Source organism: Mchenga conophoros, linkage group LG15, assembly GCF_057382185.1.
Source record: "Mchenga conophoros isolate Kocher_MC1m ecotype Shallow Benthic linkage group LG15, M_conophoros_male_GT1.1, whole genome shotgun sequence".
In the NCBI taxonomy this organism is placed as follows: Eukaryota; Metazoa; Chordata; class Actinopteri; order Cichliformes; family Cichlidae; genus Mchenga; species Mchenga conophoros.
Window position 1 is genome coordinate 15,201,013 of NC_140540.1, and position 144,179 is coordinate 15,345,191.

Consider the following 144,179-nt stretch of genomic DNA (forward strand, 5'->3'; position numbering starts at 1 on the left):
AAGCGTGTATAAAATTATGACTGAAGATCACAGAGGAAGCTGCATCACACTTGGAGGACTGCCTTATTCTCCTCCTAATAATAATATTACTTTCTATAAGCTTTTTCAAAAGGTTCAAACAACAACTTAGTATCTTCAGAGAGGCTTTGACTGATCATAAATCCTTTCATTTGTTTTTTTAATCTAAATGGCCTAATTTAGTTGAATGTATTTACAAAAACTAGACACTTATGTATATCTTCTAATGAATAAACACAGTCATTGCACTTGAGGGTATGAAGAAAGCGCCATTATTCCTGCCGTCATCTTCACTCTTATCCTCTTACATTCAACACATTTTACACACATCCACACTGATGACTTTAACTAAGTTCTTGTCACAGTACTATTATTCATTGCAAGCTAATTGGATCTACTGTCATTTTACCTTGCTGAGAAGAAGAGAAACTGTCTAATCTCAAGCTGCCTAAGAAATATCTCCACTGAAGCCAGGAGCTGCCTTTTCTAGCCGTACTTTCTATTTGGTTAATCCTTTCTGACACTTTTGTGCTTAACCTCTTTTCCTTGTTAGGCTCCCTTCTGCCAGTTCCCAATTCTTAAATACTTAGCTTCCCTAGAAAGATAGACAGTTAAAACCTCCTAGGCTCTTCCAATGCAACTGATTTTTTCATGTTTATCTAAGGAGCAGTGAGTAAAAGAAGTACTAAAAAAGTAACTGCAAAAATAAATAAAAAAAAATTAACAGTGTAAAAACCGTTAAACTGTGAAAAAATCTCAAGCCATCTCTATTTTTTTCTATACATGCTAAGAAAATGGGAAACAGATGCAGTGATTTATTGAAACATGCGCAAACATACATGGAAATGCATTGAGGCAAAACCAAGTTGGTATAATTCTAATGAGCTTGAAAGTCAATATTTGGTATGATCACTTTTATTTCTCACCACAGCCTCTCTTAAGCCCCTTTTCCATTAGTATCCACTCAGATCAGCAAACTCTCTTATAATTTCTTTAAGTAGTCTTCAGGAATAGCTTTTCGGGCTTCTTGAAGGACATTCAAACCTCTCTTTTGGAATTTCGGTGCCTTTTGTTCTTTTCTCTGTTGAGATGATCCCACACTGCTTCAATAATTTTGAGGTCTGGGCTTTGGGTAAACCAAGCCATGACTGACTATCCAGTTATGCATCAAACAAGACCTCAAGACAAGATGGATAGTGAACTGCAGATGGATACACTGAAGGTCTACATGCTTCTCTTAGGTTGTGTTAGATTTTTTTCCTCTTCTTTATGTCATTTTTTTGTAGATTCAAGTAAAGAAATGGAAATAAATAAATCTTTTCTTGTGACAGGCTGCTAGTAACGACGTGCCTAAAGATACAATTTAAAATTGGTTCCTTGATAAGTTTTCTGATATGTGTAGCCACAACACTGGTTCATCTCTCGAGTTAGGTGTGATATTGTTGAATGATTTACAGGTCAGAGTTAAGTAGCTTAAAGAAGGAAAAATCAGCCAGTGTCCGAAGAAAGACTTTGAAAGCCCCTCAGAAAGCCTGAAGAACTATTGCTCAAGACCACTACAAGAAGTCTGGCTCCTTGGAAGTAAAATCTTAAGAAATGAGCAATGACTCAAAACTTTTGCACAGCAATGTCCATTCAAAGTCATATAAATGAAACCACATTAGTTCAGTATTAAAAAACAGACCCTAGTTTTAACAACTTTACATGCTACTCCTAAGGAGGATGAGAAAAATAAAGGGATAGAAAAACTGTAAAATAGTGGAAAGCTGAAATTCTTTGGACCCTTTAAGTTAAAAGTCACAAACCAAAAAAATAAACAGAAATTGTGATTTTTCTTGAACATTTAGTCAAATCCATATTTAATAACTGTATTCACTGAGTCCCTCTTGTTATGATCAGTGATTGTTAAGGCTGGTAAACTCTTGATTCATTCATACACTCCTCTAACCTTCACGCTACTTTTAGCCCCAATGAAGAAATTCACTGCTTTTTCATTAGATATATTTTATTTAAAAAAAAAAGGAAACCCAACAAGAACTTGTTTTTTTTACATAATGATCAAGGATTTTATTTTCGTAGTCTCTTTCATCAGTTTCATTTCATTACAGAAAATGTTATAGTACAGCGTTGTTCAATGTCTCCTCATTGCTTAATAATTTCCTTAGGAGTGCTGGTCACATATATCTGTACAATATGATTCTTATTTTTTTCTGTACATTTTTTGTGAAGTTGGTTAAAAAGGCTGTCAGCACTTAAAGAAGCTGTTTCTTTTCTTTCATTTTTTTTTTCTTAAATAGTTGATCAAATAAAAGATTATTTTTCCCAGGTTCAGCTCGCTCATGGTGGGGTTTGGGACGGAGTTTACACCCGGTCACCATGAATATAAGGAAGCTTTAGGGTCCTGGGCCGACTGGGGTGTGCCCCCCCCCCTCCCCACCCTCCCCGACACCGCCTCTTCCTTGCCCAGGCATTTGGCACTGCGCACATAAACAAGACTCACAAGATAAACAACAAGCAAAGCTCTTTGTGAAGCCATTATGATGCATACTAATGAGAGAAAAACAGAAGTGTCACCTTGATGGGCACTCCAAAGAGGAAGTGGCCTTTATGTGCCCCCCCTCTTCCTCTTAGCTGAGCACCGTGGGGAATCTGGAGCCTTCCTCTGTGTTTTCTTTATTTTCATAAAACAGAGTATTTTTTTTTCCCACTAAAGATGAGAAAATAATAATTTTCTTTTTTTTTCTTTTTTTTGTCCTGGCAGGCACCTACAGCTGTCTATTAAAATGCTACTGCTATAGATAAGGTCTAGCATTGAACACACAAAGCAATTGCAATGAAAGGAACAAAGTTGCCTTAATATAATAATGATAATAATAAGAATAATGATAATAATAATAAGAATAATCATAATAATATATTACAGAATAAATCTCTTTTTATAATTAGATTTTTTTCATTAAAAGTTATATTTTCTTTGTTTGAAATACTATAATCTTTTTAAATTAGTTTTTTCATATGTATCTAGGTTGTGATCAAGATGTTGACTATACCTCAACGTTATCCAAATCAATAAAAACTAGCTGTGCCGTTGCATATTACAGAATAGTCAATGATATGTGGACATGCACCGTGAACCACCCATTCCCTCGCTATGTGACGCCGTTTCTCCGTCCCTCCGTTATGACATCATAGCCGGCCGATGACCATGACGTCGACCACCTCGCCCTTGTGCAGCTCCACGTATTGCTCTGTTTTCGGAGGTAGCATCAGGAGCCCGTTAGCACTGCGCATGCTCATCAGTCTGCTGTTCACCTGGTTCCCTGCATCAGAAAAGATGATGAGGGGAAACAATAATTGCTGTTAAAAAGAGCAGTTTTTATTTTTTCCACTGCCAAACTGGCTAGTATTCAAAAACTACAGAAACCATGTATTTGAAGTAGTTTCACCTGCAGTAAATCAAAGAAACCCCGAGGTGAGCCTAGTATGGAATCATGTCTACTTCTGCTCCGTGTTCCATATAGAGATTGTGAACACTGGTAAGTCTCTTTATTATTTCCACTCTGACGAATACTAAACGGCCAAAATGATCACACGTTTACATGACTGGGAATCGAAATGCTGATCTTCAAACTCGTCTAAGAAACTGCTGCCAGTCTTGTCAGTCCTGATAATTTAAGGTGTTCTTAAATGATTGCACTTATGTTTAAAAAAACAACACAATTTTTGTAAATCACTATAAAACTAACCACACCTATGAGTGTTATTTTATCATTGTGCTCAAATGTTATTTTCCCCCCACAGATGCTGGTTTTATACCTGTGCTCTGTGCCCACGGCAGAGGCTCCTGGTGATGCCATGTCAAAATGCAGCGGTGGTATTCAGGGCGAGGGTCCAGCTTCACATCACAAGACAACTAGAGCGAAGAAACACACAACATAAATTCTAATGCTGCATCACCCTTTTTTAATCACCACTGTGCTTGAAGTATGAAATTGAAGAGGATACACCCAATGTAGTGGAGAAAAAAATGCAAAATTTGCTTTCAGACAATTTCTTGGAATCCATCTGGCTCTCATGTTACTGTTACCTGGAACCACAAAGACAAAAGTCACAACAGGAGTCTTGCTTGAGTTCAGATGTTCACGTACACTGATTACAAAATGCTAAAGATGCTGATGAAAGCCACAATCTAAAACATGCATGACTTTCTTTCCGACTTTCCTGTGCACTCTGGTCTGGACAAGCTTTTGGACTCAGTCACACTTCATGTTTATTTAGCATGTCTTTTAATTTTCAACCAAGTCCCAGAAGTTGAATAATAAACAACCTTCCTCGGTCTTGAATGCCACACAATAGATGGCATATCTATACCAAGTGAATTCCAACAGAGCTATAATTTAAAGCCTAGCAGAAGTGAAAAAACCAGGCTCGTCCAAATATGGCCTCTTCTAAAAAAAACAGAGTGCAGTAATCTTCAGAGCCACAGCCATCTTTTATATACAGTCTATAGGCTAAACACACATGTACACACACAAATCTTCTAATGGCAAAAATCCAGATCTGAACTGTCACAAAATGTAAGCAAGTTGGGTAAAATTCTGCCAAACACATTTAAAACAGGGCAAATACATTAGTTCAAAGATTATCTAAGTTTGCTGGCAAAAGGAAAGGTTTTCTCAGAGTATTATCTGACCTGTGTCTGATGCCATCTGCTTTGGGAAATTGTCTGGCTACATCTGGCGAAGGCCATCATTTGCACCCCTAAGTGGCAGTAATGTGTTCAAGTTGATTTCTAACTGCTTTATAACAGCAAATGATGTAACACTGCACCCTGAATAGCACCCATAATGGCAGGGGACCAGATTGCTCACTCCATGATGTTAGTTGGGGACATAGGCTGTGTGTGCTCACTGTGTATTATCGTGATATGATTTTCTCACTCTACAGTTATGAATATTCATGACCGGGGAGCAGGCCTTTGGGTCAGTGTGGGCCGTGATTGGTTCCTCTGTCAAATCAGAGCAAAACACTGTGGTCATAAATATGTATCAAGCAGATGATGAAAATTATATCAAATCATGGCTGCAACGGGCTGCAATAATACACCCTGTTTTTTTACGTATAAACATAACTGTAAATGTCCCCATATATTATATATTCTCTCTGTTGCAGCTGATTGCATCGACACTCTTAAAGCCTATTTGTTACAACAGCGACTTTGAATCATCCCTCACAGGAGCAAAGGACACTTTTTGCACTTGGGAACGCGATGAAGTCAGGATGTCCCAGTTGCCCTGTGTGTCCTACCCTCGCTTTGATGATGGTGGGCCTGGGGTCCAAAATACCCTGCATCTTTCTCAAGGCAGGGATGACAAAAAGATTACAGGTGACAACAGCAGACACGGGATTTCCTAGGACAGACGGGGGGACAGAGAGAAGAGGGCGAGGGGAGAAAGCAAGGGGGGGGGGGGGGAATATGTGAGTAACATCTCTGCGCAAACAGCGGAGTGAATCACTCTTTCTCTCAACTTCACACACTACCTGGGAGGGCAAAGATTAGTTTGCGAGCACCATCTATGTCCAACGTGGCAAAAGTTGTTGGGAGACTGGAAAAAAAGACAAAAACAAACATAATTTCTAAATTCTCCACCGGCTGTCATTTTACACCACATGACTCCTTCTGCATGTCATTTGTATGTATTGTTTGTGAAGCACTTTTGAAGCGGATTCTTTTTCTTACCCTGGTTTCATGAACACACGACCAAAATGGATCTGAGCATGAAGATCGATATCCAGCACCTGCTTAAGGTAGTCCTAAAAATGATGTTAGAAAGAAAGAAAATTAAAATCCTTAAGAATACTCAACAGACATGAAGAACAAGTACTCCAAAAAATGTGTTTCATAAAATAATGAACTCAAACGAACTGTGAAGCTCAGCTGTCTGGCTATCAGCTACCACATGGTGTCAGTACAACACAACTCTACCACTGGACTTTCTGCCACTGTACCTTCTCTCCCATAGACACTCCTCCTGAGGTGATGATGACATCAGCACGGCTGATGCCTTCATTCAGAGCGTTGAGAAGGTCATCGGGGCTGCAGGGCACAGACAAACATATACATACAAATGTCAAGCCCCCCGCGACACCCAGGACAGAGAAATCACAGAAAATGAGAAAACTGGCCTATCTTTGGATAAGTACACAGGGCTTATTAAAAGGACAAAAGCATAGCTAAAGGGAACTGTGGCAGAGGCAAGATCTGACGGCATACTTGTCTCCCACGATGCCCAGATTGATAGTGGGGTAGCCATGTTCCTGAATTGTGGCCAACAGGGTGGAGCGATTGCTGTCCCTGATCTTTCCAGGATGGAGGTCATCTTCTGGGTTCAGAAGCTATCGCCCAAACAAATCACATGTTAGAAACTCCTATTTGATGGCAATCTTTTATTATTAGTTGTGAAAATCATTAAATAAATCATTCTGCATCTTTTTGATTTGCGATGAGGTCTGGTAAGTAAAAAAATAATTATTCTGCTGGAAGATGAGACAATATTATAATCCTTATGCAAACTTTTTCATTTTTGTACCCAGTCATGTAGTTACTATATTTAACATGCTCTCTGTACTGAATAAATCTGCTTTGGTTCTATTACCCTTGAGTTAAAAATGCTGCATAAAATAATACTTTAAAACTGAGAAAAAAACACTTTCTGAAGTTTCAAATTAGCAACACCCATCTGTTGTTCGTGCTAAAGTTAGTGTCATCTAAACCAATGCACTTTAAAGATGTCAGCTTGGCCTCTGGGAACTTGTGAGGTGCTCTTGTCACCATTTTGTCACATTTTAAGACTAAACAGTAGAACATGACTGACACATTTAAAAGTCTGAAATACACAATGTTGCAACAGACAGATTTCCTTAACATTTACTGCGTGTAATTATGTAAGAGTCTTTACAAAAATAATATGAAAATGCTTTTTAAAAATAAACATTTTAATTGCACGATTATTTTTACGATCCACCTGACTCTTCTTCTTGTATTACAAACCCACCTGTCACCATGTTGTCAACCTGGTCTTTCATCATATTCATTACTTTTTAAATGCTCATTTATTGGCTGTTATCAATGCAGACACTGATATATCAGAAAAAGCTAATATCAGCCAATATCTTAGAGTCACTGCTTTTCCATTGCCCCTCTCCTTTTCTTAGTCCTTCCATGAGATGAACACGGGCATACGCATGTGGTTCATGCAGTCTTTCAGCTTCATGTTCTAAAAGCGCTACGCTTAACTGACGGTGCCACCACATCTTACTTCCATGTGGCACCATGACACTCTTTATAGCACATCACCTGATCAGGTTGGAAAAGAGCTTCAATTAGCCAAAGTCTGCCGTCATGGATTAGGTTTTGTAATATCTGAAACTGGAACACTGAAGAGGTACAGAAGTCTAGTTGTATCTTAAAATCTTTGAATCACAACATGTTAAAAGGATATCATGGATTTTTTTTGTCCACTGCCACCAAAATAAGTGCTCATGAATAAAATGTAGCTGCATCTAATCCTCTACTTCATAAGACGGCAGATGAGTGAAATATGCTAACAAACAGGTGATAAAGTTTAAATATGGGTCTGCACGGCCCTGAAAATGGAGAGCTATGCATATTCATGCACCCCATGAAATTTAAACTGCGCATTAGTCACACAGAAAATGCACAAATCTGACTCTACTGTTTAAACGAAACCACCTGGTCACAGATAAACACGTTCTTCACAACTGAAAGCACATGTGAAACAGCTGACTGCACATTCACTTCTAAATGATGTTCTGTTGTCGCCAGCCAAAGCAAACAATGGTGATTGTGCATAAATATGAACGTGGTGTGTTGTTAGGAAAAAAAGGCATACTGTTGTACCTTTCGCAGCCAAGTCGAGAGGCATAATTCACCACAACAAAAACTAAGATTTTCTTAACCTTTACCTCATTTCCTGTGGACATGACGGCCACCACAGGGAATTTTTGGACCTCCACCTCTGTAACTCCAACAGTGGCCAGGAGGCCAATTTCAGATGGGCCCATATGGGTGCCCTTGGCCAGCACGCACTCGCCACGCTTGATGTCGTGACCGATAGGCCTATGAAGAGATGGGCACTAAACATTTAAAGCCTGCAAGAACAAGGGTACTGCTACATTCACCATAGATGTTCTGGTAAAGACATGAAATGTGTTCTAAGCATCTGTTTTCCTTCAGTCTTCATCATTATTATAATGTTAAATAAAGAACAATAATAATCAAAAACATGCAGACAGACAGAATTATAATAACGGCAGTAGTAGTGGTGCACTATACCTTGCATTAATCTTTTTCAAGTTAACTCCCAACAGTGTCTTCCAGCCTTACAGTATTTAATAAGTATAATACATAGCAAACATCTCAGTCACGGACTAACCTGATGTCCTGCCCTGGGCGAGCTTGTACTAGGATTCGTACCTCCAGCTCCTCCGTCCCCTACCGGAAAAACATTTATCACATTGAACAGGCTGGGTCAGTGACAGATAAGAAAATGATGCTTTCAGTATTCTGTCCATTTCTAGGATAAAAGACACTATATTGCCAAAAGTAGTCACTTGTTTCCCTTCACACATATATGAACTTGAGTGGCATCCCATTCCTAATCCATAAGGTTTAACATTATGCTGATCTGCTGTTTGCAGCTATGAGAAGTTTGAATTCTTCTGGGAGGGCTTTTCATAGGTTTGTTTATGGGAATTTTTGACCATTCCTCCTAGATGCACATTTGTGAGGTCAGACAGTGTTAGATGAGAAGGCCTGGCTCACAGTCTCCGCTCTAATTGATCCCAAAGGTGGTCTGTCGGGTTGAGGTCATGACTCTGTGCTGGCCAGTAAAGTTCTTCCACACCAAATTTGTTTACTGTCTTTATGAACTGCTTTGGTCTGCAGTCATGTTGAAACAGGAAGAGGCTTTCCCCAAACTGCTATCCCACAAATTTAAGAGCTTGAAATTGTCCATGACTGGAGCCCATCCCAGATGTCACAGGGTGACGGGCACATAGTGGACATGTCACCAGTCTCTTGCAGCTCCAACACATAGACAGTTAACCTAGCATTCATGTATTTGGAATTTGGGAAGCAGTTGCAGTACACAGAGAGAATCCCAACCGATCACTGCCTGAACCAGACTGCCTGAGCATGGTTCTCCTGGAGCTTTCTTCCTGTTAAAATTGAGTTTTTCCTTCCGACTGTCGCCAAGTGCTAGGTCATGGGGGTCAGCTGATCGTTAGGGTTTTCTTGTCTTTACCTTACAACATAAAGTGATTTGAGTTTACTGCTGTTGTAATTTGGCACTATATGAATAAAACTGAACTGAATTAAATGAAACCTTTCACAGGTTTGGGTTAAAGACAACCTTATAGGATGGTTATAATAAACATAGCTGAAGTTTTTAATAAAGATACTGGCATGTTAAAAAGGAAGTGAGACAAAAGCTTGGGCTTGAGGGCGCCATGGATGTTTGGCTTCTAATGTTTTTCTTCTCTTGACCAAGCTAACATCAGCTTGGGATGGATTTCCTTTTATGGCCAGGTGTGCCCTTAGCTGTGTCTGTGGTGTGGAATTGGTGCTTACATGTAGTGGGCATTGCTTGCAATAGCCAGGTGAGGGGCAACCAATTAAAAGAAAGCAGGCCTCGGGCCTTAAAGAGACATGCGCTTAACAATCTTGTTCAGACAGTAGATGAACCCAGACACTGCATCAAAGGCCAGTATATAATAATAATTATTACTTTTTAAAACTATGAATCATGGAAAACTGAGTAGTTTTAGATTCAAAATATGAAGCTGGAAATGAGCATACTAAGGCCTTTTAGCGTTCTGATTCTGACTGTCCTTCATTTAGCATGAAACTTCACGCTCACGTCTTCTGATTCGCGGAGGAGCTCGGTATCTTCCACCTGGACTACAGCATCTGCCCCACAGGGTATAGGGGCACCCGTCGTCACCCTCATCACTTGGCCAGGCATCACTGTCTGGGTGGGCTGTGCAAACACAGAAAGGTAAACATAAGTCAAAGATACAGGAAAGGACAAACAATATCATGTCAAATTTCAAACACTGGGTTAACATTTAACCCATAGGTGTTATGGAATAAATGACGGACTGTTTGTGACTGAAGTAATCTATACAATAAAACAGAAAACTGACTTTATGTACATCATAATTGCAATTTTAAGAGCTTATAAAGGCAAACAGGAAACAGATGCTTGAATGTGTGGTGATGCTGTTTGAGAGGAGATGTGAGGGGTTGTCGAAAATATGTCAGGCTTACTTTTGTCTCAGTGATCTCATGTGTTTACACTTTGACTTTCTGGCCATGCTTTGGTGCGAAGGGCTTTTCATCACCTGCTAAGGGAACACACTGATGTGCAATTACAGGCTGGTCAAGGCATAAGGTGAAGGGCAAAAGTGAAGTACTTTATTTTCATATCCAGCTTATGTGGGTGTTTGTGTGAGACCGACTGTGTGAGTGAGGGTGTCTTTGTGTGCTTGCAGAGGTGTCAGCGTGGACACAAACCTGCTCTCCAGCTTGGGACTCTCCAATGATGAAGCGGTCGCCTGGGCCGTCAGCCGCTAGAATAAAAGAAAGATTGAAAAGTATTACGCACGAGTGCAGGCGAAAACCTGTGGGTGTGTGGGAGTGTGTATTGAGCTGAGTCATTTATTTTGGTAAAATACAGTGGGAAATGATAAAAACAAGATCTGGGGGGAAAAGTTTATTAAACATCTCCAAAATAGACACAAACAGTACTACCAGGGCAAGCAGATTTTTACAGTTTTAATCAAAAATCAGTCTGATAGCCTTTGCACAGCCCAACCCTTATTGTTACTGCAGCCAAGTACTGTGACCGACCAGAGCAAACACAAAAATTGAGAAATCAAGAATCATTTTTAGCATCCCTCTTTATCAATTAACAAACACACAGAAAGAGGAACGAAAGTCATCACAAGATGCTCTTTGAACACGGATATACTGCATCCTTTGACATTAAAAATGTCCTTGCCGGGTGAATCTGCCATTCTCTTTAGTGCAGAAAGTTTAAAAAATCCCATTGATGACATCAAAAATCTGTTTTGACATGAAGAGGTTTTTCACATTTTTGGGAAAAACCTGAGAGCCATGATGGAAATATAAGTTTCTATGGGTTTTTATGGAGCATCTCTCCTCATCTAACTCTGCTTCATACCAATGCAGTTCTTAGTATTAACATCTACTGCATTTTTACCTGTTCACACTACACACGTAGCAGAACCCAGGACTTCCCTGATCACTTTTTGGATGTTAACCAAGGCTAATTTGTCAGCTTCTTGGTGCTTTTTATTACTTAAAGTGACAATAAAAGGCAGAAGCTACACTTTGGTAAAAGGAAAAATTCAAGCTCTAGACAACAGACTCTTTTCAGACCCATATTTTAAGCACTATAATTTCTAAAAAACACACGTATCCTTTAGCAGGCAACAGGCCCTTAGGACAGATGCAGAAAATCCTGAGAGATCTGTGGTATTCTTCTCCTCCTACTCGTTCAGTAGGAACCAACAGCAGATGTTATGTACAGGAGGTTTTGAGCTGCCTGAAGTCAGCGAGTTGTCACCCTGTTCTTCAGGTTAACAGAGCCCTCAGTGCTTTACAGGACTCCCTTCATTTAAAATACTGACAGAAAATCTCAACCAACGTCTTCTGAATCTCACCTAGAAAAACACTAGAAAGGAGTTCTAACAGCCATAAGGATGAAACTCTGAGAGTTGGATGTCTGAACAAAGGTAAATCCTCCACCATTTGAGAATTATCTCTTGCCACCTGGCAGCTGTGGAGGACAGCCTCGTTTATGTACAATAATTGAAAGGATCACCGTTCAATCACAGCGACAGAAAAAGCCTTTACATTGTCCAACAAGCAGTTTTTTCCTGCTCCGGTGTCCTGCAGTGATCTCACTGGGACAGAAACAGTTAGTCCTTCTGCAGCATCACTGCTCTGTTACACAGCAGTGACTTTACGAATAAGATGACATGACAGGCACGTACAGCTGCGTCAATGTGAGGTAGAATTCAAAAAGTAACCTTGATTAGTTTTCTTATTTCATAATTGTCTTTTCAACTGTCAGATTTCACTATTAAAGCTTTGTCTCTGTTATACCTTATAAATATGCTCGGATCAGTTGAAAAAATTCTGCAGCAGTGCCTAACGGGAATCAATCACAATCCGCCATGTGAGGAAGGACGTGTGAGTGCACAGTATTTCCTCAAAATAATGTGCAATCTATTTACACTATTTAATTGTATCAAAAGGTTGCACATCTTTTCAGGTTTGTACTTGCTTCAGTTTCAGTCCATTAACTTTTTAATAGTGCTGTCAGCGTTAATCTCGTTAAAATGACCTTTTAACGGCATAACCGCATTAATGCGGCAAATCTCCGTTAGCAAGTTAGCACGGATCACCCTGTGCGTGGGGCTGTACGGTGTCAATGCATTAGCGCGGTTAGCTTGTTAACACGTTAGCTTCAGTCTCAGTCCATCAACTTTTTAATAGTGCTGTCAACGTTAATCTCGTTAAAAGCGCGTTAACGCCATAACCACATTACGCATTAACGAGCTAACCGCGCTAATGCGTTGACGCTGTGCAGCATGGGGTGATCCGCGCTAACGGAGATTTGCCACATGCAGCAATTTTAACGAGATTAACGCTGACACCACTACTCTTAAGTATATGCACTGCTTTTGAAGTGATCCACTTCTTTATGTTACTTTTGTTTAACTAGATCGGCAAAGCATAATCAGTACAGTTTTGAATTTTTCTTTAGTTTTAATTTTTAAATGAATATTTTATTTCCATTTAGTTTCAGTTAGTCAGTAATTAGTAGTAATTTTCAATAATTTTTGATATTTGTTATATATAATAAAAATGATAATGAGGCACAAACGTGTATATAAATTTAATAATAAAAATAAAAAACTACAGACATTTCCTAAATATTTAGGATTTTCTTTTAGGTAAGGTTTGTAACAGTATTGTTTCAGTTAGTGTTTATGTTTTCTTGTGACTTTGTAAAATGTAATTTTATAAATGGTTTCCATTTAATAATTACATATAACCATGCAAAGTTTGCACTTACGAACACCTGGTTAAGCAGGCCTACTGTCTCATTGCTCTCATGGTAATAACAAGAGGTAAAAAAGGACCCGTAAACAACTAAAAATAAACATAAATGTGTTTGATTTTTAGGTAAGATGTGTCATTTGAACACAACAAGGGCTATATATCATAAATAACAGTATAATCCTTGCAACATTTACACTTATGTACATTTTTGATAAACTGAGGATAAGATCCAAAGTACTAAATACTGAAAGGATGTCAGATGGATGGGCAACAAAATGTGGCAAAGACAAGAATGAGAGGATATTATTCAATTAGCATCACCCGCCGTAATTGATGTTACCTACCTCTCACAGCATAACCGTCCTTGACAGAAGCAGGGAAGGGTGGCAGGTTGTCTTTGGCGTAAACGTCCTGAGCCAGGACTCGACCCATCCCATCTGTAGAAGAAGAGGAAAAACATGAGTGTGGAGTGGAGAGGCTGGTTGAAGATTGGTGGAAGGAGAGAGCAAAAGTTAGAGAGAGAAAGAGAGACAGAGGCATAGAGGGTGAAACAGTGCATCTGATGAAGATACAGAGAAATGTTTGAGCTGGAGGTGTGTATATGCGTGTGTGTGTGCATGTTTTAAAGAGAGCCATAGTGTGACACCACGCATCAGCATCTCTCTGCATGACTCACCGCCTGACCTGCACACACGGACATGTACTTGCACACTGCGCTATTTTACCTCAGTTTACCGATTTGCACACCGCAAGTGGGGGCTTGCAAATGTTCATGTGCACATTTCTTTAGCATTTCCAACAGCCAGACAACTTAAAAAATGTCAGGGAGGAAATACAGAGCCTCTTCACTGAGACAATGGCTCAGAGAAAGTAAAGGAAGGAAAGAAAGACATAGAAGTCAGAAGGGAGAGTGGGTGGAGGGAGAAAAAAAGATCCAGGCACTAAAATACCTTAAGCTGCTGTGTGCCTATATATAGCTGAGCCTTCATGCTGTGATTATGTGGGTGTTAATATGAAGATCTAAGCTTTGATATCAACGAGTTTAAGGGGAAAAAATATGCATGTGCATACAGACACCCACACACATGCAGATGACAGGAATACTGAGCTGCTGTACATAATGCATCTCCATCATGGATAAAGGCACACATGCTCGTGTCCAAATCCTCCCATCTTTTCTCTATATTAACAGTATTTAAATTGGTGTATTTTTACACACAAGCTGGAACTGAAAAGCTTGTTAAAACCATGTGCTGAAGCTGAGCTGTGACTAATAATAGAACAGAGGTGATGTCTTGTTGCAGCAGAAAAGTGCACGTTTGATAAGGTGCTTTTCAAAAAGAAGAACCTCTTTTTGTAAGACGTTCTGGACACCAGTCTAAGCCAGCAGTTCCCAGCGTTTCTGAGGCCAATAAGACTGAACCTCACACCACCTCGTCTGTTGAAGTGTATCAGTTTAAACTTATAAAAGCAGATGTGGTTAAAATAATGTCTCATTCAGTTGAAATGCAAATGTTTACGTCAGTAATTTAAAAAGTAGTGTGAGCTAATATGTATCGGAAAAATAAAGTAAAAAACACAAAAAACAAAACAGGTTTATTAAATCTTTTAATGTCTACGATTTCTGCTTAAGAAATAGCCCTATTTAAGAACAATAACACTGGTTATTATGACAGGAAAATAGGGAGGAACTAAATGAATTTTTTGTTTTGTTGTTTTGACAAATGCGCTCACTTCCTTAACTAAAACTCGATGAAATGACTCACTCTCATGCCTTTGCAGAAAAGTACATTTAAAGCCAGTGAGGTTAGCCCAGCGTTTAGCCTGAAAACAAGGGCGGACTAAACTAAAACTGCTCTGAAGTAAAAAATCTGAAGGTCTCTGTGTTTAAAACCAACCAAGTGTAACCGAGCATGTTGTTTTTCTCCCTGTTTCAATTGCTGGGCTAAGTTAACCTCCAGATAGTTAGGGCTTCATAATTCACATGCAGATAAATATTTCTGTCTAATTCCGGGCGTGAAAGAGAGTAAGCATTTCAAACTATTCCTTTAAAGTGTTTTAGACTGTTTAGCATTAAATATTAAACTGTCAAGAACTTCATATTTAAGTACTGAATCACAGCAAATGTCTCTACGATACAATAAGAAAGATAAACAGGGATCTAGTATTAATTTATACTATTCCTCCAGTAATAGCTTACGTAGAAATATGTAGTAACCAATTATAACAATAAAATCAGCGCTAGACACCTCTAATTCAATACTCACTATATGCAAAAAATGCAGAATACACATCCATTAGCAAACACACACACACTGTTCTAAATCCAGCAGGGGAGCTGCTCCAGCTGTTGACTGTCTAAATATTTCATCTCTCAAATCCCCCCATTCTCTCTTCCTTACCCAACTGTCCGCCACCCAGCTGTGCTCTTGCAAATCCTGCAATCCAGTCCCCTATTCCATAACATGAAACATCACTTTACACCTGGAAAACGAAAGCGCTCCTGCTACCATCATTGATCTAGAAGTCATGTGCGCTGCAGGCCATTATTGCCGCCAGTCTTTGCTACGGTTTCTACAGATGAATTAAAGACTGTGTTTTCCCCTCCAGCCCTCAGCTTGACTCTGTGTCATCCTCCGCTGGCACTTAAGCCACTCTGCCAGAAGGATGACAAGACCCTCAGGTGCTAAACCTACTTGTCTTGCAAGTTTGTACCTTAGAATCTGGATGTCTGTTTAGACTTGTAAGCACACAATGCAAAAATACTGCTACAGTTAACTCATACAGCGACATGAACACACAAGCAGTAATGTGTACATACAAATGTCATGACAGACACTGAGAATTATATAAACAGGAATTAGTTTTGCAACTGCATTAAAAATTGTTACTATTTTGACCACTTGGGGGCAGCGGAAATGAGCTGTAAATAATCCTGGTATACTATCAACTTTGAAAATTACTGGCTTTAGCTATTTGCTACACAAAAGTTATATATAGACCCATATACCCATGAAGCAAAAGCTAGCTTCAGCCTCAATTTGTCTCTTGATGTGTTGTGATCTCAATTTCAAATGCCTCAAGTAACAAAAACATTAGTTTCACTATTCTTTTGACATAATATTGGGGCCACAATTCTGATAATTTTTGCTTTTGTAGAATTCAGTTCTGTTTAGCTGAAATGTACTCTGATGGAAACACAGTAGCGCTCTTATGGCTAAGGAATAAAGCTACAATCACGTGCATGTCACTGTCGGTTACAGAGAAATAAAACGAAACTCCAACCTGGTACATGTTAATAAATGAATAAACAAACAAATGCATCAGGTGAGCAAAAAATTGGATCCATTGTCTGTATAAAGTGTCTCACAAGCTGTGGGAAGTCAAACAACACACGCAAGTCATTTGTTTGTTATGCATTTGACCTTGTAGCAAAGACAATCTGAGTCTGTGTGACTGACAGCGTGGCCTGCGTACAGGAACTGCTGATTAAGTGAGGTGTCTGGTTGTGAACAGGTGGTGTTTAAATGCTGTCATGTGTACTTAGCAATCGGAAAGGAGTACCACCACAACATCCCAGCATCTATATGAGCTGGATATGCAAAAAAAGGAAAGACTTACAAACTAGAAGCTTTTCTGTAGCAGCATGGCTACAGGCTTTAAAGGGTAACCACCTATCTGTCCTCCTCACCCCTGTAGTTGATGATCTCAGTGCCCAGGACTGCAGTCATCTCTAGCACAGTGATGAAGGCCTTGTCCATGGAGGTTAGGGGGAAGGGGGACATACGGTGCCTCCGGGCCACCTTGGTGATGTCCACAGCACTGTGACCTGAGACGATGTGAAACATACAGATGTAGTCATAAAATCCACAAAATCAGGTTTAATTCTCCATGTTAAATTTGAACAATTAAAAAAAAAAAGAAGAGAAAAAGTATTTATTTTTATTTAGACACTTTGAAAGAGGAAGACTGGAAGATAAGGAAGGAGAAGAGTGAGAACTCTACTGGGATTCACTCCCAAGGCAGCAGGCATCTACGTGGCTCTAAAAGCAGGGAACTGAACAACTCTGAACAACAATTTTAAAATCTCAAACAGAACCTCGCACTCTGGATTTTCAGCTGTTAAGTCCAGAGTCTACATGACATACAGTTAAAATGCACAAATTATCATTATAAAAAAGGATATATCAACTAATATGTCTTCACACCATGGTAAGAAAACTGGATTAAGACGACTTATTTTTGCTGCATGTAGGCATATGTGTGCTATTTGAATGCCATGAGGAGGGACTGGCAAAAAACAGTCCTGTTTGTTTGTTCCTGTGAAACGCAGCTGGATGACAGAGGTGCTCGATAGCAGCCATGTTGGTCTAATAATACCTCTCTAATAATTCCAAAGGTAAAAGGAACAAAGCAAGGTGTAACTAATGTGTAATCTGCTCTCTCTTTCTTTCTCTCTTTATCTCTCTCTGCCTCGCTCTGCCTCACAGCGAAGAATAGACGCCGTGCTTTGATTTCCCTTGACCCAATTTCTCTCCTTTAAACATACACTTACGCTTCCACAGCATATTCTGATGCTTAACATGAGGCTTAACAACCTCTGGCAAAACATCACAAACACACAGGGACATGTAAATGCAACACAGAAGCCACACACACACACACTTAAAATCTATCTGAGTGTTAGAGGGCACAGTCTGTGACGTGCAGATGTGAAACGTGAAAGTTGGTGCTTACTTGATCTTAGGATATTTTCTTTGCTGCTGCATCGTGACTGCACCTGGGGATTGAGAGGGTGATTGGGAACGAAAGACAAGAAAGGGCAAAAGGAAAGAGAAAAGGAAAGAGAGAGAGAGAGAGCAGAGGTGGTGGTAATTTGAGATAAACCAAGCTGCTCTTTTCACATGCTTGAAATGACAAGCTGTTTATACAACAGTCAGAAGCACTGGCAAGAGCTTGCGTCACACTACACTGTGCACTTTGTCCTGCTGCTGGGAGATGGTTACATCTCCCCCATGACCATTATGATCACTTACGGTACACTACATCATCATATCACAGGTGGTTGTCACACTGATAAATGCACTGACATGTCACACTATAATTAAAGCACTTTAAAGAATATACGGACAAAGGCAGCAACATACAGAGTGACAATATTGTATCACAAGATGTTTTAACTGTGCTACAGTGTAACACCAAATGTAGTGGAAATGTAGTGCTGAGTTACGATAGTGGCTGTTCAGATGTGGCGCAAGAGGGTTCAGATTTCTCTGGAAATTGCTGATGCTGCGTTTGAACGCTACCCGTGATCTACGGCAAGGTGGGGAGGAGAGCAGAGCGGGTTAAAACTGGGCTGAGTTTCCCAAAAACAACCTGAGGCTGGAGCTCAGGTGCTGTCCATGGTTGAGAGAAGGCACGTGGAGCTTGTAATTTTCCTATAAAACTCTTAACTTCCTCATGTATAATCAGTGTTGCCAAAATTAGCAATAATTGCATTTACATTTCCCATTGACTTCTGTCTTCCTGCTTGAGTGGCCTCTCTGGATTTTTGAAGTTTATTTTGGAGGCTATTGCTGTGCCCCTGCTCTATACAACATAGTAAATGCGCACAGTATGGGTGAGAAATTTGAATTTTAAACATTACCGTTTCAATCAAACTTTGTTATACAGACTTTATATAAAAGATAAAAAGAAGATGATGTTGTATTTAATAATAATGTAACGCGAAAGTCTGTAAACTCTGTAATTGTCCAATGGACTTCAGGATAATCAGACTTTTCTTTCCAACTAGAGGAGCTGCCTCATTATTTCAATTATCTGTTCAAAGATCTTTTATTTACAGTCTATGGTTGGTTATTGTTTTTGTGCTATAGGAAATCAACGTGTTGGAAATTATTTGGATGGCAACATCAGTACTGAACCAAAAATAAAACAAAAAATGCTTCCTGTTTCTCAAATACAATTTTAGGACGATTCTCAAGTTTTACTTCCAATCGTCAGTAAAAATGTCTCCTAAAGGGCTTGCGAAATCTTTGGCGACCTCCAGGAAGAGCTGATGGAGGATGGAGACAGTGACCAGGAGAGGGAAGTCTGGGCATCTCTGTCTAGACTGTTGCCCCCTGCCACCCGGATCAGGAGAAGTGGTAGAAAATGGTAGAAGACGATCAATTGTCAATACTTCCTGCCTTCTTTTGTGCAAGACAGTAACGTTTTAGAAAATTGTCATGTTTGCTGACATTTTGAGTTAAAACAATGAAACTTCTCAACTGTAAACACATTACATGCCAAAAGGAATGTAGTGTGTGTCTGGAACACAGTTTTGTTCCCAATTTTAAGTACCTTTATTCTGCTTTACATTTAGTAATTTAGTCCAAGACTAGCTGCTAGTGAAAGAAAAGAGATGTGATGCCAAGCAGCACTGATCCATGGACATGCTACTGCTCTAGCCTCCTGTCTCTTTTAGCTGTATTTCTGGAAATCAAGCAACGCTTTGATGCTTTTATGTTAAAATGTTGTAGCACACCTTTAAAAAGGAAGATGCTGGCTTGCAGTAATAAGCATGCTTTTGGGAAACTCAGCCTTAGGGAACGATAAATAAGGGAAGAAGAATCACAGGAGGCACTTTGTTAAGCTAGTTTGGCACATAATCAGAAAGTAATTATTCTTTAGACACATACACAAATAGAGGTCCGGTTGGATACACTGGAGTGAAAGTATGGGATTTGTGCCAATGTTGTCCACTTCTTTGGTTTTGGCTCTCCCTTTGTCTTCTCGCCTGCTCGTTAGTCTGGCTGTCTTTCAACCTTAATATTCAGATTTGTCAACTGACATAGCTGATTGTACTCTGGCAGTCATTATCTGTCTGCGCTAACATGTCTTTCAATCCCTCTGGGCTCTGAAAGTCCTCTGAAACTCAGTAACTTCTATGACCCGTGGTTATCATAAAAGTTGGGTGTGGGCAGTGTGCTGTGTATGGAGAACCAAAACACCCACGGTGAAGGTGAAAGTCTCTCTACTCACCCACCCACCCCTCTCTTTCTCCTCCCCTCCCTCAATGCCTAATACTGTGACACCACTGGGCACCAAACAGCCAAGGTGAGAAGGTGGTAAATGGGAGGTGAGGCAAAGGTGGATGGGATGGTGGAGAAGGAGGGATGGACAGGCAGAGAGATAGAGGAGACAGGTAGACAGATAGACAGGGAGGGTGGGGGTGGAAGGATGAGGATCAGCGTGACGTGGTCCCACAGCCCAGAAAGAAACAAACAAAAACAGGAAGCACAAACTAGACAGACTTCACTAAACTACAGAGCCGAGACATAGCAGAAAAGAGGGAAAAGAGGAAGAAAAGAACGAAAACAATAAAGACCATTAGAGCGGCCTGATGGCATCTACTTAACAGACATCCAGCACACCAGACATAGCTACTGAAAGCAGAGCATGTTAACCGGAGAGACAGAAACAGAGAAAGATGAGCAGATGGAAGAAGAGCGAGAGAAACAAAGAGAGAAAGCGAACAATAAGAGACAGGAAAGTGTGGGTGGGAGACTGAGAAAAGAGGAACCCTAACAGACCGGACAGAGAAAACAGCTAGACAAAGAGTGATGTAGAGTGAGCGACAGATTGAGTACAAGAAACAGACCAGTGGCAACAGACAGAGAAAGAGAGGGAGTGAGAGCTAGAGAGATAGCTAGGCAAGCGAGTAGGGGGGTGGGGTGGGGTGGGGAGGTACAAAGAGCAGGACATTTGTTTTGCGCGCTCCTCGGAGGAGGGTGAGGGGGGGAGAAGGGGAAGAGGGGAAAGAGGAGAGGGGGCGGGGGCGGGATAGTTACTCGAGAGCTGAAGGTCCTCCTGCGATCATCTTTAAGCCCCTCCAACCTACACTGGAGCTAGTGGAGATAAAGCATCGAATCACAGGCATCAGTGCATCTGTCCCAGCAACCAGAACACCACAGACAGACAGACAAGACACACAGACGGACGGACGGACAAACGGACAGACAGGCATCCACTACAACAAGCAACCCTAGCAGGAGCTGGGGGGAGAGGAGCAGAAAGGAGAGAAAGAAGGAAAAAGAGCTAAAGAGAAAGGTGGCATAAAGCAGGGCCATAAAGAATGAACACCTAGTGGCTTTTTGGCTTCCTGAAAACTTTCGCTGAGGTTCATGTTGTGATTATGCTGATCCGGAAATAATGGATGCGCTCTATAACAATCAGAAGTTATAATAACATATTAAACCGCGATGCTTTAAAAATGTTCAGTTACAAAAAATGATAACAGAGCAGATTTTTTTCTTTTTCACTGGGAAAGCTTGACTTACTACACTGTATCGTAAACCTCTGATGCAGTGCTGGAGCAGAGCCAGTTCTGCCTTTCAATCTAGTCCCAGTCCCGATGTCAACAGTTCCTGCATGCCGCTTGGATAAGTAACCCTCATGTGTTCCTACTTTGTGTCCAGCAAATTTAATGTAGCCATTGAAGCCATGTCCACCAAGGTTTTCACAATTAACTAACACTAAAATAAAAGCTAAAATTAGATGTGAGAAAACATTTTAGTTAACTAACTTTTGAAAAACAAATTAAACTAAATGAACGAAAATTGAGTTAAAAAAAAAAACTTTAGTTAATTTTTTAACTAAAAATGTAGTAGAGATATACTTAGTTGTAGTGTTTATTAGACTGGTAAAATAGTTTATTACAACTTGCCTGATGAGTCTCAAAATACATAATATACATGTATAATGGGTCTACAATTCTATGACACACTATGGATCAACCGCTTTAAAAAAGTTATGTGTTTCTGTAGTAATACACATACTAATTGTCATCAATTTTCCCTCTGACATGTGCCCTCCATACAATAATAATTAAACTGACTAAAACTAACACTGAAACTAATAAAAAACTAAACTAAAACTAAACAGTTTCAAACAAAATAACTGAAAAGAAAATTCACTCTGTAGACTAAGGGAAACTAAACTGAAAAAAGAAGACAAAAAAAGTCAAAATGAAACAAAGATAAAAAAAATTAGCAAATACAACTGTATAATAAATTGCTATAATAAGGCTATTACTTTGAGGGCGACTGACATCTTTTATTTAACATAGATTTTTATTATTAAAAAAGAAAAAAAGAAAAAAAAACCTGTCTTAAAAAATACCTGAACATGTGTGGACATAGCCTTAGATTATAACCGTACAACGGCACAGTTTAGGCGGACAGAACACGTGAATGAAACACCAGTTTCCCCTTCAGCATTTTAACCCCCATACTGCCATGTTGGTAAGCTGTATACCCATATTGACATTTATGAACAATTTTCAGCAGATGCAAATGCTAACGAAGTTTTAGTTTAGGCTGGCAGCAGATAGGTCACCACGCAGATGGACTACCTAATATTTTGAGGACTAGCAGTAACACAACAACTGTAATTGTTGACATTAGTGCTTAAGAATCTGATTTCTGGATTTAAAATGCCTCATCATATTTACAATTTTACCACTTTCTCTTAGTTGGTACAAGCTTTTTTCAGCGGATGCCATGATGGCAACAGCTCATGCTAGCAAATTTGTGCTGAAGCTCGAAAGCCCTTATATTTCTTTTATATAACCCTAAATATAAGAGAGAGAGCAAGCGAGAGAGTGATAGAGACAGGGATAGAAACAGAAAGAAACAGAGAGAGGCAGGCATGAAAAAACAAAAAAGGACAAAGGTGGGGATTAAGGGGGCTAATTACAGCTACAGCAAGGCACAGATCAAACTTGCAGACATTGAAAAGCACATATGAAAACTAGCGACTGACAGCTAGGGCATTTTTTGTACAAGGTGTGCCATTCCAAGAACACTAGGACTAGGACATCTAAAATAAAAAAGCAAAAAAAAAAAAAAGCATAACAATTACATCAAAATCTTACTGCCTAACTGGTCTCCTTAAACACACAGATAAACCACAAAGATCAAGTTTTCTTCTTCTACCTAACCCAGTTTCACACTCTGTCGTGTAGTAATGGATCATTAGTCTGTCTTGCAGCAATATACGGTCACCATTAGCTAGCACATAGCGGAAAAACCTCAATGCAATGTGGAGTGATGACACTAATGCTGACACAGGTTGAAAACAAAACCTCAGTATGGCAAAAAATAGCTCAGAAGAAAAGATCATACCATCAGAGAGCCAAGGGGAAAGACAGTTTGCATATGGAGATGAACACGGGAAAAAAGCTACAGGGGGATGTGTTAGAGGCGAGGAGGATACATGGAGAATGAGTACAAAGGCAGACTGGGATGTTTTGGACGTTTAGAGGAAAGGCATAAAAGCAGACTGTCAAACATTCTCGCACTCATTTCTAATCTACCCTTCGCTGCAATCCCCTGTTACTGGTGAGAGACCGACCAAGTGAGAGAAGAGAATGGGCTTGTATGAGGGATGCAAATTTTAACAGGCACACATCATACACGCAAGAACAACAGTTTCAAAACTCCCTGGATAAGCAAAAATAAAGGAAATAAAAAGCAGGCAGTTTTCACATTCATGTGTGAGTGTTTGCAACGAAGCATTAGGCATGTTGCAGGGAATGCAGACACACACGCAAATGGAAAAACCACCGGCTTTCGTGCCAGAAACACTAAGCGCTCTAAACGGCAACCTTGCCGTCACCGCGGAAACAGCCTGACAACGGGTTGTCATGGAGATCTGCCCGGAAGATCAATGGGCTGGGGAGCAGGTGACGGTTCTGTGTACGGACACAGAATAGCGAACACGGCCAGGTCAGCGAGACACGTGGCCCGGCATCTGTGAGCCGCCCGGGGAAAAATCGATGGGGCCAATAACTAGCCGGCTAAGGAGATGTTCCAGGAAATGATGGGATGCAACTGCCGCGGTGCTGAGCTCAGCACAAAAACAAAGGAGCTGTCAGACAAATTATGCAAAAAGGGGAAGATTAATACATCCTCTGCAAGGAGGAGAAGGCTGTGACAGGGCATGGAGGCTTGCTGTAAACTGGCTTCAACCGCCTCACCCCTTGTGACGGAGTGAGAGAGGGATGGAGCAGAGGACAAAATGCCAGGATGATAGAGACAGAGTAGTAGAGGGCAGGGGGAAATGCTACTGTGGCAATCCAGAGCGATGGCTTCAACCTCCTGGAGAGTGCACTCATGGCTTCCCGTGGGGAGGTCAGTTACTGTTCAGTGATCCCTCTGTGAATCCAGCAGCACACTGGCATATCCATATCAGGCACAAACACACAAATACGTTGCATCCTGTGCAGAAACCAGGCACTGACACACACATCAAACCTGACAAATGACCAGATGGGGGGATGAATGGAAGAGAATGAGTGCTGGTGGAGTTCTTGAGATTGAGGCATGGAGAAGAAATGTTGCAAACTATTGAAGATGGTGGTACACAGGACAACTTATAGACTAAAATCAGATGGAAATCAGTGTCCAAATACATCTGACTTTGGAAAACACTTCATTTTGTCTTTTTGCCCATGTGTATCACCACTGCACTTCTAAATCTGAACCTAGCTCTGCATGGCTCAGGCAACAGACACCTCTGCTGTAGAAATATGCAACATGTGGACGTGTCCTATGTGTGTTTGTGTTCATTAAACAAGATCCCTTTTACACCTGCTATACATGATTTGATTTGTGTCCACACAGGTCATGCAGAGAATATAGACTGGCCTTTGCATTTGCAGCTGGTAATATTAAGCTTTCTACTTATTTGCAAGTAATTTCCAAGTAATCTACTTTATATGCAATTCAGTTTGGAGCAAACCGGCAGACTTAAACACTTAAAAGTTAGTTTGTTAAGTTTTAGGCTGACCAATTGAGATGGCGGGAACAGTCTCACCCTGCAGTGATCTCTTGCATTTAGATGTTTCATATCTCCGTCTCTCAACTTAACATAAGCAGTTAGATACTGTCTATTACTAAAGTAGTGCCAAGTTCTCACCTGCTCCAGTGCTGCAGGTACATGCTATAGCAAAGTGAAGCCCATTGCAATCTAAAATACAGCGTGCGCCTCTCTGTCCCTCCATCAGCCTTCCTGTCTGTGTACGTGAATGCTTGTGCATGTCACTAGTGTGGTTAGGTGCTCAGTGGGATGCCAGTGGCCTGCATGCCGGTAGAGAAGAAGTTGCTAGAAGGTTAGCGGGTTTACCTGGTCCAAGGTAGAGTACCTTGACTTGAGCGTGATGACCTCATCCAGGTGAGCCCTGAATTCTCTCCGTGAGGCCTGGGGGAAGCCACAGGATAGTCACTCACCTTCATAACATACACACGCATGCGTATACACACACACGTACAGACGACAGGCATACACTCCCACTCGGACTGTTGCAACACATCAGATACTAGTGTTTTAAACACAGCTGCACACACAGTCTGCTAATTTAGCATACTAATGCAACAAATACACACACACACACACACACACACACACACACACACACACACACACACACACACACACACGCACACACACGCCAGAAATAAGCCATTGAATGACATACATTCGGCAGTCAGACAAATTTAAATAAAAAAAAAAAAAAGTGGCAAACAAGTCACTGGAAAACTGCCAAAAAACTCAACATAAGGAATGACGGATGAGAAACAAAATCAGTTCAGTGGATCTGACAACAGTTCCAGGTGAGCTCTGCTAGCATAAATACATTTTTGAACTAACGTGAATGTTAAAGAAGTGAACCCAAGCGAGTGCTTGACCCTTGGCCCTACTCAACGCCGCGCTCGGTGTCTTTGTTTTGTTTTAATGATGTACATTTAAAAAAAGAGATTAAGCTTTATTAATTTAATTAGTTATTTTTATTCCTTAACTCATTTAGTTACAAATAAATATTAGAAAACATGCCTCTAAGTGCGTAATTATTTAAATTTTATACCCTGAGACCATAAGTTCTATTAAAATCAATAAAATAAAAAGACATATATATCTTATTTTTTAAGATGAGATTAAGATGGCCACCAAAAATATGAAATTACACATAAATACAACTTTAAATGATACGGAAAGTACCTGAGTAGGCCTGTGCTGGGAGCACTGCAAAAATTTCTAAATTACCTCAAATATACTGCACATTGGGCATTTCTGTACTGCAGTACCTTGTTACTTATATGCATCCCATTCCAGTACATGACAAGATCAGCCTAAGTCTAAAGCAAGATTAAGACTAATGGCATACATAGCACACTAAATAGGCAACAATTACTTTTGAGTTAATGTCCGATTTTGCATTTCAAAATAAAACTGAAGATAAAAAGTTACCTCTAATGCATTAGTGCTGAAAAAAAAATTGAAATTGAAATGTGCATTAGCTCGCTAGATAATTTATCTTTAAACACGTATTCAAAATCTGTAGTTTCATTACTGTGCAATTACAGTTAATCAATGGGCTTCAATATCACAGTGGACAGCGCCAGCACCATTTGACGCCCTGCACAGAGGTCATGTCTTTATCACTCACTGATCAGAGTCACTTGGGGCCATGACCAGTGTGCCAAGCACAGCAAAGCTGCGAAGCTTATATTTACCGGGCCTTTTCTCTTTTACGCGCTGATGAATGTGTGTCAGCGAGGCGCTTTAAAAAGAACTGAAGTGTATACACAGAGGGAGAGAAACATACTTTGTTTGTGCAACCAGTATCACTTTCATTCAAATACATAATTCAAGCAACTTTCAACTTCACTTGTGAGGTTGAAACGCGTTTGAGTAATATGCCAAGTGATGGACGTTTGTTTATTCTGGAGGCTGTGTGTGCATGGAAACCAGGCAAAGGGTTAGATACAGTATGTGTATGAGAATCAGACAACATTTCACTACAAGACTCAAATACGCACAAAAACACAGGGAGAAAAACAAAGGATTGTGGGTTGTGTGTCAAAAAACACAGAGAGACAGCAGGAGTGTAGCAGGCAAGTCAGCATACACACAAGGGAAAGGAAAGGAGGCAGGAAGCAGTCATGCCAGGCAGGAAATTAGAGGTGCTGTTGGAGAGGGAAGGAGTAGGAACTGATGCCACCATGATGACCGTAACGATGCTTTAGAACACATGCAGGAGTACCTCAGCAATGCTTAGGGTGGATGAACAGGAGGGGAGCCGCGCCTGGTGCCGCGAGAGAGAGGAGGGGAGAAGAGAAGAGGTTTAACAGAGCCAAAGCCGGGTTGAGCGGGGCACAGAGGCACACAGAGACTGGCGGGTGGAGCGGACAGCGCCCTCTGTCTTTCAGGAGGACATCTGCATGACAGCTCTCTGTGTGACTGTCTCAGGTAGGCCATGGCAGCCAAGGGCATGAAGGACAAGACAGGACAGGTCAGGACAGCAGGTAGGAGTTACATGGGGATTCATTCCCCATCAGAACAATAGGAGAACAGGTTTCACAGGAACAAAAAAATAAATAAATCACACATTAATGTAACATTTTCTTAGCCTCTCAATGCATTTTCCAGAATTGCCATGTTTTTAAAATTGACCAGAGAGAATCCACATGTATCCACAAAGCTCTCGCTACTTTCTGCTAAGCCCTTTCCAGAAATCTGAATGACCAACCTATTTCCATTCCCACGGTGGCAGATCCATCCATGCATATCTGTGAAACACCAAGTTCCACTTGCACCACAGATAAACACAGGGTGTCCTTTAGCATTGGGGCATGTTATAAGAATACCCAGGCAGGTTTCTCACTCCCAGTCTGTCAAATTAAGTCTAACTGAACAATTTTAAAATCATTACTGATACAGACATTTGAAAATCCAATATATCTTCTTTTTAGACAAAAAACATAAACAGATTTCCCCAATCCTTGCTAAGAGAATATGACAATGCTATTTAAAAAATATTGTTTTGCTGTCGCAGCATGTCGGTGATTAGTCATTTATAGGGCTTTGGAGCGTGATGTCACGGGAGGGGGCGTGACCGCCGAAGCGCCATTTTAGCAGGCCAAACAAAGGGCTAAAGGAGCGAAAACACACAGATAGCATCAGCAATGGTTCGCACTTGCTGTGTTGTCGGTTGTAATGTGAGACTACTACCCGACTTTACTGCTTTCCCCATGGACTTTGCAAAGTGCCCTCTGGTGGACAGACTATGCAACATAACCGTTAATAATTCAGTTAAAGAGTGTTTCTACCATCTCCATTGTTCTTTTACATTTCTCATCAACTGGCTATTATAAATGCTGATAATGATTTCCTGTTTTTCACCAAGCAGAGGGTGAAAGCAATAGTAAAAAAGCACATGTGAAGAAAATGAATTAGCGACTGAAAAAAATAAATAAATTGCAAAACTCAAAGATTTAAAACGCCACTCCTAACATGGCCACACTAATGCCAGAGGACACCTTTCGCATGTCTCTGCAACACCAGGGATGAAAATGTGTTCAAATAAATGGTTGCAAAACTAGATTATCCCATCATTTTGTATGTCACCATCCTAGACCAGGGCACTTTGTGTAAAAGCAAATATCAGTGTGATATAGGGCATGTATAACACACTCATTTGCTGTTGACTATACACTACTCGAACACAAGGTTTTACGTCACGTGTAGTAGAAGAACTGAATTCACCAGAGGTGCCATTTGAACTGAAAAAGAATGCAAACCTGACCACAACACAGTAAAAATGTCAGTTCTACAGTCAAGACAGATGTCAGTCACGGATCCAACATGCCTCCAACTGCAGTTTCACATCACATGTGACATACTGTTAAAAGGACTCCGTAAGCCAAAAGCACATGGGGAATAAATGAGGCAGCGTAATTTATTTCTACCATCCCCAGGTATCACCTGTTACTGCTCCACTGGGGTCACCCATGATTGGTGTATTTTTATTCAAGCTGTGGTACAACACTTTAATAACAATCCCTTCGCCAAAAGGCACATGAAATTTTTTATTAACTCCCCTAATGAAGCTAGAAGGAAGTTATGTCTCAGCCTATTTTAGGGTGATATTTCAGGACGGTGCTCGTAGACTATCCAGTTTATCTTACTTTAGAGACACTGAATCATTAGATTCATCAGATTTCAGAGATCAGATTAATTTGATTTATTAAGATGATCATGTGCTAGTCGGAAAGCCAATCCCTGTGTCTATGACAACTGCTCTACAGCCTTTCATTCATGTGCTAGTTTGCCAAAATATCCCAAACAAAAACTGCACATAAACGCAGCCATCTGGGTCGGCTGTTTGTTTCTGGTCGAAGAGCCTTCCAGCTATGACATATCACTGGGAAACCCATTTAGAAGTATTACATCTAGTCCCCAAATAATGCCTAACATGAAAGCAAAGCTCAGTATGAATTATTAGCAAAGTCATTAGACAGTTCCTGACTTTTCCTCATGAATCAGTAACATTTCAGATTATATAATAAATAGCCTTTGTAAAGCAGCACTGTGAAGGAGATGAGCATCTCATCCTTCCTAATTGAAATGCTCTACATTCACAGCAGTTGCCCTCATGTGGCTCACAGCTCAGATAATGGACACTGGCAGGAAACCATAGGAGGTTACAAATTGAAACTCAGAAGTAAACTACACAAGGTTTTCCTAAATACTGTAGCGGTGAGGTAGGGCTCAATTCACTACCATAGACTGAATACGTCGATTCTCTTTTTTCGAACCCAGAATTTTAGTCTACCATGTTCTATTAAAATCTAATTATATGTATATGATAGCAGTTGTGTAGACTGTTAGATGAGGGCTGTTTTTTGAGTTTATTGTGGTGATGGAGGGTTGGTCTCAAGAATATGACAGTGTTTTGTAATGAAACTGGGTTACATAATCATCCACAAGATGTGAGAAAGTTCCCTGTTAAAGTACAGCAACACAATGCTAGCAGATAGATCTCCAAACATCAGAATGTTACTTTGCAATTAAACTCTTGTGATCTACAATTTTTTTCTATGAAATAAATTAAGGTGTTTTATAAAATAAAGACTTTCCAGTATAATACTGTCAGGTTGTCATTAGACTGTTATTTTAGGTTCTTTCCATCTCAAATCATCGAAGGCTTTCTGCTCGACCATCTCTGATTTGCTTCAAAATTTTATGGTATCCATCCATCGACCAATAATGATTTCTACTAAATTTTATCTTCATACATCAAATACATTTTAAGATAGATTTTTTCAGCTTTCATGCTTTATCACACAAATCTGAGGCACAAATCTCACATCTATTAAAGATAAAAGTCTAAACTTTGGACTGGCCTTTCTTACCATAAAATTGAATCATATTGCCAAAAACAGCTAGTGACAATTTCTGAATATTATATAGATATATTGCACTACAATAAAAAAAAAAACGTATACTCTACTTTATTACATGATTGTAAGGTTAACGTCAAAATATACTAACAGACATTAAAAACGCAACAATGTAGCATTTTCATATAGTTTACTTCTCTTGCAGCATTTGTTCCAGGCAGCATGCCGATCTCTTGATTGATCCTTACTCGTATTGTGTCAATCACATCATGTGGACACAACAAATCGGCTACTCTCATGAAATGAGCTACCAACTCCTTTTTCTTTACTCTTTACTCTTTTTTTTTTTTTTTTTTTTACTTGTCAGTTGTTTTGCTATATTTATTTGTATTTACAACAAAATTTGCAGTGGTAAAACATCTAGAAAAGTATTTGATACATGATAAATGAAATGTTACAGATATAATTACCTACGTCCAAATTTTAAAGCTCAAAGATTTTTGTCAAACAAGCTCATTTGAGATGGAATGACTTGTAAGATAAGATATTACTCTTGGCCCAGAGATATCAGCCAAATGTTAACACTGTTCTCAGATACAAAAACACTTCACAAACCACATCACACGTGTGCAAAAATCAAAATGTAACAATGATCATAACACCTCTTAGGTAATAATTTTTGACAAATAACAATGTGTCTTTGCACTCGCTGAAGACAAAAAAAATAATCTAGTATATTATATTAAAACGTTGTTTACACAATTTTTTTTCATCAATTTTTTTTACAGCACAGCCTCTGTTTGGAAAATTTTAATAGTGAAACGCAAACTAATTTCTTCAGAAACCATCATACACAGCACTTTAAATAAAGCCATCAATGGGCAGCTAGTTCACAAATTTCTGTGTTGCTATTTGGTCAGATTTGGAGACATGCATTTAAAATCATCTATGTGAAAATGGGGTTAATAAATGTCCCACTGTGCTTCATATTACACACAGTGATATTCGCTGGGGTTAACGGTTCCCTCATCTCTGCAACAAAGGTAAATGTGAAGCTAGCATGACTAGTATTAATAGAAAAACAAGGTGAAAGACAATGTTAACATCAAATATTTCCAAACATATTAATAGGGACAGTAATAATATTCATGCATCAGAATGCCACCCAATCAGTGCTGTTTCATGTTCATATATTTTAACTGATACATCGGCACTGCAATGCACTGAGTACCTCTTAACCTCATAACTGTGTTTGTAGTGTTGGTGCCTTTTGGATCCTTTTTGGACCTTTGGATTTTGCATCATTTTAATGCAATTGTCTAAAAGTAATGCGGCCATCCAAACATTCTGTGCTCAATTTCTAAGAGTGTGAATGTGTTATTTAATTTAGGTCTAGCAGATGCACCTTGCTAATCTGTTTACCTCATAACTCACAGCTCAAGCAGAAGTCTAGAAACTAATGGGTGACATCATCATGCTGGATACCTTTTTTTTTTTTAAATGCAGTCTATAATTTACTTACAGTTCAAAGTATGAAAGTAAAAGAAGAAGAAAGAAGAGAAAATGTAACACACTTAGAGTTTCTGGGATTAGATTACACATACGTGAGCTGAATTATAGATTTAGTTTGGTTGAAGTAAACATTTTTTGAATGATATCACCAGCTGATTGTGCAGGTTTATGATGAGCTGCTTTCTTTACTTGTCAAATTAAACTTTCCTGCTGTCACTGCTTTAAAGTAATTTCAAGTTTTTTGCTTACAGTTTCAAAACAGAGTTACTAAAGAAAAACAAAAAAACAAACTCTGCTCTCCAACAGCTCCCTCAAGAATAACTAATATTGGCTAAGAGTCCACACTGGAAAAGCCAAACAACTAGTAGCCAGGCTGACCCGGAGCATGCGCTGTGTGCATCTTTATCTTGTCCCGGTCATTCATCACAGCGCTCCTATGGCCATGTCTACATATGTTAGAAATTAATGAGCTACTGAGTGAATTTTCAGAGAGCGTGGCATTAGCACAGCTGATTTGACAGGCCTGTGTTATATCGCTTACCAGTCTTCCCCGCTTCACATTCCCAGCCCACATGGTGATGGAACACACTCAGTACAGCTGGTCAGACAACTCATCCACTCTTCTTAATGCCTTTCCTGTCTGTCTTTCTGTCTTCTCTTCCTGCTCTTGTTCTGTCCCGCTGTTCACTGCACTTGTACGCTTTCTATTCTCCCTCGACTGCCCTAAAGGCAAACGCTCTGAGTCAGTGGGCGTGAGTAACTCGAGACAAATATAATATCGCACACGGTGCACGCAAACTTCACACATGCAGATGCGTGTCTGCGCTGCATGTGCGTAGAAGACATGATATTTTAAATGGATGACGCTGACATATAAAATATACGCTCCTGAATATCTAATAATCTCGATAACAAAAGTGGAAAATCCACCGTGTGCGCACATGCTCTTTCCACACATGAACAAGCACATTCGACTTATTTTGATTTAAAGCCTACAGCAGTTTGACCCAAATGGTCAATGGGTTCCTGGAGCCAAATAAAGGCAGGGAGGGCCAACTGTGTGTACATTAATCAGAGACAAAAGAGCACTTTCCTCTTGGCCATAGCTACTTTCATCTGGTCTTTTCAACACTCACACTTATTACAATACAGTCGGTTCCCTTTAAGCTTTCTCAGCCATCCTTCTCTTCTGTACCTGACATTTTGCAGCGCAGTCACTCCTCACAGCTAAATAACATCAGTCTACCTTTTTCATCCAGTTACTGAAGGCTGTTGTGTCTCTTCTGAACACTCTGACATCCATGTTTCTGCTTTCCTTAAGGCTACATAAAGACCGGATTAAGCAGGTTTATAAAAGGGAGAAAGAGTAGACAAAGAGTCTAAGGGTCTCATTTCTCAAAAGCAAAAAACTGTCAGTATGATGTGAATATTTTAGTGTCTCCAAAGTGAACCAGCTTTTTTCGCGTATTTTCTAAAATAAAAACAATAAATCTGAAAATCCAGTGCAGCAGCCAGTATTGTTTTGTCTGGTTTCAATACACAGACACTTCTAAAGCAGTCTTGTAAAGGACTCATTTGAAAAGGAAACAGGGATGACGGATTCTGTCACTTAAAATTTTCAATATTTCAAGAAATGTGGTTTCTTTGCTTCAGCAATATACAACTATCATTTCTTTATGGTAACAACAGCCCTTTACGTTTGGCCCCAACCCTTTGGTGACCAAACGACTATTAGACAACCTAAAAATACACCAACAATCAATTTAAAACATATCTATAAGCAAGAAAGCCAAAAAGCTTAAAATGTCCAACTTATCTTTTAACAAAATGCAATTTTCTGGATTCATTTTTTTCCTAATGTAAGCTGTGTGTGGTTTTCTTTTGGTCATCTCTTAGTCCAAACAAGCACAAAGAGGCAGAGCTCTATTTTATCCACAGGTTCTCACAGGCTCTACAAAGCATAGCCTCCATAATAGCCATTATTTTTGCCGTACCTGACATTTAGCTATTAGTGGCATCATTCTCCACAGTTACATCAGTATCTTGCTGCTTCTCCTTGTCAACTGTATAAAGCCATCATGGATTTCTGAAGGCGCTGCTTCCACACTTCTTCATCCATATTGCCCTCATTTCCATTTACAGTAGTGCTCCAGCTAAGCTGCTCTGTTATTGCCTGGAAGGAAGCACATGATAACTCCAGGGACAAGGAATAACAGTAAAGGCATCGGCATCATGGGCTTTCTGATTCCTGTTCTGCATAAATTGTAAGGTGCTTTGGATAAAAGCAGCAGCTGAGGGAGGAAGGGAAATGTGGATGGAGTGTCATCTACTTCTTAAGTGACTGACTGACTGCTGGAGTGCAGAGCCCTATGAGATATTGTGTCGCTTACTCATACTCATCATCCTTTCTTTGTCTTTTTATGTAACTGCCACCGTCCAACACGACAGTAACACCACCACCAAAACATGAGGCACATAAGTCCCTTACTCTTTATCCACACTCTGCAGCCCACCGCTAGTTTAAGCTAGTCAACAGTATCCTACATTACTCACCCTCCTACCTCCTAACTAATCCATGGCCTGACACTGTACCTCCTTCAGGCGTCAGCTTCCTCATCAACAGCAGCACACATGCACAAATAACATTTGCAAAACACAACGCTGCACACGCAATATATCCACCCCCCATGCCCACTCAGCTAATAATACAAAATCCTTCACTTATTAAACATGGACACAAGCGACCTCCGCACACACAACCCTCCACACTCAAAACCTGTAAACACTCTCAGATATGCAGGAGGAAAGACATTACTTACCATCTTCTGCCTGGAGTCGAAACAGAATGAGCTCCCCAGCACATGCACACACGAACACACACTTTTACACACTCGCTAACTGTGAGAGGGTGAGTGAGGAAGGGTGAGCAAGAGAGTGAGAGAGAGAAAACGCGATAAGAAGGGAAGGCAGGAGCAGGAAGGATGCAGAAGACAGAGAGAGTGGCGAGGAAATGCAACAGCCAGAGAGACAATGAGGAGGAGGAGAGTGAGGAGGAGGGCATATAGCTGCACATACGGTGATGTGTGCTGTCCTAAATTGTACATGCATGACTGAGGTCTGTGTGTGTGCGTGTTTATGTGTGCGGGAGTGTGTATTTCCCATGAGCCTTTCCGTTGAGGGAAAGTGACAGATGTGACTTTCTCCTCTTCACGATCATCTTTCTTTCTTGCATCTTTCAACTTTATTCTGCCTCCTTCTGTCACATTCACACTGATTTGAGATGAGTGAACCGGGGGAGGGGAGAATGCTGAGGCTAAGACGAGGTGAGCTACCGGACTCAACCTCTGGGATGGACAGATGAATAAAGACTGACAAAAAGACACAGGCCAAAATAGCTGAACTGTCCTTACTGTTCACTCTGTGTGCATTTTAATTTCCTTCCATCACCCTTTCGCCACCTCCTACTCTCTCCCAGTCCCCTGTCCTCTCGAAGTTATTAGCTATCTATCCCTTTCACGCCCTCCCACTCTTTTCTTCTCTCCTTCTCTCTCCTTTCGCCTTTCTTACTTTCTCACTCACTCCATCATAAATCCTCCACACCTCCAGCAGGCCAGAAGACGAGGAGTCACATTTATGAGCCTTACTGCAATGGAGGAGGACAATAACACATATCTAGCACTATTGCCGCTTTGCCGAAGACACATACACACACACACACACACCAGCAGACACACAAGCGGTCACTACTGTCAAGTTAAATCAAACATAATAAAACTTTCAGCAGAACACAAAGGCATATAAAAAATCCTATCTATCACTTGTGCAGGGGAATAAACCTTAAAAGAACGACGATGCGAGCTGTAAAGAAGCGCCGGAACGTCACACTGCGCCTTCGCTCCAACAGTAAAGTATCTCGTAACACTCTCGCCCACTGCAGCATACAGTAAATAGTCAAATGTAGTAGAGTAAAAGAAAAGAGCATTAAAGCAATCAATACATTTTACCTGTACTATGTGTGCTTTTATCAATTAAGTTTGATTAGGATCTTCATAACAATGTACTGTACTTTACCATCTCCATTGGAAAATCTGTCCTGGTTTGACGTGCTGCACATGCATTAACCACTTCCATAAAAGAGTCGAGGCTGCACGCAGGGCAGCACCACAGGCCACACTGAATATGGGATTTGTGAATGGCAGTTTTTAATACCATCTCTAATCTATGTGGCACCGTTATTGATCCTAACTCTTCACTTAAAGGTCACAGGTCACCAAACTGCATGCTCAGCATATTATCCTCATCTGAAACAAAACTACAGCCATACGCATTTAACTGGCTTTAACTGAATTTTTAACTTTTTTACTTCACTTTTACTTTCAGTTTTAATCACGTTCTGTTCTAAGTTGTCATACATTAAAATGAACTGAGGCCATTTTCAGTTATGCTTTTTCTTTCTTACTTTCTTTGACATTACCCTTTTAATGAATCTTGTAACTGCGTGAACTGGATAAAGGCGCTAATGACCGAATGGCAATATCTGGGAACTAAAAAATGAAGCCGAGGCAGAAATGCGAAAAACTGCAGTGCAACTTGAAGGAGACTCCCATTGTAACGTCAACAAACACACAGATTCTCATTTTTTAAAAATGCTCAGTTTTGCAGCACAGAAAATGAAGCACACTTACAGCCTGGTACAGATGTTTTCATAATGTAGGATTCTCTGCACTCATGTAGAGTACTAAGCATTGCTTTACTGCTTCAATATGTTATTAAGGTGTTAAGCAGAAGTCAGAAGCTGCTAACAAAATGCACTTGAAGTCAATGTCAGACTGTGCAATGCTCAGAAAAATGCAAAAACAACCCCAAACAAACAATCCAAGGCTACATATCAGACTCTACAGGCCTTGGTTAGCTTGTTAAATGTTAAAGTCTATGACGGCATAATTAGAAAAAGACTGATCAACTATGGCTTGTTTGCAAGGGTTTTTGGGAGAAAGATGCTTCTCTCAAAAAAACAAACAAGCAAATAAACAACCCCCCCCCCCAAAAAAAAACAACAACAACAACAACAACAACAAAAAACATGCCAGCACAGCTTAGTTTTGCAAAATTGCATCTGAACAAACCACGAGACTATCCAGCACATTAGCGGCGGATGGTGGTTTGGGCTCATTTTCCAGCCAGATGAACTGGGCACCTTGCACTTATTGAGTCGAGCATGAACCCCTCTGTATACCAACGTATTCTACAGTCAATATGAGGCCATCTGTTCAACAGCTAAAACCTGGGTGAAATTGGCAGCACCAGCACATCAACAGCAGAATGGCTGAAAAAGTACAGAATAAAGTTTTTGCAACGACCCACTCAAAGTCCAGACCCTAAACCAACTGAAATGAGGACTTTAACAGAGCTGTGCATAAGCTAATACGCACAAACCTGAATGAACTAAAGCAAGGTTGTAAAGAAGAGTGGGCCAAGATTATGTGAGAGACTGATAAAGTCACACAGAAAACAATTACTTCAACTTATTGCTGCTAAAGGTCTAAAACCAGGCACACACACACCTGGCTTCATCTTCACAGTACCAAACTGAGTGTAGATGACACACAGAGAAACACCTGCATACCCACACTGTACCACAAACTCTTACCTTTGGACAGTCAAGAGTCATATCTCCTGTTCAGGGTTACAGAAGGAGAAATCTGCCATACAAGCTTACAGATCATTGATCTGTCACGCATAGAGCCAGCTGAGCTGACACTATAATGGGGCATTCGCATACACCCAGGGCATAAATCATTCATGTCCTGCTGACAGATCACTTCAGTTTGTCAGTGATCCTCTGTCACTACATATTTGCAAGTGATGATGCTGTGATCTGAGTACAGACTAGGCCCAGGCCAAACTGCATGTGCATTCTTTTTTTCATGCTCATGTTATACATCACGTTAAAACGTGCATTTTGACATCTGTCAAACTCTTGCAAGGGACAGATTATCAAGACTGTTGAAAGCCGAGCTACCCAAAAATAGAACAAAATCAGAGTAGTTACACTAAAAGGAAAAAGGTGTGGAAAATTCAGATGAGTGCAACAAACAAACAGCTGATGATTAAGTCAGAAAAATAAGAAATGTGTCATTTTAAAATTTTAATCAAACATGAATTTATAAATATTAGACTCATTCCAACCCAAATCAGCTCATTTTTAGAACATTTTCTGCTCGACCATCATTTTAGTTTCATATATCAAATACTTTTCAAGAGAAAAAGTATATATACTTATATATATATATATATATATATATATATATATATATATATATATATATATATATATATAAATGGCACGTCGACCCCACTTTCAGGCTTCTTTTTTTCCCCACACTGAAATCTGCTGCAATGTTTGAACACGCATATCTCAAAAACTCTTAAATATAAAAGGCTGAAATTTTCACTGGTCTTTCTTAGCTTCAAAATGAATCAGAATCTGTGATTTAGATACATAAAAAAGTCTGAATATTGGCTAGTTAAAATATGAAAAAACAAACAAACCAAAAAACATCCAGCACTCCTGCAAAGTTCCCTATTACAGTACACACTAACACAGCAAAAGACAACTAGTGACAATGTCTGAATGATATATAGTTGGATTTCTCATAAAATCTCATACTGTAAAATAAAGCACGTCGAATACTTTTTAACATGAAATTTTTAGGACACAAAAATGAAAAAAAAAAAAACCAACCCACTTTCATTTAAATTTCGTGCTATTTTAAGCTAATATGACGAGTTGTGTTGTACCACAAAAACAAAAATATTGATAGATGGTATAATCTGAATATAACACTGTTCTAGATGGTACGATAATGACAGCTATGGACAAATCAGAGATAATGGAGCGGAAACGGTGTAAAAATCGAATGACCCAGGTCTTGAAAATGAATATTACTCACATATTTAACTATATTATTTTCTGAGCTATAGTTAGAGTCTGGAAAATCCATACTTTTACTCTATTTTGACAGACACTCTGAGAATTTTATTTTTGTTGTAAAACTTGTCATATTTGCTCAATACAACAAGAAAGTTGAATGAAAATGTAATTTCTTTTGTTTTTGTGATCATGAAAATTATTTAATATATGAAGCTGAAATTTCACACCAATAATTTTATATGTATAAACTTTGCACCATAAAGCTTTTATGCAAATTGGAGAAGGTTGAGCAGAAGGCTCGTGTTGGTTTGAATGACCCATTATTTCTTTCATAAATTTGCCTCTCTGAATCTTCGATGAAGATGCTTTCCCATTTTCCCCGATCAATTGGCAAACTAACAGTTAACTGGTAATTAAATTTACTGTAATTAAATTGATTGCATTCGTGTGTACATTAATATTCCCTGTTGGTCTGCAGCAGTCAGCTGAATGTCAAATATCCACGGTGAAGGTTACCGAAGTGGTTTGGGATGCAAAGTGACTCATGTCCTACATTGCAGAGGAGGACGTGATTTCCATAAGCCCTGGCTTTGGCTCCAAAGCCATACATCAAACCACTAATAAAAAAAAAATGCTATGGGACCAGGGTGGAATGAGGCAGTGTCCTCTAGGTGCTCAGCCAGCACCTGTGCAAAGGCACCATCTGAAAGTGAGAGCATTGAATATTTTAATCAAAATAAATGCTCAAATCTGACAAGCTGATGGGATGTTTGGAACAGTATACAATATATTGACGGTAAATAATATTGGCTCTGGAAAATGCGTGGCGATCAAGGCGAAAGGTCTGATGGAAAGGGGAGTGTAGATGTACAGTAAGGGCAGCAGCCACTCTAAGGCAGGAGTATTATTTTAAAAAGGAGGTGAAACTTTAATTCAATACTAAAATATTCAATTCCATAAAGAACTACTGGCAATAGCGCCAAAAGACGGCAGTGATTATAAAAGTCTTTTACCAACAAGAAAACAACCTCACAATGTAAATGAAATATTACGTCCTCGTTTTTGGTGCTGAGTTTTGAACAACTCAACTCAACTCAATCTACCGATAGGTAATCAATAAATGAGAGTAAGAGCAGCCATGAAGTAAATACTCATTAACCACTTCATACTTTCCTTACTGGGGAATTTTAGCGCTTTTATTGGATGACTGATGAATCAGTGAGAGGAGTATTATACTGGATTATCAAGGTTACATTAGATATTGCTTCAGATATTGCTTCCAGTCAATATTGGCAGCAAATGTGATGCTACCCAGAAATCAAACAAAAATGATTTCAGACACTTTGAGTTCAGCCAAATGTTCATGCAGAAATGAAACCTGCTGTGACTGCTGCATAAAACACAGAGAATCTACTTACATATCAACTTGTTACAGCAACAGCTCCAGGGATTTTAAGAGACTATGTCTTTACAAAAACCAAAATAACAGCAAGAAAAAAACCTCCCAAACTTTATACAAATGAACATAAAAAGCCTAACTAACTAACCACTTAAGTGAGAATAAGAACAGGAGACACAACCCCAGAAAACACTGGCAAAACACACACACACACACACACACACATTGTCAGCCATCCTCTGAATCAAAGCCCTATCTCCCATATGGTTCATTAATCCAAACTCACCATTACGTAACTGTACTAAATGCTCACAAGAGTGGAAGGGTACAACTACTCTCCGTACATCTTGTGCATGTGCATGTGGCATCTTTCCGTGTGTGCGCAACTAAGAAACCGTATGACAGAGACAGAAATCTGGTTACATGAATGGTTTGTAAAGTTGCTCCTGGGCTGTATGCTGTGTGGGGAGTGTGAGAGCAACACAGACACCTTCTGTCTGGAGGATGTGAGTCAAAATTTATTACATGCAGTGTTTGTGTGCATTCCAAGTTGCCGTGCTGCAGCAGACACACAGGTCTGACCATCAGTTCGTTCCACACGCTGCACTTACGCACAGACTTTATACTTAGCAGCGAATCCATACGTGCAGGATCCAAACTCACACACACGGTGTTGATGTGCACATTTAAAAGTGACTTCATTATTGCAAACACATTTGCTGTCCCCTTAAAAACAAATAAGACTGCATGCATAGTGTCATAACTTGACAAATGTGACCTGAACTTAAAGTGCTAACACACCACCTCTGTGGATTTATACACGTTTCTATTTGGCAAAAAATAAGTGGCCCTTTTGCTTCTGTTTCGCTCTGTGAGCTGAGGTGTCGGATTGGCATGTACAGAAAACGCAGCAGCAGCTCGGGCAGTGACAAGATTAAGACCTACTTCATACCTTTTCTTCTTAAAGCAACCACACAGCCTTGCCAACAAGACCTAGCTAACAAACTAACACAGCCCACAGTGGCACATGAAATGCATCAGTGAACAGAGCCATTCTGGCTGTGGCTCTAGGGACAGTGTGTACATACTGTCAGCAGCCGCTTGCAATGTGGGAATTTCAAAGAACATATGGCAGCTTGTCGCTGGGTAAAAGCTCATGTCAGAATCTAAACAAGCTAAAAGCTGTACCTAGAAAAGACATTAACTGCCTGTTATCTGCCATTCACAAAAACACACATTCCCAGGCATGCACAGTACACACAAACCCTGAGTAATATGGCCGGAATGTGATCATGACAAGCTGGCGATAACTCAAATGGGGTCATTCGCAAAGAAAGGTGGAGACACACGTGTGCTTGGGTGTTGCGGGAAAGGAATGGGGTGAGGGCTACCTCGATGCATTAGTGGAGCCAACAGCAGCATTAAAGCTCCCCACTGTCCAATTATTTACAGCTCCACACTCTGTGGCTCAGTCGAGGTCAAAAACACCTTGGCTCTCTAAATGTGATCAGCGGGATAGGCTGCGATCACTACAAGCTGTGGACCAGAGCAAGAGGAAATCTGGAGAGGAACGCAACAAAACTGAGTAAAGTGTGGATTACACCTATAGACCGTGCATAAGTGATAAGCGTATCTGAAGCATATCTGAAAAGCAAAGTAAATTACCCTCCCTCTCATCTGATTTAATACAGTGAAAAACAATTTCCCTAATGGACTTACGGCTTCAATCATTGTTTTTCAGTTTTATTCATAACAGCATAATACTCATTTTGTAAGTTATGGGCCCTTTTAGGTTAAAAAAGAATGATAAAGCAATGATAAAACATTAGGAACTTTTCTAGGGTCAGCGAAAGAAAGAGGAGAATCAGAAACTGTATTTCTAAGTTTAGCGCTAGTGTGTTCATATTTACACACAAAATAATAAAACCCAGAGACAAGGAAGTGTGTTTCACCAAAGAACTGATATTCACATACCATCTTCTCAAAGTTATTAACCTCAGACCTACAGTGCCTTGCTCAGTGGCCTCTTGGGAGGATGAATATTTTCAAGATTCATTTTCACCAAATAGATTTAACAGAATCCTTACTCACTACACCATGTCATGACTAACTTCTCACTGCCTCACATCTTGCTGCTTATTTATACTTGCAAATATCTTTAAATATCTACATATCTAACAAGCCTGTTAGAAATTACTTGCAATGATTTATTGCCTGTCTGACCTTTCACCACTCCATGTACACCCAAACACAGCACAGCAGAAAGAGAGAGCACTGTTCATGGCTGCTTCCTCAGTTGCATGACCCATCTATGCACCCGCCCTCCCTCCTTTGCTAACATCCCATCCCTCTGTTCCCATGGCAACCCCACTCATCTATTCCCATGGCACCTGCCTGCTGTCCGGGAGACACACGGAGACGCGACACTGACAGATGAGGTGAGAGAGAGAGAATAGAGAGACAGAAAGAGAGACTTGACACCATTTGGCATTTTAAAAACCTGCAGGAGAGATCAGTTAAAACAGTCTTTTCACAAAGAATTGTGCAAATGTTCAGTTAAATAGCCACAACGAGACAATGCCAGGGGAAAAAAAAAATGGGAATACATATAGACGACATGTTCAAGTATCCCATTAAAGCAAGCCCAGAGCAAGTGCATAAAACTGCAGTGAAACCTGCTAAATAATACTGTTAGCATCCAAGCATAAAAAACCACAACCTGCTGTCTCCATAAACACACTCACACATAAACATATAAAACACATAGAAGCAAACACAAAACATACAGAGAAACACAGACACTTATGATGCTGTGACACTGAAACCGGTCATTGAAGTGTGTGTGCGCTGTTTACACAACATAATCATTTTACACAACATCACATTTACTAATAATCAGATTTTAATTGTGGAAGATGCAAAAAATAAAGATTTTAAGAAAACATATTCCTCTCTATATTAAAAAGAAATAATATGATGAACTCTTGGTTTTGTCCAGTATTCCTATTCCTGTACAAGTCTATAAGCATTAAATGTTTGAGTCAGGGCATGACAAATACAACTGAGCTGTGGGAGACGAACAGTAGGGCTGAGCAGAAGGGAAAAATGGGCTAGGGTCGGCCTTTGTTTGTTTGTGTGAGCATGCATATGTGTTGCTGGAAGTGCATGTCCTTGTACTTCTCTCCCAGTGAGAACCAAGTACACAATCTGATTTGGGGCTTGGGTTGAATTACATTTACAATTAGTATTTACAATCAGATTTAGAGGTGCTTTAGGAGCTGAACCAACCATAAAGCATTAGAGTTTTCTCTTGACCTTGACAAAAACATTCAAGATCTACTTACCAGCTTTTTCAAGAGTTCAGTCAATGTCTGCAGCTTGCTGACATTCAAGCTCAGTAGCTGTCACTACTGTGTTCATACCAGTTTTAATATCTGTATGTCATTTTGGCTTAAACGTTAAGAATAAATTAGACAATTTGCGGAAAACCTGAATATAAAAAAGTGGAAGTACTTAACCAAAGAAACCTTGAAAAGTGCTTTGAACAATGTAGGAACCATCGAAAACGTTCTTTCCAAGCGAGTTTCCCCTCTACATGCACATATTGTGAATCAAATTGTACACAATTTTTCTTCTTCTTGTGTATTTCTGTCTATGTTCACTGGCTGCTACTAACGTTCAAAAAAATCATGGACTGTATATCAAAGATGGATGCAGCTACTGTGATGTCACTAAGTGGTCCTTTGAGAACCCTCAAGATGCATTTTAAACCCAGACATGTAGAACGAAGAACAAACCAGATTTATTTAGCTGCTGTGCAACCTTTTTCAAATTCCCACAGAGTCACGTGTTGCCAGACAGCAGCTAGTCACAGCAGAATCCAGCAGACCCCGTTTTACTTCCCACAGTAAGATGCCTCACTCGGTTCTCAGAGAACCAGAGTTATGTTGGTTACCAAACATTTTTTATAGATTATACGAACCGGGCTCAGAATTAACGTGTGCTAGAAAGCATTTGATCTTTTAAACAGAGCTTGGGTGACTGTTAAATAAGTTAATTAAGCTATAGGTTGTAAAGATAGCTGCATTTTCCATGAAAAGCAATCCTGTTTCATATAACAGCTTTATAAACAGCTGCTGAGCTTATCTAGCAAAAATTCTATCTGAATGATAACTCCATGAGCAGCAAGAGCTAAAGCTCAGCTTTGGTAAAGTTCCTCCAAGTTTGCTTAGGATTACCGGTATTGTTCGCTCGCTTGCTTTAAGTCTGTTTTTTTCTAGATGTGTTCTCTTCACAACTGAGCTGCAAACCTTATACGGCTGATGGTTAACGTAGCATTTTAGATTCCCTGCTAGTGTAATTACATGCCGATGCGTGCCACTGGGTGTACTGTATGCTTACTTACTTTGGGTGTGGGACAAGAAGCGGTAGAGAGGCGGGAGGTGGCCTGGGCACGGGGTGACTCTGAGGGCGTGGTGCTGAGAGAGGCCGCGTCCCTGGGCAACACCTGCACACCCCGCGAGATAATGGAATCTGGGATCTGAGATCACATACACCCAAACACAAACGCACATGCATATAAACACCACGTACGCACATACACACACATACCATGAACCCATAGCACACATCCTGACATTGAAAATTCAAAAAGCTGCGCATGAATAATTCCTACAAACCTATATACATGTAACATGACCGTGAGGACAAAGTCTTTCAACATTTTTAATAAAATGCTAGAGAAAAATTGGACCTTTTAAAAAGAACATTGATTGTGGCTGTTTGGTGGAGTCTTACCAAGATCAATCTATGACTGGACAATGAGATGAGATGTTAGACTGAGAATGGAGTCATTAAGCAGGGTCCAGGCTGCAGACTGGAGGAGTATGGAGACGTACTTGATGTTACATGTGAATGCATAGAGTATACACAAACCCACACACACAAACACAAAGGCAGACAGTCACAACACCATGATATGTTAAAGTTATCTGAGGAGCTTCTTTACGTTGTACGTCTCATCCAAGAAGCTTCTTCATTTCTGAGACTAAATGGTGGAGAGTCCAATTTTTAAGCGCTAGCATGAGTTGTCGCCTAAGAGGATTGTTGACCCAGTATTGATCATGCACCTCATCGAGGTGTGAAAAAGGGTGTGGGTCATTATCAGCAGAGGTTTCGGGTGAAACCATTGTGAGACTGTGCCTCATCCAATCGTGTGACTTATTGAGATCAACTGACACAAGATGTGAGTGGGCGTTAGGGCGTCTGGGAAGGGACAGTTGGTGTTGTAATGCTGATGTTAATGCCACAGGAGGTTTAGAGATCTTTAGAAAGATCCATTCTTTCTCAAAGGCTTGTAAAGACATAGCTAGATGCTTTATTTTACACACCTGTGGCAAGGGGACTGAAAACAAGTGAATTCAATGATGATGCAATATGGCCCAGTATTGTTCATATAGAGTGTCTGCAAAAAATAAATATCATGGCACTATCTTATCTGCCTGGATGAGCAGCAATTGTGCATAACTGTTTTCTATTTGAACTCTCAACTTCAAAGAAAGATCAGAAAAATATACTTTGCAATTGCTATTTACATAATTTTTATAATTACATCTCACTGGCACAGGCTTTGTTATATTCAGTTATTATGTTCAACAATTTACTGGTGCTGAAAGTACTACTTTAACATTATCTTCTATGAATGACGTGAACACGTAATGACGATGAAATGGATGAAATCATATCTGAGAAAAATGTCATTTTTATGGAACAACCAAGCCTCCCCTCTCCTCTTCTCTGTCCTGGTACCTTGGCGGCAATGGATGCGGCGGTTATGTGGGAGGAGGAGCTGTCCTCGGTGGACGCCACACCGCTGTCCTTCTTTTCCTCATCTTCCTCCTCACATTGCACACCTTTATCCTCTGTCTGGCGGCGTGGCGAACTGTTTGGAGGTGGCGAGAGGGGCGGTGGTGGTGAAGGCAAGTCCTCCAGCTCGTCTGCTGCCTCCTTTACCTTCACCACTGCGTCCCGAAGAAGGTCGATGGCGTGCGGCAGCGCTGGAAGGATGAACTGGAAGCATTCCTGGAACAGATTAAGCACAGTTGTCCTAATGAGGGTTTAAATCATGGCACAATCTCATCTAATAGCTGCCAGCATGAAGAAAGTGAAGGTTGGTTGAACACATTTGAGTGTTATGACCTGAACCCGAAGGACCTTTTCTGTCGGTGAAAGAACAGATTTACAGTTGACCTCTTTCACACATTTCTGTATCAGTTTTTCAAACCCATGTTGTTTTTTCCCCACTAATTAGATTACGTTTTCTCTTCCTGTAATTTTAAATCAACATTGAAGTAGTGCTAGTTAAACGCAACATTTCCAGGTCATACAGGACTGCCAATATTCTCAAAATTACAGTGTGAACATGATGTTCTTAGGCTTGGAGGCTTTTAATGTAGAAAATACATGATAAAAATGTTAAAGATTAACTTAAATATTAACAGTGTTAGGGAGTAACGAAATACATGTAGCGGTGATATGTATTTAAAATACAAAATATGAGTAACTTTATTCCGTTACTGTTACCTTGTTGAAATAAATGTATTACACTGCGGTCTTTTCCTGTTTCATATCCCCTCTCTAATTTTGGTAATTCCACGCATTGTCGGAAACCCAAACAAATATGCAAATAAAGGCTCTGACAGGAAATCTGAGCGTGCAATGCAAACTCAATGCAACTGTTTGCCAGCAACCAAGCTGCTCTCAGCGTCAAAAGACTCCACCTCCAACCTAAAGAAACATCTGGAAGTAAGTTCTTTTCTAAAAACTAATGTTAGCTTACTAAAACCTCCTTGTTTTGGTTGTGGTAGGTACCTGGGTTATGTGGTGCATTACAACCTGCTAGCTGTAAATAATCATGTGCAGTTCTGAAAGAAGACAGAAGAAAACATAATACTGGTAAAGACATAGTTTTCTATACGAGATCACTGCAAAAAGCGCAGCCTTACCTAATGTCCACCCTACTGTTACTCATTTTATATTAAGATTTAAAGATCTAGTTGGTATTGCTTTCAGAACTGCAGAGGATTATTTGCAACTAGCAGTCTGCGGTCTATGAACTAACCTCAGCTAACACCAGCTAACAACGTTAGCTAGGTGGCGAGTAGCCTTCAGTCACAGTAATAAATCACACAGCAATAGTACATTCATGTAGTTGTAAAAAGTATGACAATATGTAAAGTAACCCAAAGTATTCAGAATATGTTACTCACATTAAGTAACTTAACAGAATACGTTACAAACTACATTTTGGGCCATGTATTCTGTAATCTGAATATTACAATATTGTTTAAAAGTCTCAAGCCATCCTACATTTCTTTAGTTTTTGCTTCCAAGGTGCCATACATACAAAGTGGTCTTGAGAAATAGTTCTCCAAACTTGCTGAAGGTCTCCCAGTTTTTCGCTGAACATTAGTTACTTTTTCACTCATTTCAGTCCAGTCCATGACCATTTTTTTGTTTCTTAAGCCGTTTAACACTGGCCTATGATTTATACAAGCATAAAACAACCATCTAACTCAAGAGAAGACCCAGCAATGAACCAACTTAGCAATAACCTTTTTCAAATTGTATATTTAGCCAATTATTACTGAATATATCACAGTCGGACACCAACAAGGTGATTCCCAAATAACTTTTAGTCAAAAATTGGCCCTGTTCTGTCCTTTAAAATTTGAAGAAACTGGAATCTGCATCTTAAAGCCACGGTCTTAAGAACTACGAAAAATATCCAAGAAGTGCCTGACCCAGGACCTGAGAGATGCATCTGGCCCTTCAGTGGATCCATCTACTGTTCCCTGAAGCTTCATCACAAATGGCCTCAATGGAAGCTGTCAGCCATTCTTAAGGAAGGGAAACATGGAAAAAAGGCTGAGTTATGCCAAATTACTCAAGAACTGACTGAATATTAGGGGCAACAGGTCTTATGCAGTAAATAATCTAAATTTGAAAATTTAATCCATCATGTAATAATATCTGTAAAGTATTTGATTTGCAAAATCTTAATTTTCAGCATGACAATGATCCCAAACACACTGCCAACGCAGTAAAAGCATACCTGGATAAAAAAAGATGCAATGGAGCACTATTAGTCATCGACTGGTCTCACTGGAGCCCAAACCTCAACATTATTGAAGCAGTGTCAGATCATCTTGACAGAGAAAAAACCAAAAGGTAGCCGACATCCATAAAAAAAAGCTTTGAATGTCCTTCAAGAAGCCTGGAAAACTAATCCTGAAGACTAATTAAAGAAATTAGAAGAACACTTGCATAAGAGAGTTCAATATGGTCAAACCAAATATTGACTTTCAAACTCACTACAATTATACAAACTCACTTTTTGCTTGTTTGTCCATGTATGTTCACATATCTTTTAATAATTCCCTGCCCGTAGTCCCCATTTTCCCAACAGTAAATAAATAATTGAGTGATGATTCAAGGCTTTCACTCAGTACTGAGAGTAAAAGTTTATTTAGGTAAAAGGTGGGAGCAACGTATTATCATAGTTATGACAGACGTGCAGGAAGTGATGCATTGACATTCCCGCAGACAGAAGGCTCCTGGAGAAAACATGCCTTAAACATGTGAGGAAAGCATTTCCGTAATATACAGTTTGTGAGATTTTAGGGTGCAAACTACTGACCATATGACACACAGAGGTGCGACCTGTTTGAGGCACAAAGATTTCATTTGAGGAAATCACAGTTCCTCTCCCTGGCTACACGTCTATTGGCTTTTGCTCTGGTACTTCCTCTCTGCATCCATCCCAGTTTCCTTCTCCAATGTCTCCATGTATGTGTGTGTCAATGTGCCTGTGGGCTCATCGGCTAAACGCTCCATTCTCTTCACTCCCAAGACAAGAGCTAATCTGTGAAATTATTTATCTTCCTGTGTATTTCAAGCATGGAGAAGATACATTATTAATCGCCCCCACACTTTACACTGCCCGTGAATGGGCTTTCGGGGCAACTCTTCCACTCCACTGTCTGTTTTAATGTGTACATATCGGAATCCGCATTAAATCTGACAATGCTAACCTCAGCTTGACTGAATTCAAATTTCATAAATCTAAACTGCAATTCATGCATTACTGAGACAGCATTCTCAGCACCAATGTGCATAAACATCAAAAAAGCCAGGCAGGAGGACTCAAAACAGTAGATGAAAGCTAGTCTGTCCTGTTGCGTAGCCGCAAGCTAACCTTTACACCCTACATCCCCATCTCTCGCGTGCATTTTCCTCCAAAACCCCTCAGCAAAATGAAGGCTGTTTATGTCTCTTGCTGCTGAGTTTGAAGCCTACATCTGAGCATGTCTGGAGGATGCAGAGAGAAGGACTGGGTGGGTTTGAGATGTACAGAGGATGGACTCCACTAAAGAATGAGTGAGGATTGTGTCAAGAGCCTGGATATATTCATCCTTTACAGTTTTGCACATTTACAGTTTTTCTCAAATGCTAAAACACATGTCACAAACGTTACCACCAGGTCCCCCAATGTCCAAACACAACACCCTTCTCTAAAGCTACATAAACACAACCACACCTTCCCACTGCAAAACTCAAACTCCCACACCAAGAGAGCAGCTCGAAGCTGTCAAAACTGTAAACACTATACACAGCATTACACACTACAGCAAAACAATTGAAAACACAATGCTCAATTTGTGAGAAGGTTCTTTGTTTCATAACTGCCAATGCATATTTTAGAAACTATACAGTAACGGATCGTCGTAGATCTCTGCAGAGGATTAGGCATTTAGATTTGTGAGTTTCATATGAGTAGTATAAATCTATAGAAAATCCTGCATGTACGTACACTACTGTAACACAACTCAATGCAAAAACAGAATCTATTGCACACAACAGTAATCTTGAAAACATGAACAGGGTGTGAAGTGTATTTACGTTATTCACACCACACACACACCACAATCACTGTGCGGCATCATGTCGCTGAGCTGTTGCTCGCATCTCGTCCGTAATGATGGTGCGAGGTTGTCTTGCTCTCCCTCCTGGACCTTCTCCTCTCCCATGTTGGCCTTCTCCTCTTCCTCGTTGGTCGCTCCTCTTCCTCCTCTCATTTGAACTCCTCTTCCTCATTGGCCTGCTCCTCTTCTTCCAGGGCCAGCTCTTCTCCCTCCTCTGCATCAAATTCCTCTTCCCCTGACTCTGCCTTCATCCATTGTGTTTGTTTGGAACCTTCAGCATACTGTGCACTCTGAACTTGCTTTTACATGTGGGTACAGCATTAGCAACAAGTGTCTTCAATTTTGAGACATTGTGTGTAGTGAATGATGCCAGGTGTGTTCCCTGTGTTCAAAGATTGGTGACTGTGGCAAGCATTTTGCATCACATGGGCTTTCATTTGAGAATATGAGCAGAGTTGTTTTGCAACATGTGTTTTAGCAAGGAAAAATGTGTTTAGATTTATGAGTACAGAGGGTTGTGTTTTGTGACTTGTGTCTTCATGTGACATGTGTTTATGGTACTGGAATATGGTGGCTACATTTAGTAAATGTGTTTAGACTACTGGTCATTTGGGTTACAGGATTGGCTTTTGTGTTTTAACATTTGAGAAAAACTGTAATACATGCTGGGAATTTTTTCTTTCTTTCTTTTGTTTAGCTACATTAGGAGTGGTTTTTTTCTGCTCTTATTCTCTGTTTTGTCCTGGAGGAGAGTAACTGTCAAGAACACTAAAGAGCAGAATCCCTACCAACAGATCAGAAACACGAGCAGGAGAGAGAAAGAGGCATGGAGGAAGAGGGGAAGGCATTGCTGTTCTGAGAAAGGGTGAGAAAGGATGACAGGAAGATGGAAGGAGAGAGAAAAGTAGTGAGTGAGATGAGAGTGGATGAGATCTCAAGAGATAAAGAGTTTTGGGGTAGAGGAGAGAGAGAGATTCAGAGAGATCTTAAAGATCTCATGGACTATTATCTTGATGTTATCTTCGTTATCGGTAAGTGCCAGCACTGAATTAAATTAAACAGAAATGCAATGTTCATTACGTAAATGAGACGTAATGAACAGAGACTAAAAGGGCAACAGGACAGAACCTAAACACAACTGTGGTCAAAGCTCTCCAAAGCAGTAGAAAAAATGTACTCTAAAGAGGGGACTGACTTTTGAGTCACGTCCTGAAAATAGGCTGAAAATCTCACTCCATGTGTATCTTGTAATTTTATTCTTTTAGTCTGGAAACTTGCAGGCACTTTTTTGCTACCACTTCTCTTTCACAAAACCTAAAAGGAAAGCTGTCCATAGCCTCACACATGCAAACAAACCAAATGGCCTATTTCTTTCTGCTTTAACACTGAGTTGGACTTGCAGACTTTGAATTGTGTAAAATTATGTTTACTTAACAAGAAATGGATGCTTGAACAGCTTGCCTTGCAAAAGTCTTAATTTCCCCAAATCATTTTGAAAAAACCTCTTCAAAAATTAGACAATTAAGCCCCTGTAAGTAAATATTATAATGCCTATAAATGATTAATATTTATTATAAAACTTGGTGATGGTGGCCAGGAAGAACCCCGTTTTTATAAAGGAAGAACCGTTCAGAAGACAGGACTGAATGGAGAGCCATCTATCAAGTCTGGTTGATGAATGAAAGAAAGAAAAGTGAAAAAAGAAGTGCATGGGTAGTCAAAGACAAAACATAAACTATGGGAGCCAGTGGTGGCTTGCAAATGCATAATGGCAGAAACTTGTGGAGGTGAGAAAATAATCTTAATGTATGATGGGACCTCAGCAGCCTGAGCATATAGTAACATAAGTAAGGGATGATACAGGGCCACCTAATCCAGCTCCATCTCTAAAATCTGTTAAAAAATTTAAGTTTGAAGCATAATCTAAAAAGTAGAGAGATTATCTGCCTCTTGAACCACAACTGGGAGCTGTTTCCACAGGTGAGGGGGCTGATAGCTGAAAGTTCAACATCCATGCAACATTTTTCACTTCTCTTTCCCTTCATCACTCAACCAGACTCCATACATAGCACCCCATCTGGTCTGGTCTGCCAAAGGGTCTTCCTTTTAAAAGGAAATTCTTCCTTCCCATCATCACTAAGTGATTACATTGTTCAACAATGTTACATTGTTACATTGTTCAACAATGTAATTACTTCTGTACAGGACAGTGGACACACCCAGTCTTCGAAATATGCATACATACACTGTGTGAAAAATAAAGCTTTTGCATATTTTCCATGCATTAATTTATAACCAGCAAATGTAGAGGTTTTGGCAGTTTGGTTGTCTGGATCATTCAGGTGTGTGTTAATATAATGCCACAGAAGTGAAAGACAGTGGTAGCAAAATTACTCCAAAAACAGACTGTGTAATGCTAAGAGACTGCAAAAAACAAAATGCCTTCATCTCAGACTCTAAAGCCTCAGTTAGCATGTTAAATGCTAATGGAGAAAATCTCTACAAAGAACATGCAGCATGGCTTAGATTTGTAAAGTCGCATCTGGACACACCACAAGATTTCAACAAAGTCAAATCTTGTGCACAACTCGAACAATTTCCTTTGGACAGATTAGAAAAAGTAGAAATGTTTGGCACCACATTTGGTAAAATCCAAACACAACATATCAGCACAAACACCACATTCTGTCAATCACGGTGGTTGAGTGGTGATGATTTGGGCTTGTTTTGCAGCTACAGGACTAGGACACCTTGCAGATATTGAGTCGACTACAAAGCATCTTCTAGACCAGATATTCTTGAGTCAAATGTAAGGCCTCAGCTAGAAAGACTATTCTATCATGGGCTGTGCTCATGACTGTACACGCATAGATAAAGCAAAAAGGAATTCAAATGTTTAGTTGTCAGAAATGAGAGGTGAAAATGTTAAACAGTGTATGGCTACAATAAGAAGGTGTAAATCCATGTTGAAATGATATAAAGCTAAATTAATTTGCATTAGCTCTGCAGGTTTTGCTTTCAGTAAGAAACTAAAACAAAATTCGCCCACTGGACAAAAATGTCATTGCACTGTGCAGAAATGCCTTTCTCACTATGGTTTGAAACATTGTTACCAACAATATTATTAGCATATATTTTAATGATGAAGTCAGCATGAAATGAAAGAAATAAAATTGTTCACTTTCCAACTGTAGTGTAACTTTTGCTAAGTTATTCTTTTATGTAGCACTTAAGTAGCACCGTTTAAGAATACATAACATGTCTCCACACTCCAACACGAATGGAAATTTGGGGGAAGAGAGCAACAGCAACCTGCAGTTATATGGTAATGATCAGTTTCCTATCAATTACAGTTTGAATCTAACATATAAAGCTTCTATTAGACTAGATGTGAGAAGAAAAACACTGTTGCCTAAATTATGATACCTAAGCAAAAATGTTAATACTGCACCCAGAAGGAAGGATAACAAGGTTGTCACAAGAGTCCAAAAGTAGCATGCTACTGAGCGGCATCATGGAAGATACCGATTTCCAAGCTTCACGTCAACAAATGCGCGTTTGCTGCTTCTGTTTTTTCATGTCTTGTGATTATTGAAACATAATAAAAAAAAAGTACCACTGGCAAATCACTGGAGCATCCTTTCATGTCATTTTCATATCAAAAGTATTTCTACTTTAGTCAGAATGTATTTATAAATGCATCAACACTACAATGAGCGGGTGGAGGGAGGTTTGGAGTCTTCTCCCACCCCCATTCTCTGCGGCCTGCTGGAGCGGGAGGGCTAGTAGGAGGAGTTGGCCGTCCGACTGCGGTCTGGGGTGTGGGGCCTCCCTGCTGCTGCGGAGTCGGGGTGGTCTGCCTCTCCCCACCGCAGGGAAAAGGATAACACCACCTGGGTCTGGGTGCAATTCCCCCCTCCAGGGGCAAGGGTACCTAGACCCGGTTTGTAGAGTACGCTTGGGGAGTGTGATTGTGTGTACAGCGTCTCTTTATGTCTGTCTCCACGTTGGTTGAGTGTGGAGTGAGTGCATATGAGAGCATGAGGGTGGGAATGGATGTTTGTGTCTGTGTGTGCCTGTATGTCTGTGTCTATATGTCAGGTTGGGTATCAGACGCCACCTCTCTGGGGACACCTCAGGCCCTCCAAGGTTTGGAGGCCTATCTCCACCCACCACCACTTCCCCTGCCGGTGGCGGACTCCCTCAGGTGTCGGTGTGTTGGTGGTTCTTTGTGTCTGGGGGTGGGCGTCCGGGTACACACCGGCTCACTCCTTGGCGGCCGCTTGTCGGGGCCTGGGGCCTGGGGCTCGCTCGGGCCCCTTTGGAGGTGGGGTGCCCCCGGCCTCTCGGCCTAGGGCTCGGTCACTCAGGCGCAGCTGGGGGCCGGCGGAGCTCACGGGCGCGTCACTGCAACTCCCCCTGACTTCTGCTCCGCGGCTGCTGGGCGAGCCCTCATCTGGGACTCTCCTCAGCTCTTACTGGGACAGTGGCGCGGCTGCCCCTCTGTTGGTCTTCCATGGTCTCTTGTGTTCTGGGGGCCTCTGGATGTCTGGAGTTTTGATCTCCTCCATACCCGCTTCACACCCTGGAGGACGGGGCTGTGGCCCCCCCACACTCCCTAGCAGATCATTACATGGAGAAACCTTTGGAATGCAAGCATGCTGATCCACACAGGTATGCACACATGGGTATTCACAGACGCGGACTAAAGCTTTCTTGGCTGCTGCCTCAAAGCACACTGTGCGCTGTCTATCTTGCGTGCTGCACAATATCGTTTATTACTTAGTAAATACTGATATCTATGACTAGCTAGTTTATTGTGATGGTGCTTTGTTTTCTCTATTATTATGTTGCTCTTTGTTGTTTGCTGTCTCCTCTGTTTGTTTTTGTTTGTTTGTTTTTTTTTTTTCTCCATACAGGTGACCCAGGAGTTTTTTTTTTTTTTTTTTGTCTCTCTCTTCCCCCCCCTTCTCACCGTCTCTTCTCCCCTTTGGTTTTCTTTCTTTCTCTCCCCCTCTCTCTCTCACTCATTCCCCCTGTCCTATTTATTAAAAAAAAAAAAAAAAAAAAAAAAAAAAAGAATGTATTTATAAAAAGCAGTTACAGAACACAGTCCATAGAAGACTACCAGCTTACTGGCTCTGAGGGTAAAACCATGTTCTCATCACCATTATTTCAAAGTGTCTTTACAGTGGAGACAGAATTAAAGCATCAACAACACATATTAATAATTCACTGTACAAAAAAAAGAAAGATCTAAAGTATTTAGCTGAAAACTTGATATGTAAATGCTGCAAATGGACATGCTTTGGATTATATCTGCAGCATAAATGAGGCCAAAGAGACTAAATGAGGAGCTAAAAGGTATGCAGCTGACAGTTGGACACAAGGGGCTTCGTCCGGCTGGCTCAGCTGGACATCCCTGTTATCTTTATGACAGGAGATCATTGTAATAAAAGCCCGCAATGGGCTTCCTGTACCGTTAACTTTAACTGGAGGTTGTTCAGGGAGACACTAATATGGCAGCAGATGGGGAGAGGTGGTGTAATTGATTGAAAGAAATACTAAAATCGATCAGGAGATGCGGGCGTGTAACGAGACAGAGATAGATGTGCAGGTGAGCGAGGCGGAGAGGGTGAAGAAGGTCGAGAAGGAGACAGCAGTAGGTGAAAACAAATTCATGTACAGTGATGGGAATAACGGCGTTACAAGCAACTAACGGTGTTACTTTTTTCAGTAACGAGTAATCTAACTAATTACTATTTCTATTGTTACAATGCCGTTACAGTTACTAACAACAAAATGCTGTCCGTTACTATTTTTCAACAAACAGAAGGTTGAAGATGTGTTCAGCTTACCGCATCTTATATCAGTTGCACGGTAGTAGCTGTAAGTAATCTGGGCGCTACAGCTTCAAGCAGCTGCGCGCGCTCCTGCGGACGGTAATCACGATCACTGTCTAGCACAACACCTGGAGCTAAGGGGGCAAAACGATCGCATGGGTGCTGCTGTTTGACTGAGGAAGAATAAAGTAGTCGTGGTAAGCCAATCACATGACCACTTAAAGACAAAGCAACAACATGATGATTTACCAGTTTTTAAATTGTGTTGATAGGCCACGTAAAACCAGAGTCATGATAAACAATATATAAGCGGTGTTTTTTCCTCAATAGCTTAGTCGCGTTTACTGTCTAAGGACAGCGCTAGCAAGCACTCTCTGCTTATGAGAGAAAAAAAACCAAAAAAACAACAGGGGAAGTTTTAGGAGTGACGGCGAGAGAGAGAGAGAGAGACAGCAGAAAAAGAGAGAGAGCAAGTGTTCAGATGTGAGAGATTTGTGACATTTAGCGTGTTTGGGGTGTGTAGTTAATGTGTTGTCTTGTGTAGTTAGTGTTTAGTGTTGTGGATAGTTTTGTGTTGTGTGTCAGAACAATGAGGTGACTGCTGTCACCAGGTAGAAACAGGAGCAGTGATACACCTGCTGCTGTCAGACCTGCAGGTATCAGGCTGTGATGTTCTCCCATAGGGCAGGGATAGCTCAGTGGGTAGAGTGGTGGCTCCATAATCGGAAGGTCGGGGGTTTGATTCCCCTGAACAGCTACCCTGAAGTACCCCTGAGCAAGGTACCATCCCTACACACTGCTCCCCGGGCACCCAATGGCTGCCCACTGCTTCACTGGGTGAATGGGTTAAATGCAGAGAGGAATTTCCCCACGGGGATCAATAAAAAAAGTACACTTTATAGTGGACAGAAATTATGTTTTTGTAGTGGCACAAATAATTTGTGTGGCATCTTATTGAATGCAGAACAGCTGATTTTTCTGTAAATAGTTTGAAATGGTTATTTTAAAAGGTAAATGGATGCAAATAACTTTGTTTGGAAAACTTGTGCATATGATTTTAAAATTGAAAATTTATATTTGTATTTAAGGTTATGAAATATGATTCATTAAACATGTTTGTGATTTTAGATCAATTGTGTTAATACAGTATGTCAAAATGAAAACATAACTGTAAATTCAGACACGTAAGGTTGTGCCAAAAATGGGATGATACCAAACAAGGCAAAGTAAATAGTTTTTAAAGGTGAACTGTGGAGGGAAAATCAAAAGTAGTTAAAAATGGCCAATTATACCCTGGACCCCAGAGGGTTCAACGTTTTTTTTAAAGTAACGCAATAGTTACTTTTCAAGTAATTAATTACTTTTAGAATATTGTAACTCAGTTACTAAGTCGGTTACTTTTTTGAAGAAGTAACTAGTAACTATAATTAATTACTTTTTCAAAGTAACTTGCCCAACACTGTTCATGTATATATAAGTACAAGCGTATGTAGAGTTTTACATTGCAATAAACAAATATGAGCACATATATGAAATCACATGCACAAGTTATAAACTCAAACCCACAAATTAATTCATTAAACCGTTTTGCAAGCCAGGGCAAAATGGTTCATTGCGTCACTGTTGGCACTGTTCATTTCTGGTGAACATGTTTGGTGCCCTGGTTTGCACCAAACATGCTGGATCCCATATAAACCAAACAATTTTATCTCATGTGGACAAAGAATGTGCTCCCAATATTTATCTAGTTTCTTTTTATTTAGCAACTTTTAATCGTACATTTTTGAGGTAAAGAGAGAGGAAGCGAGTTGCACCGTGTCGCCATGGCTTGTTTTTTTTACTGCTCATACTGTTGTTGTCCTGTTTCCCCTGCTTTTTATCTGTTCACCAAGTCACCTACATCCTTTTCCGTCCTTTGTAAGGTCTAAAAATCAGACTTTTCTAGAAATTATTTTCCGTGTGGAGCCATGCTAATGCAACCCACAGAACTAAAGTTCAGACAGTTCTGGTATACAAAGGACATTTTCATGTTCACGCAAATAGACCTACTAGTAATCACAGGTGTATTCGATTATCTTTCAGTGATCACAGGTTTTCTGACTTTTGTATAAGTGATTGCAGTTGTATTTACTACTAGTTTAATGAGTTTCTGAGTTCTAATGAGTTTGGAGCCTGTCATTGCTTAGAAGCTCTTTGTAAAGATTCTGCTTATCAACTTAGAAGTAATGCAATCAGTGTAATGGCTCATTTACACTAAGTTAAAAGTAGAACAGTAACATCCTTGTGACATCCAGGACATGAGTATGCAATATCCTCAAGCTCTGGGTGACCACTTCAATCACAAGGCACTTGCACAGGTTGCCTAGTCGGTGTGTCTGATTGCAGTCATTAAGTGAATTTGATCACAAAGAGGTATCTAATGCTGGACCAAAAGCCTTCTAGTGATTGATTCGTTCGGTAGCAGATTGCTGCGGTTACCAGTAGTTTGCACAGACGATGCCAGCTATACATGAAGTCTCACCCACTACTCAGTCTACACTAATTTTATCTGTTTTGATTTTATATACTGTTGTTTGTTTGTTTGTTTGTTAATTAGTTAGTTAGTTTATTTGCTTGTTTTATTCAATTTTAAATCATGCTTTTTATTTGTTCTTGTTTCTAATGTCTCTGTAAAGCACTTTGAATCACCTTGTTGTTGAATTGTGCTATACAAATAAACTTGCCTTGCCTTGCCTTACTCACAGAGATAAAATTTATAGAGTCCCCAATTTGCAATTTTCACTCATTTGACATTTAAGTAATGTTGTCCAGAGATGCGCTAACCTTTATATTAAAGCAAATCAAAACATAGAAAAATTAAAACATCAATGTGGGCTTACCATGACAACACAAACACCAAAGTCCACCTGCAGATCAGTCTGCACAGAAGTAATCAATCATTCAAACCGAGCAGACAGAGGCACACAACTACACCATACAACAACAAATCCATATACAAATGGTGCACCTGGTGTTTACACGCACAGGGGTAATGAGTAAATGCAACAGTGTGCAGAATCCAACATAAGATGAGCTTTAGGTGTTACAACATTAAGCTAATGCTGTTCAGGCAAACAGGTCATAGCAAACTAGCTAAAACAATAAATAACCAGAAGCACTACCATGAACTCTGCTCTTTACTTTGTTTCAAAAGAGGTATTTTGCACAGAAAGGTCTGCCTAAAATTTGAAACAAACACAGTTGGATACAGTAACTGTTCAAGAATAATTCACTAAGCTCCAAATTTCTAACTCTACATGGACTAACTAAAATATTTTACAATATGCTTTGTTGGTTGGCAGTAAGCAAACATGTCATATGCAAACAGGTCTAATGATCTGGAGCAACTAGGTTTTACAGGTCAGATAAAACAAATTTAAATTAAATATTAGCCTACAAATGCTACAGTTCCAACAGTGTGGAAAAAAAGACTTTGCAGGGCATTAGGATCAGCATAAAAACATATTCACGCATTTTCAGCATCACAAAAAGAATGCATGCAAATTCCAGTGACAGTGATGTATTACAGTTTGTGCTGCGGCGACTTTGCAGGAGTGCTTCATTCTGCGGTGTCGGTACAATAAGACTTAAAAGTTTGGATGTATGAAAGACGTGTTCAGCAGAGAATCTGTATAGCACAGAAGCATAGCGTAAATGAAGGCTTGCAGCCCATTTTTAAGTAAAAATGAACACAACCTGCTCCAAACCAGGGTATATACTGTAAAAAAAAAAAAAATAAATAATGAAACGTGAAAAAGTGTTTGCCTCCTTCCTGTTTTTATTTCCTGATTTGCCAAAAATCATTTTGATGATCCCCAAGACTTTTGGGAAAATATTCTTGTTGAACTTTGTGGAAGGTTTGAGTCCCATTACATCTGGAGTAAAACTAACACAGCATTTGATAGAAAGAACATCATACCAGCAATCAAACATGGTGGTGGAAGTGGGGCTACTTTGATGACAACCTGGACGATTTTCCATATTTAATGCAATCGTAAATTCTGCTCTCTACTAGAAAAGGAGAATGTCTGGCAAGCTCAAGAGCACTTGGGCAGTAGAACAACAGTCCAAAACATACCAGCATAGGGCTTAAAAGGCTAAAAAACAATACAAAACAAAACAAAAAAATCCCCAGTTAAAATTTCGGACTTTCGGACTCTGATTGAGTTCCTTTGGCATGACCTTAAACAGGCCATTCATACTGACCTGACAGGAAGACAGACAGAGAGACAGGTGCGCACGCGCGCGCGCACACACACACACACACACACACCCCGAAATCAGCTCTCACGTATAATAATTCAATTGTCAAGTATCAACTGTGGGCTCTTCTATTGTTTCCTAGTCCTTATTGTGATTTTTACTTTTGTAATTCAGCTCTCTTTGTCTGCTAGACTATATGTGTGCCAGCAAACTGTCAGCTTCCCTGCCCGCCTGTGATTCTCCTCTCAAGTTTGCATACCCTGCTTGGTTGCCTTCAATAGCTAGAGACCACCGACTACTTGGACCCCTCAACTCGGCATCCCCTTTTGTGTCTAAACCTTTTAAAGGTGTTTCTGCGTCTGCCAGCACTGGCTTTAAAAACCGTATCGGTCTCACTCTAGGAAGCTTTCACACAGATTGTGATGTACAGTATATATTTGAACCACATAAATATGAATGTTCCTCTCTTACTTCAGGTGAGTCTGTTTTTTTTTGTGTTTGTTTTTTTTACATCCATGTAATGGATGCTTGCGGTGTCTCCTACCTGGGAACCTTTCTTGCTTCCTGGTAAGTTAATAATAAGTGTCTTCCCTCGGATACCACACACAGGTCTGTAAACAGACAAGAGAAAGTTTTAATGAATACAGCGGAACAAAGTGCTGTGAGAAATACGCTCAATTATAGTGACAAATGTGGGTGCTGCTCTTCTTTCACTGTAAAACCAAAATCTCCTTAAATCAAGTGATAAAAATAAAAAAGTGTTATGGTCTTCTTAACCATGAGGAAAGAGGGTCTACTAAAAAAAACCTGCCTAATTACCTGCCTTGAACACTTCTAAATACAGTAATTTTAATGTCAGATTCACAGGACATTTTAACATTAGCTGAGCTGCAGTTTAGTCTGAACTTGGAATCACTTTGAAGGGAAAACTTTCCTCATGTTAGGGTGATAAGAGAATTAAATAATGAAATGAAAATAAAATGTGTTTTGTCGTAACATATTCACTGACATTCTTAAATGTTTCCTCTGACATAAGTCCTAGAACATAGACACTAATAATGAAAAAGACTAAAACTAACACTGAAACTAAAGATTTTCAAACAATAAAACCGAAAAATCAAAATGAAATAAAAATTACTTAGAAAATGCAGTGTTATAATAACTCTGGTGTGTGTGATTCTGCTGTGCTGTCTGTACTAAAAATGCGTCTGACCTGGAAAGCATGCCTAGTGGTGTGACGTTGAGGGATCCCATCAGCATTGCCAGAGACATCCCTGGAGCCTCGCGCTCTATCACCTCCTTAGTGGCCTGGAGAGACAGGAGGAGAGTTGTTAGTGTGATCATTGTCCAGCCAACCATGCGAGCCATGCCATGTCAACTAAAAACATTGCTGCTGTTCCTTCTCTGAGCAAACTGGAGCAATATTCATTAGGGGAAACACTGGAATTATATTATATGCTGTAAAGATCTGATGGTGGTAAACACCTGCATGCTTGAAAGTGTTTAGCTGCTACTGACTCTAATCAGTGGCATAGCATAGCATGACAGAGCTGCACACGAGAAGGCAAACATCCAATCCAGTCTTATCAGACTTAAATAGCCTTTCACCTCCTAACCAATATAAGAGCACAGCAGACAATTGCCAAATGAATTCACAGTGTGCAAACCCAGCTCTTAGCAGAAGCCTCTGAAGTGGATCTCTTGTTGTGTGTTGATGCGAGAAATTGCAAATATAACTAAACTAATCAATAACAATAGAAACCAACTGTATTCCCATGATGTCAGCCAAAGGGCCAGATGCATCTCTCATGTCCTGCTGGTTTTCTTCCCATTTCTTAAGATCATGACTTTCAGATACTGTTCATCTGTTGTAGTTGTTTATTAGGCCTGCCATCCTTTCTTTGCTTCTGAACTCATCCAGTTTCCTCAAAAACTTTAACAGCTGCTTGGGAATCAGCTTTTTGTTGTGAAAATGCTATTTTATGCTTATCAAACTGTGTAAAGTTTTTTTTGTTTTTGCAGATTTAATTAAACAAACGGAACAAATGATGTTTTGACAGGCTGCAAGTAACAGGGTGCCTAAAGACACATTATCTGGTATGTGTGAGCACAACATGGCTTCATCTCTTGAGTTATGTGCTTTTTTTTTTTTTACACTTAAATGATTCATAGGTGAGTGTTAAGTGGCATAAAACAATTAGACAGTGGTACCTGAAAGTGGTCAGGTACCAATGTTCAAAAAAAGCCCAGAGAACTATTACTCAAGACCACTTAAAAAGTCTGCAAAATATCAAGAAATGATTGGTGGTTCAATACTTTTGTACAGACTTTTGCTGCCTAAGCAAAAACGACTATAGGAAAAAAAAATATATATAAAAAATGAATAGTATCTCGTTGTTGCCCATAATACGCAAGTCAGACAGATTAAAGGCTATATGGTGGAAACAGCTCTTTATTAAAATATTTGATTTACATTTTTTAGTACACAGATATGTTTATGGGACCAAAGTTGATGCAGCACATTCCTGACAGATAGATGGCAAAAAAATGCCTGGTCCTCCAGCTGTGTGTGTTGGGTGCCCTTGAGTTGAGTGACACTTCAAACGCACCATTAGCGAGGGAGAGGGGAGAGGAAGAACTTCAAAGGAGAGGAGCCACTGGTGAGCATCTCAGGCTTGGACTCAGGAGAGGAGAGGGAAGGGAGGGAGGGAGGGAAGGGAGAGGGATGAGGAGAAGGGAAAGAATGTGGGAGGGAACTGAGGAAGAGTGAATGAGAAACAAGAGGGAAGGATGGAGACAGTGAGGGGTTAAGCTCGACTCATACTTCATCGAATACATCACGCAGAATCAAGAAGGCGGAGATGTATGCCTGATGTTCGACTCCACAAATATTTTTGTGGCATGCTTTTGATGAACTCTGCCAGATTTTACAAGTTTTTCTTCACTTATAGACAAAATAATATGTGATTTTGTTGTTTTTTAATTGATATGCATTTGATGACAGTATGAGATGACAGTATATGATGGCAAGTGCAGGTTGAAGAACTCACAACGTAATGTTATGTGATGGAATCTTATTTAATAGGAACCTGAAAAAGATTTCAAATGTATCAAATATCTAAATGCCGAGTGATGATGGTTTGCACGTATTCATGTAAAAGTAAGAAGTCATTTAGTTTTAAATCTTGTAAGAATGGGATTTTTACATTAATAGCTTCAGAAAAAATATGTGCCCTTGTTAAAGTCATACACTGAACACGTCCTTCTTAAAAGAAAGCTATACATCCGGATAAATACCGACCCGTACGTAAGGTTTTGTAAGCATTTGTTTTCTTCTTCTTTTTAACTGTACTTTAATATGTTTGTAGTGAAGTAAAAACAAGTGCAAAGTGCAGGTTTTTATTATTTGCACTGTTGAAACCCATTTTAATATTCCTGACAGAAGTTGTGCATTTATGTGGATGCAGTAAATCCGTAGCATTCATTTCATTGTTTAGTAGCAGATTTTTAAAAAAATGTTTGTTTTGATCACAAGTTTTTGTTTAAAAGCATATTAAGGAACATTGATCATGTTTTTAAACTGTTATGTATTTAAACAGTTATAAATTTTTACTGTGGTGCACATAACATATATAACATATCACATAATGGGATGTTTTATAACCCCTATATATTACTACCTCTACACCTATATGTTGTCAATACAACGTATTGCAGTAAGATAGTTTAAAATTGGTCTATATAGCATTATTATTGCTTAAGATATTCAGATCAACAATATTAATCTTGTATGAGGGGTTAAAGGTCAAATGTGACATGACATTTTAAATCCCCATGCAGTACTTTCTATATATTGACAATACGCACCACATTTTTAAGAATAATAGTTTAAAGTTTTATGGGATTTTGTCAATAAATCATGAAGTTGACCCTGAACATCCTGATGGGTTAGTGTTAGGCAAATTTTAATAGATTGTGTCAAGTGGGGTCATGTCAACAAGGTTTTATTAGAATTTGTTCTAAACTTTTCGGGCTATCACGTTTTCAGAAAGAATGACACATGAAAACTACCAAAAACATATCCTGCTTGGCAGAGGTAACAAAGCCAGTAAAAAGACATAAAAACAACATAAAAGGTAGAAAAAAGCAGACTGAAGCAGAGAAAAGCAGATGCTTGGTAATGTATGGTTTTCATAAAGAAAAAGGACTTGTACTAGCAGCACATCTACAAGACAGAGTACTAGCAATGAAATATACAGTAACTCAGTTAAACTTCTTCTGTTCATGTCCTTAAAAAGTAAGTAAGACTCACACACCATCTTCTCCATAATGCAAACAAACATTGTGAATAAAACAATTAATGCCCAGTCAGTTCAGGTTTGACTTTACAGTCATTCAGCATTAACTGTCTTGATGGATAGATGCATGAATTGACCAAGAATATATTATATATATTACTCTAGTGATTTGGCGGCTAATGCTGATAAATGTAGATGAAGAGCAAGCTGATCAGATGAGGATTTATTAACATTCAGAGAGCTGAGACAGGGATTATTATAGTCAGTAATGGATGCAATGTAAAATTCAGTAACATGTAGTGTTTAAGAATAAATTAACACTTACAGCTAAGATGAGATTCACACTTACACATCTTTTTAAGCATTTGAAAGCAGGTACAGAGTAATGAAATTACTGGTAATTTGTTAATAAAGTGTCACTGTTACTTCTGTTATAACTAAAAGCAAGTCAGAGCAGTTACATGTGTCATGTACAGCCTTCAAACATAGAGACAGACAGAAAGATATGACTGTTTCCAGCATGCAGGGTTGAATCAGATAGCAAGTATTATCAGTGACTACAGCGTGTATGCGTATTTCCTTTTCCAGGAAGGTTGCTGCTGTCTCCCGTGATTGATGAGGACCAATGATACTGCTGAGAACCACAGATTGCTTGTCTGCGTTTGTGTTGGTGAGTGTGATACTGAGAGGTTTGCTGACTGCATGCAAAGACAAAAGACTTTGTGCACAGCCTTCACACTAGGCTCTATTTACACGTGCATGAATATGGATTCAAATAAAATATAACACTAAAAACGTTGTACTTCATGTTGGCTGAAATCAAGCTAGATGTTTTTGATACAGTACCGACGACTACTCATGAATAATTAAAAAAAAATATATATATAGCTGTAGCAAAAACTACAACAAACACTTTTCTGACTGTGTACTGACAACATACACTCAACCACAACTTTGTACACTTGTTCCCCAAACTTGTTAACACTAGAGCAATCAGCCAATCACAGGGCAGCAACTCATTTGAGAATGTAGACATGGTCAAACTGAGCATGAGAATGGGGAAGAAGGGTGATTTAAGTGACTTGTCACATGGTTGTTGGTGCCAGATGGGCTGGTCTAAGTATTTACAAAACTGCTGATCTAACTGGGAGTTTCTCACACAACCATTTCTAGGGGTTACAGAGAATCGTCTGAAAAAGAGAAAATGTCCAGTGAGCAACAGTTCTCCAGGAGAAAAATCACTTGTTGATGGCAAAAGTCAGAGGACAACAGCTAGACTCAGGTGGCAGCTGAACGGTCACCCAAGAGGCCCGCGTTCAATTCTCTGGGTCATTTCCTGTTTGCTGTTCCCTCTGCTCTTTCTCTTTCCTGTGTGCTCCGCTGTCTAGGCTACAATATTCAAAAATAAACCTCAAGAAAAAGACAAAGAGAATGGCTTGACTTTTTAAAGTTCAAAGAAAGGCAAAAGTAACTCAAATAAACACTCGTTATGAAGAAGAGCATCTGTGAAAGCACAACATGTGCTGCAGAAGACCACACAGCCAAGAAAGGGAAACTGAGGCTACAATTGAAACACAAGCTCACCAAAATTGGACAACAGAAGACTGTAAAAACATTGTCTGGTCTGATGCGTCTTAATATCTGCTGTGACGTTTGAATGGTAGGCTCAGAACTTGACGTAAACAACATGAAAGCATGGCACCATCCTGCCTTGTATCAACAGTTCACGCTGTTAGTTGTAGGGGAAATTATTTTGTCATACTTTGGGATCCTTACTACCCACTAAGCATGGTTTAACCATCACAATATACTCAAGTATTACTGTTGACCATGTCCTTTCCTTTATAATCATAGTGTACCCATCTCCTATATTGAAACGGGATGTGCAACCAACAAATGTGCAGAAACTGTGTGATGCCGTCATGTAAACAGGGACCAAAACCTGTGAGGAATGTTTCCATCAACTTGGTGAATCTGTGACATGAAAAATTTTGGAGATTATGTATCAAAATTTAAGGAGCGGGACCACGCCTCCAAACACGCTCCCTCTGGTTCTCATCTATATCGGTTCCCCCAGTTCTGTTCACTCTCGTTTATATGCCCCACCTTCCCTCCCCTTTTCAATTCGTTAACTTCTTCACTTCTATTTAGTACATGGGGATCTGCCAGGCCCGGGAGCCGCCGCCAGTCCCCTTCGAGGCCTTCCCCAAACTGCTGCTCAAGTCATGTCCAAGCCATTCACCTTTACCACTAAAACGCTGTCAAACCTAAAATGAGGATGTGGGCCCAGCTAATGAAAAAGCAGTTATGGAGACAATCGGGGGTCCAACCAGTTATAAGCAACCTGTATCTAATGAAGTGTCTAGTGAGCGCAGTTGCTTCTGTAACTGCTAAATAAAGTTGTTCAGGCTAATTTCAACCAGAGAATTTCCCCCATTACTGATTTTGTGGATTTAAAAGAAGTAAACAAAAACTGTGTATTTTGCATTTTGATGGAGGCATTAACTAAAAATTAACTAAAGACTGATTCTGGACACAAAAATGAAATCTTAATTGTGTTTACATTTGGGAACTGCTATGGCCTCATGTTGTCAAGTAAGCAGAAAAAAACCCCTCCCCGTGCAGCCATAATGCCACATGCCACCCATTATCTCTGAGTTATCAACAGCACAGCACATTTGTTTATTTATTTTTTCAAAGGGAGTCAAGAAGAATCTTACCTCTTATTTCCCATTTGACTGTGGGGCTAATTACACTGTGTGTTTATCAGTGCTGCAACACGCGTATGTGATCTGTATAAAAATGCTGCAGTTCTCTGAATATAGCACGTGCAGCAAAAAGAAACACCTGCCTTTTAAATCCGCTACCCTCTAAAGCTCCGTTACGTGTCAATATACTGCAATCATTCTTGTGTTTTAGTAGTATGACCTTATTTGCCTTACACGACCTCTTAGAGAAAACAGTGCCCATATTTCAACTCGAGCTGTCCTCGCTCATTCTTATGTAACATGTTTCTAGCTGCATTTCAGCTCAACCCTAAACCTAATTTTACAGTTATGAAATACTGCAAGCAATAAAATGTGATTTGTGAAGCATTTTCATGAGTTAGCACACGTGTCATTGCTCTAAAACCAAGACTAAATTCCCAATGCAAAAAACATTCTGGTGTGCCTTTGCCCTCTTCTGCACCTGCACCACTGACCCCCTCATTGCATTACTGAGAGAAGTGATACGAAAACAAAGGGCAGCAACTCAGTTCCTGAATGTAAACATAGACAAGCATGGATTATTAAATCAAGAGGATAACCATTCATCTTCTTCCGCTTTCTATCCAATTCAGGGCTGCCGAGGGACTAAAGCTTATCCCAGCTGCCTGCCATAAAGCGAAAGGCAGGGTACACCCTGGACAGGTCGCCAATCTATTGCAGGACTAACACAAAGAGACAGACAATCATTCGTGCTCACATTCACCCGTAAGCACAATTTAGAATTACAGGTTAATCTAACTTCATGCACGTGTTTGGACTACAAGAAGAAGCCACAGTACCCAGAGAGAACCGACATAAACATGGGGAGAACTTCTTATTCATTCAGCGTGTGAACGCAGTAAATAATAACACTGAGAAACAGCTTCAGTAAGATGCATGCATAGTGAAGTGCTTAGCCACGATCTTGTGCCATGACACCCATGCTCGCTACTCCAAAGTCAGCATTAAGAGTTTAAAGCACATGAATACTATAGTGCAGTACGTCATTATGTATTATGCGTAAATCCATTGCATGACTCGAATGACACGTGTTCATGAAAAATGTGTAAATTAACCTCTGGTGTGACGTCTCTGGGGGCGAAGCCGGTGCCTCCGGTGGTGAGAATGAGGTTGAGTTCCTTTTCGTCGCACCAGTCCACCAGTGTCTCCTGATAGAAAGAACACACATGCGAGTACAAATTACTGCTCACCATGGGATCGACCTATCCAGATAAACAGCAAAGCAAAACAAACAAACAAACAAAAAACACATATCCTGTAATAAAGGAATACATTAAATAGATGGCAGTTACCTTAATTTCATCAATTTCATCAGGTACTATCTTGTAGGCCGCGATCATACCACCCAACCTGTAAAAGGTAGAAAAAATGATTTGATCACAAAGCAGTAATCCATGGTCACCTCTCACCAGAGTGAGGTAAAAAAAAATTCTTTGCACTCAGTATATACCATAAGTCTGTATTACAATATTCTTGGCTTCAAGGTCCAAAAAGGGAAGCCATTGAGAAACTGCCTGGCCAGCAGGAGGCGAATTCTCTGTTCACTGAAAAAAGTCCAGTGGTATAGGAGTCCATGTGGAAATCACCCTACTTCTCATTTGATTTATTGACACAGAAAAACATTTTCCTAATGAGTTTCTGGTCTTAATCACTAATTCAGTTTTGTTTTAATACTTCCTGATGTTCACTTTGTAAATTTCAGTCCCATTTAGATTAAAATACTGAAGAAAATTTCTACCTTGCGATCGAAGAAAGTGAAGAAAGTAAGTGTGCAGCATATCCACTGCATTCTTTGTGACGCCTGGTTTATAATCAACAAGAAACTTCACAAAGGAAATCTGCAAACTCAAGCGGATGTTGTCCATCATTTACATACACAAGTGAAAAGCCTTTGCAAAACAGCAGGCTAAAGCTATTATACAATATTACACTAATATTACACAATCTCTTATATATTTCCCAAAGCAGCAAAGCAGAAAGTATTGCTTGAAAAAAGCAGAAATGAGAATGTGGCATATTTTTAGATAGGTTCATCCTCTGTCCTTCAGCTACCACTGGCCTTTAGAATAAGGCCTACACCTTTATTACACATTCAAGAAAACACACAGCTGTGGACACACTGATGGAGAAAATACAGAAGAGAAGACAGAGACTCTCAGGATGTATTTTAAATGTGGGCGAAATGAAGGGGATGAAAACAGTCTACGAGACTGAAAACAGAGGCAGGAAGGAGCGAGAGACACAGCTTTACAGCAGCAAAAATGTCCAGAGAGAGAATGCCCTTGAACATCCCTTCCTGAAAGGATTTTCCACAGGATGGCCCAGTGAGGAAGGAGCTCTGTCAAGGACAGGGCCGTGCTTCAGTTTAAGAGCGAGCCATAGTGACCTCCTGTGGTTGGTTTCAGTACCGCACTAAGAAAACCCCCCCAAAACAAGGCAAGAAAAAAACAACCCCAGGCTCAAGGTGAAGGCTCTACACAGACACCCCCTTATGTAATACCTTTTCTTTTTTTCTCTAACCAGCACTATTTTGGGAGACTTCTGCATGATGTCTCCCCTCCGCATCAGACACTTAAACGCTATGATACCCTCCCTTAGACAAACACCCATTAACTCTGAACATTAAAACTCTTTTTTCTGCCTTTCAGATACTTTTATCCACATGGGAACCCTAACTCTTCACACACGGAGTTACAAATTGTGCGCCCTGGAAATATAATTTGCTGAATCCATTGGCTCTGCTTCATTTTCAAGCTGTGCGATGGAGCAGCAGTGAGACGAGCCACCGCTAGACAACACCGAAATACTGCAGCAAGCATGCATGAAGATGAAGCACGAGGTTCAGAGGGAAGCTGCTTCTGACAAAAGATGCAGAGAAGTCGGGAAGAATCATTTAAGAATGACTTTTGCATGTAACACTGCACATGTAGGGCCACTTAGCATCCACTAACTTGTGCATTCATGCACAGACACACAACCGCACAACTTCCCTGCTGACATTCCTGTGATGGCACGACTGATTTACTTCTCTTGATGTGTTCGGAAGGGGTGGGGGTTTTGGCATCTCTGTATGTATCTGCGCGTGCATGTGAGCGCGCATGTGTGTATACGTGTTCATGCGCGCGCACTCGCCTGTTGATGTGTCTGTGCGTGCGTGTGCGTGCGTCTGTGTTACACCTCGGGAGAGTAAAGGAGCTGTCAGGACAAATCACCTCTCTCGCTCTCCTGGGGTTTTTATGCCTCTCTGTTTCAGCCCAAATGAAAATATGCTCAACACAAATAGCTAGGGTTCCTTCCCACCGTTTCCTAGGCAACCCCTCCTGTCTGAAGCCTCCAGTTGCTGTGTTGTTCAATGTGAGAGAGTGCGTGAGAGTGAGAGTTTGTGTGTGCCGGTGCATGCATGCGTGTGTGTGTGTGTTTTGTTTTTTGTAACTATCGGGGACACCAGTTGTCTGCAAAAGCAACAATATGTTGTGTTGACTAGATGGTTTTTTTTGAGCATTTGTCTGTAGGTACATGTTCATGAAAAACAGACAAATTAAAGGAAATACCTCAACTTTATCAATTCGGTGCTTCTGTTATGCTGTGAGGGGGATTTTTGTGACGACTTGCCCCCTTCAAAGGAAAGGTCACTGCAAATCTGTTCTTCTGAGTAAAAACTTTTACTTTATTTTATTATCAGAGCCTTTATTTATTCAGGTAAAAGTCTAACTGAGGTTAAATGTTTCTTTTTCAAGAATGACCCGGCCAAGGGGGCAGCAGGCAGTCATATAACGGGTGAGGTCTCTTTAATGCCCCTGATTAATAGAACAAGAGGTGTCACTGAACGGTTTAATGAGGGGGACCGTAATGTGACTCACATGCTATAAGGCCAGATCTCAACCCCACTGAAAACACCAAATGAGGGACAAATGGTGTTCACGCCTCCACTAGAATTGCAGAGATGCACTCTAGTGTGTGCGCTGAAACTGTTCATCAACATGGATGTGTGTAGATGCCTTTTATTTATAATAGGAAGAATGGATAGCTGGATATTGCTTACATTATAATAATATGTGCTAACTGTATGCTATCAGTATATAGTATACCCATCAGAGAAAAAGCAAAAACTTTAAGAGAGACCAAATGAACCACAACCTGGTTCTTTAAAAATACTGCAGCTGCCTCACGAAACTGATACACTCACGAGTATCAATTTCAAAATCCTATGTTGCCTTGTTCTCGAGTTATTGCATTCATAAAATTATCCAAAACACTTGACATCTGACCTTGACCTTGAGGTCGATATCACTGAAATTCCAACTTGTCCGAAACTTTTTGCAGATGCACCTGTGGTATCAATTTCACAATCCCAGGCGACTTCCTCCTCGAGTTATCGTATTCACATGATTTTCAGAAAAACATGAACTCTGACTTTGATCAAGGGGACTGAGATTTCAACTTGTCTGAGATTTTTTAGCAGATGCACCTGTGGCATCAATTGGAAATTCCTACATTGCTTCGTTCTCCAGTTTTTGGATTCAGAAGCTTGGATGTCCACACAGAGTGCATGACCACCCTGGTGGGGTGACGACAATACTTCATTGGCCTTTTACGGCTAAGGGATACAGAAAGAATACACTGGCCAGCTTAACAATACCAAAAGATCTGAAAGAACATGGATGAGTAAAGTGGATGATTGACATTTCTCTACTGACTTTCTAAAACCCCCATCACAATATCCGACCAAGTTAATAACTGTCTTGAGGAGGAAGGTGTATCATAATGTGATAAGAAAAAGCAAAAAGTTCACAAAAATCTTTGCTAATGGAAATACAGCATTTACAACAATGTGCAAACCACTGATTGCACTTAACAAAACGAGATTAGACTTCGCAGGGAAACATCAAAAAGAGATCGCACTGTTCTGGAAAACTTTCTTTTGCCAGATGAAACCAAGATGAACTTATAACTTTAGAATTACAGAGAAGAAGAGAAACTGCTCATGAGCTGAAGCATACCACATTATCTGTCATACAAGGTGGAAGCAATGTTATAGAATGAGTATGTGTAGCTGCCAGTGGACCCGGCCCACTAGTCTTTATTGATGATGTTACTGCTGATAGGAGCAGCAGGACAAATTCTTGCACAGAGCTTTACCTTCTGCTCAGATTCAGCCTAATGCTGCAACACTTATCAAAAAGCGCTTTACACTGCAAATGGATAATGACCCAAAACAAACTGCAACCCAAGGGTTTTTAAGTGGGGATATTCTTCAGAGTCCAAGTCAGTCATCTGATGTCAACCCAATAATAGCTTTTCGGTTATTAAATACAAAACTGAACGCAGAAGGGCCCACAAATAAGAAACAACTGAAGGTGTCTGCAGAGGCCGAGCAGAGCATCTAATAGGAGGAACCTCAGCATTTGGCGATGTTTGTGGGGTCTATACTTCATCCAGTCAAAAACTGGAAAGGATTTTCATCCAAGTATTAAAAAACATTTTTATATTTAAAATTATGTTAGTTTTTCCGATGCAATTTGAGCCACAGAAAATGTGGTTCCAGGTATAAACATGTCTGTAACTATACAACAGTTAATGCAAGACTTCAGTTAAATGCCTTGAATTAAAGCTGAAAGTCTCCACTTCAATCACATCTTGACTGTTTGATTTAAAATCTCCAGTGGTGGTGCGCAGAAGCAAAATCACAAAAAACTGCAATTGTCTAAATATTTATGGATCTAACTAAATGTTTAAATGAAAAAGAGATCTGCAGTAAAGGCCTGGCAAAGCATTACGTGATGCCCGAGTTGAAGCTGCAAGTGCATGTTTTCAAATCTATTGCAGTGGCATATGGAGACAAAATTTCCAGACCTACCTGTGTATATTTCTGTGCATGTTTGCACACAAATATGTGTATACTATTTAAACATAGACATAGAACACAGATGTGCACCACTAACTTGAATGATACTTTGTGGGTGGGATTAAGAAAATGGGGTATCATCTTCTTAGTTAGCCACCTACCACCTACCTGTGAGAAAAAAAGTAAGAAATATGGCCGCACACATGCCTAGGGGCAACCAAAGTTTAAATTAACAAAAATATTTCAAAAGGATGAAATTGAGGAGGTGCTCCTTATCTCTGATGACTACTGATGTTTTTCTTCTTTTTCTTTTTAATAAAAATGAAAACACCAGGAGTGTACACAAGTTTTTACTGATGGCTGGTACAAAACAAAACAAAGAAACCCTGCAACTCAGCAAATCCGATGACATGAACACTGTGTGAACCTAGGTAGTTGAATTTACTTTGATTGCTATCATCACCCTACCACTGCCCACTTATTTCCACAAATGCAAAACAGTGGTTTGTTCATTCACATAACGCTGCTTACAGTATGTGAACATGCAAAATACACATACATATTTGTGCACATGGAAGTATCATGCATCTAGGATGTAAAATGGTTATTTATACATATGAGAGTATATGAATAAATTGTTAGTTTCAGCATGACTGGCTTCTTCTTTGCAGATAGAGTGCTTGGCTGTATTTTAGGTGGGTGTGCTCTGAATTGAGAGAAGCCTATTAGAGGGGAAAGGGCTTGCAACATTTTAATCTCCAAAACCCATCTATGTCTCTTTCTACTGCAGGGGGTTATGGCATATAAAGCTCTTCCTCAAACTGCAGGATGGAGGTAGTCAGCCTGGTAAAAAAAGAAAAGAAAAAAAAAAGCTTTTTGTTTGAGGTGTGGACAAATCCTGATGCGGGTGGAGGAAGGAGCAGGGGGAAGAGTGGGGTAAGCAGAGAGAGACCGGGGGGTGTGCATGGCAGTAGTTTTGGCCTGAAAGCCTGGACGCATTGGCCAAATCTGTCTATGAATAAAAGACGAGCACAGAGAAGAGGATAAAGAGAGGAAGACAGAATAAGCAAGAGAGGCACAGAGTGAAAAGAGCAAGAAAAAAAAGAGGAAAGAAGAGGGCTAGACCGTCAGGGGCACACTTAACAAGAGAGAGGAAAAGCAAATGTGTGTGTATGCATGTGAGCCAGCTGCAAATCTCAGTGGTTGTGGGACACTTCCAAGATGAGACCCATCTGCCAGGGTGATTTCATTAATAATACAAGCTCTTTGTACAGGGCACTCAATCTCACTCACTCCTTTCTTTGCTCTCTTACACACTCACACTCCACCCAGGGAGGAGACGAGAGACTTGGACATCTCCACACTCCTGGTAGTAGCATGGAGCTGAGCCCATTAGAGCTAAGTTGTTGGTTCATCCATATGTAGGAAAGCTCTCAAGAGGTCACCGCTCAACATGTTCGCTGATAGAGGGAACGATGAAGGGATGGAGGGGGAGGAGTGGACTAACCAACCTCTTCAAGGTCCTACTGTGATGAGAGCTCTGAGTGCCCAGTTCCACACCCATGACTCCACTCATGGCCAATAAACAACATGCAAAGAGCCACAGAAACAGCACACCGAGTCAAGTTTCAATGACGTTAGACGTTTGCAACCTTGACTGTAACCTAAACCGTAGCTACTACTACATGAGCCTTAACTGAACCTTACCCTAATGTTAAAACATGTCTTTTCCTTAAAATATAACTATTTAAACAAGGATGTTGCTTTTTGCCCCCATAAGGCAGACAAGTCCCTACAATGAGACTGTATATAACGATTTAGATCATTAAAATAATGCAGCCTTATTGACACACAGCTGAGGGCACTGTGGTGATAAGGTTGTCTGTTTTGACCTGCCCAGACCTTCAGAAAGGTGCAGCTTCTTTTTTTTTTCATTTCAAGTATTCAAGTTGGTCTTCAATGTCTGACTTCAATAGCAAACATGGTTGAAATACTGATGTTATTTCCTCCAGTCAAAACTGGTCACGATATGATGGCAAAATATGCAAAGCAGACCGTTAAAATGTATGCAAAGCAATAAAGAAAGTAAATGCTGTTTTTTGCACTTGTTTTTTTTTCTTCTAAAGTACAACAGTGCTTTATTGTCAGCTAATTTGATAATGGTTACGAACAGACAGCCACACATTATTCACTCCACATGCATATTCTTCTTTATCAGATTTATGATTTTACAGAACTTAATGCAATCCTGTGGAAAACTAAGCTAGGAATTTAGAGGGTGAGAAGCAGCCAGGTGACGATAATTAAATTAACTGATGATCAGAAAGAATGAACATCTTTATAAAGCAGACGTTTTGGCAGTTTGCTGGTGTGGAGCATTTAGATGCGTTTACACAATGCCACAACAGACCCTATAAGCCTCATTTAAATAAGAAAGTTATGTCTTACTCTCTTGAAAAAAAACCCCCCATCCCAGCACTGGTTAGGGGTGCACAACTGCATCTGAACAAATGATAAGACTTCTAGAACAAATCCATTTTATTAAATTAAGTATAACAAAATACTGCTGCGAGTACATGTTGTACAACAGCAGGCAGTGTTGTACTGCAGAGATTTACTAAATTTACGCAGGAAGCACAGAAGTAATTCAATTTAAATGTAAGCACAAATACAACAAAATGTGCATTAATTAAAAATAATTATTAAAAAAAATTAAAAAGGAAGAAAATCTATGTTGTGATTGTGTAATAGCATTTAACTTTCCGTGAACCACTGATGAGCTCAACAGATGAAGCAACCAAAACACTTCTGTGGTAACCTCTGGTTCCTTTCCTGAAAGTCACCCATGCCAACCCACCGGTTCAAAGTCAACACCACCCATTTTTGAAAAAAAAAAAAGTACCACTGTTTATGGTGGCAGTAACCATTAGCACGGGTGCAGATTTATCCAGGTAATCCATAAAATCCATAAAAACATTCAGGATGCAGTGCAGGTATATTTAAATTCTTACTGATGTGCACAATTACTTCGTATGTATTTGAGAGTTACACAGAGAACTACATACTGCAGGTAGTATGTATGGATACATATAAATTCACTTCTTGCTTATATTGTGATACAACAGTGTCAAAATTCCAACTGCTACATAGTAATAATGCTTGCAGAAGTAGCAGCGCTCATGGTTGTAGGAGTAGTGTTAACAACAGTACTGACAATATTAACTGAGGTAGTAGCAAGGAGAGGTTTACACTATTATGTGACTGCTGTATAAATATATATTCATAAAGTATATATTAAAATGTAGAATGAGTAAAAAAAAAATAGGTAAAAGTAAAGTAAACATGTTGATATTTAACAAAGGTGTCAAGTCAGGTAAAAACCAGGAATCTTCCATTTAAATGGTCAGCATTTTAATGTGAAATAACAACAAGTCTGGCCTTCGACTGTTTATTGGTGCTGGATCTCTAGCAGCACAGATTTACAATTGCGTCTTTGTCCCACGACCATCTCCTGACAATAAAATTAAGCCTACTATCATGCATCTGATTGGCTTCTAGCTATTCTTAGCCATAATCATTTATAAAATTGACAAAGGGTCGTTACAACACGAGTCACTGGAAGGCAGAGACCAGAAAGACACGAGATTAACTGTTATGAAGGGAGGGACACATACACATACCTTCATACCTTTAACATAAATGCTAATAGCTACAATGACCCATGAAGCAAATGTCATAGATGTAACATTTTCTTGGCAACAGATGATAATACGCAATGTTAACTGCAGTAACCAATTAACATAAGCCAGAAGGAGCCTAAGTTTCCATGTATCTATTGGGTTATATAGCTTTGCAATCATTATATCTGGGATTCATGTTCATAAATTGGCATGCTGCAGCTTTATTAAAGGTAGAGCGATGAAGGGCTAAAGAGCATTAACACTTGTAAGTTACAAAAAAGAACAAAAAGCAAAAAAGAGGAAAATGCATGACAAAAAATAAAAATAAACAAAACAATAACAAAGAAAAACACCCATCAGCATGGGCTTTCAATCAAAGTGTTATTTTGAATTATAGTATCATCAGAGATTTTCACAAAAAGTGGATTGATAAAAAAATATTTCAGTCAGGACCGCTATAGTGTCCTGACCACATCTGTCCTCCGTAAATTACAAACCAATATAGATCGACAGCTAGATAGAGGGATCTCAGTGTCCTTACAGAAAGGATATATACAGAAAGCAGCAACACCATCCCCTAAACCTTAAGTCAGACAAAGCATGATAGGTTGAAGTGCAGTCTGCAGATGCACAGCAGCTGTGTTCAGGAAAAAAAAAGTGCCAGTAAAATAGAAAGCTATCACCTGAACCTTAAGCTGATATTAGACTGCACTGAGATCAGCTGATTGCCTGGGATTGCAGCTGGGCTCGACTAACGCTATGCTAAATTACTCAAATGAAAACTTGCTGACACTTTGGTATGAACGCGTACAAAAAGACACATACAAAGAGCCGCTTGTTCACGCATCCACCTCATCCTCATCTGTGTGTCCCTGACTCGAGGTATCGTTTATTTGTCCCCCTCTGTTACTTGCCACACATCATTTTTCTCTCGCCCTGACACACACCTCTGGATACCCCTGAATGTCAAACTGGGCAGACTGATTGATTGCATGTGCCAATGTGTATTTGCGTGCCTGAAAGACACTGTGATTACAGTTTATGTTATGTGTCCTGCTTTGCTGCAATACTCTCTCCCTCGCTGGCTCCCCTCCACTCTTTCTGTTTTCATCTCTGTCTATGTGCCTTTGTCATGGCAGCAGTGGCACATTGAGGGCACGGCGTTCTGGGTGGTCAACCTGATGGAGCTGCTGACTTGTGGTGCGGTGTGGATTAACATGGCATGGAGACTCTTAAGCCAGGGGAGGTCAATCATCACCACGACCCAACAGACCAGAGAGAACAGATGCCAATGCTGACATTGCCTTCCAATTTCCAGTTTTATGCTTAACAGCAGCTGGTTTACCACTAGTCATTTCTGTCAGTTAACTGGTATAAAACACACTCGTCTCAAGTGCTCTTTAGTAGCATGAGAGTCCCTCAAGTCAGTGGGAGCCCAGCATGGAGACAAACATCAAATACGTGTAGCCAACAGTCTCACAATGAACTGGCTATAACAAAATTATTGGCCACAACAGAACCTTTTATCAGCTGTCAACAGCCAATTGCATTTTCTCATATCCCAGTTCACAACGAGCAAGCCAAGAGTTCTCTGTAAGTCTTTTACATCCCTCATATTAAAATAGATCCACCTATTATATTCAAATATCAACAGGGTTGCCCGTCTTTAACTCTTACCCTCATGAAGATGACGTCTGACAACCTGCCGAGTACCCTTAGCGACAAGTCTTGACTCTAAATACATCAATAAAGATGTGGTTTGATGACCATTAAAACAGATTATGTTTTTTTCCCCCAGTTAACTGTATAGGAAGAGATCGCCTTTATTAACTTCTGATGTACATCGAGTGATTTTGTTCTGGAAGCAGGGCTGGAGTATGATAAAAACCGCTCAGGTCACAAAAGAGATACAGGGTTACCCCTAGTAGGCGTCCAAGGGCTAAAGAGTTAATGCAAATAAATGCAATTCCATCAATACCAGAAGGAAACTGAAGGATCTTTTAACACTGTTGTTGCTTTGCTTGACCCGTCAACTCTAAAATATCTTTCGAAAATATGTATATTGTAAGGCACGCAGCCACACACACGCACATGCACGCACACGTGGTTTAAAGCATGCATGCACTGATAGATACACAAACAAAATGAAACAAGCAACTTAAAATTTCTACTCCTGCTGCACAACACTGTACAAACAAGCATGTCATGAATCCCTAATCACTTTCTGGCACCCTGTCGAGCGTGACGCACATGACATGGCATAGGGCTGCCCACACTCCCTCTTTGTGTCACACGGAGTTGACACATGAATTACACATCAGGCTCAAAATAAACATACCGTAAAGGACATGACAAGCATGGATCAGTCCAGGGTCCCACAACAGGGGGGTGGTGGGGCCTCGTGACACTCCAGTGATATTGAATAGTGTGAGACAGTGACAAGGGAGCAGGGTAGCTCCAGCAGGTCTACGGTCACATGAGAAATTGCTCGGATGTCTAGAGAAGCGTGTCTGAGGCTGGTGTTGGGGGTCACACTTTTTAGTGTTGTATTCGCAGGATGAGATGGCACTTCTATGTGTGATATTTGCAGGGGTATAAAAAGACTCTCAAATCACTAAATGGAAGAAATACAAGACAATGGTGTGCTTGAAATTTTACGGCTTTCCCTGACTGGCTCACGCAGAATTCTGACCTCAACCATTTTGAATCCCACCTTTAGGATGAACTTAAACTGTGAGCCCGGCCTGACTTCACTAATCCTCTTGTGACTGAATGAATGACTTTATTTAAGAAATAAATGATCCAAATGAGCACGGTGGTACTGGGACATTTTTAACAACTGTTGATTTCCCCTCCTTCAACTTCTTTTGAGTAAATAATGACTTCTTGCGGCTACCAGAATTCATCCTTATAGATAAGAGAACTGCAAGCGCTTTTGTTGTTGCCATGCATGCTGGGAAATTCTCTTCATGAGGGGCAACACTGATGTTGAGCTGAAGAGATATTTTTAGCTTCTTAGTTACACTCCTGCACTAAAAGAAGGCGGCTTACACTCAAAGACGCACACATGCAGGAGACTGTGCATCACATTTGTGTGTGGTAGATTTAAAACAACTTTCATCTGTGTGTTTGTGTGTGTGTGTGTTCATTTGTCTAGAAAAGGGCAGTACTCACAGGGAGGGATCGTGGACGAGATCTTTGAGGTTGACCCCACTGCGGTCCTCTGCTAGGTTTCGAAAACAGCTGTCACTCACTGGATAGGCAGCGATAGAAAGAAGAAAAAATGCGGTTAGCTCCAAGTTCTAATGTTATATTACATGCATAGTCCAGGAAAAAGATTTTTCTTTGCCATAAATGCAAGTAATTTCAAGGGAAAAGCAAAAGAAAACCTCAAGAATTTACGTTCATAAACCTTTTTATTCTTGTTTCTGCCTCCTAATGCAGTACGCAAGAAAAATTACTATTTTTTACTCCTCTAATTTTCCAAACTGTGCCTACCTGTGAATCCACAGTGGGAAACTGAACTGATTACCAGATGAAGGAAAATAGTGAAATAAACCAAAACGATTCTCCTTGTGAACAGATGAAAAACACCAGAGGAGGAAAATCCAGGAAACATCCCTCCACACGCACCTTTAAATGGATCTCTGCTGTTTTTGTTTTCATTCTTACATTTCACACCTATGCCTTGGCAAACAGAGAATCTCCAGCACACAGGTTTCGTCCTGTCAAAAACGGGGACAACAGGATGCTGATATTTGTTGCAGCCACACTTGTCAGCTGCGACTATTATAAGGCAGGTGTTTCTGTATATCAGAATCATGTCTGGTGTAACTGCTATATTGTCGCCTGAACCCTGTCTTCCAACCCAAACCATAGTGCAAATTAAAAAAACGGTCAGGGTGTGAGAAAAATACATAGTGACACCCTTCCAAACCCTTCATTGTGCAGGCTTTTGATATCGGTGAGCCTATGGAAAGCCACACCTTCACGCAAACCCCCCTTGACTGCAGAGCAGGTGTGAGCCACATGAGTCATCACGGTGATGATAGACAGATAGAGTGATGGATAGAGTACGACGGGAGGAAGATGAATATGTGGAGAAAGAAAAATGAGTAACAAAGCAAAAGGAGACAGAAAGAGACATTTCAAGATAATGGAGAGAGGGATAAGGTGTTTTGTAATCCGATGGGTCAAACATGAGCAGACACGCACTCGCATCTGAAAATAGATCCAAAACGAGTCAATGGAGGGGGTGATGGCGGTGGATTTAAGCCAAAAAACTTGATGCACTAGTCGTAGCCAACACTGGAAATGTCATGATGTTACTCCAATGAAAGTGCCATGATCCATGAACAAGAGCGGGTGGGGAGGGGGACGGGGGGTGGGGGCGGAGGGATAGGGTAAGGACATGGGTGAAGCAAGAATGGTGCAAAAAATGGAATTGAGATGGCAAAGGGGAGGAATTCAAATGAAGAGAACGCAACAAAGCTGTATAAAAAAGATGGGAAAGTATGGCGTGATCTGAGTGCGGGCAATAAAAGATTGAGTTGGGGAAGAGAAAATGGGAAGATGTAGAAGATGAAAAAAAAAATTGAAAGAGGGGGAAGGGCAATGGCGAAAAAAGCTGTGCCGATGGGGCAGCGCTGTGGAGGTAAACAGAGGGAGCAGGACGTTGCTCTAGGCTCTGGCAAATAAATAGGAAAGTGCTGACATTTGCACACTGAGCCTTCTCAGAAAGAGAGAAAGAAAGGCAGAAGCAAGAGAGACAGAAAGATTGTCGGAGAGGGGTGGTGGCGAAGCAAAAGAAAAAGTCTGAGGGAGGAGAGAAAAGGGGATGATAGCACATGGAATACACACCACCTTGGCTTTACAGGGGGACTGCTGCATAAGTGCAAGGATGTGTATGTGTGTATCAGGTTGAGCGTATGTATGTGTATAAGGACGAAACTTCGTTCAAGACTGCAGTATTCCTTACAAACACACTCTTGCACACGCGCACACACAGAGCCCTCCTCAGTCTTTCTCTCCCAGCTACCCCTTGATCTAAAAATAGCCGTTCCACTCTCCTACAAGAGGCAGCAACCATTCTGAACCAATCAACACGGTCTGTCAAAGGCATCGGCATCCACCACCCGTTAGTGTGTATGTGCGTGCGTCCATGTGCGCGTGCATGCATTTGTGCAACAAGGGGAACTCCTGACTGAGGGTAATAAAACTGCCCCTCCCTTCTGCACCGGTTAGAAATGGTGGGAAAGTGATCCCTCCTAGAAAACAATAGCTCGGAAAACAAAAAGAAAGCAGGAGGGAGAGAAAGGGGAACAAAATGAGGAGGGGAAAGGAGTGCGGGTGAGAGAGGGACAGGGAGATCTGGCTGCAGTTGAAACAGGCTTCAAAGGAATATTAATGTGATCCTGTGCAAGAGCTGAAGACAGGGGAAGAGAAGGGGGAAGAGGGAGGGTAGATGGGGAAGAGAGAGAGAGAAGGCAAGGGGAAAAAGGGGCGTGAGAATTTATGACATCGCTATCTCCCATCCGTGTAGCTCCACCCATGCACCTTTCTCCAGGTGAATCTGCAGCTCAAGCCTTCACTGCCCGCCTGCATTCTACTCACACCTGATGCGGTGTAGTAGCCACCAGGGATTTAATCATCAGAGCAAGCACATGCAGAGTTTTACTTCCAACTCTACAAGCACGACGATGATACCTGATCAGTGAGCAGCTGAGAAAGTGCAACTCTGTTCCCGGTGACAGTAAAGACGCAATGCAGTGACCTCTGTCCCACCCCAGAGGGTGCTATACCCCATGCTGCATACTGTACATACTGCAACCTAAAGGTCAATGCTTCTACATGACTGGACATCCAGCAGGAGACAGACGGCTAAACCCCAGACAGACTTCTATTTGACTGCTATTTTGTGGTCAGGCTCATATCTTTTGAGAAAAGTTTCAGTTCTGAGCAAATGCATTTAGTTTTTATATTGGACATCAATGATAACAAGTGCAACCAAACATTTCCCTTGAACTGTCCTCTTCTTTTCAATGTTATTTATATTGAGTCTAGGGATAAATGTTCAGTTTTTTACATTGTTTTTCTACATTTATGTCACTGTCTATTTGTCTGAGTCATATTATATTAAGAAAGGAGAACCACTAAGTAACTATTTACAAAGTTGAACCAATGTTATAGTGCATTGCTATTGCATTGTTTCAATGATTAAAAAATAAATAGTGAAAAACAAGTATTTTGAGTACTGATTTAACGTCCCTAAAAGTATTGCATTTATCCATACAGGTATCTCCGTTATCCTGATCAATTTTCTATTTAATCTCTTTTTTTCTGGGGTGTCTGTCGGTATTGACTCTTATCATCTTATATTTGCCTGTGAATGTGTGTGAGTGCACAAGCTCGGATGTCCCCAGGCTAAAGTAGTGGGAGGGGAACAGGAGGCCTGTGCTTCAGAAGCATTACGCAGGGCAGCACCACGCATGAGATCTAGATCACACCCTAACGCAAACACGGGCTCCTGCACATTCTTAAAGGGTAAACTGCTAGTGCACGGGAAAGCACAGGAGAGCACATCAAGAGTACAAAGAAAAGAGAACTGATCAGGAAGTGGAAAGAAATGTCATCATAGGACAAAAGTTTGATGCTATGTATCTTTGACCTTGGAATAATGGAGACAATGCCAATAAAACCTGTGGAAGAATGCCCGGTACAGTATAGATATCTTGCCTACACATCAATCTAGAAAACCAGAAGCAATCATTGGCTGACTGAGGTGTGTTTGGCCATCGAACATCTGGGCTGATACTTTAAAGTCCATTTAAAAAAAAAAAAAAAGCAAATAAAAAGTTAAAGAATTAAATAATAGCTAGTGGTTTTGAGATGTCATTCACAAGTCTTTTTTCTTCTTTTGCTCTTCCTATTGACTGTTTGCTTTCTTGCAACTAATGTCTTCCCTACCGTGACCAGTCTTTAGTACTAAGACTACAACATGGACTACAAGAGCAAATGGAAACTTTTTAGTTTTTTAGAAAGTACATCTCATTTCCAAGAGGCTTCCCTTCTAGAGGTTACATGACAGAACTATGTTAAGGATCCTGCAAGAAACCTTGCTGACTGTTCTTGTTCTTATATTTCAGAGGGTTAGAAACTTTCAGCTGGACTAAGACTGCGGGGTCGAAATAATACACATTGCTTATTTGTTAAGGAGTGACAAAAACAATGTCATTTACAAAAAAATGCTCATTTTTGTTTATGTTAATAATAAGTTATGCCTCAGTAAAAGGTGTCTTTTCATTGCCATCTGCTGTATGTAGTGGTGATGATTATGGTAAACATCTGTGCGCACATTAATATAACTGAAAATAAAATCACATCAAAACTGCAAATCCCGATCTTCCATTTGAGCAAGTCCCACACACACACAAAACAAAACATGACTAGATTTGTCACATCAGTGAAGTTATTCCAGACAATCTAAGTTATCTCCAGTTATTGCGTTCACGAGATTTTCAGAAAACTTGACCTCTGACCTTGAGGTCACTGAGTTTCGAACTCGTCAGAGATGTGGTATCAGTTTGAACCTCCTACGCTGCCTCCTTCTCGAGTTATCGCATTCATAAAATTAGGTGTCCACTCCGCCTGCCCGCCATTTGCCATTCTTGATGATGTCACAAGATGATGCAAAAGACTTATGCATAAGCAAACATGCAAAACAACAGACAAAACATCTGAATTGTTGTTTTCAAGTTGTGAGTAGGATCTCCAAATATTGCACTGCATTAATTAGTTATAGTCTATTCTTTGATTAGTATAAACCTGAAGTGATAAGAGGCTGTAGCTCAGGTGATCGAGTGGATCACCTTCCAATCAGAAGGTCGATGGACTGATCCCTGACTGAATGTTACTAAGCACTAACAAAGCATAGATGAAAGTTAAGAAGGGGAATGAGTAGTAAAAAAGTGCTTTATGTGTTAAATAGCACTATATAAGTATCAGTCCATAACCGACTTAGAATTAGTTTATTTTGGTTTATAACTCGGACTCAGCTGCAGCCTCAAAAATAAAACTATGCTATTAGTGATGGTGAAACGGACAATGAAGTCAGCAAACAGACCAGGTTAGGTGTCTCTGTGATATAGGTAATGCTAGCATGCAACTAGGCAGGAAGCGTCTGTAAAAGAGTAAGTTGCTTGACTAGCTAGCTGTCTGTGTGCTGTCAGTCTGTTAGCCGCTAGCAGAGACTGCTGCTTCATAAACCGCTAGCCTGTTCCACTTAATCATTTCCAGGACATAAAACAGTCAACTCTCATCATCTCCCTGGGATTCCACACTAATGGGGTTTTCTCTTATAACAGGTCCTTCCACACCCATCACATAGCTTACACACACAGTGTGCCGGTGTATAGATGTGTTTAGATGCCTATTAAATGTTGCACTCTACTTTCAAGGTGTAAGAACACACCTATACACTGACACGCACAACCTTGGAGGCTCTTATATGGATCAGCAACGGGGCTTAGCTAGATTACAAATCAGTGCAGAGCAGAATGGATAAAGTTTGCTTCCAGTCCCATTGTGACACTTCCGCCATGAGTAAGACTATATACCCTGCTGCTTTGAAAGAAGGACACAGAAATCCAGCTGGCTATAAGTTGCTCATTACATCTGTACATGTGAAAAAAATCTGCAATTTCACTAGCGCTGGGATAGTAGGGTATCGTCTCATTTTCTCAGCAGCCCACTTGGCACCTCTATTGTTTTTTCTTCTTTATCTGCTAACAGCAGTGCAAGTGGCCCTCCAGCCCCGGAGAAGCTACTCTGGGGGGTCAAACACTGGATTGGGCTGACATCTACCGGTGGGAGGGACAACACCTCTGCACACCAATAAGCCTCTACCAAAGTGATATCACTACCTCTTGTCATCTATTTTACTGGCTTGTTCTCCATCAAATGGAAACACTGGGCCCCAGGCCTTGGATTAAATGGGCTTAATGATGAATAGAGGTTTGGATCCGCCTCCAGATTGTAACAGGGTGGGGTAGACATCTGACTAGGGGGCTTTCAGTACTACAACCCCTTTCTTAGCCAGGAGAGGAGAGGAGCAATGGTGCACAAATACCAGCGTCTTCATTCCATGGCAGGGTAAATTTCCAAATTAATAAAAGCTTCACGGTGCTGGGTAAAATATAGTAACAGCAATAACGGCAGATAACCTAATCTAATATAAGCCCACTGTATCTTAGCAACCTTGTTAATTCTGTGAGGAGCAGTGGGGTAAGCAGCAGAAGCACAGCATCCATCATCAAAGACACACCCAGCAGCAACACACACACGCACACACACCAATTACTCAAACTCCCAAATCCACGACACCATGCAGATGCACATGCTATCTTGCCATTACCTGCTATCTCAATCACACGTGCTAAAGATCAAGGCATACACATGTGCAAGAGTACGCATATAGTCACATGCACACAGAACCTCAGGCTTACTGTAAGCAGTCAGGAGAATGGAGGGGGTGTGGAGCGGAACAATGGGATCCTAATCGTCGGGCTGCATTTCAAAGCCTCTCCCCTCTACAACACTGTTTCTAGATAAGATTTGAAAATGCTATTTATATCCATGGGGAAAGGAGCCAACCAGCAGCTTGATTTTCATTTATTTGAAGTCAGATCTAAATTGGGGTGGAGTTACATAATGCAACTAGTGCGACACTCCACCTGCTACTACTGAGCCAGCCGCTGAAGAAAACTACAGAGGGAAACAACTCAAAAAGGCACTGGGCCCACGCTAGCACTGTGGCTAATAATTAATCCATTGGCTTAATAACCACTGCTTACTATAACCAAAGGAGCCTGGCTCATCCGTGTGGGCATAGCAATGGGCCGATTTGCATCTCAAATCCAAACCTACTACAAAGTGGCCCGGCCAAAATCCGGCAGCCGTGTCGCGCCAAGGACAAAACAACACAGCACAGCATGGCCCAGTCCCCCCTACGCACCAGATGTGCAGAGAAAGAAGGACGGAGAGAGGAAGACAGTTCTGTTCTTCACAGCTGTGTCCCAGGCATGCAGGGAGGGACCATTCCCAGCCCGGCTCATGCAACTCTCCCCCTGCCTGCCTCCCTGGAGATGAGGCAGCTCCATCCCAGCCTGAGTAAAAAAAAAAAAAAAAAGGAGGAGGAGAGGTGGTAGGATGGACATGTGGAGTTGAGGGAGGGTAAATTGGAGCCCAACCCTGAGAGGATTAACAGAGCAATTCACACTGGATAAAAAAGAAGGTGAACACAGAAAAGAAGACAGATGGGAGCAGCAGTGGGAGTACTCTGAAAACAAAGAGGGAGGACAGAAAAAGGAAGAAGGAGAGGAAAGGGAGTTGTACGGTAAAATGGGAAGACGGGGAAAAGACTGGTAATGGGAGTGTGTGAGAAGAGAGATGCAGAGGAATAAATAAAACACATGGAGATGAATAGAACATATAAAGGTACAAGAAAAGAAGAAGGAAAATGGGGGAAGAGAACCCCGAGTGCTCCCAGATACGCCTGACTATCTATAGTTTCAGTCTCTCTTTAGCCTCACAATTTATTCCGTTCTTCTGCCTAAATAGGCAAAGACTGTGGGGAATATTCGTAACTTGAAAGCCAAGAGTCAGAGTCAGTATATAATTGTTCTTTGAACATGACAGAATGACATTTGATCACGAGACTCAACATCAACACTTAAATGTTTTTTCAAATTTTTCCTTATCAAATTGTCAAAAAGGTTTGGAGGAGTCCTTAAAAAAACCCTGGCATCTGCCTGATCAAGGAAAAGAAAACTACTGCATTGGCTCCATTTTTCCTGTGCTCAGGAATTGTTTATTGATAGCTTGGGTATGAGGTAATAACTGTTGGGTGGGTTCTTTGTTTAGTGTTATATGTGTGAACAGCATGTACAGTGGTGTGAAAAATTGTTTTCCCCCTTCCTGATTTCCAAGTGTCTGGAAAGGGTTACAAAGACATTTCTAAGGCTTTGGGACTTAAATGAACCACGGTGAGAGCCATCCATCCATCCATCCATCCATCCATTCGCTTCCGCTTATCCTTTTCAGGGTCGCGGGGGGCGCTGGAGCCTATCCCAGCTGTCATAGGGCGAGAGGCGGGGTACACCCTGGACAGGTCGCCAGTCTGTCGCAGGGCTAACACACAGGGACAGACAACCATTCGCACTCACATTCACTCGCACATTCACACCTAGTGGCAATTTGGATTATCCAATTAACCTATCCCCACAAGCTGCATGTCTTTGGACGGTGGGAGGAAGCCGGAGTACCCGGAGGGAACCCACGCAAACACGGGGAGAACATGCAAACTCCACACAGAAAGACCCCGGCCTGATGGTGGAATTGAACTCAGGACCTTCTTCCTGTGCGGCAACAGTGCTAACCACCGTGCTGCCCCGGTGAGAGCCATTATGCACAAATGGAGAAAATTTGGAACAGTGGCGAACCGTCCCAGGAGTGAACGGCTGACCAAAATTACCCGAAGAAGAAGACAATGACTACTCATCCAGGAGGTCACAAAAGAACCCAGAACAATATTAAAGAACCGCAGGCGTCTCATTTAAGGTCAGAGACTTTTTTAAAAAAGTGAGTAGTTATGGTCTACAAAGAACATTTACTTCGACAAGTTTTCAGGTCCATGCATTATTACAATTAAGGATTGCTGGTGGGTTTTTTAGTTTGGTTGTTAGTGAACGGTGAGCTCTCTATTTGTGAATTGTATCAGCTCCTTTGCAAACTCCTTAACATCTTTTTCCTCACTCCCCTAAGGCACACAATATATTCTCAAATTATTGCCTCTCAGTCTATTCTGCAGGTCTTCACATCTAGCTGTTAGGTTCATATCTAGGCGCAGCAGATATCTTATTGCTCTCTCTTTTCCCATTCTCTTCTGCGGCATATGATATTCCACCTCTGTAGTTCTTTTTCTATTTTTACATTTCAGCTTTTAGTTTCGCCATAAATGCTTCTGGCTTTGCAAGGTTGTGTTAGCATTGTTTTAGTATACTTGATTATGTGTGTTAGCACTTGCCGTGTCATTGCCAGGTTGATTTTGTTTCATTCCTTTACTTCACGTTTAACTGTTTACTTGAGCCTCTGCCTCTAGAGGCTGGTGCCATTGTAAAAATACTTTATATAGCTGAGATTTCAGAGATTTGTTAGGATATTAAATATTCAAATGGACCAAGCTCTGCTTTTAAAGCCAGATTTACTAAACAGGGCAAAACAAGGCTTGTGAGGGCAAACCCCAAATGGGTTAGTTTTGCGGTGATCTACAAAGGTTTTGCTGTTTTATGCATATGTCATGCCCAATCTGCCAGCTGTGGGTAATTACTAACAGGACAGACTTGTTCACTGTAATCAGAAAAGCATTTAAATATAGGTCACACGTACACGTTAAAAGTAGGCCTATGTGGCAGTCTGCCTGACAGAGTCATTATAATGGAAACAAGCTTCATTAATTGACAGGTTCCAATGTAGAACTGTAAACTGCAACAATATTTTGACACAGCGTTATGCAGCATTCATGTATTAAGACAACTTACAACACTTGAAGGGATAAAATGAACCAGAAATGTTTGATTGACAAACGTTTATTTCTATACTTTGCAACTGGTGGACAGTACCAGCACAATTTATCTATGCTATCTATCAATGTTAATTAAAAGGATAAACAATCATAGATTACAGATGTTTGCCCATCTGTGATCTATCCCTCACGTGCTGTCAGTGCATGCAGCTGAATTTGTGTAGATCTACGACTAAAAACAGCCATATTCGATCATAGCTACGAAATCAGAGTGAAAACTGTTTGCACTGTCTGTGGTTCAGTTTAAGTTTACAAGTTGAATTAATATTTCACTGTTTAAGTGTAATAAAACTTTATTAAGGGAAAAATGTGTTTAGTTTATTAAACGGACCAAAAACAAAAAGCACCTTCAAACTATCAAACCATCTAAAACATCAAAATGAAAAAATAGACCGCTTTTTAAGACTTCCTGTGCCTGATATCAAACCGGGGCCTGAGTATATTCAGGATAGGGTCCAAAGACAACATCGTCCTCGCTCTGGTCTCTCTGTTTTTCAGGCATTTAGCTTTGAACCTCATGAAATTCCTGCTACAGAAGCCACAGTATTCTGAAAAGGACCAACACCAAAAATGAAAGAGTTGGAAGAATTTTGTTGTTGCTGGTGTAAGCTGACTCCCTTTGGGTGAAGGTTCGAGGTCACCTCTGAATTCACTAAACAAATTTTGAATTAGGTGGCTATATAATCTATACCTTTTTTTTTTAATCCAAGAGGCTCAGTTGCAAAAACGCAACCTCCCGGCTTCGTACACACAATCTTCTCAGTGTCTTTGTAGATACTGACAGCAGTTTGTTTAACGCCATAAAAACCTTAGTAAATCTGGCTCCTACCTTTATCAATGCGTTTTTAGTAGTTTCAGTGTTAGAGGGCAAATGTCAGAGGCAAGATTTAGGAAGATTTAGGAAAATCAGCACTGGTATTACAATAAAACACAGAACTTGTTGAAATAAAATTGACTCTCATCCAGTCTTAAAAATTACCGCCTTCAAAGGCTCATCAGGCAAGTTTTCTAATAAAAAGTTACCATACTAATAAATACTAAAACTAAGGATATTTCCTCTCTCCTTTTGATTTGATTTTAGTTACTTTTTTAAAGTTCACAAAATCATTTCAGTTACTTTTACTGTTTGTGAAAAGTTTTCATTTGTATTTTAGTAAACTATAATTTTTTTCCACATCTAGTTTTACAGTGAAACCTTTGAGAGTGCACTGCAAAAGGAAACCTAGATTCTTTCCAGCAGTTTCTTTAAAGAAGCCTATGTGAAAATGACTGAGCTTCTCACTTTATTTAATACCAGAATAAACATCTTAATGAGTTTATGGTGTCAATTGCTAGCTTGAAGTCTTCTTTAATGCATTGTGATGTTCATTATGCACATTTTGGTCCCATTTAGAGAAAAACAGGTGATTAAAAAGGAAAGTATGCATTAGAGTGTGGCAACATTGTCATTTACAATGTTCCCTGCTTCTTATCCATATTCATACTTTGCTTGTGTGCATTCATCTCCAAATGCCCAACTCAACACTTCAATGCTTGATACAAAACCCGTCCAAAACAGCGTCCACGTTAATGCAGTTTATGGTTACTCTACAACACTACCTACAAACAATATCGAATGACAAAAGTACCAGCAGTCAAAGCAGGTGGTGTGAGGCAGTGAATTGCAAACTACCCACCATCAGAGTTGCCACAGTCATCCAAATGTTAGTCCCACCACAGGTGAGCTCCTTGCAGTCACTCTGCATCACACTTACCTGAACTTCTCTTTATGATCCAAATATTACTAAAAACCTGCAGCCACCTGCAGCTCTCCACAAAGGCCTCAGGTACTAATGTTTTATTAACATAGCCATAAATATTGAAAAGACACTTACTAATGAAGCTGCGTAGAAAAGTTCCAGAGACAATTTACAGCAGCAAGGAGTACGGGGGCCTTGATTATGTCACCCTTCTTTCTCTTTCGTTGTCCTTCATCTTATTTCCCACACCATGGCTGGAATGCCCCTGCAGCTCACCCTCCACCCACCCACACACACACACACACACACACACACTTACCCCTCAGCAGCCTCCATCTTCTTCCCCAATCTATGTTTTTCTTGTTCAATGAAATCAATGGATTGGAGGGGCTTGACAATCTGCCACACCCCTTGCAAATATTAATCATAAACCACAGGCTCTGAGTATAATGAGGCTTGTTTCTAATGACAACAGGCGTGATGAATGTGTCTGTGGCTCGGCGTTGCATTACAATATAGCCAGTCAGGAGTGCGTGCGCGTGTGTGCATGTAGTAAGAAGGTTGGGCGAGAGTGTGGCTGTTGGGGGATGAGGTATCACAGCTTTTCCCCCATGTAGCATGACATTTCGATGGCAGAGGGCCCACGGCAAGCCAGCTCTCTGTGGCATTTCCAACAGCTGTTTATGCACACATACACACAAGCTAAATGTTCACTGGGCATTTTATAAACACGAGTGCTAGTATGTAGAATGCACGAGAGCAAGCATTCACACATTCATTTTACTATAGGCCTATTTTACTATAGCCCTATTACTATTACTACTATTACTATTACTATATGCCATTTGAAGTATAGGTGAGGGCAAAAAAGAAATCAGTAATTTTCACATTGGATGTACACAAGTCACAGGGGTTCAAGCAGGGAAACACACTATCTATAGTAGCTGACAAGAAATTTAAAAATAAAGTATGTATACAGTGAATTCTATTTTGCCACCAACGCTATTTCACAATGTGGGTAATTTGGGTTTTTGTCTACCTAGTATGACACACGCCCACATCCACTAAATGTAATTTTCTCAGTATCTCACTGCAGAAGAATGTTTTTGAGGTTCTGATTCCAAATTTTTTTAACTTCCTCCTGAAAAATGATTAGATTTAGTTTTTAATGTTCGCAAGTAAGAAAGGCTGGCTCCAATTTTTATTTTATTTTTTTTACAATTTCCAGCTTAACAGCATTAAAAAGCTTACAGCTTGGTACACACATGGTTTTGTTTTCTATGGATGAGTTTTCCCTTCATGTCATCTACACCGTGGGTGATTTTTTGTTTTTCATAACGCATCCATTTGGATACTGTAAAGCGGACATAGCTTGCGCCATTGCTCCAAAAGCTGCCAAACAGAACAAATAATATGACTTGCTGTGCAATACAGGCTGTCGAAAAAAAGGCTGTGCTACAGTCTTGGTGAATGACACTATTAGTTCTTTATTAGTTTGTTAGTTACTACACTAACAGGCAGATGTGTGTGTTGGTGTGCATCACTCATACACTGGAAGGTGTTTACTAACCAAGCTTACTTACACAACCAGGCAGCATTGCATCCTCTGCAGAGATGGGCAGCAATGCGTTACAAGTATTACAGTAACGCATTACAAGTAACGTGTTACTGTAATCCGATTACTTTTTCAAGTAATGAGAAAAAAGGGATTACTATTGCAAAAAAGGTAATTAGATTACTGTTACTTTCCCGTAAGCACGCTGCGTTACTGCGTTACTAAAACCGTGATTCTTTGCGAGCAGTGTTGGGACTAACGCGTTATTAAGTAACACGTTACAGTAACTACGTTATTATTGTGGTAACGAGCACGGTAACTAGTTATTATGCCAAAATCAGGAACGCGTTACTCGTTACTGGGATTTAGATAGGGTCGTTACTCGTTACTTCGTGTGGTGGCTATCGCGGAGCTTCCACAGATTCAGTAACATTAGCAAGTGGTGGAGGCCAGCAGGTGGATGAAGGAAAAGGGACGCAGAAGGAAAAGAGACCCGAGGCGGCCGCCGGTCCAAGTGTGAACTGAACTTCAGGTAAGAAGTTATGACCTGCAGTCTCTCTGGGTCAGATATGAACCAAGTTTAGGTGGAGTTTATTTTCGTTATTCTGACTTTTTCTGTACTGCGTGCTAGCTAGCATGACAGAGTTTCTATACAGCTGGGTGGGTGCTATGAAGTTAATGATGTTGAACTTTATTTTGTTCATAAGTTATTAGAGTTGCCAACCGTCCCGCCTGGTATTCAGAGAAAATATTACGCGTTTCTTATTGAGGTGAAAAGGAACAGTTTGTGCCGTAATTCAGCTACAATGAAAAAGGCACAAAGCTGGAGTTATTCTGTGTCTTTGCTGCACAGCTGCCTCTTCTTCTCTCATTCTCCCCCCTCCCTCTCCCGTTTCTACTTCAATCATGAAAACTGATCAATGATCAGCTGATCGGCTTTTCTCTCTTGTTTGTTTATCGCTCACTTTGCGCCAGAAAGAGGAAACCAGCGGAGGTCGCGTTAAACAACAGCAGCACGTTTAAGCTTGATCAGCTGTTGTTAGAATTTATTTAATATTAATTTCTAGTATCAGCTGATGTTTGCTGGAGCCACAGCTGTAAAGCTGCTGGTCATGATATCAGTTTGGTTATCTGGTGAGAGGGAAACATGAAGATGAAACCAGGAGATGTCCTTACTGAATCATAAGAGCTGTGATGGAGAAACAGGTTTACCTTTTAGGTGACATGAATGAGTTGAAGGGAAGTTATGAACTGTTTCTGAGAGACAAATAACACCAGGATCCCTTTCTATGTAGCTGACAGCTGGTAACTGTGCAGGTGCGGATCTAGCAAAGTGTTGCCAGGGGGGCCAGGTAGGGCATTAACAGGGAAAGGGGGGCACAAAGAAATACTTTTCTTTCTTATTCTCATTTAAAATGTCTAGCTTTTAAAAAATAATTATCTGAATCTTACAACAAACGATTGATAGATTGATACATATATACCATCAGAACAGTGTACATCACTGTCACAACAGTGTTTATTTTCATTCAAAGGCTTTATGATTTTTCCTATAATGGTGGGCCGGTCTCTAGTCAAAATGCCCGGGACGATTTTCTGTCCCAGTCCAGCCCTGTATGCAGCTCATCTGCAGTCTGGTGTTACCTACATCTTCCTATTCAGAAGGCAGAATTTCCGAGTTCTGAGTACAATCGAAAGCACCACGACTGCAGTTTTTGTGTTGGATGTAAAAAGCGAGGATAGAATGGCTAGGATAGAATCAGGCGTGGGCTTTCTCTCGTGGAAATGTGCACATTATTTTTTCCTTTCTATTGGTAGGTGGCACAGTGCACTGTGGCAAGTAAGCAAGCTAGAAGACTGGCAAAGTTATGGAAGAAACACATTAACAAGAGAATTCTGAGTAAAACCAAAGTTACTTTCCCTAGTAACTAGTTACTTTGAAAGTAACGAGTAACTTGAAGTAACTGAGTTACTTTTGAGAGAAGTAACTAGTAATGTAACTAAGTTACTATTTTAAAGTAACTTACCCAACACTGTTTGCGAGTGACTCATGACAGTGACGTAAGCGAGTGCCACGTTCGTTGCAACAGCTGCGTGCAGATCAACAATGGATAATATAACGAGTGCGGCAGAGAGTATGACCGTGCAGCGTTTAAAGCGTGGAAGTACTGACCTTACTTTGAGTTTGTTTCCGTAAAAAGTGACAAAAACATTAGCGTCCGCTGTTCACTGCGTGGGAAGAAAACTTCTTTTTACAGCGAAAAAACCCCTAAACTTCCGAGCAGAGCAAGCACCGACAGTACGCCGCCACGGGAATGTCAAACTCCCAGATCCTTCCACTGACCACTACGACACACCTGCACCAGGGCAAACCTCCGCCTATGCCACTCCTGCTATACAGGTGAAAATAGAGCAACAGGACCGCTGAGTCTTTGATTTTATTTATTTTCTGCTGTGGTTTACGTGCATTTATTTGAAAGAGTGAGTGTAAACACAAAAAACTATTTTATTTTATGTGCTGGAATGTGCAGAAAATAGGTTTAAATGTTAAACAAATTTCTTCCAGTCAGAGAATGTTGCATATAATTTAATGTTTGCTTCATGCGTAAAGTTAAAAGATTAAAACTAATAAAACTAGTTTCAAAAAGAGGCTTTTTCTTTTGATTACATTTTATATGATGGATTATGCAGAAAAAATAGAATTGGGCTGAAAGATCTATTGCTTTATTACGGTTGTTATATTCATCTTTTATATACAGTTTACAGATGTAGCTTAATTTATAAATAAGCTCAGTGCTGAAAAACTCTTACCTTTTTATTTCCTAATAATCCGTAATACCACTTTGTGGCTACCACTTGGGATAGCAATAAACAGCATGACCTGTTGACTAAATTTATTTGACAGTTCCTACTTTGCCCAAGTACTGGAGACCCCAAAATTAATACTGATGTGATATGCATAACAGTTTAATTTAAGAGACTTCGCCTGCATTTGATGTGCAGGAGCATATCTAAAGGAATAGTCACATCTCAGATGGGAGGCTATTGTGAAAATAACATTTATTATCCAGATTTTGCTCAGAATTAACAAAATTATGTGCCGATTTCAAATTTAAACTGGCTATCAGCACAAAAGTCCTTGTGTGCTACCAAAAAATTTTAAATATAGGAAAATTAGATCAAAAGTATTTTTCTGTTGTGTGTGTGTGTGCAATTTCTGTGAACCAACTCGCTGGCTGATTTACGGAATTCAGAAAACAACATATTTAAAAGATAATGGATATTGTCATTTTGAGGATTACAAAATGCAAACAAATACCGAGCTGTGTGTGTTATATCTATGACTGCTCCATTAATCGGCCAGGTACCATTCTCTTGTTAGAAGCCAAAATGAGTTTGAGAGCAGCTCTATTGATTTCAATAGAAGTGCTTACACTGGCATCGGTATAGCTGTACATTTTTGATATCTCCTTTAGAAGCCCCCCACCCCCCACCCCACCCCTCTGCCTCCAATTCCCTTCTCTCTCTCTTTCTCTCTCCTCCACTTTCTTCCACCCCCACCTCCTCCTTTATCCTTCCAAGATGCTCATGCGAGGCTGCAGCAGTACAACCACAGATTTACGCATCCCAGTTTGAACATGGAACAACAACATGGAAAAAACCCCCCCCCACTCACCTCACTTATTAAACGTCAATTAAAATGAGTAAAGATCGAAGGGTGGAGAGCGGTTAGCCTCTGAAATGTATAGCTATTGGCTAAGATAAGCAATGGGGCTCTTAATCTGTTGGCGTTCAGGGTTTGTAGTGGTACATATGTGCTGAGGCCTAATCAGATCAGGTATCGATTGGTCTTCATAGAGGAGGAAGCTTAATGCTCTCCCTGCTCCTCTGCGATATGTCTCACTCATATGAAGGAAGGTAGAGAAGCTCAAAGGCAGAGGGAGGAACAGACCAACGGTTATGGTACTGCAATAAGGGTTACAGGTCAAGGTTATACTGACAGAAAGCCACTGAGAATCAGTGTCTCATTTCTGATCAGAGCAAATGGTCACATTCATGCTGAGAGGGGAATCATTTGATGGGCAGGACAAATGCACAACCACAACTCCAATCCTGATTGGGACAAACAAGTCCCAAGAGGTGCAGCTGTCAAGACGATTTCTGGGGCAAAAGAGTCGTCCATATTGTAAGTGACACATTGTTCACTAAGTGGAAAGTTAATCTAAACTGCATCTCCACAGGGTCCCCATGTAGCAAAGATGGCAGCTTCATCATCGCCTGGTCTACCAGCTGCCCTCCCCATGACCAGTCTCCGCTCTCTGTCCACAAATCCCATTTCATGCCAGTCTCGCTTCTAAAAAGGCAAAACAAAAGCCTGATCAGCACAGCTGCGGCTTTAGGACATTGTGCCAACAATCATCGTGAAATCGGTGGAACAGAGCAAAGTAAAACTCTGCAGCAACCAAGAGTACTGAGCACTGCACTCTGCAGCTTTAAACAATATGGGCTTCTTAGGTGTGGAAACTTGTGGCTACTACTTCCTAAAAGTAAACAATGACACCTGCGTTATTTAGCTGGTAGGTGTTGAAAGAAAGTGAAAAGAAGCATGAATCAGAAACTGATGCTGTTCTAATGCACCCATCCACTGACAGATCCATGCATCAACCTTCTAAGTATTATTCAGTTCAGGGTTGTGGAGTAGCACTGTAAGCAAAGGCATCCAGTGTTTCCCAGAGTCTCCTTGTGGTTGGACATGCCAAACACTTGAAGCACCTCAACAAGCCCAAATTACACTTTCCACATCCACATAGGCCTGAAGAGGAACAAGCAAAGTGTTTTGCAAATCCCTCAAGTGCGTAAACGATTAGTCGAATAAGCAATTCAATTGAAGGGAAATTAATCAGCAACTAAATTTGCTAAGCTTTTGCTGGCTCTAGCTTCTCAATTCTAAATTGTGGCTTTCATTCTGTGACTTATTTACATAAAAATGAATATCTCTGGGCTATGGACTGTTGGTTGAATAAAACAAACTGAAAACTGTTATGGGATTTTTGCTGTTATGTGATCTTTTAAAGACCAAACAGTGCATTGATTAAATGTAGACATTATCAGCTGAGTATGGATAAGGGTCATTAGTTGCAGGCCTACATCTATCAGTGCATTAAATCTGACTACATCCAGTATAAGCGCTCAAAAATGCAGTGCAGCATTGCTGCAAAGAATTAAAGATCTTTCACAGGATATGCAAAAAGTGATATATTCAGAAATGGCGTCATTGTTGAGAAAATGTACCTAAAGTTGCAAACTCACAGTGGAAATAAAGTCCTGTGGATGAAAGTTACGATGAACACATTCCACACGTTGCCAGTGCTTGTTGATGTGTTTGTTAATGTGTGAGTGGGTGGTAATACATGGGTGTATCAGTATGAATGTGTGCAAATGATTTGACTCCCCTTATTTCCCAGGATGCAGAGTTTTACATGCCCACACACACACACACACACACACACACACACACACACACACACACACACACACACACACACACACACACACACAGAAAGAGGAGTGCCCCGGGCCCAGCTGTACTAATGAAGAAGCCTGTAAGCAGCTACCTTCATTACATTCAATCCTCTGGACAGTGTCAGCAATTACATTGCAGCTTCCCACTGTCAGAGCTCACACATGTATGTATACACACACACACACACACACACACACACACACACACACACACACACACACACACACACACACACACACACACACTACAGCTGGATACTTCTTCTCCAGACTAATTGAGGTTGATGCAGGGAGGAGTTCCTGTTCCTCTTCTTCTTTAGTAGTGGGTATTTGGCTCAGGCTTGGCTCTTTAAAACCCAAACCTCTCAATGCAAACTTAGATCTACCACCACATCACCATACCCCCTGTGACGACTCACTCTACCAGCCTCTCTGTATGGTGGAGCAGAAGGGAAGCCTGGAGGCAAAGGGGGAAGCGTCCTAATAGAGTGCTCCACTTGCCATATTTTACACATCTCATCACTTATCCCACTGAGACACATACATCTACATGTCACTGTGGGGGCAACTGAAGAGGGAAGATCCTTAAGGATCAGAGAGTTTTTGGGACTGGTGTGATTGTGTGTATAATTCTGTGTTTAAATAAAATCCATTCATCCATCCATCCAGCTTTTTGTGTGTGGGGGGTGGAGCCTATCAAATCAATCAATCCCACTATTGCTGATGAAGATATCCATATGTATGTGATGATATGTAAATAAATGACAGTAGATGGTAATCACCCATTCATCTTTCTACCCCCTGGATTTGCAGCTACTGATTTTTTTCAATGCTCCTTAATTACCTTATTACATTCCTAGTATTATTAGTCCTTTTGGAGCCTTTGGTTGCCCACAGGCACTGGCCACAAACAACAATATCCTCAGTTTATATCCACAGGATGACCTTTTTTCCAGGCTGTTAACAAACCTCTTCGTAAAGGTCATACGTTATAATTAATTTAAAAATTTACTATTTTGCAAATAATCATAAAGTACACCACTTTGACAAAAAGACTAAGGTAATCTCTTCACAACTAACTGTAAAAAAATATTCAGTTAACTTTGATATATGACAAAGAACAGCATTAAATCTTCATACTTGAGGAGCAGGATCCAATAAGTGCTGCTTCACTTGCTGTTAGTGGTATAATTGTTATGAATGGTGCATTTGGGGTACCTCCATGTTGTTGTTTTGAAGCCACAGGTGACAACTGACAATACCAGAAGGTGGAGTGCCAAGTTATCAGCTATATAGTATAATATGAGCGTATGGGTGCACTGCACAGACACATACGCCTGCTAATTTGTGCTAAGAAGAATTGAAATTAGCTGGGATAGCTGTCAGCTATGACAGAAAATGCTATCATCCATCCATTTTCTTCCTCTTATCCAGTTCATGGATCAGTTTATGGTGGGGCTCGAGCCAATCACAGCTGTCACAGAGCAAGAGACAGGGTACAGCCCGGACAGGCTGCTACTCTGATACAAGGCTAGATAGCAAGATACACAACGATTCAGTTCTAAGGACTTAGAATTACCAGTTAACCCAAAATGCATCTTTGCATGCATTTTACATGGGAGGAAGCCAAGGTCCCTGAAGGTAACTTACACAGGCACATGGAGAACATATTAATTTCAAACAGAAAGGCCCCATCCAGCGAGTTGATTTGAACCTTCTTGCTGTCAGGCAACCCACTACACCACTGCATGTTTAGCAAATTATATGTAGACATGGGTCTCAGAAAATCTATACTTGATTCAGGTGTTTTAGTCAATTACAGAACCATTTCCAACCTTCTCAAAAAAATTGTTGAAAATCAAATATGTGATCCTTAGCAGAGGAATAGTTTAATAATAACAAGAAATCCAGCCAGGATTTACAGCACAGAAATTAAGTTACACTAGTGACTTACTAGTTTACTAGCTTGACTTTTAGACTGACTGGTTAGTCATGGAGTCCCCCAAGGCTCTGTTCTAGGTCCCATACTACACATTACACATGGTTGTTTCGAGCCATATTATTTAAAAACACTGCATACATTTCCATTTGAATGCAGATGCCACTCAGTTATATTTATCTGTGAAACAAGGTTACACAAATCCTTTAAATAAACTATCACCATGTCTTAAAGAACTATAAGGGCTAGATGGCATGTAATTCTCTACTGTGATATGCATACAAAATTATTGCATTTGCACATATAATTCTCAAAATCATGTTTGTCTTGCCAGATAGTTACTCTAGAAGGCATTTCCTGGCCTCCAGTCTCATTTACCTTGCACATTAAACACATTTCCATGAACCCAAAGGGTCACTAGAGAAGCTGCAGTTTTTGACCCCCTATGTTTTGGTTTCATTTATCCTCTCTGCAGCTAAAGTACATATAGATTAAACTTAAACAAAAGAAGCTTGTGTTTTTTTTTAAATGTCCCCAAATGGCTGAAGACTGCTACAACATGTAGATGTGCTTATGCAAATCTCAGTAGCAACAGTGCAGCACCACACTGGAATTAGTGAATGTCTGTTTTTCTATTGCATTAGGCAGAATTTCAAGGTAAGCCACAAGTATTGATAATTATTTATCTCTCGAAATCTGCTGCCAATGTAAGAAAAGACAAAACAAGTAAAAATAAGAGGGCTAATGTAACAAAACTGAAGAAACTGAGTGAGACACTCCCTGACTCACATCTTTAAATGTCCAGTGTCACGTGCCAAAACTGAAAAATCACCAGTCATGCCTGTTGCAAGACCATAAATGATGCAAAAGGGCAACAAAGCCGTCAAGCCTTGTCAATCAAATTGACTTTTGTGTTCATGTGTTGAAATTTTATGGCTATGATGTGTGTGAGTATGCGGGCGCGTGGGTGTCTCTTAACATTTGATTCCTAGGTGCCATGATCTGAAAGGATTTTGTGGTAGAAACGGAAAAGGCATGACACTGAATAATGGAGGAGGAGAATAGGAGAACACCTTGACCACACACACACTGGGACGAGGCCGGCCATCAAACACACCTTGTTAGGGGAAGCTGGCCTCCTCCATTATTCACAGGCACATGCTCCCCTCATACTGCTTTGCCGGGGAAGATGGAGTGAGCCGAATGTAGACAGACAGCAAAGGGAAAAAAATGATAAAGGTGGACATAGAAAGAGAGGTGAGGAGACAGGGACAAATATAGTAGGTGAGAAAAAGGGGGAACGGTCTGGGATAAAATGTGTTATAAGAGTAGAAAACGTAGGGTGAATGTGTTATATTTATCTCTGAAATCCTCAGACTTTCTTCAAACTCAATGTCAGTCATCACTGATTCAGAATCGATTTGTGAAACTGACGCAAACATACATGTGCAAGCAAGACAGTGACTTAAATTATCGCTGTCAATTATGAATGCAATTGCAGCATTGTCTCCATAGCGACACCAAACACTGCAGGGGAAAACCTTCATAATGGGGACCACCAAACATGATGGTTAGTGAGAATACATTTTCAAAAGAAGAAAAAGAAACAAAACAATAACAACAACCCCCCCAGTGTGGCACCTTTGCATTTGTTGTTTCTAAAATAGAAGCAATTCAGATGACGGAGGTTCCCAGAAGCATGTGTCACACACATCAATCAGCACGTCTCACCTCGACATGGCTGGTCTTGTGGCCTCGGGAAGGACGGATAATGGTGGGAGGGAAGAGGTCTGAAGAAGTGACGAGCCAATGGATAAGCTGGCAGAAAGTCAAGAAGCAGTGGAAGGGCCATTGCCAAGGGTGACAGCCAGAAGTCACACAGCACCACAGCACTTCCCAGAGGTCCTTTTCCTCCTTCTTGACTCGTGTTTTTGTTCTTATGAATGGCTGATGTTGTGTGCTGCTGACTGATGCTTTCTAACCTCTTTTATTTGCATGTCTGAATGAACATTAAAGGGCTTGTGGTTTTCAATCGTGCACACCTTTTGGGAGAAAAATATTACCGTTTTGAAAAATTATTTTTTCACTTGTCATAACTTTGCTTTGACTTACTCTGTTTTGCCTCCTGTGTTTCATTCCTCATCCCTCTTCAAACTGCACCCCACTCTCCTGCTCTGTTTGGCAAACAATAACAAAATGTCGAAATACTGGAAACCTGAGTGATGTTGACATAAATGAAGTTCCCCGTCTCTTCTTGCAGGGAAGCAAATTTAATAGCTGCTGCACTACATAGAAGATCTCAGAAGCCCCCCTCTCAGCGCATTACTCCTGTCACTGATGGTGGTCCGGGGGTGGGGGTGGGGGCATTTTGTTACATGGCTCATGCAGCATGTCTTGCATTTTGCCATTAAAGTTATTTAGCTGATAAGTATATTGGAAAATTTTAGAAATGAAATGTTTGCATGAAAAGGGGAACTACCTAAGAGTATCTCCTAGAAGTCTTTCACTCCTTATATTGTTGCTGCACAACGGAAGTGGCTAAAACTTATGCAGCAGCTATGAGATTCGTCTACACTTCCCCTGTTTTGCTTACACTGCAGGTATTGCCAATTTGGGAAAATAATTGCGAGAGGAGATAACATGTCTTCGTTTTCCTGAAGCCTTCATTACTTGCTGTGTTAAGTAGACACATATCTTTGGCCAAACGGAATGTGATCACATTTCAGTAATTCCTGTGCATCTTTATGAGATTGACAGATACGCAAACATACTGTGCAGGCTCGCTTTCATGGATGTCTGACTTGGACAAAATGCTTTCCTGGGTCTTCATATATTCATTATACTAGAGTTCAAGGAGTTGCAGTGTACACATAACTCTACAGCACTCGGCCCATGATTTGCTCTTGGTTAACATCAATTGTCTTAAATCAAAAGTATTTCCAAAAAGTGGATGATGATCAGCTTCTAGCGACAAGTCTTTGCACTCTGCTTTGCTAGACATTTAATTTTTGTTTCCACAGTCTGTTATCTGTTGTATAGCTTACGCTTAATGTAGTCTTACTCATCCAGACTAGGGAACACTTTTGCTTGGCATTTTACGGTTGGCGCGTGCATTTTCTGTATACGTCAGTCATATTCACTTATCTGTGCAAAGCCAAAATTTTCATCAAGATTAAAATTCAATTAATTGTGCAGTCCTAACTTATACCTTTCCATGCCCCAAATTCTAACACTGCTTCTGCACTAAAAATCTGCACTCTCCAAGCCAAAATCAACACTATTTAATTGGTGCCATTTATATATTGTCTCTGATCTTGGTTGTAGTGTGCCTTTGAATGAATTTGTCTGCCATGACATGACATAAAAAAGGCTGATAATAATACAGTTTCTGCTGACGTTACCTACGATCAATAAAAAAAATCCAGGAAATTATCCTCCGGTCTTATCACCAAAATTAACATGCATTGAGCCCCAGAAAATCAGAAAATTAAACCAATATGGTAACAATAGATTCAAGTATTATAACAGACATAGTGATTTGTGTGTGCATCCAACCAGAAAACACCAGCAGTGTATATCAAGCAGGTAGTGGGCAGCTCAGACAGTAACAGACACCAAATATAAGCAAGGTGTTTACTGTGAGGATCTCAACATAATTGATGTGTCCAGCAGCCGGCATTTTGAGGGACAAATCTGATTTCATCATGATTATGTCAGACATATTTCAAATCTGTACAACACATCTAAATTATATCGAGGTTCTAGCTACAGTATGTTTAGTGTCAGTGGGGGAGGACGCTCTCTGGCTGAAGAACTACTAGATCGCATTAGGAAAAGGAGTTGAGCTGCTATTTAAATTAAAGAAACAGAATATTTACGTCCAGATGAACAGAATCAACTTTTGGAGAATATTTATGGATCTTTTGGGCCAACTGAAATGTTGTATTGCATTGAAGCAGACACCAGGTGAGACAATCCAGAAACCAAAGCATTTGTTTCAAGAAAATGAGGCCCTACCTATAGACTATTAGCATTGTTACCCTAGCCCCTGCTCTCAACAAGGAGCTCCCTGTCTCATCAGCACCCAGTCAGTCTGCAACAAATCTTAGATACAGGCGATCTGACCTTGTCCTCAGAGTAAAACATGGTGGAAGCATATGTTTCAGACGCCTGTTAGATCAGGAATGATAAAGTCGCATGGTGGCATCTCAGCACATGGAGGCCACTGATGCTTTTCCCCTTCGTTCTTTTTCCATCATCGTTTATCTTTTGCTTCCTCCAGCCCTAATTAACAGCTCAAGCCAAGACAGAGGATCCAGCATTAAGAGTAACTCATCAGTTAAAACCACCACTCTATCTTTTATCTCCATCTCTATCTCCATCACTCAGCAGCTTCTCTCCTCGCACAGGTCATCGCAGAAGACGGACCTGAGCAAAGGAGGGGGGCACCCCTTGCTGTCTGTAGACAGCCCAGAAGTGTCCTTCATCTCAAAAGTTTAGCGTTCTTGGAAACATATAAACATATAATACATATAATAAACAATTATTTAACAATAACTTTGCTTCTGATCATTTTAAAGGGCATGGGATATATCTCCTGATGGTAAATGGGTTATTTATTTTACTGTTCTTGTTGTTTTTTTTGTTTTGTTTTTTACAACAATTAACCTTATTTGTTCTCTTGCTCCAAAGGTCAAATTACATTGTTGTCAAAGTGCAAAACTTCTCTTGGAAAAGAAGACAGAAAAAGTAGAGTAATTGCAGTACTTACTCTGTACTTTGATCCAAGCCATTTCAGGTGAAATAGGTGAAAAATATTTAAATATACACAAATTTTTGTACTGAGAACAAAAACCAATAGATCTTAAATTACATAAATGCAGTAGTGACTCTTACACTGCACTGAAGTAAAACAAATGGTAAATAACTTCTTCAAAAGTTCAATAGCAAAAACACTGGGCTCGATTCCTCCATTCTCATTTATGATTTCCCTGCCTTTGACCATGAGAAGCAACAACATAGCATGATGGTGCCACCACATTTTTCTGGAAAAGTCTGCACTAAACAGGAGATGAGGAATGCCTGTCAAGAGTGGCTTTCCTCTAAATACTCCTTCATAAAATTGATGGAGTGCTCCTGAGATGGTTGGATTTTAGGCCAGGTGCTTCTCTTACCTCTGCAGAGGACATCAATCCTGGAACTCAGTGGCCATGAGATTTGTGGTGACCTCCCAGAGAAAAGACACTGGCCTGAGCAAAGGAGTTCAGTCTCGGTTGTGCTCAGTTACTCAGTTTAGCTGGACAGCTGCAGTCCCAGTGGTCCCAAACTTCTTCCTATTGAGGCCACTGAGTGAGCACTCAGACGTTTCGAAGTGGATTTTAGACTTTTGCTCACTGCTACATATTTCATAGACACTCAGAGAGTTCCTTTGACTTCATGGCTTGTTTTTGTCCTGATGTACAGTATAATTGTGGCACCTTATAGAAAGGGGCGTGCCTTTAAAAATTACATTTAATTAATTACGTTTGCCACAGCTGAGCTCCAATCAAGGTCTAGAGTCATCTCAAGGGCAATCATAGGCAATATGCACCTGACTCTCAAGTGTCATGACAATGAGTCTGAATACTTTTGTAAAACAGAGTTTTCAGTTTATTTTTTGTCACTGGTGCAAAAAGTTTGAATTGTTTTTAATTGGTTTAAACGAAATGCGAATACTTACTAAAGCAACTGTATGCAAATGTCTATCATATTGATAATAATAACATAATAATTTCAGTCAAGAGAGCTGGTAATAGCTCATGACCTTATGATGCCTTTTTAGAAATTTGTAGCTAAGAACTAATTGTAATAAATTTTATCAGGTACACCTGTTCACCTGTTCTTTTATGGAAATAGCTAATCAGCCAATCAGGTGGAAGCAGCTCATTGATTTAGGCATGTAGACATGGTCAAGACAACCTGCTGAAGTTCAAACTGAACATCAGACCGGAGTAGAAGGGTGATTTAAGTGACTTTGAATGTGGCATCATCAGAAATAGCTGATCTGTTGGGATTTTCCCACACAACACTCTTCGAGGTTTACCAAACACCTTCTGTAAAGGAGAAAATATCTAGTGAGCGACAGCTCTCAGGGTTGATCGTCGAGTCAGAGGAGAATGGCTTCAAGTTGGTAGGAAGGCAAAGCAGCTCAAATAAACACTTGCTGGAACCAAGAGATGAAGATGAGTATTTCTGAATGTGCAACACACTGAACTTTGAAGCAGATGGGCTACAGCAGCAGCAGACCACACTGGGTTGGTCAGCTAAGAACAAGGACCTAAATCATGAGGCTATGATTCACAAAACTGGACAACAGAAGACTGGAGAAATGTTGCCTTGTCTCGATCTCTGTAGTCATATTCAGATGTTAGAGTCAGAATTTGGTATAAAGAACATGAAAGCATGGCGCCATTCAACCTTGTCACAACAATTCAAACTGGTGGTGGTGGCATAATGCTGTTGTTTCTGATCACGTCCCTTTATGCAAACACTGTGATCACCATCTTCGTGATGTCTCCTTCCAGCAGGATAATACATCATGTCACAAAGCTCAAAAAATCTCTATGAGTTCTATGCACTCAAATGGCTCCCACAGTCGGCAGAGCACCTTTGGGATGTGGTGGAACAGGAGAGTGACATGCATGTGTTGGCAAGAAAACATCACACAGATGCCATAGAGATATCCTGTCAGTCAGGATAGTCTTTCCTGTTTATCATCAATCATTTCAAGTTAAGTGCTTCGACTAAAAAGCTCCATTCATCTATGTTCTTAACTGCCTAGGGTCACAGGTGGTGGGATAATACCTATGCCAACCCACACTGCGCAAGAGGAGAGGTACACCATGTACAGGTAGCCAGACTATCACAAAGCTAACAATTCCAAATCCTTCATTCTAAAAATACCAAGCACAAATGTCCTTTTCTTGTCTAAACTGCTTATCGCGTCAAATGAATGACAGACTGTAGCACTGCTTTATGCCTAGAGGGAGTGGGAACCAACCAACTCTCCTACACCTACGCGTTTAGTCTGGGAATGGCTTTCCAGGCAGCTCCGACGGAGCTCTTCTCTGGAGAGTTGACAAGAGCCTACATAAGCGGAGGAGACCCCGCCAATACAGTCTGCCTCTTGTTCTAACTCGCAATTCCAACTGAAGACTATTTAGAGTAAGGGAGAATCATTTCCATGGGCTATGAAAGCAGAGACAGAGAAAGAGAGAAAGCCAGAGAGAGTGAGGGGTGTGTGCAATGGAGAGGAGAGGACAGGAGAGTAGAGGGGAGTCACCCCCCTCCCGGCCCAGCACACCCTGCAATCCCCACTACTAGATGCTGAAAATAATTCCTTTGCAGTGAAGACTTAATTCTCATTCTGTGTTCGTGTCCCTGATCCCGTATTGTCTATTCTGGTCATGTGGTCTGCCTGCCTTACTGCTGTCCGCTGTGACAGCTGTGTGTGTATGTGTATTTGATGCAGAGAGCGAGCGAGTGAGAGAGAGAGAGAGAGAGAGAGAGAACGAGTGAGAAAAGGGTCAGTCTGTGTATTACCTACTGCTACAGTATGAGCTGCACCCATACAAAAGACAAATCCTTGTCTGACCACATGCAAATAAAGGGCCTAGATAGATGTAGAGTCCAAAGAGGAACCATTAAGGTGCATGCCTGCGTTTTAACAACGGCATCACTTTGCCTTCCATGCCTATGGGATTGTAACATGATGAACATTTCCAGTTTGACAGCCTGCTGGAAGCCTACGCATCAGTGATGATGCAGGCAACAACCACCAAAGTCTAAATAAATACAAAGAAATCCCTCAGATTTGGCTCAGAGATGATCTAAAAATACTGGAATCAGATGAGAAATAAGCAGCAGGAACAAGTATATGCTCATTTTTTTTTCTCCCGATTTAGCGCTTCTGTTCCAAGTGTATCCCTCTCAGACTAGCATATTGTTGAACAGATGCCCACATATCATTGCAAGGGATCACTCCAGTAACAGCTCATAGATGATTCAACCGTACGCAGACACAAAGAGTAGGGTCAAAACAGGAAAAAGGAGGAATAAAATCATGCTAGTGGGTAGACACACGCCTGGGGCTCACTGATTCCCATTCAAACCACGTATCTTTATATCACCAGAGAACCGACTGTTAACATTTATTTTGTGTTTTTGTTATCCTGTCATGATGTCAGCTTTGTCAGGATATTACGTTTGCCTGTCTAAGCGTCAGCGAAGTGGAAAATGGGAAGGAATGATAATAATCTTGTGATGCTAATGGGATCAATGACAGGCTGGTGGCCACGAGGGAGTTAGCAATGACTTTTTTGAGCTTGCTTTGTAGTGTAGTTGTGCATTTTTTGCCATTGCCTATGGATAACTGGCCAAATGAAGAAAACACGACACTACAACAGCTACAATGAGTTTGAGAACATCTTCCAGATTGAAAGATTGTACTGCTGTTAACTGTACAGACAACCAGAAAAGTGCGTAAACAGTTATTTGCTTCTTTCAGTACATAGTGCTGTTATTAAAAAGCAAAGAGTTTAACTGAAAAGGATGCAAATTTCGAATTAAATCTGTCTTATATCACATTTTTTTCATATAAAAATAGGCTAAACTACATATCCCATATCACTTATCCATCCAGTACCGCCACGCACTGTCATTTTACATCCTTCCTTAGTGACAATCGGTGTCCATTGTGGATAGGTTGCCAGTCAAACACAGATCACACACCTTTACACCTACGGGTCGATTAGGTTAACCTAACCTTCATCTCATCAGACTGTGGGAGGAAGCCTGAGCACCTGCTGAAAATCCACAGGCTAGAGGAGAACATGCACACTCTGCAAGAAGCCAAAACCTTTCTTTAAGATCCTATTTCATTTAACATTTGCAGACAACACTGATCAGTCTCCTGGCTCTTGTTTGTTTAATGCTTGAAGCCATAAGGTAATCCCACAATGGCTTCCCACCAGCAAAAAAAATGTCCATTTGCTTGTTTGCAACAAAGCAACAGCCCCTGGGGGATGAAAAATAAAACCAACACGTATGTGCCAAAAACATTGCAGTTCCTGGAATCGCCACTTGGCTCCAAAACCAAGTCAATCCCCATAGATTCCAATATTAAAATGGCTTTAGAGCATAAAATATGCCTACATGAATAGTTTACAGCCTGGTATAAAAATGGATTTGGTATCTATTGATAAATTCTCCCTTATTTAATGTTAATTTCATTAGGCCGTAAATAAGAAACAGCTTCTGATTGCAGCTGTAGCCGATATCTGTTTGCCGAATGACTGAGCTGAACCTCTCAACCATGTTTGCGGTGTTGTTGTCTTTAGTTCATTTCTACTATTTCATTAGTAACTTAGCATTGCTGCCCTTCACCTCCCCTAATTCAGACATGGAACTGGAACTCTAGGCCATACTGGGAGTGCTGCTGCTGCACTTAATGAAAGATGAATTACAGGGCTTGCAGTTAATTGTAAAAACAGACCATGCAGAACATGTGTTCCTTGTTTTGGTTTGCCAACATTTTTATTTATATGTTATTTAACACTAATTATCAGGTATCTGTGTGATTCAATCCTACAATTTATGGATGCAGTTTGCCAACCTCCCTGTAGCTTGCCAATTAATGCAGCAATAATAATGACCATATTGTCTAAATGCCGTCACTGTTGGCTCTAAAAAAAAAGCCCAAGATGGGAATGGCCACAATGCCAAAAACTGCACTTTGCTTTGTTGAGTCATAAATAGACACTAAGAGGAAATTGCTCCATTATTTGGCACACACCCGTGTTGTTTGGTGACACCCGATAGCATTTTGGTCAAGGTACGCTGGCAAGCTGCTCCACCTCTTGCTGACTTGACTCCTGTTACTCTTGAGAGCCTCTTTAGCACCTAAGTTGTTAAGGTGAGTTTGGGATAAACTCCAGAGATTAAATTACGTGGAAAAGCTGATTAAATAGTTATTATCCCATCTGCAGCCAGACAAGCACACACACAAGAAGGTACACTTACATCTCCGCAATCCCGTGAGCCTGCACACTTGCACACGAGCAAAATACATTAAGGCAGAAGGGAACTAATGCAAAATTTTTGTGGTTGAAATTTTTGGGGCACTGTTCAATAAGCAGGGGAAATACATATATGTTCAAAAAATAATTACTTTACTCTCCTACTTCTTTTTTCTGTTGTTCTGTCTCATTTTTAGGACAGCATGTTGGGTCTTTAACTCAGCAATAAAATGCAGACTTCATATGATTAAAAAAAAAAAGACCACCATCCTTTCCAAATGAATGCTTCATTCATTCATTCTGATGAGATTCACAGAATTAGTTCTACTTAAGAGAGGAATGGAGAGCGTGATCTAAATGTGGTTGTTTTGGGAAGCTTGCCTGCTGTCAGTTCATGTCTTTCTGATAGACATGTAAGTTTGGAGAGATGCCCACATGTCCCTGAGCCTCTCTGAGTTCTTAAAACCAAGGAAGATAGAAAAAGAGAAAAAAATATATGTGTGGGGTGGGGAGGTAGAGACAAGACCGAGAAAGGGGTACAAGGAGATCGGAGAGGGAAAAACATGTGCTGACTGTCGCACAGTGGAGCTTTCCTGCCTCGGCTCTTCGTCGGAAGCTTGGTGGTTAGGTTGTGTCCAAGTCTCTTTGAGGAAAGGCTAGCGTTAACCCACACACAACATCCACCATCAATGGAGTTTTCAGTGGGCTGCGAATCAAGCCACACATCCAAGAGCATCCGTGGCGTTTGCACGGGGCGCTGCCGTGTAATAATACTGTATGGTCCCACACATACGTGCCAGCTTTGCACAGATTAAAAGCCACTGAATGCCTTTTGCTGCTCTCTCTCTCTCTTTCTCACTCAGTCTCTCTCTTACACGCTCTCTCAGTGTGCGTGATCATGGGAGGTATGCATACAGAGGCTATATTTGGGGCTGGGGGGATTTGGAAGCTGTGTTTCCCAGCCAGAGCTTGGTATTACTACACAAAGATGAAGAGCAAAGCGGAGTCACATGCAAATGCACATACTGTGCATGCAAAGGACACACACATACACACACAATTCAGACAAAAACTGGAGCGAACCTGGACCTCAGAAGGCAAGATGTCATAGAATAGTCAAAATTTTTGCCATATTTTTATACAAAGTACATTTTGTAAATGCATAATATACATCATGCCAAGTCAGACCACTAATTTAGCAAGAAATATATGACATGTGAGTGTTTGAATGGAGCACGCAAATGCATATGCAACAAACAAGAACACACTCACAGGAAGTGAGTGCGTAGATGAGTGCTCAGACCCTGAGGCAGGCCCAGGGTGGGAGGCATAGGACAATTAAAATTCACGGTAAAGTGGAAGAAACACAGACAGTTCGAAAGTAGCCACTGAGCAATCATGCATAAAAATACACAACCACACAAGCACTTACATACAGGTAGACGCAAAAAAATAAAACAAGCACACACAAAGGTTGAGCTCAGCGTGAGAAGCTTTCATCCACTCCTAACAAAGCTCATATTTTCAATGTGATATCTTTGACAAGTGACAGCATGTTCACCCCAATTATCCAGTTTTCTACCTCCCTCTCCTCACAAATAAACCCCACCTCTTCCTCAAACGTTCAACAAAATACATACATTACCTCCCCCCCCTCTCTCTCTTTCTCTCTAATACACACACACACACTTGGAGATGCCAGCTCACCTCTCCTGCACTGTGTCCAGGGTCTAAACAGAGATGTCCCCTGGGCTCTGTCACCTGTCTAAAGAGATGTGGGGCTAAGTGATGGAGGAGGATGAGCCAAGGTCTCATCTGCTCCCTGGTGACTGAATGCAGGAGTGGACGGGTGACCTTTGACCCTGGCAGAAAAGGAGATTGAGCAACGCTCCAGACTCCATTAGCATTCTGCTCACACACACGGCCCATACCATAGCAGACTCGGAATGAACACTGTCGATGTAGAAGACTGAGGCTTAGCAACAAGGTTCTGAGTTGTAAGAGAGATTCAGTCAACCTGAATGCTTTGCTTCTTTCTGGCATCACAGCAGGGGAGTTTTTTTTTTTTTGCTGTCAAAATACATCATCTCTCAGTAAATTCCCCAAAAGGAGAAAAAAAACCCACCCAAAACAAAACACGCAGAGGTTATTGTAGTAATCCTAGCATGATTAGAGTCTTAAAAGACCAGGGGTCAGGTACAACATGGGAACTTAATGCCATTGTGCACCATTTCCTGCAGGATTTTCCCCTCACGCCTTTGATGCTTTGTTTCACCTGACAGTGCGAGCCTTCCTTTTCCATATGCACACACAAATACATCAAAAAGACAAATAAGCTGTCGGTTGTGTCTCTGTGCGTCTCAACATCGGCATATGTATGCGGGAATTGTCAACACTGCACAGCAAGATCAAACTGGCAATCTGTCAGTTTTCTGGGGATACAGTTGGGGATTTAAGTGACTGATGACACACACAGAAATTAACAGACTCTAATGTGGCGTGGGCCTTAATGTCAGTTTAAAAAAAATGAAAAAGGGATGAGTATCCTTTGACCTCCAGTTGGTGATGAACATAAGCCACCTAACAGCCACCAACATAATCAGAATCCACAAGAAAAGCTTACTTCCAATTTTAATGCCAAATCCTCATCAGCCGATGACTATTTCTCTTTGGAACTCCCCATCATACAGCCCAAAAACGATGATGTAGATAAGAAGAGAAATCAAAGTGGCTTGGGATGCGTTTATCCTCCGCTACATTCCCGGCTGTATCTACCTCATGCAGTATTTACTGTGGTAGGGTCAGTACCGCACTGATTTGTGAGTGACGCTTGGATTTCAGCACCACGGACAGCGCGTTGCCTCTTTCCTCCAGCGCTAGGAGAGGAGGGAGAGGAGGAGGAGGGATGGAGATGGAGACGAGTGGTTGTGGTGGTGGTGTTGTTGTTGGTGATGGAGGGGGTTTCCCTGGCAGATTTCAGCAGAGGGTCTACACAGTCATTCCTCCATCGCTGCAAACCGCCTACTACCTCCTCCGTACTGGATTTCCATACGGAGGAATACCATATGTGTGTGAGAGAGATCACGGCTTTTCATGAAATATTGATCGATCCAGCCTCATGGACACGGAGAGGAAGAGAGAGGGAAAGGGAGGGGGTGAGGGGGGAAGGTTGGAGGGGGGGTGGAGGGGGGGTATTCCTTTGCACAGCCTTTATCATGCTCCCACTACCAGCACCGATATCGTCTCCATCCCTCCCTCCCTCGCTCCATATCACTAAAAAAAGCAAATCTGTTTCATTTACTTTCCGATCATGACCACAACTGCTGATTTTCGCCTCGCCTTATGCTTTACCGATTTGAAACATGACAAAGCAGCAGTCTAACACACACACACGCGCGCGTGACAGATATGGGTAAAATGAAGGCCGGCGGCGACCAGATCCAACACCATCCGCCGTCTCATAGCCTCACATCGCATCTAAACGCAGAACGTTTCCAGTGTTGGTAAGCGAGAGACGCGCCGTCATCGCTCTGCGTTCAGAGGAATGTCGGGATTCACCGGTGTGTTCAGCCCTACCAAACCGAGCCAGAGCTGTTATCATACAGCCCAAACTTCTCGGTCGGCAATGTCATTCACAAAATAACCCCCAGTGAGCCGTCTAACACTCATTTCACTGAATTTCTCACATCAGCCACTGCTCTAAATAGGCCAAAGATGCGCTCATCATCATCACCACCACATCCACCTTCAGCAACTGTCGTGAGCAGCACTTAAAAAAATGCTGTGGTCAGTTGGGTGTCCGTAATGCAACATAGAGGCTGAGCATCTTCAGTATCGACACAACACACGGTCAGCTGTAATTCTCAGCTTTGACAAGCAGATAGGGGCATGAATTATTCAATGCACAAACTGAGCGCTTCTTCTTCTTCAGCATCAGCAGCAGGGAAAACGGCTCGACAAGAAATCTACACACGCCAATGCAGAGCCCACATTTACCACATTAGCACTGGTTGTCATGCATACCGGTAAGAGAGGAGAGAGGGGGGAAAAAAACCCCAAGACCCGGCTTTAAATCAGCGTCGCCTTCAAGAGGCTGAAAAAAAAAATCAGCGAGAGACTCAGAGCCGCCGCCGCCGCCAAGCAAAGCCAGCCGACACGTATGAAGAACCGGGCCGGCAGCCGGCGGAAATGAATTCACAGAAACATGAGCGAAAGATGAAACGGGCGGTGGACATTTCTGCGTTTACCTGTCAAGACTCCGACCCGGATTTGGTGGTCGTGGTTCGTTAAAATCATCCCGTCTGACGCCATGTTCAGCAGCGCTGTCGCCCGCACCGAGAACTCACGGCAGGGCCCAGAGCCGATCGCATCGAACTTAGTCGGGAGAGGGAGGGGAGGAGGAGGAAGAGGAGGAGGAGGAAGCTCTGGAGGAGGGCTGGGATACAGCAATAAATAAATAAATAAATAAATAAATAGACGAGAGGAGTAGAACGCCGAGCGATCATCGGGACACCTACAGATAAGCGGGCAGGATGCGGGGGCCGTTTAAACCGCACACATCACTCTGCTGGCCGCCAGCCACGGTTGTAGTGTGGATCCTAGATTATTTCTTATGGAGACCATTATTTTCTGAGAAGGCTTTTAGGGAGACTGATTAACAGTAGTTACGTCTGCAGACGTCACTCAGTTTATATGTCATGCATCCTTCGGAGCTAGGAAGGCTTCATGGACCCTAAAACGTGATTAATAACAGCATCCTTTCTACGATCTGAAAACCCAATTAAGCCCCTTCCTCCGTCCAGCTCTTCCTTTTTAAGATGCCACCTGCTTTATTAGATTAAAGGGGGGCCCTCAAACAGCAAGGTCAACACTCTAGAGATGTTGCGGCTGTGTCTCAATGCAAAGGCTTAAGAGGAGATCACAGTCTGACCTGTAAAAATGCAACTACATCCCTGGGCAAAAAAGCACCGCTGCTATTTATGGACTGGCCTCATGCTTCCATGGTGTATTATTCTCATTGGGGGGGGGGGGGGGGGGGGAATCTATCATAATTCATCAGCACAGGTATATGAGCACACTAAAGGAGGAAGAAATGAGACAGCTCCTCTAGGTTTTTTATCAGTGTTGCCATATTCCTGTCCAATGACCCAACCAAGTGCATGGCACAGTTTCCACTCTTTTCTTACTCATCTGTTACACAGCGAAGCATCAGGGGTGCTCTGACAAGGACATGAAACAAGACATTCAAGGGCTTATTGAACGCCTTCCTGATCTTCCCTGGAAGTTTGATGTCCTGTTGTGCACTGTTGCCTTGCACTGCATACCTCAGTTGGATACCAGTTACATAACCTGTCCGAGCTAAATGCTCCCGGTCCTGTTTTTTCTCTCTTTAAATTCACATTTATTAAGGCCATGGAATACATACCACGCATCTTCATGTACTTTTTCTTTAAAAAACAAGAAAACAAAAAAAACCCCAAAAAAAACAATGCACACAGTCAAAAACCTTACATATACAATATACAAATAAAATGGGTGCAATCATTTTATTATTACTGACAGACAAATTCAAAACTATTTACCCCAAAATGCAAAGCACTGGAAATAGTCTTCTTTGAAATGAATACATCAAAGAGGTGGTACGATTTACAGAAGGGTGATGAGAACCTGAATGAAGCGAGGGTCTGGAGAAGGCCACACCCAAGATTCACAGACAAAACAACGTAGTACACCAACACGCAGAGAAAAAAGGGAGGGGAAAAAAGAAAGAGTCAATGCTTTTTTTGACTTTCTTTTAGAAACGCTGAAAAACATGTTCAATTCGATTCAATTCAATGAAATTTTATTTATATAGCGCCACATCACAACAGTAGTTGCCTCTAGGTGCTTTATATTATGAGGTAAAGTGCGATAATACAGATGTCCGGTATTCTTCCCTCCAGCACAGCATCACAAAAGCTTACACATCTGTCAGCTTGTCAATGAGACACCAGTGTTAAATACTTACCAATTGTTAATAGTGAGGATTAGCATGCCCAGATGAACTGCGCATATGTGCACATACAATGCAAACAGACGGTGCCTCTCTCTTTCTCTTGCTCTCTCACACACACATACACAAATATTCGCAGACACACTCTGTGGTCCAGAGCTGGCAAGCTTTCCTGGAAGGCTGGAATTCCCTAGTTGGCATAGAGAGGGAAACTGAGAAAAAAAGATAGTAGAGGAGAGATGTACAGAGGAGGGGAGGGAGGGAGTCATCAGGCTGAAGACATTGGGGACCCCATCTGGTGTGTAGAGGACTGTGTTTATGTAGTGTGCAAATAAGTATGCTTGTGCACAAGTGCGTGTTATAATGATGGTGTAATTACCTCACTGTCGGTCGAGCTGCTCGCTGTTCATGGCTAGGTGACGGGGAGGCAAGGGCCATCGCTCTCCCCTTTTGCCTCACCATCCATCACAATAAAAAGCGGAGCCTCGGTAGACAGAGAGAGCCGTAAACATATGCATCCTCATCTTTGTGGTGAGCGCAGGGAATCCCCTTGTTTTCCCAAGATAGAAAGAAGAGAAAGGGGTGCAGCCAGAGGACAGCCGCCTGTTCTGGGTGTTTGTGTTTTACAGCATTAGAGGCACTTAAACTCTGTCTTTAGGCTGCTGGGGACTCTGGCAGGGGAATCTCCCACAAAACTACGGAAAGCAAATTTAGCTGTTGTAAATGCAAACACAGCATAAAGAGGATAACCTACTCAACCTCAGAGACAAACAAGGACATATTTCTGCATAAATGCCCTTTGTTATTTTGATTTCATAATTTCCCCAAAGTCTCTGGACTGGTGAAATGGCTGGAAAAAGTAACAGATACTTCCAATGCCATAAAACATGCAGGATGTTGTCACCAAAGAGCCGTAAAGCTTTACTTCCACTCCAATGATCCCAAGCCTGCCCCCATTCCTAAAAAGAAAACAGCAGGCTGAAGTTGTTACATGCATGATAAAGCGTGCAGCTGCAAGTTTTACAGGGTTCCACAAAGTTAAACACCACTTTATGGCGATGTACCTCATCATTTAATATAGGTCAAATATTTCATTTAAAACCAAATGTGTGTTTGATTAGTCAAAGTTCAGTCTTTCTTCTTTTTTTTTCTTTTAAGAAAGACTTAATGGATTTATGTCACTTGCATTTTTTGGAGCAGGCAGTTTGACTCTAACTCCCTGCACCAATCATATGTCGTCTTGGAAATGTTCCCCTGCTCACGGTGGGATGCTGTTCCTTAATTAAAATAAGAGGTGGAAAAAAGTAAACAAGAAAAGGGAAACTTACCTTCGGGCTTTTTTAGCATTATTCCCTGATGCCTTCTGCAGAATACCTGACTAAATGTGGCCTGAGCTGAAAAAGGGGAAGAGAGCGAGGAAGGGAAAAAAAAACCCCAAAACAATTATCCATCTGCGAATGAGCAGCAGACATTTAATTGAGGACTGCTGGGGACAAAACCCTTGTTTAGAGACAGTAATTAGGCAACAACATGGCAAGGAGGTTGGGACGAGTAAGAGGCAGGGTGGTGTACACCTCTGGTCTGCTCCAGTGAAGGGAGAGAAATTAAGGGAGGATTGGAAAATGGGAAGAACAAGAGAGAAAACATGAGAATGAGAGAGATAGATTGGGAGAGAAAGAGAGAGTGAGTGTGTGTTTGTGTGTGTGTGTGTGTTAGGCACCATTCTGATGAGTGCAGGATCTCTGCCTACTCCCACCACCATTACAGCAGCACAGAACATTGCTCCAGGGCTTTGGATTCAAACCCATTACATCTGATACTGGATTTCGCTCTGCACAGAATTAATGCAATGTGGACTCGCCTCCTCTAAAGCTGGCCGGTGTCGCATAGCATCGCTGTGCAAAGAACTGCACCACAAGGAAAAAGAGGACAGGGGAGGAGAGTGAGGGCCTGAAAGTCTGAGAGGGACACTGGAAAGGGAGGCTCGCTGCAGCCGAAGGAGCCTTGTTCATATTTCAGTTTTTATTGTATCTAGGAAAAGAGACGGCTGACTCTAATAACTCACACGATATATGGTACTGTGAACACATGAAGGGGGCCTATGTATATGTTGAACAGAGGCCCTGTGGTCCATTTGCATAATTAACAGACTGGCATTTGAAAAGCAGAATGTCAGCACAAACAACCTTGGACACCAAACTACCCTGGGTCATTTTTTTTCAGCTGTATAATTGGCTCCTAATGCAAAGGAGTTAAGCGTAGAGATTTTCTGCCCTTAAAGCAGAATACTAATAAAAAAAAAACCCAAACAAAACCCAAAACGCTTGTTAATGGGTTCACCGTGTGATAATCAGTCAGCTTGGACTTTTGGAAGTTTAAGGAAGGACCTCTGCTACATGACGGAGTTAATAAATAAATAAAATACCATGTATCTAGAAATCCCGTTTTGTATGCAGAATCCATTTTCAGATTTAACTGAAGCCACTTAAATACAACCATAAAATGTGTTATTCTGTGAAGTATCTCTGGCTAACCCGGCCTTCATTTTGTCTCAGCTACACCGTGTGGAAAGGAAGGTAATACACCCATCCATCTCTATTCGTAGTGACACGCCTGCACTCAAACAAAATCAGTTGTTGGATAAACACAAGTTAATCATGGCACCTATTTCCACGTGATTTAACCAAGTACAATAACCCATTTTTGACCATGTCAAACCAACACATTTGGCATTTGGTGGTTTGATGTAATCACATTACGTTGGATCAACGTAATATACTTACATTGCCTTGAAGTGATTTATTTAAGTATGCAGAGTAAAATTTCTTTTAATTGATTCGACACAAGTTAAAAACTTCAGGAAAAAGCAATGAAATCTTATTGTTTGAACAACTACTTTGTTAATCAAGGCAGTTACTGCTAGTCTTGCTTAATGACCATGCAGGTTGATGATTTCATAGAGACAAACAACCATTTGCACTTACATTCATGGGTAATTTAGAATCATCATTTAAACTAACTCTAATTACACACAGCAAACCAACCAGATTGTGGATTTGAACCCAGGCCCTTCTTGCTGTGAGGCAACAGCACAACCCATCACACCACAAAGCTGTCAATCCAGGCTTAACAAAACTAGGAAAGCTATGATTACAAGGCTTGATCCAGAATTTTCTGTACGTTTTTGTCCTTGACAGGCTAAACCAGCGGTCCCCAACCTTTTTTGCGCCACGGACCGGTTTATGCCCGACAATATTTTCACAGATCGGCCTTTAAGGTGTCGTGGATAAATACAACAAAATAAAACTAGTACCGGTACCGAAAAAAAGAAGATTTATTCATAACACACGTGAAAAGACCCAGGAAAACCGAGTTAACGACAAAAACGATAACAAAATAACGCTGAAAACTGATAAAAACCCTGAAAACCATACATTTCACACCTGAGCCTCAACTCTCGCGGCCCGGTACCAAACGACTCACGGACCGGTACCGGTCCGAGGAAGTTGGGACCGCTGGGCTAAACCACAATAAATAGCAATAGCATACACGTGGTGTGGGTGTAGCTGCTTGCCTCTTAAAACTTCAGCGATTTTCCTGCAGTTTGACATCTAATGTGATCTTGTGAAGTTCGTGAGTCCAGGCAACTAACCACTCTTACTAGATTGCATCATGTCATCTCAACAACAAATGAAGTTGCTGAATTTCATGCAGATGCTACATGATTTAATTATGTTCACCATAGAAATATGAAATTATTTAGTTCAAATTACAAGTTTGAATCTTGTACATGTAACAATCACCCAATTTCATTTTTTGGAGTGTGATGTAATGTTTGTGTAAGCAACCATACTCTTTGTGGCCAAAAACCTGGCTTTCCAAATCACATCCTGGACACATTTGGTTTGACAGTTACTAGCAGTCTCAAGCAAATTGGGAGTATATAGGACTTTATGTAAAGCAGAACCTCAGACGATACACAACCACTCAGTTTCATTTGGGTTGTGCATTAGGGCAACAATTTTCATTTTCTTTATGTTTAATTGACTAATAGAAGGAAGTTCAAATAGATTTTGCCTTTATGGATATTATTTTATTTTATGCCACAGTCACTGAATCATATTTAGGACCATGCAGAACTGTCTGATTTAAAGTTTAATGTTAATTTGTCACATGTATATTTCAATTAATGCATTGCCCTGACAGTTAATCACACCTATAGGTGGTAGATCAGAAACCTCCATGATTCTAACCACAATAACTAAAACCATTGACCGCCTGATTTATATTTGTCAGATCTCTCTTTATAGGTCACCTTGGGCAGTATTACACGGCCTTCAGCCAGCGTAGTATTTTCAGTTTGCTCTGAAAAGTCCTCATCTAATCACAAAATGTAGACAATGTTATGGCCTGTGTATTTAGTAAGTTGGGTGGCAGTGCATGACAGGAACTAATTTATGGTATATGCCCTTGTGAGTATCAAAATCACCCCAAGGAGCATGATTCTAATGGCGCTCCACTGAAAATGTCTTTTTGGTCTCTGGGTCTAGAGAAGGTCCAATTCCAATTATCGTGATGTCAGTAAGGTCAGTTTGACAGAGAGGTTCCTGTTTCCTCTCTTTGCAAATTTAAGGTCCATATAAAATTGCAGATACAAAATTAGGGTGTTCAGGACAGGACTTGCAGTGGGGTATCTAAAATTAGTGTTAAAAAGGACACAACCTTGAAAGGGACAGGGGAAAAAATTCAATAATGCTGGATCCATGCCAGCTATGTGGATGAAAGTATTCGGCTACCTACACATTACACCTAGAGGAGGTTCTCAGCCATGGAAACCCATGCTATGAAACTCCCAGCGTGCAATTTTTATTCTAATGTTAATGCCAGAAGAGGTTTGAAATTGCAATTATCAAGCCAGCAGAGTGTTGTTGACTTTTGAAAATGTGAGAGTGAATGGTTGTCTGTTTCTCTGTGGTAGCCCCATGACAGAGGGCAAGTGGTCCAGGGTGTACCCCGCTTCTCACCCTGTGATAGCTGGGATAGGCTCAAGCCTTCCCGCGACCCTGATGGATGAAGGACAAATGAAACGCTCGGGCGGAGACTCCCACATTGGGAGAATGGGTCTGTCTGAGATCTCTGTCCAGAAGATTCCAGTCCTAGGAACAGCTGATATACTGCGCAGGACTCTCAAGATCCCAGGCTTTCAGGAGAGAACCCAAGCTTGAAGGACAAAGACCACCTGCAGGGTGAGTGGGGGATTCTTTTATATGCACATGTAGAAATGTCTGTTTTTTGTCCACTCTGACAAATCAATGGCCTTCTAGTGATTATAATATTTTTTACTTAGCAAAGATTCATGACATGACTACTCAGTAGAAATGCCTATCTGTTGAAGTTTTGTCTTTGACTTGCTTCATAGGTGTTTCAAAGTGAACCGTTTCACCAGCACCATTTTAATGTCAGCCTGAGAAACATTAACCCATAATCAAATCTGAAATAAAAAGTTAAGAGCCATTTTAAGGGCATTTAGGGTTAAGTTCACAGGTGTGCTGTTGATGCTTTTATGTCTTGAGATGCACAGCAATGTTCTGGACACCTGTGGGTGTCTTTTATCATTAAATCTGATGTGCAAGTTGGGAAACGTGAACTGAATAATAAAGAAAAGAGAGGAAAAAAATACCCTCTGGTAACCGTTCTTCCAAGCTGTTCCCTGGAAAGAATTGATTTCTGGGATTTGCCAGATGCCATGCAGCCTTTGGGATGTAATCTCACGTCCATACACACCTATTAACCTCTGCTAGCAGAGAACCTGGAATGACTTTCAAGCTTCAGTGGGCCCGGTGCAGGATAATGACTGTGGTGAGTTCAGGTAATGTGGTTAGCGAGCTGTTGGGGCCAAGTTGTTAACTCCGTGACAGAGTTAAACGTGGGTGTTGTGGTTCGGGGTGGTTTAGAAACTCAGAGGAGGCCAAAGAGGGAGAGAAGCTGGACCTGACAAGGCCTGGGAACAGAGTCAACGGCCTGGGATCAGCGGCATAGCTGGACCGGATTGGACAACTTCCTGCACAGCGCTCTCTCCTCAAGCTCAAGCATCACACATGAATGTAAAGACTCCTGTACGTGTGTCCACATTTATGCACATGTGGGGGACAAAGATGGAAGCATATGTCACCCCAAACGGATGTAAATACCTTTCCCCATAATGTAGATATTCCCTAATCTTCCTCTTGCCCCACACCTCTCATCATCTTTTGCCTCTTTCCTCCTAACATCCCCCTCCCTCTCCCTCTTTTCCAAGTCAAGATGCTTCAGGGAAGGAAGAATTCATGGCAGCCAGAGTTACATGACTTATTACTCATCTCGGCCTTTGGTGGACCTCAGAGCCTCATCCATGCCTGCTGGCAGTACTGCAAAGCTGTGAGCCCAGACTCTCCTTGTTCTGCCAGCTAGCTTGTCAATCAACAAGCTAAGCAGCCAATCTGTTAGGTACCAAAGCAACATAGCAGTTAGCCCTTTCACTGGTCCAGGTACCCCCTCCCCACCTTTCATCCTCCTCCTCAAAGATGACCACCAAAATGGATTCAGCACACTCTCTTCACACAGCTTCTCTCGTCCTGTCTGGCTTGCATGTAGAGTCTTGGCGCTCACCCACGGTGACCTCTGCATGGTCTCCCATTTCACCGCAGGAACCCTGACTCACATCCAAGCCAGTCAAAAAAATGAGGCAGCCATGCAGAAGATGATGCAGAAAGGGAAGGCATGCAAAAAAAATTTTTTTAAAGGAAACAATGAAGAGAGGAAGGTGGAGAATTTGTGTTAGTAAAATAGATGTAGGTATGAGAATAATGACAGGAGTATAAGGCGCAATATATTTGAATGGGCAGAAAATAACTTATTATTATCATTATTATTATTATTGATCCTATATTTAGGGTTAAAACTCAGACTGAGGCCTGGAAATCAGTTTAGGAGTAAAAGCGTGGTCACAAACACTAACATTTTGAAGATTGTGCCTATAGTCCACTTGTTTGTGACACAGCAATTAAAAACACGTCTCACATTTGTCAGCTCACAAGTAAAATCTTTACAAATCTGGGTATAATGGTGAAATACAGAGCATCAAACATTTCACACAACATTGAGGAAATGCTACCTTTTTCAATATTTAATCCCAAAAAGGTCCGTTTTCGCAAACAACACGAAACCATAAATATAATCTAGAATTTGAACGAGTATGTGATTTTTTTTTCTCTGAAGTCCAAATCATTTCAAGCTTGTGATTTAACGACTGAGCTGTTTATGATTTGAGGAGACAGGGAAGAGGAAGCATAATTAGAAGCCTCCTCATCTTTGGCTTTCTAAATCCTGAACCCTCCTCTGTCTGGCCCATTTGCGTTGGTGTGTCGTCACAAGGCCAGGGGATTTAAGCTAAGCCATATCAGCGGCTGAAAAGGACTCCTCTCAGAAAATACACTGGCCTGGATGTGGCAAATATTGCTTTAATGCGTTTGCAGGGGCCAGAGATCAACAATGAGGCCAGCTGAGGAAAAACCAGTGAGCTTTGCCTCTGGTAGAGTGCTTCTCAAGGACCCAGGGCACACATGTATTTTAGCACAGACATGCTATGCTGTATATCCTCAACAAGTACATGCTCTATTTAACCTTGAGCCACATCCAAAACAAGAGCAAAGCTGGTTGCTAAGATCCAAAGTGTGGTTATTATAAGCAGCATATTTTAACCTGAATCTATAACATGCACATCCACTTAGTCACCGTGTGAGACCCAGGGGTGGGTTGCGGCATTGCTGCTGATCTGGTCTAGCCTTCCCATGCGATAAAAAACTCTACAGCACACTCTAAGCATACTTGCATTTAACAGTAATGGGTAGTTTTAATGTCATGCAGATATGAATTTTTCAAATACCGTGGGACCAAACAGACAACCAACTACGATAGTTTAAATGAGTCGCACTACTGGCATCTAGCAGTGATAGAGAAGAGAAACAGAGATGATCCTAATGGTGGAGATTATTTTGATCACAGTTCTCACTCTCTCGAAAAATAAAGAAAGATAAAAAAAAAATCTTTATAGATACTAATAAAAACACATACATTTTAGAACTCCACTTTGATCATAGAGGATGAGGAAGCATAAGGAGATGAAGACCATCTTGAAATCAGTTCTGAATTTAATGATTCTGATTATGAACCACATGACGAAACTCCTATTCATAGCCTTCCAAACAAGACAATTACATGAAAAGATGGTCAAATACAGTCGTCTTCATCCTCAAATATATGTTAGGCAAAATTTTCTGCATCAAACAAAGCTATTGAGCTGGTCATGCCCAACACAACACAGAAAATCATTCTCAGAATTATTAATCTAAGGGGACAGTGTATTTTGCGGGAAGAATTGGAAGGAGCTGGATAGAAGGCATTTACGTGGATATACATGGACATTTAGGGGCCCCTCATGCTGGCCCTCATGCTGTCAAAGGAATGAATCAACAGCCAGTCTGTGGAAGTTTTAGATATATTTTTTTTTATTAAACAAAATGATATAAATTCTAATTGGACCATGACCTCAGTGGGTAAACACATCATGTTCACTGGTGAGCATAATATGAGGTGGTTCATAAAGACTCTCTGGTTTTAGGAAACAAACTGGTCTATAATGCATAGATGTGTTGAAGGTTGAAAAGGCTTTACTGTGTGCAGGCTTCTCGCTACCCACTGTCTGTCAATTTTGGACTAAAAACACATTTAATAAAAGAGCGACAGAACTAATTGAACATTCAGTAGTAGTCACGGCATCTCCACCATTACAGTTACATGATCCTCTTCTCACACACAACCTGCGGCGTTAACTCTGACCTCTGAATGACACTGTGTTACTTGGATAATGGCGACAGCAATATCTGTGACAATAGAGTTGCTGCTACACTGTGACAAACGGAGGGGATCGTGACAAATATGTTAAGCAGAACGGCTCATTTGGAGTCCCGTACATGTTGAAGATGTCGACCCAGCATGCAAAATGGCCCTGAGCGGATCCTGACCTCCCAAGGACACATAGGCCAAAATCCTTGACTTACACCAGGCCGGCAGTCAGACAGGTATTAAATGGGGGCCGGCAGCGACACAGAAAGCTACCCCCCTGGCTAGAACGCCTAATACCCTGCAGTGCAAGCTTTTATCTGGCAGACCTCAGTGGCCCACCTGAGAGCAGAGCCAGTTGGGGAGCAGAGTGTTAAGCTGTTGGCTGTCGCTATGTCATGTCTGTGTGTTAACAGGAAACCCAGGCTATATTGCTGCTGCTACTGCTTTATCTGAGGGTTTCTGTGAGATGCGTGTTGCAGTTTGATGAGTGTTTCTTGCTGCAGTGCGAGAAAGGGAGAGAGGGAGAGGGAGAAGCAGAGCATCCCTTCACATCAGGGCTTCGCATTTGCTGCTGTTTCCAGCACAGCTGCATACAAATTTGCACATGAGCGAAGCACGTGCACATGCAATCACACATTCCAAAATGCAGACATGCATTCATGGGCGCACACACAGTCACACACACACACACATATATGCATGCGGCGCACTCAGTGAGAGAGGGAAGTGCTTCACTGACCCAGCTCGGCAAGATAAGGCTGCTCTGCAATTCAGAAATATGCAACCTGCATGTTAACAATCCCTGGAGCGCAGCCTCCCCAGGGCGCTCTGCCTCCTCTCTCAGCCTCCCCACACCCCTTGCTCTCTGTGTACCCATCCTCTCCCTCCCTCCACAGACCTCTTCATCCATCCCTCCATCCCTACAGCCACACCTCGCCTCACCTGACTGCAAATACAGAAACAATAGAGAGAGGAAGAAAACTGAGGCTGGATATTCTCAAAGAATGAGAGAGGGGAGAGAGCTGCTGAGAGCATGTGCAGAGTCCCAGTGAGCTGCTTAGTGCAGAGTAGGGGCAAGAGGGCTCGGGGAGGCAAAACACAACATATGGAAGACTAATGAGGTTCTATTTGAAGGGCTTCTCAAAGAAAGGTTAGACAAGGCCAAACATAAGGGGATGTGGGAGGACGAATTTAAGGGAAAACTGAGTGATCAAACTGGGCAGGAAGGCGAGATGATAGCCAGAGAGTGTGCTGTTGAGTGGGAAGGGGAGCATAAACAGTGAGGAAAAGAGAGAAAGAATGCACAGATCCACTCTCAGCAGTAGAGGGAGATTGTCAGGTTTACGCTCTGGAGATGCTATGGAGAGTGACACGTCCACACGACACAGGCATAACGCACTGGCTTTGATACTAATATCAGTCTTTTTAGTGGGAGGTTGATGAAATTTGCATTTAGATTGAAATGACTTGGGAACGGCCAGGAGACCACAGAGTGCTACAGAAAAGGAAGAGGGAAGCAAGGGGAGAGGTGGGATGTCTTTTTAGTCACGGCTATGAGATTCTTTCGCTTTTAGTTTTTTCACCCTCCCCCAACAAAACAAACAAACAAACAAACAAACAAACAAACAAACAAACAAACAAACAAACAAACAAACAAACAAACAAACAAACAAACAAACAAACAAACTCTCACATGCACTTAACAACATGTCCATTCCTCACGTTCTCTGTGTGCCAGCACAGCCTTGCTGAGCCACACATGCCCGGCCCTGTCGTCTGCAAATTTCAATTTTACTTTGTCTTTAAGGACACAGGGGCAGCTCTGCACGCCACCCACATCTCCTCTCCTTCTGTGCTCCTACTACACACGCCTGACATTTGCATTGTCCAGAGGCAGAGGAGCTATGAGGAGGAGGTGGGTAGTGCGCTCAATTTGCGCCTTAATCACATTAAAACGGCCCTGTTCAATTTTCTAAACGATTTAACGAGGGCTGTGCCGGCTGAGACAGATCGCGCACTGTGTCCTAAAACTGAGCCCTGCCCACTTAATGGAAGAGAAAGCAAACACTTTATTTCACCTCATGCTTTATTGGCACTGTATTGTTTATCTAACATAATCACGGCATTCCGTAATTCCCCTTTTGCTTGTGGCAGTCATTTAATTTTTGGTCAGCTTCTTCGCGGACATGACAAAAAACGTCTAATATTGATATAGAAACTTTAAATTTGAAATAAAATCAGCTATTTTATCACAACTTAGACATGAACACCATGATCAGCATATGCAAAAGCAGAATATTGTTGCAGGAATGGAAATTAGACCAATAAGTGATGTTTATTTTCCACAAATATACCTTAATTTCTTATTTAGCTACTAAGTGCTTAGTCAAATAGCTGAATCCTCAACTGGAGTGACTCCTTTTGCCATGCATCGGGCTGGGAATGGCTTTTCCAGAGAACAAGAGCACCACCTTGTGTTAATATTTCATAAAAAGCACCAGCCTAGGCCTTGACTTGCATTCTGATCACACGTAGCCTTACCCTTTTAGTTGGCAGAGGACAAGCGACTAGACAACTTCCTTACAGTAACAATTACATGAGCTGAATTGTCTGTCAGAACCTCGTTATGTCTCCATAAACCTAAAAAGCTGAGTCGGAACAAAGGCAGCGAAGGTTCTCTGGGCGATAAAAAAGTGTCTTTCTTGGAAAGTCATTTAATCTGGCGTTGAACCTCTTTTAATATTCTTTAAAGCAAATCTGCCTGTGGGTTTATATCACTTCAGCAGAGCAGTCTTACCAACACAGAGACGGATTTTGCTCTTTTTGAGAATCACTATTAAAATGGTTATGCCGCAGAAAAAGAGTGTCATGAGGTTGTTGTCCCCAGACAGAAGCCAGATGTTCACACCTGATTGTCAACATGTGGATTCTGATCCTATCAAAACCACGACGGTGTGTTTATCAAGCGGTATCCACTGAAAAAGTGATGATGGTGGATTTTCTGCAAACCACCAGCCATTACAGTATGCTAATGCACGCTGGGAAGAAGACGTGAATTAAATGGAAGATGGGATGGCGTTAAGTGTTAATAGCAATTTACAATACCACATCCCCTCTGAGGATTTCTAATCTTCCATGTAAAATAATATAATCCTCTCTGTCAATATAATCCTGCTGATATTATTAAAAACACCCGCGATGACACGCAGACATTACTATTTCGCCTCAGAACCAATAATCTTAATTTACCTGGTGGGAGGGAGTGTGTGTTGATAGAGAGAGCGAGGGAGAGACAGAAAATCAGTGCTCGGGGAGATGATGAGGTAGCGCAAAAGACATTTGTGATGAAGAGGTCCCAGGGGGGAAATAGCTCTGAACTACCTGGGTACTTACATTACCTGTTAGGGAATCAAATAGATATAACACACACACACACACACACACACACACACACACACACACACACACACACACACACACACACACACACACGGATATTGCTGCTTCCCAACTATCAATTTCAATATGCCTACTGGCGCAGGCGCTGAGTAAAGAGGGGTTCTAGAGGAGGAGAGAAGGGTAAGTTATTCTGCTCATGAACAGAGAGAAGAACTCAGTCCTGATAAAACTTTCCATATTTAGAGTGAGTGAATGCCCAGCCCGCTGAAAAGAGAGTGAGCAAGATATATTATAACCAGAGTAGGACACTACTCAGTGGACTGCCTCAGTCTCATAATTCATTAAAGGCAACGGTGTTTTTTTTTCTTTCGAAAAATGCGAGAAAGTAGGACGTGATTTAATGTCTTAAGGGAGATTTTAAGCCACTCTTAAAGGCTTAGCCATCCCCCATCACAACTTAATAATGGGCTGCCATTTGTTCAAAGTCATAGGCTAATGGTCAAATCACCATATGAATACAGCCACCATGGTGTGCGGCTTTAGCTGTGTTACATTTTTATCATCACTCCAGTGTGAGGATCATTGCACGGGTTAATGGGGATCGAGGGCGACTCGCTGTAGAAGTACCGTATGTGGCCAGCAGGTGTCAGCGTAGCCCTCAAACCTGCCCGCAGATGCCCGAGAGGGGGGAGATTAAACCTTGACTGGAGTACGGAGGGGAGCGGCCTGCAGTGGACTGGCCAGCCAGAGCCGCAGTGCATCAAACACAAGGTGGGTAAATTGCTATTAATAAGCAAGAGCAAGCTCGGGTGGCCAGTATGACACGGCCTAGTACAGAATTTATGGAGCCTCCGACCGGCAAGAATCTTATAAGTCATTAAGTATAACTCATTTTTAACCATCAGAAAGTGTCAGATACTCAGGACATAAATTTGTTCCACACTCTGTGGCATGAGTGAGAATGAAAGCGTGTGTGTGTGTGTGTGAGTTAAAGAAGCAAAGAGTGCCCTATTTGGGCTTTAAAGCCATAAACCCTCCCTCTCTTCCGCCTCCCATCAGAAGCCACATAAACCAGAGACAGAGTGCACACAGGGCCAAGCAGTAATGGGAGAGTGGTGGTGACACCTAATTTGAGTTTTATCATTCTCAGGTTTTAGATCATTAGGCTCCTGTCTCTCTCAGCAGGTTATACTGCACATGCAAACATTTAACTCTTCCTGTGTGGACTTTGTCCACTGTTGCCAGTGGCTACACGCAGAGTGAAGTTCCTCCTTAACCTGATTATGGCAGCAGTGTGGTTAATGATAGAACCCGTGCTCATAAAAGTCACATCAAGGTTATACGGCTTGTGCTAGAACTAAGAAAAGCGCGAAAGGATTGGCCATCTCCCCTATTAATGTTATATTACTATTTTTCTTATTTTCTTAATGCACGCACTGAAATGCAGGAATAAAGTGAGCTGGGCAGAAAATGATTACAAATTCACTGCTGGTTAATGTGCAGTTCATGTTCTTAATGAACTGCTTAACAATTTGGTCTATAAAAATGTCACAAAATTGTAAAGAATACCTCGCTCAAGGACCCAGCATGATATTTTACAACTCAACAATATTTAACTGACCAAGATACGAGGCACAGAAAAGCAGAATATCTTCACATTTAAAGCCAGAGTTTGACATTTTGTGGAAACAGCCTTAGTTGAAAGAGAAAAAGTTGATACTTCTGCCAAATCTGACAGTTAAAATGAAGCTGTTGCCAGAAACCAATTATTTAGTTTAGCATAAAGAGTGAAACAGAGAGGTAACAAAAGGTGACAAAATCTGCACATCAGCTCCTCTAACCTCTCCAATTAAGTCATTACATGTAACACACACAAAAAGGCTAAAGCATAAAAACAACCTTTGTAATCTTACATGGGTTTGTGTGTCAAAGTAGTTATTGGCCTTTACAGTATCCCTGGCAGTTGCTGACTTTTGTTAGATGAGTCCTTGGACATAAATACACTAGATGTTTGCATGTTAGAGTCACAGCTACAGTACAAATGCTTTCCTAGCTATTAAATTTAGGTTGTGACTCGATTCTGTAAAGCTGTTTGATCTCAACTGGGTTGGACCGGAACGAAAAACACTGCATAAGAACCTATATATAAATATTTATATGTAAATGTCAAAGAAGTGCAGATATAGTCAAAATAGATACTTTCAGATCAATATATAGCTGTACAAATAATTTAATCATTAGTTATCTGCCTCCCCTAATCCCCAACAGGTCGCGGTATATGGCTGCACTTCCCTAGGCCTGGTTCTGCTGTAAGTTTCTTCCTGTTAAAAGGGAGTTTTTCTTTCCCACTTTTGCCAGGTGCTTGCTAGGTTTGCCAGGGCCGTCTGATTGTTGGTGTTTTTCTGTATTATTGTTGGACCTTCACCTCACAATGTAAAGCTTCTTGAGGCGACTACTGTTGTGCTTTGGTGCTATATAATTAAAACTAAATTGAATAATGAACCATGAATTTACAAAGCGGTGTCTCAAGCAAAAGAAGACAACAGAGGCATGCCTCAGTATTAGTTTTTCAATATTCAGTCAACTTTCATTACAATGAAACACTGCTTTAATAATTCAAAGAGTCAGCCCCTTGGCTTCACAACCTTTCTTTGTAGTGAAATGGAAAGCCAAGAAAGATTGCTGTACAACTAGAGATGATTCAGACCTCTGACTCTGATCAAATAGTTTGGACAACCACAGTCATGACATGATCCGCTCTTCATCTCTTGCACCACAAAGCATTCTGATGCAAAATGCAGTGAAAAGTAAAAAGAAACGAGGCCCTCCTGTGCAACTGTCACACTTTGCAAAGCTATTCAGTGTGCCCATTTGAACGTTTTAGCGGGCTGGCCTGAAGGCCCTATGTTTGATACACCTGCTGGAAAGCGCACCTTCTGTTGTCATGAAAGATGTTACATATAGTTTGCAAAAACATCTGCGGGTAAAGTAAACGATATTTAGGCAGCTGCGTTTATCATTTTAGTAGAAACTCCTGACACCAGGTGATAAATGCTCATGCAAATAGCTTATAATCACACAATAACCACAATAAGGTCAGCAGCTGGTTCTCTGTGCATACAAACTAGTGGAAGGAAAATGCCACTGTCAAACACTGAGTCACACATCCATGCGTTCACCATGGCAACAAGTTTCTTCTCATCCTGTGGACCAACGTACAGCATTGGGCGTGCATTGTTTTGACTCATGCACAAGTCTGAGTTGTTTGTGTGCACTCTCGATTATGTGAAGATAAAATCGGCGCTCTCTGTCAGTTCTGTGTGTGTTACTGCGAACCATGTCATGCATCACTGTGAAAGCTTAGTGTGCACAAAGTGGGAACGAGAGTAGCACTCGGTAAATGAAAACAAGAAAGGTTGAACAGCAGCATGTAAAAATGTGGATTCAACCACAAAATGAGCAGTCATTCAGATTTAAACAATGGCTCGGCGGATGTTTTATTGATTAATTTATAAATTTTTTTGAATAAAAGAAATTCATGGGAGGATAAACAAAGACTTTGACGGTTGCTTGTTTAATAGGTTGACGGTGGTGAGAAAGGAAAAGGGAAGACACACCAAACACAAACAATATGTGAAGGTAGCGAGACAGAAGGAGGCAGTGAAGGAAAGAGCAATTAGTGAGAGATAAAAAGCATGGCGGCAAGGGTAAGACAACCTCCTATTACTCCAATTAATCCAATTTGAAAAGAGAGAGAGAGAAGAAGAACTTAGCGCACCAGAAAAGCAGATCCATTTCCACGACAACAGCAAGTGTTTGAGGGTCATGAGTGGGCAGCCAGATCAGGCCTCCTGCCAGACTGAGCAGAAAACAGCATGCTGGCATTTCAGCCGGGCGGAGGGGAGCACGTGCCCCGTCAGTGGGCACATTAACACTAACTCAACATGACTTGTTGATATATTTCCATGGCGGTAATGATGTTAATGACAGTATTTTAATGCCTGTGTGCATGGAAATCTGAGGGAATATTAATGCCTCTGGCCGCTGATCGTGTCGAGGGTGGAGCACATTAATATGTATTGAGCAGGCACGTGTCTATATGTCTATGGATGCGTGTGAAGTGACTAATAACCGCTTCAGTTTCATGTTTATTTCTCTGGTGTTGAATTAAACAAGCCTTTTTTTGTAGTCGAAATAGTCATTTATCTTGCCACCAGTCTGTAAAGTGGACTTGGAGCTTATGCCAGTGACTGCTGATAAAGTCTAAAGTGAGGGAGATAACGGTTTCAGTCTGGGTTCAGCAGAGGTGCATGTGCTGTGCCAGTTGTGAAAATGGGCTCTTTTCCCCCCTACTATTTGGCAACTGATCGACATGAAAGTGTTTGTTGTGGCACCCTGCCACCACAAAGTCTTTTATTGACCCAATTAATGTGTCGCCTTAGCCACAAGTAGGCGGAGTAAATGTCCTCCACGGACGTAAGATGCATGCCACTAATTAACTCTAAAGCTGCGGCATGTCTGTGGTCTGCCTCAGTGTTCTGCTCTTTGAAAAGTTTATGTCAAAATGGGAAGAATCACGGACCAACAGTCATGCCTAATCTTACCGTTGGAAAACTAATCACTCATGCACAAACTCGCTGATAAAATGTGGTTGTTTTCTCTCATGTTTGGGTTTCCCAGCCTCAGACACGAGCGGAGAAGGCAATTTATTTTAGTTTTCGAGCTGCAGCTTCATTAGTGTTATCGGGAACTATTGTCTCAAGATGCCTACGATTACATTCGCGTCCCAACGCGCACAATCAAAATACCATTTTCTCCACTAAACATGCTCCAACTGATCCTACAAATAATCAGTTCTATTTTTGATCAGATTACTCTGTTTTTTTTTTAGTTTTTTTTTTTTTTTTTACCAGTGGCAGTAATGAATTAGACCTGCATGCGATAGCAAGGTGGAACAGATTGCTCTGTAATCTACTGAGTCTTCATCCAGTCCGCTTGACAGCTGTATTGTTTGAAAAATAGCAAGACAGCAGGCTGCTGTGAAATCCCACCCTGTAGGAGCTGTATAAGCTGTTCACCGCCTTAATGGCTGCTCCAGTCTCACTGATGGGAGTGTGGCTCTCACTTCTCTCCCGAATGTCAAAAATGAGCTGTTTTGTCTTGTTGCTGACAATTGGGGTCATGCTGTTGTTTTGGCACCCCATTATCAAGCCTCCACCTCCAGTAAGCACTCTTTCATCTGTCAGATATCAAACTACATAAAGGGCTGTAGCGCACTAAGTGTAAAATACAAATTATTTGAAATGTTATTAATAGAGTGACAGTAGATGTGACGTGCCAATTAGTGGTGAAATAAATATTCTTTTTATTAAGATGATTTTGATAAAAGTTGTCATTGTGATACTTAAAATTGTTACAATTGTTGGGGTACATGTATGTCTCAATTTACACTGGGCAATGTAGGATGCTGTGCAAAAGTCTTGAACCACCGCCCATTTCATTATATTTTGCTTCGGAGGAGACTTTCAGATTTTTTACAAGTGATCTGGAACAATAGGTGTCTGTGCTGTTACAGGTTTTCTTTGGACATTGAGAGCTTTTTCTCTCATTTTCAGTCCAATTCTTGTACCTGAATACTTTTAGAAGAATGCTTTTTTGTTAATTAAGCCAATCAACACTGACCTATAAATCATTCAAGGATAAAATGGCACCTAAAGCAGTGGACAGCAGTGTTGTGTCTACATATAGCAGACAAATGAGCAAAGAACCAGTTTTAAATTGTACCTTTAGATGCCTTGTTACTAGCTGTCTGTCACCCAAACACATTATTTGTTCCCATTAAAAAAATAAAGAAAAGAAATCTGTGAAAAATACCAAATGATAACAAAATGATAACAGTTTTAGGGGTATAAAATAATTTAATTTTTTTTTGAGCGGTACAACAATGGTACAAAACTGGCACCACCTTCATTTTTTAGCATGACAGTGATCACAAAGACATTGGCAGTGTAGTTAAAGCATAACTGGATAGATAAACACACAAACGGAACAGTAGCAGGCATGGACTGGCCTCCCCAGAGCCCGGACCTCAACGTTATGGGGTCATAGTGTGGGGTCATCTTGACAAAGAATGTAACAAAAGCCAGTCGTCGTCCAAAGAAGAGCTTTTAATGACCTTCAAGAAGCCGGGGTAGCTATTCCTGAAGAGTAGTGAAAGAAATTACAAGAAAGCTTGTCTAAGAGAGTTCAGGCTGTGTTGAAGAATAAAGTTGGTCATATCAGTTGTTAATTTTTAAGCTTGTACAAACTCTGTTTTTTCCTTATATACTGTATTTTCTGTATATTTGCATGTGTCAGTGATTTGCTGCACCTATTTTACACTTTCCCACTTTGCTTAAATCTGCTTAAATCTGTCATATACTGGCTGCAAGTGGGACACCCAGGTATACCTCTTCAGCTGGTTGGCTGAAAAAACATGATAAGGTGCCGTTAACACCGCAGCACTGAGCGAAGAAACTCCTAACGAAGGCAAGGGCTAGGCTGAAAGGGCTGCCGGGTCACCTCAACAACTATGTATTCATTTCCAAGGGTGAGGATACCAGCTGTTAAGCCTGGAGAAGGATGGACTCCGCCAGGAGTAAGCTGCCCCAGACGCAGCACACAAGTAAGAGAGCAACCAGTAAATACAGACTCAGACAAGGGATCAAGGCCAGAAGTTTTCAGTAAGACAACATCAGTGTTTTCAAAACTGAAACATATTTCCAATGACAAGAGCATCACAGTCAGCTCAGTCAAATGCACTTCCTCTAAGCTACGGAAACATCTGTTCAAGAGAAAAAGCTAAAGGCATTAGAGATGAAACGTTTCCACCACATCCTCTGTATTTTTTTTACAAGGACCACATCACTAATGCAAAGTTCATGTCAGAGAAACACAATGATCAGACCATGCAAAGATCTTTTTTTCTGCAGTCATGGAAAAAAAGATACATGTATATAAGTAAGGAGAATGCAAGGAGGCAGAAAGAGGGAAAGATAGAAAAAGAGAGGGGAGAGGACAACATCAGTGAGTGGACAGGCCTCACACCATCCGAGAGCATCTGAGGACTGAGAGGCATGGACGAAGCTGGGCGCAATCTTTCAGTGACACACCAGTGGAGATGACTATGGGACAGGTAAAGGTAATGCAATTATACCACACAGTGACAGATGTTGGGTTTGCTGGGGTGAAACTACAGTGTTTCAAAGATGGACAGCATAAAGCATATCTTTGTACTTGGGCCCATGCTTTCTTACTACCGTATGTTGTGTCATGCAGGCAATAAAACTGTGGATAGCCCAGTGAAAATATTACTTCATTATAGATGTTGGAAGATATCAGACACAAAAGCTGAAACAAAATATCACATTATTGCTGGGGCACCTGGTCGCTCATATTTATCAGCGTGAGTCATTAGTGTGATTGAATTAAATAACTTGTTAGCATCATTTCTGATTTTGAGTATGGTTCAGTTTACGTGAATTATTGAAGCATCTTTCTAAAAAGATTTTAAAAATTCACCCAGTTCTTATCCTAGCTGCCAGGAAAATGCGATGAAGTCATTTCCTTAACTGAGTGAATTGAAGGAAAGAAAGAGTCTTCGGTCACAATCTCTGTTACATCCCATACTGCTGCTCCTATATATATTTCCTCCTGCTTCTTCACTTTTACATCCCTTGACCTCGATGGAAAACCTCATGAGGTCAAGGACAGGAGTTTCATGACAATTGTACTCACCCATCTGAACAGCTCTCTGTGAAGCCCTGCATGTTCTCGTGTCCCTCTTATGTCCCATTGCTCTCCTTGAGCGTTTTCAGACGCTGAGCTGAATGATCTCTTGAAAGTCACACGAGAATGGCGAAAAGAGCCGGAAGGCCAGGATCAACTCGAGGAAGGCAGAAGTTACTGGCAAACACCGACGAGAAGCTGCATGAAGAAGAAGAAGCATGCACAAGTTGGTGATTTGCATTTCTTCACAGTGTGCTTCTTAGATGCTTCCTTAACTAATGAATTAAAGTTCGTACAGACTTAAAAAAAAATCCCTCAACTTATTCCAAGGTATATGCTACTCATGTAACCAAACCCCAGCTCTGATTGCTTTCTCAAAAATACTGTATTCACACTGGTACAGCCTTGCCAGGGTGCAGCAGATTTCTTCCCCTTATATTCGGCTTCAGCTGCAGCTGTGGATAAGATTCATTCATTTTCTTCCTTTCTGACAAAATTGATCATGTCTCGTGTTTTTACTTGAAATGCGCCAAAATACATGGAAATATTGAACGACGGCAGGAAGGCTGACACGACTTTCTGACAGAAGATGGAAAATCTCGAAATGAGCAGATTACTGTTGGAGTAAGCTCATTGAGTTTCTATTTGAAAGAACAGATTACTAATAGCTGTGGACTGAGGTTAAGGTCAGTTAAAGTAAGACACTGGTGGTTAGGGTTAATGTCACATCAACCTATTACGAGTGGTGGAAAGTAAATTTGCACTTTGTGTTTGAGTCCTCACTATGTGTGATTTTACACTGCTCCACTGGACTGTTTCATACTTGATTGCATTATTCATCATTTGTACATAAATGTATTATTAAATTAGCCTTTACACTTTGATTAATTTAAGCTGTGCAGTCCCACACGTGTGTTTTTCGGGTGATATAGAGCTCTGCTGTAGTTTACATGAGGTCACTATGTAGCTGATTAAGTTGGAGGAGAAATTTGAAAAGCAAGACTTGCACTGTTATTCTTAATCTTCAACAAAAGAATAAATTCTGCACACAAAATGCTATGTTTCAAGACTCAGGTACACTCTAAAAGTGATTATTTTGCATCACAATGAGTATTTTCCACATCGTTATTACTGGGCTCTATTAGAGTTTCTTGCATGATTCACAGTTCAAAATTATTCTTACATTTTTTTGATTGGCTGTTCATTCCCTTTTTTCAGGAACTTCTAGGGTGAAAAATGGAGCCAACATATAAGTGTCTAAAACTGCTGTTCCTTTAATAGGCGCTTTAAGCTGGCTTAAAAAGCGAGTAAATTCACATTGAATTTCATGTAAAAATGCACAGTACCAGCCATGAAACCTTGGTAGCTTGGTACCAAACTGGTTTTAGCCTTTATAGCTAATTTCCCCCTTCGCTTCCTTTTGGAGCGCTTTTAATTGCATTATCTCATGAATAGTATAGTCCTGTGTGATTATCCAGTGAATGATATTCTAGTAATTTATTAGTCCGTTACTTAGAACTAAATCGCAGATATCTGTGTACCAGTGCAGTCTATTGCTTAATTTTTAGGACTGCGTCCATCTCCGTTTATGGAGTTATTTTCCTATGAACAGCCTACAGAAAGGGGTTTTTAACCAATGCAAATATGCTCCTGGGCAGTCCGATTGCAGGCAAGTGACAGTGGAGTTCACTAGGAATGGGAAAAGTGTTAAAACCCCCCAAAACAAAACATTAAGGACAAAAAATATAATATGAAAAGCACAGATAGTGGCTAGAATGCACACTCAAGCCTACATGGTGATGGGGCCAAAAAGATCATGCTGAAGCTTCAAAGTGACGAGTCCAGAAATCTCCATCTGCCTCCACCTTTTATATACAGTCTATAACTGAGCATTTTCCTCTTGCAATCTGAAAGACCTAAAAACAAACTGCAAACCTGCGAATAAATAAAAACAAAGAAACAAAAACCATTTCTTATACTTGATTGGAAATGGCAAGAAAATCAACTGATGTACAGTGAAGCCCTAATTCAAACAAGAATATGAGAGTAGACATCACAGACATGAAGAAAGCAACAAATATTACAGCAGGTTGTCTGTGTTTAGTCTTTTAGTCTTCAAAGTCACTTTATTAAAACAGTGTCTAAACGTATTCCCGTTAAAAGGTGTATGTGAGGAAAATGAGCTGAAATGCCAGTTGGACTGGGAATCTGCCAGGAAATATAAAAGTGACTGTCGAATAAAATGTTAATAGATTTTAGAGTTTAACTGTACTGTATCTTCCTGCACCATTGCTTATAACACCAACGGCTTGCAAAAGCTAGTGGAATTATAAAGAGCAGCTTAACTATATTTAACACTGTGATTATGGCCTTTGGTTCGAATATCAATAGAAGCATAATATTTTAGCCACATGTTGCTTACAGCTTGCGGCTTAGATACGTAATACTGCCTTTTATAAATGGAACAGCTCCTCTAGCCAAAACTCCAAATTCATACTGAGCTCAAGTTAAGTGGCGTGAACAAACAAACATGTTGGTCTTTGGCTGCTACTGGTACGAAAAAATAAACTGCATCCACGGCTGTCTTGTTTTCTCCTTTTGGACATCCAAAGAAATTGAACTTTCCCTCACAATCAAAAAAGCAACTTCCAACACTTGCAGAGGCGTACTACTAAGTTTTTCCAAGTTAGAAAAAGCACAATGGAAATCCCCTCTCGCTGACGTCAACCAGACCAGAGAGCAGGAGGAAAAACAGTTTAAAATGATGGATTTTAAACCTAGATGGGGTCTGAAAAGTAAAGCCAATGTGGAATTTCTTTAACCCTGCATTCCCTCCAGCTCTTATCCTAGCTGCCAGTTAAATGCAACAAGGTCATTTTACTCAGTTAAGGCTCTTTCTCAACAACTTTGACCAAAAAGAAAGAAAGGCTGATTTGTCACAATTTCTGTTATATACTATACTCTTGCTTCTATATATTTCCCTGCTACTCATTTACCTCAGTTTGTAACTCCACATTTTCCAGATAAAGTTTATTGCTAGTTTTAAGTTTTATTAAGTGAAGCACGATTGTTTCGTGAAGCATGAAACCCATTAGAGTCAAAAAGGAAAATAAAGGGAGAGACTTTGAGATGCTATCTTATAACTGACAGAGAATGCAGTGTTCCTCAGTTTCTCAATCAAGTCAAACCCTTGTTTGCCAACCGACTTCACTAACAAATGAGTAACATCAATGCAACCATGTCTATCTTTTATATACAGTCTATGTTTTAGAGCAGACTGAAACCTGAGCTTTTTGGCTTCGTGTAATATCACATATTGATTACCTGATGCTGGGTTTTCCCTGACTGGGTCCTTGGCCAGTGGTACTAATAATCATATAAAACTGTGCACTAAATACATTCGTTTTAGCCGCCAAATCAGAAATAATTACTGCAATCTGGCGTGTTACAAGTGTGTTATAACATACAGTAAGACACATAAAAGGACAGAGAACCGTGGAGAAAGAGGCGAGTTTCTGGCCTTCAGATGGCCTAGAAGCAGCCAAAAGAGACATGCTCACAGGAGGAACATGTAAAATAACTGGACTCTACAGTGAAGGACGCAGGCTAATAACATCAGAACCGCCTTTCCCCACAAGGCCTTTTCATTCCAGGTGTGTCAGCCTCTACGCCAGAGCTTGAAGCTCACAATTGCTTTTTGCCAACTGATGCTGCAAAATCCCCAGGCCCTGCTGACACACAATGACAAATGTGTAAACGCTGACTGGGAAACTGGCTGTGATTTCTAAAACATTCTCTGAAATAATGGTGGCAGAAGGAGGGGAGAATGCTAGAGAGTGCAAATTACAGCTAAGGCAATGGGCTGGAAAAAGAACAGCCTTGTTGATGACAACACTGTGTGCTTTTGTGACAGAGGTCCTCACTTTAGTATCCATCTCTCAACTTATTTCATAAAACACATTGTCAGCTCTCAGGGGAAATGGACCACTGAATGGTACTACACCGTAACAGTTCCTGACGGAGATCTGCTAAGAAATATATGCGGGAGGGGTGGGGGTGGGGGGCAGGGAGCCCTCGTGACAGTCTGATATGACAGTGAATTGGAATTGATGTAAATATTATCTCAAGGTTAACTGCAAGCTGTTTGCTTTACTGTGCAGTGTGCAACTATTCAGCCCTGAAACCCCTCTAATGTTCTCAATGAGAGCTGCTCTTATGCCATATGTTTCAGCACGCACACACAAGAAATTAATTCCTGACAAGTTGCTTTCTGGCATTTCTTACAAAACTAATGGGCCATGAGTGAATTATTGATGAGTGTTGATCAAGGAGAAAGCAGAAAATAGGTTACCTATAAGCTGACATTCAAACACAGTGACATGCGTGAATATTTCATCAAAAGGGGTAAATAGGCATTTCATATGATGATAATATTCCAAAGCTTTCCTTCTAATCGCTAATTTGGAAAATAAAATGAACTCCAGCGTTGCTATTGACTTGTGTTCTTTTCAATTTATGAGACCTCATTTGACTGCGGAGCCCTGCTCAGCAGCAGCCTTATCTCTATTTCCTTTACCTCCTGCATCCCTCACTTTCCCTTTCTCCCAGTTTGCTGTGGGCAGCAGTAGCGTAAGAGTGATGTGAGTGACCTTGGCCCAGTTCTGTAGGCTCCAGAGGAAGGCCATGGCTCACAGCGATTCGTTCCTCCCCACCAATCCCGATTAGCAGGCAGGCAGCAGGCAAAGGATGGGAACTGCGTGGAGTGTCGCAGTGCAGAGAGGGCCATCAAGGAGGTGGAGCTGGATCTCTGGCCCAGAAGAGGTGTGAAGAGGGAAGGAGGAGCGGGCTTGGGACATAGGGACAGCAGCCTGTGGGGTGGAGTGTGTGCCATGAGGAGAGGGTTCTGTAGAACAAGGATAATGGAGGAACAGATCAACAGTGGGTCAAGAAGGACATAGAGACAAAGCTAAGCTCAGTGGGGAGGAAGATGAGAAGGCATAAAGGCCTGGAAGAAAGCCTGCAGCCTGGGCTGTGCTGCTCAATGTTTTACTGCTCTTCAGAGCCGTCACTGCACACTGGGATGACACATGAACAGATGTGCACGCAAACACACACACATGCATAGTTAGGGGACACCTCTTAAACTATATCATGCTAAATCATGATACTGAATCATATTTTCTTTCTTTCATCTTTCACTTTGTTCACTTCTTTCCACTCTCTAAAGTCGAGAGTATGCACGAAACACTAGATTATTATGAATGTTAAATTTTGACCTTGTAAACTGAAATTATAAACCTCTATGTTGCTGTAGTCAGCGCTACATATTTTTTAAAAGCAAGATATAGAAACACAAACACACTCCTATGTGTTTGAAACACTGTGTTACATGCTGCATGTAATAAAAATGAGAAAATAGTCTTGTGCGATGTGATAAATCTGTTGGGTCTGTACCATGAAAGGTAATTTAATGTGCTAAAACTCTTTTCTAACCACCTAATGAGACCAAAAATAAGGTGAAGACACAATGTAGACGTACTATAAATTTTTAAGTAGCAGGCAAAACTTGCTAGCAGTTAAATATTCACACATCAGTTATATCTCTGACAACCTGATAAAGTCCCACATCCACTTTCCCTTTAGTTCTAATTTGCTCTCCTCCATCTCCTGATTAAAATATCAGGTTTCTCTCTGATAATTAAATAATAGAGTACTTTCGTCTGGGAAAGCTTCCATTGTAATTATAAAGGGACAAATGGTTTCAAGAACAGCGTCAGAACTGTTCTTAAGTTTTCCTTATTAGATTTGTTTTAAATATCACACTGAAAGTTACCTTAACCTCCAGGTTTTTCTTTGGAGATTGCAACTAAATGACTGCATGCCTTAGTCAAGCCTGGAGGCTAACGTTAGGTTAGGTTGTCCTTCTCAACCTTCTCCACGCACCCTCTCTCTGCGCAGCACACGCATACAGCACTAGTGTGATGTGTACACACAAACACTCAGCAGATGGGCTCGTGCAGTGACAGCCACCTTTTCGATGTCCTTGGGTCCCTCATCATATTTACCCCCCCCCCCCCCCCCTTCCTTTAATTCCGCCCTCTGCCCTAACTCCTTCCTCTCAATTCAAAGCCACTTTTTTAGGATGGGGTGGGGGGTGGGGTGCTGCACTTGCAAGACACATGAAAAGAAGCACTGGAAGTTTTCGATCTCTCTTCCTTGCCACCTGCAGCCCCATCCATTTCACTCTCCCACCTCCCAACTCTCCCTTCCATTATACGCTTCTCTTACATGAGGCCTGGGCAATCGACCTCAGTGATAATCCAGTCTTTCATATTGGCAGATTAATATTGACTCAGAGCCCTGGCGCTGATGCTCGGCCCATCCTCCAGGTGTTGGAGCATGCAGAGTATGAGAGATGGAGCTTAATATACATTCAGCTGGTGCCTCTCACCCCAGAAGAGCTGCATGACAGGGAAGAAGTGATTGTGGTTTGCCAGCTTTACAACTACACGTTAAGAATACAGCCACACAAGGCTTAAATTACGACCTACTCCCTGGCCTACATGTATGAGTTCATGCATGCATATGCAATCTGTCGAACATATTACTGAGGCCATACCAAAAACATGCCTAGAATGGCTACTAAAGGATATGCTGCAAGGTTTTTAATACATTTTATCTGAGCAGGCTGTGTCTGCTTTCCCGTGGAGTAACTCTGATGAACACATACTGAGACAGTCAGTTTCATGGTGATAAATGGAGATTTGATGAGGGCAAATCAATGATTTGATTACATAGAAATCAGGCAGAGACATGAAATCAAACACTCCACAACACCAGATAAAAACAACAGGAGAATATAATATAAATGAAGAGTAAATGCAGTCCATGGTATGGTGACATCTGAATCTATAGGCATAGATTGATTGGGTAATGCAGAAATGTGGAAAAGAAAAATAGACAATGGTGTTTCTGAAAGGTTAAGCTCACAGCAGAGGCTTTTAATTTTCTAACATAACCCACAAGGACACAGGATGGACCTACTCCTTCAAATCGACCAGGAACACAGTAGGATACCTCAGAATATTTGCTCAGTCTGATCCTGCTTTATTGCTTTTGCTAAGCTCGTTAACCTTCTTCTAACTATGTGTTTTATAGCCATTGTAGTTCATGGAGGATACAGGGTTGGAATGCATGTTGTAACAGTTGCTGCATCTGTAATGAGTTTGAAATATATGAAGGATGGTTGGAGTGTGTTTAAGTCCTCAAATTTCCAGTGTAGGCTAATCTTTCCTAAAAATAAGCTACTAGCTAACGGAGTGCTATCAACTGTGAATGAAAGCAATGCTAACACAGTGCTTAATGTTTTAAGTTTTGCTGTTTCTTGGCTTTAGTATGCCATCAATGCTGTAACTGAAAAAATGTTAAGTCATTGCTAAAGATGCCAAAGGTTATAAAGTAAAGTAGGAGTTAGTACCACTTCAGAATTAGTAAAACTTAAAATTAGAACTAACATAATATTTAACACAAGTTCACTCAAATGTCTAAAAAAAAACTTGCACTGTTAGGTGACTAAAAAGGGATAAACTAGTCAAGTTTTGCACTGTTGTACCTGAAACGTACACCTCATAAATGCTGACTCCAAACCTCACACTGGACACTAACCCTAAAAGTCACTTTATGTTGTCTTGTCTGTGCTATCTTGTTTCATGCATCCAGGTCGTGGTGTTCTTAAGGCCTAAGTCCACCTGTAAAATAGGCTT

At 40.9% G+C, this 144,179-nt stretch overlaps 1 protein-coding gene across 9 annotated transcripts; it reads right to left on the bottom strand.

The window, feature by feature from the left end:
- Nucleotides 1-2,005: 2,005 nt before the first annotated feature.
- Nucleotides 2,006-114,812, bottom strand: gphnb (gephyrin b). Of its 9 annotated transcripts, none has more exons than XM_085247498.1 (25): nt 114,623-114,812; nt 80,099-80,177; nt 68,692-68,749; nt 68,455-68,547; nt 61,547-61,641; nt 60,878-60,944; nt 46,074-46,346; nt 44,671-44,805; nt 27,282-27,323; nt 25,364-25,438; nt 21,028-21,084; nt 17,933-17,975; nt 16,887-17,024; nt 13,540-13,632; nt 10,616-10,671; nt 9,960-10,079; nt 8,475-8,533; nt 8,005-8,158; nt 6,293-6,414; nt 6,028-6,115; nt 5,759-5,832; nt 5,557-5,624; nt 5,326-5,429; nt 3,835-3,931; nt 2,006-3,338 (listed from the first exon to the last, which is right to left on the bottom strand). In XM_085247498.1, the coding sequence occupies exons 1-25, from the start codon at nt 114,684-114,686 to the stop codon at nt 3,205-3,207; spliced, it is 2,388 nt and encodes a 795-aa protein (XP_085103624.1). In that variant the 5' UTR covers nt 114,687-114,812; the 3' UTR covers nt 2,006-3,204. The 9 variants fall into 9 exon arrangements, 8 of the variants coding, with proteins under 8 accessions (XP_085103624.1, XP_085103618.1, XP_085103625.1 ...); XM_085247492.1 differs by having other exon boundaries at nt 5,560-5,624; nt 114,623-114,768; XM_085247499.1 differs by lacking the exon at nt 114,623-114,812 and adding an exon at nt 86,937-87,277.
- Between the last annotated feature and the right edge of the window lie 29,367 nt (nt 114,813-144,179).

Bases quoted from the DNA above. Each gene is read 5' to 3' on its own strand.
- gphnb (XM_085247499.1), bottom strand. From the start codon at position 87,138: ATGTCCATCCTACCACCTCTCCTCCTCCTTTTTTTTTTTTTTTTTACT. The intron at 27,324-44,670 runs GTAAGTAAGCAT...TCGCGGCACCAG, and splicing joins CTTCTTGTCCCACACCCAAA to GCGCGGCTCCCCTCCTGTTC. The intron at 13,633-16,886 runs GTGAGGAGGACA...CTTCTTCTACAG, and splicing joins TGAGATCATCAACTACAGGG to ATGGGATGGGTCGAGTCCTG.